Source organism: Talpa europaea, assembly GCF_964194135.1.
Source record: "Talpa europaea genome assembly, chromosome: 11".
Taxonomy (NCBI): Eukaryota; Metazoa; Chordata; class Mammalia; order Eulipotyphla; family Talpidae; genus Talpa; species Talpa europaea.
Window position 1 is genome coordinate 72,213,400 of NC_140078.1, and position 121,896 is coordinate 72,335,295.

The 121,896-nt window shown below is 47.1% G+C and overlaps 3 protein-coding genes across 9 annotated transcripts in view; 2 read left to right on the top strand and 1 right to left on the bottom strand.

Annotated features, from left to right (window-relative positions):
- ELP6 (elongator acetyltransferase complex subunit 6) overlaps positions 1-7,256 on the top strand; it is a gene marked incomplete at both ends in the record, with an annotated part of 12,721 nt that extends 5,465 nt beyond the window's left edge. For 3 of the 6 annotated variants that reach the window (XM_084246843.1, XM_084246846.1, XM_084246845.1), the window contains 4 exons: positions 1,582-1,700; positions 3,118-3,319; positions 5,902-6,048; positions 7,128-7,256. In XM_084246843.1, coding sequence (XP_084102969.1) covers positions 1,582-1,700; positions 3,118-3,319; positions 5,902-6,048; positions 7,128-7,256 — 597 coding nt within the window. The remainder of the gene's footprint in view (positions 1-1,581; positions 1,701-3,117; positions 3,320-5,901; positions 6,049-7,127) is intronic. The other 3 variants (XM_084246844.1, XM_084246848.1, XM_084246847.1) reach the window with 1 other exon arrangement.
- Positions 7,257-52,340: 45,084 nt separating this feature from the next.
- SCAP (SREBF chaperone) lies at positions 52,341-85,872 on the top strand (the record flags this gene model as incomplete). Of its 2 annotated transcripts, none has more annotated exons than XM_084248092.1 (22): positions 52,341-52,462; positions 61,229-61,358; positions 71,659-71,816; positions 72,904-73,124; positions 73,316-73,421; positions 74,032-74,204; positions 74,620-74,746; positions 76,117-76,229; positions 77,252-77,346; positions 78,242-78,340; positions 78,486-78,704; positions 79,484-79,860; positions 80,342-80,530; positions 80,601-80,802; positions 80,889-81,004; positions 81,096-81,621; positions 81,717-81,802; positions 84,092-84,174; positions 84,256-84,422; positions 85,092-85,172; positions 85,338-85,544; positions 85,627-85,872. In XM_084248092.1, the coding sequence occupies 22 exons, from the start codon at positions 52,341-52,343 to the stop codon at positions 85,870-85,872; spliced, it is 3,843 nt and encodes a 1,280-aa protein (XP_084104218.1). The 2 variants fall into 2 exon arrangements, with proteins under 2 accessions (XP_084104218.1, XP_084104219.1); XM_084248093.1 differs by having other exon boundaries at positions 81,099-81,621.
- A 446-nt stretch (positions 85,873-86,318) lies between these two features.
- Positions 86,319-121,598, bottom strand: PTPN23 (protein tyrosine phosphatase non-receptor type 23; the record flags this gene model as incomplete). The annotated part of the gene is made up of 25 exons (XM_084246995.1): positions 86,319-87,023; positions 87,103-87,216; positions 87,307-87,445; positions 87,520-87,624; positions 87,711-87,895; positions 87,986-89,741; positions 89,827-90,006; positions 90,095-90,246; positions 90,344-90,498; positions 90,584-90,895; positions 91,170-91,315; positions 91,630-91,695; positions 91,786-91,900; positions 92,029-92,108; positions 92,275-92,333; positions 92,449-92,505; positions 92,896-92,943; positions 93,030-93,161; positions 93,247-93,327; positions 93,532-93,663; positions 93,789-93,838; positions 94,443-94,519; positions 94,647-94,774; positions 108,411-108,485; positions 121,515-121,598. 25 exons carry the CDS (start codon positions 121,596-121,598, stop codon positions 86,544-86,546), a joined length of 4,908 nt encoding a protein of 1,635 aa, XP_084103121.1. The 3' UTR covers positions 86,319-86,543.
- Between the last annotated feature and the right edge of the window lie 298 nt (positions 121,599-121,896).

A 121,896-nucleotide genomic window follows, 5' to 3' on the forward strand; every position in this document is an offset into this window, starting at 1 on the left:
CCACCCATCAGCAATGATCTTTGACATGCTAATCTTATTGTTGGACCAAGTCACTTTTGCTTCTCTGCTGTTTCTCTGGGGAGAGACAAATGAGAGCATGAGAGGAAGCTAGATTCCCTTTTCCATCCTTTGCAGAGAAGGACGAAGTTCCTGTGTTAGATATCAGAGCATGAGCTAGGGAGAGCAGTCTTGTCAAGAATACATGTTAGAGTCTAGGTCTGTGAAACTTGTCTCTGTGGCCCTAGCATCTGTGTTTCTAGATAGAAAGCTATGGACTGTCAAGTTCAGATTGGCTACTTTTTCTATTACCTTTGAATCATAATCAGTGCAACAGAAATGGCATGTAGAGTACTGGGCATGGGAAGTACAAGGGTGTGAGCTTCTATACCCTTGTACTTATGTCGGTAGACTGGTAATGAACAAGAGCAAAGGTAGTGATCAGGAGTCTATCTGTTAAGGGTGGCTGTTGAGGCTAATGTTGCTGCATAGTGGAGGACACTGGGTGTGAACAAGCCATTGAGACCTAGGCTAAGGACGTGAGGAATAAAAAGAGTTTCATGTGATCTGTTTTTGCACAGATAGAACATTGGGTTCCATATTTAGATGGTGTCACAAACACATCCCTGGATGTTTGTTGAAATGCAGATTCTTGGGCTCTGCCCCCAAAGCTTCTGGTTTTAGAGGTTTTGAGTAGGCATGTACATTTTAATCAGGTATCTTGAGATTTTTTTTTTTTAAGATTTATTTATTTATGCATACAAGAACTGGGGCATAGGCCAGAGGTGTGGGAGGTGAGAGGATTCGCCAGAGACAGAGTGGGGAACAGAACAGGCGGATCTACTGAAATACAATGCTGAGGGGAGCAGCGGGCGAGACAGGAGAGGTCTGCTGTGCCATGTGGGTTAGCTCCCTAGCTGGGGATCAAACTAGTGCTGCAGTGGCTGGTGATAGCTTGATAGTGCTGAGAATTTAGCCCCTGTGGCACCACGGAGGCCCTTCTTGAGATTCTTAATTGGGTGGTTCATGAAAAAACATATTTAAGAAGTTCTGATCAGGGCCTCCCCAGTGGCGCAGCGTTGTGAAGCTGTCCGCAGTCTCTGCAGCACGGGTTTGATCCCAGCCGGCCAGGGAGACACCCACATGGCGCAGCAGACCTCTCCTGTCTCGCCTGCTGCTCCCCGCAGCAGTGTATTTCAGTAAGTCTGCCTGTTCTTTTCCCTGCTGTCTCTGGTGAATCTTCTCACACGGTCCTCCCCCCCACATCTCTGGCCTGTACCCTGGCTCTTGCATAAATAAAATTTAAAAAAAAAAAAAACTACTACTGGATAATCATATAAGTAAATAAGCAAAATAGGTAAATAAACACATTAAAAAAATGTGACTTTTATATATGTATCTGAAAACAGGATGGGGACCATGGGTTGGCAACACTCCAGAAAAAGAAGACGTGGGTCCCGCACTTAGGGTGCACAGGTGTGCATTTACAGGGTGTGGAGTTTGTTGTGAACTTTTGTGAGTTGGAGTCTATCTTCTCTGATGGATTTCCCTGCAATGTGCAGTAACTCACGCCGTCACTTTTAGGGTGTCAGCCTGACCACAGCGCGGGAACGCGGGCAGCTTGTGTTCCTGGAGGGTGTCAGGTCTTCTCTGGACGTCTTCTTCCAGACTCAGGAGGAGCCACACCCCCTGCAGTTTCTCAGGTCAGTCAGCCTGTAGCCCAGCCCAGAAGTGCACACTGGCAGATGGGCCCAGTCCAGGTTTGCTCTGTGATTCCTTCTCCATGGTGTGTGGCAGGCAGAGCTGATTTCAGGGTTCAGACACATCCCTGCATTTGCAGCATTTTTGGAAAGTCTTTGACTTGTATCATGGGCCAAAGGGTAGCTAAATCTCTCCAGTACTGTAGTTTTATTTACCGGGAGTATGGCAGAACAGCATGCTTTGCTGTTTCTTCAGCCCTGGCTAAGAGCCCTAACACTTTTGTTCCATTCTTGGCTTGATACAGGTGTCAGCAAACTAGGAACTGTCAGCTACCTGTTTTTGTGATAAAGCTGTATTGGAACACACCACATTCCTTTGTTTGCATTTTGTCCCTGGCTGTTTTTGCTCCATAACAGCAGAGTCATTGAGACAGAGACCATATGACCCACAAACCTAAGATATTTACTATTGACCCTTTGAGAAAGTTCGTTGACTGCTATTTTGGTATCCTGAGGTTGTCTTTTCTGCTGCTTATACTTTATGAGCATAAGCCACAAACAGCTCTGTGCAGACTCAGCACCTGACTGCCATTCTTCCTCCACCACCAGGGGGTCCCTAGGAATTCTTCCCACTGCTCCCTCTCTCTGACTTAGCCTCATGCGGTGACTGGGAGGCAGTGTGGAGTCATGACCCTGTCTGTGTAACCCTGCACACAGCCCCTACCATCTCTGAACCTGTCTTCATATGAATGATGGGCCTGGTGACGCCTGACCCTGGGTTGTGGGGAGTTTTGTCCTTGTTGCTCATAGGGTTTAACCCTGGAGTGTGGGGCAAGGGAGCACATCTCTGGGTCTATTCTCAGGTGCTTTTGGAGCCCCCAACTATAGTTGGAAAACAGCTGCTGAGTGTAGTCACTGGGGGGACAGAGATAGCTGGGCCAGCTTGTGTCAGAAACAGGTTGAATCTGTTATGTACACAAGCACCTTAGGTCACTACCTCCACCGTAGGATACCTGATTGCGATTTAGCTTTTTATGCTGAGTTTGGACCTCCTGGGAAGGCTTCTCTTGCTTGCCCAATCCAAGTAAACTTCCAGATGTCCTAAGCTCTTGGATCGAGAGGCTATATGGGATCTCTTAAGAAGCCAGGGCCAGTTTTTTTTTTTTTGTGTCCCCCAATTTCTAGCACAGTGCTTTATACCTAGTAGGCATTGGGGGAATATATGACTTGAAGTACAACTTCTTCAAGTGCACATGCATGCCTTTTTTTTCTCACCAGATCGTGAAACCTTTGTTACCAAGGACTGAGATCCCCCACAGCTGTGATCTTGCCTCCCCCCAGCCCTTTTATGTGGTGCTGCAAGGTCTCAGAAGAATACTTGCAGAGAGAGTTAACTGGCAACTTTTGCCTTGTGTCCCAGGGAGGCCAATGCTGGAAACCTGCAGCCGCTATATGAGTTTGTGCAGAAGGCCCTTCAGCCCACGGACAGTCGGGAGGCTGTGTGGAGGTGCCTGGTGCTGCTGGTGGACGACCTCAGTGTGCTGCTGAGTCTGGGTATGAGGGCAGTGGCTGTGCTGGACTTCATCCACTACTGCAGAGCCTCTGTGTGCTCCGAACTAAAGGTACTGATGGGCTGCCCTCTTTGCTCCTGCCTGTGACCGTTTAAGAGTTCCACATCTTGCTTACAGTGATTTTTTTTTTTTTTATTTGGCTGGGGGCTTGTCAGTCTAGCTCAGCCACATTTTGCCATGTGTCCTGGGTGTTTGTTTTATTTTTTTTTAAGATTTATTTATAAAAAAACCAGGTACAGGCCAGATGCGCAGGAGGGTGAGAGGATTCACCAGAGACAGTGGGGAAAAGAACAGACAGACTGAGGAAATACACTGCTGAGAGGAGCAGCGGGTGGGACATGAGAGGTCTGCTGCGCCATGTGGGTTTCTCCCTAGCCGGCTTGGATCGAACCCGTGCTGCAGAGGCTGTAGACAGCTTCACAGTGTGGTGCTTAACCACCTATGCTACCAGGGTAGCTCTGTCCTAGGTGTTTTTTGAAGATCAGCTGAGATAATGGGTGTAAACTGCTTTAAAAAGTTGGGAGGTGCAACACAAGTATAGGATATAATCAGTAAAGGTTATAATAAAGTCAAATTATGAAGCAAAAAAAAAGAGATTTTCCCGAAATAGAGATCTTAATAATAGTAGATCAACCTGTAAAATAAGAATAGCTTGACTGTGGTATCTACCCCGTGTGTGTAGGAACCCAACTGCCAGAGTTAAGTGAGGTGAAACTTGTAGCATGCCAGCATAGCATCTCACCCCAGTTGCCACTCTTCAATATGGATGGTACAGCTGGTAGGAACCTGGGGACATTTGCACAGTGTGGTCCAGCTGAGTGCAGAGCAGTGGGAGAGATGAGCACCCAGGGATGCGATCATCTGGCAGTGCTTACTGAGTGAGCACCTCCTATGTGCACAGTCCTGCTGGGAACCTCTGAAGCCATCTTGCCTGCAGCCATAGGGCCAGGAGCCGTGGTGCTATGGAGAGAGTGGAAGGAAGAGGATGTGTGAGGGGCTTGGAGGACATTGCTCAGCAGGGTCTGGGGTGAGAGAAGTAGTCACAGCCACTGTCTGCAGCTCAGCTGTTCTAGCCCACTATCACCTTCTCTTTGTAAAAATACTTCTCTTAGTTGAAAAAGTAAAACTTGGAATAGTTTTAAAAAAAAGAAGAAAGAAGAAGAAAAAACAGTTTAAAGGTATGAAATAAAAAGAAACGGTGTAGGGCCTCCCCAGTGGCACAGTGGTTGAGCGCTGGGTTGCGAAGCTGCCCGCAGCCTCTGCAGCGCCCGTTCGATCCCCGGCTGCTCCCCGGCCACCGGAGGAGGGTCCCACATGGCGCGCAGACCTCTCCTGCCGCCCGCTGCTCCCCTCAGCAGTGTACTTTGGCTCTTCTGCCTGTTCTGCTCCCCACTCTGGCTCTGGCGAATTCTCTCACCCTCCCACGCTTCTGACTGTACCCAGTGCTTGTATAAATAAATAAAAATAAATAAATCTTTAAAAAAAAAAAAAAAGGAAAATTTCTTTCTAAAAAAAAAAAAAAAAAAAAAAAGAAACGGTGTAAAATAACAAAAGTTGTCTTTTCCTTCCAGTGTCTATCCTTCCAGAGAGTCCCTGTGATTCTGAACACATTTGTGTGTGTAGTCCTCTCATTGCATTTCCTTCAAATTATTGTCACCTACGGTCCACGCTCTTTGATACTTCTTTCTTTTTTTATTTTTTATTATTTTTTAAAGTTTTTTATTTTTTTTATACAAGCATGGGAGGGTGAGAGAATTCACCAGAGCCAGAGAGGGGAGCAGAACAGGCAGACTGACAAAATACACTGCTGAGGGGAGCAGTGGGCACGGCAGGAGAGTTCTGCGTGCCATGTGGGACCCTCGCTGGTGGCTGGGGATCAAACAGGAGCTGCAGAGGCTGCAGGCAGCTTTGCAGCCCAGCGCTCAACCGCTGCGCCACTGGGGAGACCCAATACTTCTTTCTTAATAGCACAGTGTATCTTGGTGTCCATTGTCCAAAAACAGAATACACAAATCTGGTTTATTTTTTTTTTAAGCAATTTCTTTGTAAGGACTTATTCAAGGCATTCCATTTTAGTGGAGTTGACCTTCCTCTCTGTTGCTTGGCTGACTTCTGCTTGCCCTTCTGACCTCAGCTCAGCTATGCCCACACCTGACCCTCTCCTCCAGACTGGACAGGATGCCTCTGTGTTGTGCTTTCCCAGAAGCCTGCACTTTCCTCTCACCTGGTATCAGGTATTGTCAGTATCTGTCTCCAGGGCCTGTGTCTCACCTCTTTTGCCCGCTGTGGGGCTTGGCACACAGAAGAGCTCTTAGGAACTATTGACTGCATGGATTTGGTGCTTGGAGAAATAGTGTTACTTTTTAATAGCATTAAGGCAGACTGAGCATGGTATTAGATGAATTGAGCTTGAAGTGTAGCTTGGAAGTGCTGTTAAAACTGTCTAGCAAATGATGGGAATTCCTGTTCTAGAGCCGAGGCAAGGGTCCTTCCCACAAACGAGTTGGTTGCCTCAGTAGCAGCGAGGCTGATCTGTGAGAGGATGTGCAGGGGAGGCACCGCGAACTCACTGCTCCCTGACCTTGGTGTCCCTTGCAGTCATGAGCAGGTATTCATCTATATCTCTGTTGCAGGGAAACATAGTGGCCCTTGTGCACGACAGTGGAGACGCCGAGGATGAAGAGAACGACCTCCTGCTAAATGGCCTCAGTCACCAGAGCCACCTGATCCTTCGAGCTGAGGGTCTGGCCACTGGCTTCTGCAGGGATGTGCATGGGCAGGTACGCAGGGGCTAGGATTAGGGGCTTACTGTGTAGCAAGCTGGTGGCCTCTGTGCCCGAATCCAGACAGCACATGGGATAATGTTGGGCTAAAGGGTTGTCTGGTTGTGATGTTCATTTGGGTGGAAGGGAAATCTTGGAAATAGTGTGAATGCAAGTCAATGCTTGTTTCAGATATGCTTAGCTTTGTACTCCAGTGCAGGTTTTCCACCTGCATGTTTTGGGACCAAAGTGGAGCTCCTGAAGAAGAGACCAACCTCTGCAACAAAATATCATGACCTGCTCCCAAGCAAGACACTTACTCTGTATTGTCACAGCAGGCTTTGTAGATTTAGGCAGACACTGTTACTTTTACAATAGAGACTTGGGGAAGCCATCCTTGTGGACTAGGGCTGTTGTCTCTGACCAGAACATTTGAGGTACTGCCCTTACCAAGTGACTCCTGTCCTGAAACTTCTCTTTTGGAATCACCCTAAAGCCTCCTCCACATCTTCATGTTGACCACTCTTGACTCTTTAAGGGTAGGTTGGAGTTTTGGCCCAGAGTCATGTAGGCACAAGTACGGAAAATAAAGAAGCATACTCAGAAATGCTGTGTTGCAGGTGCCTGTGGGCACAGTGAGAGAAGGTTCTGCTGGGCAGCTTGTAGGCTGGCTCTGAAACCAATCCCTCTGAGCATTCTAGTCCATGGAGACATCGTGTCCAGCCTTCCTGAACCTCTGAATTGATGTACAAATTCTGTTGTATTGATTTTCAAAGTTAGTCTGGCTAGTAAGAACAAAACCATGCTTAGCAAAAAGACCAAAGGGGAAGACATACAAAATGTTCTTTTCCTCTGGATGACTTTTCTTCTTTCTCCTTCTCTTTCACATTTTCTGTGACTACTAATAACACTATTGTTAAGAAGGAGAAGGAGCTTTTTATTTTTAGTTAACTCATAATAAGCTTTCTTTTGGAAATTGGTCCCATCACTATATGGGGCATGAGGCTGTGATCTCATAGAGAGGCAGGTAAGGTTCATGATGGGGTCCTGGGGAGAGGGTCTGCACCCCTCTTTCATTCTTCTTCCTGTCACTATAGCTGAGGATCCTGTGGAGAAGACCACCACAGCACACAGCCCAATGGAATCGGAGCCTCACTTACCAGTACAAGATACAGGACAAAAGCGTGTCCTTTTTTGCCAAAGGAATGTCTCCTGCTGTCCTGTGACCTGACTTAGGGACAACTGAAGCCATCTTGGACTGTTCTCAGATGTGAAAGATAAAGCAGCTGAGCAGAAATGGATCTTTTCACCTTTGTGGTGGTAGCGCAGGCTGGCCTCACAGCCCCACTGTGACCTGGGGGTGGTGCCTTTGTTTCCCTGGGCCCTGTTCAGAGAACTCACTGAGAACTCTGCCATCCTATCTCTGCTGCCTTTGCATCCTGAACCCAGGGGAAGGAGTCCTTTGGAATGTTCCATGTCAATAAGCTTTAACTCTAACTGCCCTTTTTGTTTTGTTGTGTGTGTCAGTGCCAGAGTGGATCTGACTCTGCTAACCACCAGAGTGCGGTTACCAGGCATTCAGGATGACAACTAAGATAATCATGACTGGTATAAAATGTGTTCCCACATCCTGGCTTCCCATGAATTGTCTCATTTAATTTTCAGCTTCTTCCTGCACAGCTGTTTTCCCTTAAATCCAGAGATCTGTAAGCATGCGCAACGCTGCAGAGCCAGCTATGGGTAATGGAGACCTGACTCTAAAGTCCTGATTGGTCACTGACCCTTGTGGAAACCAGAAACTCCCTTCCGAGTTCACAACTTTGAGTCTTCCTGATTCCATGTGTTGATGAGACGTAGTCATCAGGGCCCAATACTCTGACCTTGGTCTTATGAGACTTTCATTTGGAGCCCTCATCTGCTTTTCTTGCTGCCAGGCAGTGTGGAATCTTAGTGAGGAGCTGACATCTCCCTCACCTGTGAAGAAAGGGAGCTCTTACCCTGCATCCTCTGGGTTCCATCTTGCAACACTGAGCCCCTCAGTCACAGTCACTTCCAAGTGGACACCAGGGCAGTTCTCTGAAATGAGGTGCGTTTTATAGTATGTAAATTATACCAGAGTGAATTTGACTTTAAAAATAAATAAAATGTAAAAAAGCACTGCTTTGCAGTGAGTTAGGTAAGTTTCATCTGTTAGTTAATTTAACATTTATTTTTACTCTTTTTTTAAAAAATTTTTTTGAAGATTTATTTATTCATGCATACAAGAACTGGGGTACAGGCCAGAGGTGTAGAGGGTGAGAGGATTCACCAGAGACAGAGTGGGGAGCAGAACAGATTGACTTAAATACACTGCTGAGAGTAGCAGCGGGCCAGTCAGAAGAGATCTGTTGCGCCAAGTGGAAATAGTTCCCTGGCTGGGGATTGAACTCATGCTGCAGTGTCTGCGGATAGCTTCATAGGTTGTGTCTTAACCCCTTGTACCACCAGGGAGGCCCAGAACAGGCAGATTGAGTGAAAACACTGCAGAGGGGGGCAGCTGGCTAGTCAGGAGAGGTGTGCTGCACCATGAGGGTATCTCCCTGGACGGCTGGGGATGGGGATTGAACTCATACTGCAGAGTCTGCGATAGCTTCATAGTGCTATGCTTAACCCTTTGTGCCACCAGGGAGGCCCTATTTTTAGTCTTTTTAAAAGAGAACAATTTATCACCCCTCTCCTCTAATCAGATCTTTGTGTTGATTACTCCAATGAACTAGTTTCTGCTTTTATTCTTAAAATATTGCAGACCTGATAGAATTTTTGAACATTTTGAGTGTAAGAGAAAGTAGTATTAAAAACCCAGTGATTCTTTTAGTAATTCTTCAGTATTTATATAACCTTCATTTGAGCTATATTTCTGAAGGGACAGTTGTCCCCAAAATTTTTTACATGGTATGAATGTTGCTATCTTTTTTCTTCACTTAATTTTAAATGTTTTCATGAACTCTTTAATGTTTAATAGCTATTTAGCATTGTATGTGTTGTTTTATTCAAATTTCTTAGCTGTTCTCTGGGCACATAGTTGGGTTTTAGTAATTATAAATAATTCTGATATGAATTTTATGTACTCACCTGTTTGAAAGTAAGGACAAGTACTTGTTTCCTTAGGCCATTTATACATTCATTCAACAAACGCCACTGCTGTAAGCACTGAGGGTATGACAGTGACAAAACAGGTCCCTACCTGCACCACAATTGAGAGGTAATATCTATAGCATTAGATTGTGGTAAGCGCTAGAAATAAAGCAGGGAAGAAGGACCCTGTGAAAAGTGAGGGACGATGAAATTTTGGTGTCTGTTCCCTGAAGTAGAAGTTCAGAAGCAGACCATGGACTGGCCATCACATTTTGTCAAGCAGATTGTTCTTTAGAATGTTGGAGCTAGTTAGCAGTGATCTATAGATGTTCTTCCATCAAAACTGGTTTTAACATATTTGTTAATAATTTTATAGTTGTGCACAGTTGTGTGAAAATGAACATTTTTTAATGATTAGGATGTCATTTAATGTCTGTTTTCTTATGTGTACAGAATCAGTTCCTTATCCTTAGTCTCTTATCAAAAAATAGTATCAATCTTATTATTTACTATTTTTGGAAAGTAAGATTTCTATCATTGTATTTGTTCATAGCTATTTCTCTACATCTTTTTTTTTTTTTTTAGTCTTTTTTTTTTTTTAAGGCATGTTTTATTTATTTATTTATTTGTTTGTTTGTTTTTTTTATACATGCACTGGGTACAGTCAGAAGTGCGGGAGGGTGAGAGAATTCACCAGAGCCAGAGCGGGGAGCAGAGCAGGCAGAAGGACCGAAGTACACTGCTGAGGGAAGCAGCGGGCGGCAGGAGAGGTCTGTGCGCCATGTGGGACCCTCCTCCGGTGGCCGGGAGCAGCCAGGGATCGAACCGGCGCCGCAGAGGCTGCGGGCAGCTTTGCAACCCAGCGCTCAACCGCTGCACCACCGGGGAGGCCCTATTTCTCTACATCTTGATCTTGAAAAATATTTTATCTTCAGAAACATTTGTTCTGTATTCAAGTATGCAGCAGTTCAAGAAATGTTTGTGGAACACCTGTTTTATCTAAGGGGTTGTAAAGATAAAGGCAAGCTAATGGCAGGTAGGAAGCAGGAACTTAATTGGTGCAGTGGAGACAATTCAAGTAACAGAAGCTGATATCTTCATAGGAAAGAGCAATTATTTTGCCCTCATTTAAAAATATTTTTTTTGAGTTGAGGAAGCAGAGAATTGGAGAGTGTATTTATGAATGCAGTGTTATTTGAACAACATCTTGGAATGTTCTTATTTTGTCTTTTTTTAAAAATTTTTTTAAATTAAAGATTTATTTATTTATACAAGCAATGGGTACAGTCAGAAGCACGGGAGGGGGAGAGAATTCACCAGAGCCAGAGCGGGGAGCAGAGCAGGCAGAAGGACCGAAGCACACTGCTGAGGGGAGCAGTGGGCGGCAGGAGAGGTCTGCGCGCCATGTGGGACCCTCGCCGGTGGCCGGGGATTGAACCGGTGCTGCAGAGGCTGCGGGCAGCTTTGCAACCCAGCACTCAACCGCTGTGCCACCGGGGAGGCCCTTATTTTGTCTTGATAGCATCTGAGTTCTTCAGAATTCAGAAATGTGTTTTCTTCCTCACTGCTCTAGAGTTGCTATTTTTTGCTCTTTTTCTTCCTCGTTTAAAATAATTTTTTTTTAAGATTTATTTATTTATGCACACAAGAGCTGGGATACAGGCCCGAGATGTGGGGGTTGAGAGGATTCACCAGAGACAGAATGGGGAGCAGAACAGGCAGATTGACTGAAATACACTGCTGAGGGGAGCAGCGGGCGAGGCAGGAGAGGTCTACTGCGCCATGTGGGTTGTTCTCTGGCTGGCGGGGGATCAAATTCATGCTGCAGAGGCTTCAGAGTGCTTCATGGTATGGTGCTTAACCCCTTGTGCCACCAGGGAGGCCCCTAAAATAATTTTTAAAATGTGTTTAACGTTTTGACACATAGAACTTGTCATAATGTGTTTTTTTTTAAGGTTTATTTCTTTTTTGCATACAAGAGTTAGGGTGTAGGCCAGAGGTGCAGGAGTAGGTGAGAGGATTCACCACAGAGTGGGGAGCGGAACAGGCAGATTTACTGAGATACACTGCTGGAGGGAGCAGCGGGCAAGACAGGAGAGGTCTGCTGTGACTTGTGGGTTAGCTCCCTGGCAGGAGATTGAACTTGTGCTACAGATAGCTGGATAGTGCTGAGCCTTAACCCCTTTCCTGCATTACCAGGAAGGCCTTTGTCATAGTGTTTTATTGTGACTTGTCTCTATATTGATACCTGAAAAACACTAGCTCCTGAAAAGTAATATTTCTTTCTCTTTATGTAGTTTGTTTTTTAATATGCAAATTTCTTGAAATTAAGCTCTTTGAAAATTGTCTCTAGTAGGTATTAAAAGGTGTGTGTCTGCTTTCAAAAGTCTTTATTAAAAGTTTTTTGTGCCCACTTATTCAGATGAATTTCACTATCACTTTCTTAAGCTCTAGAAAGATTTCTTCAGGGACTTTTTCTTTAAAAATAACACTTGTATTTAAAAATGAAAAAATTAATACTCCTATTAAATGCTTTTTATTATTAGAAAAGGAAGATGAATGTTTTTTAAAATATTTATTTATTTAGGGCCTCCCTGGTGGCACAGGCAATTGAGTGCCTCACTGTGAAGCTGTCCGCAGCCTCTGCAGTGCGGGTGCGATCCCGACCGGCCGGCGAGAATCCCACATGGTGCAGCAGACCTCTCCTGTCTCGCCTGCTGCTCCCCTCAGTAGTGTATTTCGTCAGTCTGCCTGTTCTGTACTCCGCTCTGTCTCTGGTGAATCCTCTCATCCTCCTGCGCATCTGGCCTGTACCCCAGTGATTGTATAAAAAGAAAAAAAATCTTTAAAAAAAATTTATTTATACAAGCACTGGGGTACAGGCCAGAGGTGTGGGAGGGTGAGAGAATTCACCAGAGACGGAGTAGGGAGCCGAACAGCCAGAAGGGGAGCCTCCCTTGTGGTGCAGGGGGTTAAGACGCAACCTATGAGGCTGTCTGTAGCCACTGCAGCGTGAGTTCCATCCCCAGCCAGGGAGGTGACCCACATGATGCAGCAGACCTCTCCTGCCTCGCCCCCTGCTCCCCTCAACAGTGTATTTCAGTCGATCTGCCTGTTTTGCTCCCCACTCTGTCTCTGGTGAATCCTCCCACACCACCACATCTTTGGCCTGTACCCCAGTTCTTATATGCATAAATAGATAAATCTAAAAAATAAAAAAAAAGAACAGGCAGAAGGACTGAAATACACTGCTGAGGGGAGCAGCGGGCGAGGCAGGAGAGGTCTGCGCGCCATCTGGGAATCTCCCTGGCCAGCCGGGAATCAAACCAGCGCTGCAGAGGCTATGGACAGCTTCACAGTCCTGCGCTCAACCTGCTGTGCCACCGGGGAGGCCCAGAAAAATGAATTATGTTTTTATTTAGTTTTCTATGATGTCTTTGACACAGAAATGCAGTTGACTTAAAAACCTAAAATTTATCCCATAGTTTTTCTAAACTATTCCAATATTTTTCTGATTGAGATATGGAATAAAATTTGCTAAATAAAAGTTTTATGCTGGTATTGTTGACTAATTTCTGTTTTTAATGAAACAGGAAGTATTTTTTATACTAATTCTTAATTGTAAAAATGTATTATCGAGTCAGTTAAAAAAATAAACTTGCAAAGGGAAAGAGGAAAGACATATTCTTCCTCAATCTGTGCCCCCTTTTTAAAGAGTTTAACTGGTAATCATTTTTTAGTTCTGTAGACTCTCTCGACTGCATTGAGCTAATGGCACTGTTTTTCCTGTAGATGTGAGGAGCATGGTAACACTTCTCTCTGTTGTATGTGCCTTGAGTTCCTCTTGCAGTTTTGTCTTACTGGTATTTGTTGTATTTACTATAACTGCCTATTCATGTTAGGCTTGCTAAAGAGGTTTAAAAAAAAACTTTATTTGTGGGCCTCCCTGGTGGCTCAAGGGGTTAAGATGTAACCTATGAAGCTACCCACAGCCACTGCAGCACGAGTTCAATCCCCTGCCAGGGAGCTACCCACATGGCGCAACAGACCTCTCCTGCCTCACCAACTGCTCCCCTCAGCAGTGTGTTTCCGTTGATCTGCCTGTTCTGTTCCCCACTCTGTCTCTGGTGAATCTTCTCACCCACCACACCTCTGGCCTGTACCCAGTTCTTGTATGCATAAATAAAAACATTTTTTAAAAAAAGCTTTATTGAGATTTATTATTGTGATGTTGTGCCATCTATATTTGTAAGTGAAGGTGACTTCCAATTTTTTGTTTATATTTTCTGGGTTAGGTTTGAGCATCAGAACATGACTGATATATGACTCATAAGACATGTTGAGGAATGTGTTGCCTTTTTTATATGCTTTGAAATTCTTAATACTTCTTACTCCGAGTTAGGACTTGCATCCATCAAGGTCAGGTAACTTTTGGGGAGTAATTAAAAAAAATTTTTTTAAAGATTTATTTATTTATGCATACAAGAGCTGAGGGTACAGGCCAGAGGTGCAGGGAGTGAGAGGATTCACCAAAGACAGAGTGGGGAGCTAAACAGGCAGATGTACTGAAATACACTGCTGAGAGAAGCAGCTCGTGAGACAAGAGTGGTCTGCTGTGCCATATGGGTCACCTCCATGGCCAGGGATCAAACTCAAGTGTCCAGAGTAGTCCCCACTCTGTCTCTGGTGAATCTTCTCCCCTCCCCTCCCCCACCTGCACTTCTGACACCCCAGTTCTTGTATGTATAGATAAATCTTAAAAAAAAAAAAACAGTTAAAAAAATGGACAAAAGATTTTTATAGACACCTTACCAAAGCAGACATTTTGCATATAAAAAGATCCTCAGCATCATTAACTATCAGGAAAATACAAATTAAACTTACCATGGGACACAACTATCTAGCCACTAAAATGGCTATTTCAAAAAAGATTGACAGTTACTATAAATGTTGACAAGGATGAGGAGAAATTGGAACCCTCATATTGGTGGTAGGAATATTAAATGATGCAGCCTCTTTGGAAAACAGTTTGGGGGTTTCCTAAAAAATGTTAATGTAGATTTACCACATGACCCAGCCACTCACTTTCTAAGTATTTACCCAAGAGAAATAAAAGCATATATCCATACAAACACATGTGAATGTTCATAGCAGTTGTTCATAACTCAAAAAGTGGCAATAGGGCCTCCCTGGTGGCGCAAGGGGTTGGGCACCACAATTTGAAGCTATCCACAGCCTTTGCAGCACAAGTTTGATCCCCGGCCAGCCAGGGAGAAACCCACATGGCCTGGCAGACCTCTCCTGTTGCGCCCGCTGCTCCCCTCAGCAGTGTATTTTGGTCAGTCTGCCTGTTCTGTTTCCCGCTCTGTGTCTGGTGGATCCTCTCACCCTCTGCATTGCTGGCCTGTATCCCAGCATAAATAAATAAATCTTTAAAAAAAAAAAAAAAAGGGCCTCCCTGGTGGTGCAGGCAGTTGAGCGCAGCGCTGTGAAGATGTCCACAGCCTCTACAGCACTGGTTCGATCCTGGCTAGCCGGCAAAAATCCCACATGGTGCGGCAGACCTCTCCTGTCTTGCACGCTGCTCCCCTCAGCAGTGTATTTCGTCAGTCTGCCTGTTCTGTTCCCCGCTCTGTCTCTAGTGAATCCTCTCACCCTCCCACGCATCTGGCCTGTACCCTGGTTCTTGTATAAATAAAAACCTTAAAAAAAAAAAAGTGGAAATACCTCAAAGGTCCATCAACTGATGAGTAGCTAAGCAATATGTGATGTAGCCATATAATGGAATGTTACTGGGATAAAAAGAAATAAATCATTGACGTGTACTGCAACATGGGTGACCCTGAAAGACACTATGTTTGACATAAAACACCATATATTGCACAATCACATGGGACTGTTGAGGTGAAAATGGGAAATTACTTGATTACTTTTGGGGTCGATGAAAATGTTCTAAAGTTACATTGTGATGCTGGTTGCACTACACATACACGAAAAATCACTACATTTGAAAGAGGTGAGTTGTATTCTATTTAATACCTGCCGAAGTTTGGATTTTGATCCACCATTTACAGCCCTGCTGCTGTAATGTATAGCTCTCAAATCCTAGTGACTCAAAACATCCTCACATTACATTGGGAGCTATGGGTTTGGTGCCACGTTCTCCATGCATCTCATTTTGGGGGTAGTTGAAAGGAGCATTTCCAAATTTGAATTTCTGTTCCCTTGGCTAAGGGAAAGAACAAGAGACTCATTTCCCACAGGCAATAGCTCTTAAAGCTTCTGCCAGATCTGTGTAGGTTAAATTCACTCACACTCCATTCGCCAAAGCAAGATATTTGGTCATTAAAGATTTGTTTGTTTATGCATACAGGAACTGGGATAGAGGCCAGAGTTGCAGGGGCTGGGGGAGAGGATTCACCAGAGACAGTGTGGAAAAGAACAGGCAGACTGACTGAAATACACTACTGAGGGGAGCAGCAGGCAAGACAGGAGAGGTCTGCTGCACCATATGGGTAGCTTCCTGGCAGGCGGGGGATCGAATTTGTGCTGCAGAGGCTGTGGATAGCTTCACAGTGCTGTGCTTAACCCTTTGCACCACCAGGGAGGCCTGACACTTGGTCATTAAGACCAACAATGAAGAAGGGCAGTGAATGTACCCTGTGGAGAGGCACCTCAGTTGCTTGAAAGTTGGCTAGGCCAGTATGATCTACTTACAGCGAAGGGAGCAATGAAATAATCTTCCTGGTTTCTTAACTTCTCAGGTTACTTAAGTTAATTTAGGCCTCAGTTCCATCATCTACAAAATGGGTAGATGATAGTGCCTGTTTCGTGGGGTTTATGGGGTGGTCAGAATCAAATAAATGATAACATGTAAATAAAGTAGGCCTGCTACATGGGTAGTCTGCTCTGATCTGGCGAACTCTCAGCCCTACAAGGCCCTGCTCATACAGCATCCTCTTCATGATTTCTGCTCTTTAGTTTCCTGCCAATCAACACCCTTCCATTCATAGCACCTAAAAGTTTAGAGGCACAAGTTTTAGGGCTTTGGGGTTTGACAGGTCAACATTTGATGCTCCCTTTGCCAGTTAGTAGCCGTGTGTGGCCTCTGCTAAGTTTGTTTAAACACCAGGTGCTTCAGTTTTTACTTGCTTAAAATGAGATTATCTTTTTTTTTTTAAATATTTGTTTGTTTGTGGTTTTTTTTGTTTATTTATACAAGCACTGGGTACATTCAGAAGCATAGGAAGGGGAGAGGATTCACCAGAGCCAGAGCGGGGAGCAGAGCAGGCAGAAGGACCAAAGTACACTGCTGAGGGGAGCAGCGGGCGGCAGGAGAGGTCTGCGCGCCATGTGAGACCCTCCGCCGGTGGCCGGGGAGCAGCCGGGGATCGAACCGGCACTGCAGAGGCCGCGGGCAGCTTCGCAACCCAGCGCTCAACCGCTGCGCCACCGGGGAGGCCCTGAGATTATCTTATAGGCCTGTAAAAGCCATCATCAGGATTATATGAGATAACATATGTGAAGCTGCCTCTGGCAACAACCCAACAATTTGTCACTATTGACTGCCATTATGATCTCTATAATAACTCTTATCATATTGCCTATAAGATTTTGTTTAAACATGTGCATTAAGATATTTAACTTTTCTAGTACAGGGATTTATGATATCTCTGCACTCTGATACATGGTAGGAAGGGACTTGATAGCTAATAAAGGCATTCAACTAATTTCAGTACAATAAAATTTATTTTAAATTAGTGATTGCATCACGTTTGTAAGAATGATTACCATTTATTAAAATCTAGACAGTTTACATGTGTTCATACTAATTCAGTGGTTTTTTTTTCTTCAAAATCCACAGAGGTTGGTGTTTTTGGTTGTAACCTAGAACCTGACTTCTAAGTCATTTTCCTGGCCACAGAGCTACTGCTGCTGCTGGTCAGTGCCTGTATCAAATCTGAGGAGTCTGACCCCAAGGAAGTTCTTTTCACTTTATCATGTTGCCAGCTGCTATCACTAGTGCTTAATTTCATAGTGAGCGTGATCATTAGTTCAAGTGATTGCAGATGGACAGAAATCATTATGAAACATACTTCTCTGTCCAGACAGGCAGGGGTAGCAGTCTTTGTTCCCAGGATGAGGCTACCTAGTCACTTATCAGAGTGACCTTGGGCAAATCCTCCATGTTGAGGAAGATTCTTCCTTTGTGAAATAGACCCAACTCTTATTTTTCAAGATTGTCATAAAGATTAGCCAGGGTGGAAGCTCAAGTATAGAGAGTTGTTATCACTTCATGATTTCTAACTTCTATTTAGTTAAAGGTTTTGAAAAAATTCCAGTTTGTGGAAGCAATTGAAATGAGGTTGAGTTATTCAGGCAGGGCTAACGAGAGTTGTCCCACCTGAAATCCATTTGAAGATGAAATTACAATTAAAAGCAACAGTCAGTTATCTAAATCTTATCTGGAAATGTGTAACAAGGTGGATTGTTGGAGAAAAGGAGATATTTTAGCTACAGGAGAAGCAAAGTGTTGAACAGTTACAGAGTTTAGAGTGTACAGTTATTTTTGTTACATTTTTTCCCTTTGTTTGCATCATAAAATATTGGGGAGAAGCAAGCCATACAGTCATGGCCACTTAATTCTACTCTCCAGGGCCATTCTGTAGCTGATTTAGTAGGGGCTCATTAGCTTCACCTTCACTACAGCCTCAGGCTTTTCTCCTTGTGCAGTGGAAGCCTTCGGACTGCCCAACAAGGAGACCCTTGTTTTTGGAGGAAAGAATCCAGATCTTGAAGAGGGTCAGTGCCCTGCAAATAGGTTTGGTGGTATTGTCAATTGAGGAGGGGTTGGGAAGTAAGGTAAGACAGTCTAAGTCCCTACCCAGGAAGGTGTGAAGAGCTGCTGCCCTCTCTAGAGTGATGACCTTCGTCCAGTGGGCCTAGAGTTGGGCTTAGGAGACTGATTTATGTTGAAATATTCCTCAGGATTCTGCTGGGACAGTTTGGAACCGTGTTCATTATAGGAACTTAGTGGGGAAAGGAGGGGAGTGGGACTTGGTAATGCAGGGTTAGGATAGGTTTAAACAGGAAACTAACAAACAAAAAAATGGATAGACTGTATTTGCCAAAAGGAAAAAGGCAGTGAAAGAGGGGAGCAACTGGTGAGAGACAAGTGCCATCCTTGCCGTCCATGTTTTCTGAGACCAGATGGTGGGATCAGAGGTGGAGGGATGTAGTGGTGGGAAGGGACAGAGCAGAATCTCTGTGATCGAGCATACGGGGTGAAGGAGGAGTCCTGGAGCCCTGGGTGGCTTTTGGTGGCTTTTGCAGGCTTTTACTGGGATTTACCAGGTACACAGCAGACCAGGGGGCCGGGAGGCTGGCAGGCCTCCCAGCCCCCAGCGAGTCCTCACTCTTGCTGGGCTCTCTGGTGTTCTCTCATGACCGCTGCTTCTCTGCTGGTTCTGCTTCTTCCGGTAGTTCCATTTCTTTTGCTCTGCTCTTCCTTTCTGCTGGCGTCCCAATGATGCCACCCTTATAAACCCCGTCTCTCAGCCCAGGTGTACCCACTTACATATGCCCACACCCTACTCCAGGTGTCCTCCATCAGGCATGCATTCAGGACCGCAGATCCATCAGCCATCTTAATGGCGGGAGGGCAGAAAAGTCTGATACTTATCCCACAATGGGGTAAGGTGAGAGTGGTTAAGGGGTGTAGGTAAGGTTTCCCCCCCCTTCTCCTTGCTTTTACTTAAAAATTAAGAACAAAAAAAACAGATTTATAGACTAAAAACTCATCTAAAGCTAAAGGCAACCCTGAATACAGGGCTTAATCTCAAAGGTCACTTTGGATCAAGGTTATTTATCCCCATTATCACTTAATGTCACCAGTCAGAGAGGGATGCCAAGACTGGCAGCCTTGGAGCAGTAGTACCAAAGCCAGTGGGTTCAGGGTTGAGGGAGGGATATGACAAGAAGGGCTAGGAGGGACCAGGTGGCTGGAAGCACTCCAGGGTCATCTCTGATTTCTGCCTGCTTCTTGGCTGTCTGCCCTTTATGCAACTCCAACGCCACCGCCCTGGAGGGCCGGTGGTATTCAAGTAGCCCTGGCTAAGTGGCCAGGCAGCCAGGCTAGTAGATGACCCAGATGTGGCAAAGGATGCTCATTTTAGGGCCCCCTCTTTCATTTGCACATGGACCCATGTGCAGTCTAACTGGCAGTGTACCAGAATGCGCCAGCGCTGGGCACGCGGGGACCTGCTCCCCAGTGGGCCAAAGCCTGCTTTTCTCCTTGTGTGAAACTGGGTAAGAAGACCCACCTCAGGGTTTTCAGAAAGGTCAGGTGAGAGAGGCCGTGTGCAATGTGCTCAGCTAAGCCCCCGACAGAGGAAACTGTGGGCCTGGCTATTACTCCCACTACAAATGCATGTTCCATGTAGAAAATGGTTCAATGTACACCAGTAAGTGGAAACAACCCAACACCCAGCCACTGATCACACATCAGGGTCACCCCTGCCCTGTTTCCTTGCATTGTTTAACAAAAACGAACCAAGATCATACTCTACAGCTCATTTTTAACCTTCTTCTAGAACATCTTTCGACATCAGTAATTATTCATAAAACATCCTTTTAAAGGGGTGGGGGGCCTTATTTTATGGGCATAATTGATTTGAAAAATCTGCAATTATTGTGTATCTCAGAAGCCTTTACTCTTTCTGTTATGAAAATGAACATCTTGTGCATGTTTTTAATAACTGTACGGAATGTGTAGTCAAAAGCCCTGGTGCGGTCTCAGAGCGGCTGGCCGGGCTTCACGCGGCGCGCCGCTGGGCCAGCTAGGAAGTGACCTTTTCCTCACTGGCTGGTGCGGCGGAGGTCCGCCAGGGGGCGAGCGGGAGCCGCGGGGTGGGGCTCAAATGCGCATGCGCGCGCCGCGGGGAGCACGTGCGGAGGGCCGCCGGGGCGGGAGGGGAAAGGTAGGAGGTGAGAGGTGAAGGGGCGGAGAGCTACGCGGGCGCCCGGCGGCCGAAAGCGAGAGGGCGGGCGCCACGCACCGGACCGCGGCGGACCGGGAGCGCGCACGCCGCCCCGCCCCGCCCTCGCTGCCGCCGCCGCTGCCCGCCGCCGCTGCCGCCGCCTCTCGGGAGCCGCGGCCGCCACAGGTACCGTCACGCGCGTCCCCATGGCGCCCGCCCCGGGCCGCGGCTCGGGCCTCCCGCCGCGCGGCCCGGGGAGTTCCCGCCTGGGGGCCGCCAGGGGCGGGGGCGGCGGGCGCTGTCCAGCAGCCGTGCGGGCCGGGGGACCGCGGTCCGGAAAGGGGGGGACGGGCCGACGCGCCCCCACCGCGCCCCGGGCCGCGCCCCCGTCCGGAGGAGCCGCGCGCCCTCACCCCACCCCCTGCCCCCGGGGGACCACTGTCGGGAGAGGCGCCGCGCCGCTGCCCGCCCGGCCCTCCGCCCCCGGGGAGCTGTGGGTTCTAGAATCTGCTGGTTCTGGCTGGGTTTTCCAGAGCCGGGGCGCGCACGCTGTCCGCTCTCGCCGCTTCTGGAAGATACGATGGAGAGGCAACACGTAGCTTTTTTGCTGGGTTTTGCTTGATTTCTAGTTTTTGTTTTTCTCAAACTTCAGCTTTGCTCACTAATGCTGCCTCTGTTTACTTCCAGGCGGGTCTATTTCTTCAGGCTCTCGTACAACATTAGAATGTGCGATAATTAGTTAGAGGGAGCCCTGCATCCAGAGTGAATGATAGAAAGTTGTTACAGGTGGGAAGGTTTCTGGCTGGAGGGGGGCAGTGAGTCTTGAGGGGGGCTCTGAATGGGGTTTCTCCTACTTCCGGCCATTTACTGCCCCTCCTCCTAGAGTGACAATTAGATTTGGGTGACTGATCTCTTTCTGGGAATTTTGTAGTAATTCTTGTAAAGAAAAGCTTTTTTTAATGATGTTTGCTCTATGTTTCTTTTATCTGATCAAACGCACGCGGAGTTGGCTATGCAGTGTCTTTATTGGTTGTGCTAAAACTGAAGCTTTTGTAAAGGAGCAAGGGCTACGGGCATGTAATTAGTGCTGTATATTTCAGGTGTTTCTGGAGTGATGCCTGTATCTTTTTAAGTATGTTAATCATTTAGATTTCAGATGTTAAGACACATTTGCAGCATTCCTAGTGGGCACACAATGTAAAAAACAAAATGCATCTATTTTCATGGTCATTCTTAGGTCATAAATTGAAATGCAGACTTCTCGCTTATTATTAACTAACCTGATGTGTTAGAGATCTTTTCTTTTGCCTTTAAAGGCCCAAACAGTACCTTTGCAGAGGTCTCCAATTACTTTATAATCAGTGGTGTAGCACCCTTCCCCCTAGTAACTAGTTTACCGTAGATGGGTAAAAAGTCTATTCCACGTTTATAACTAAAAAATGGAGGCACACAGATTGTGAATTGTGTGTGGTCATACATGAGCACATTGTCTCATTGGGAAACGACCATACTTGTGGGTTTTGGTACACATGCATTTACATTCAGCGGTAGGCTCTAGGGACACTTGCTCTCTCAGTATTTGGACAAACATGGATGTGTCCAGGGGAACCTGGAATGAAACGTAAGTCCATGTGCTTTTTGCTTGCCCTCACTGCTGCTGCTCACTAGTGTTTTACTGTCGCTGACAGGGACTTCATATGGTTTGTGTCATTCCCCTTAAACAGATAAGACTCCCTGTCAGAGAAACTGGGTTCCTGCAGTTATCCAGCTTGTCAGTTGTGGATCAAACCAGATCTACTGGACTTCGCAACCTGAGCTACTTCCTCTGCAACTTGCTTCCTTCCTGAGTTGGCCAATGAAACAAAGTCCAGGTGACTTCTTCTGCCACCTGAAGTAATAATTCTGGGTAAAATATTTATTGAGCATGTGCACTGTCTAGGTGTAGTTATCTCAATCCTAATAACTGGGTGAGATATTACTGTTATCACTCACCTTACTGATAAATTTTAAAGATGTTACCTGACCGGCCCTGGGTCACCTAGTACGTTCAAGGCAGAGCCCAGGCACAAACCCAGGTAGAATCTCTACTTTTATGCTATTCTTGCACCCACTGGCTTCACAGTCTTCTCTGTTGCGCTTTGGTACATGAGAAGGTAACAGAAGAAGGTGGTAGGGGAGAAGGCAGAAAGCCAGTGTCACAGACCTGAGTCATAGATGGTGGCACTCAGCAGAAAGGAGACAGCGGTTTGTCTATTGTATTTGACAGCTTCCTCCTCCGTGGTTAGGGGCATTGCCCAAGAATGCCTATAGGGTTTCTGGGCCATACATAAAATTTTCAGTGAGTCCAAGGAAAGGTGTGTGCACACATCAGGGGTGGATCTCAGGGAGAAAAAATTAAAACTGGCCTTCTTGTTATTTCAGCCTTATTTAATTTTTATTACATATTTTACAATACATACTATAACTGCAATAGAACATATAATTTATATGTAAATGTAGGTACATTGGAGATGTGTACTCAGTTTTTTGTTGTTGGGGGTTCACAATCAAAAACAGCTAGAAACCTCTGGTTTATTTTATATTTAGCATTTTCTGAATGCATGAAATATGTAGTGTGCTAACCATTTGTTCCTGAGTTGGAAGTCTAGTGAAGTTCAGTGTAATTCTGCGTAATCAGGGAGAATGGTACTTCATATCAATAGCCAATTTATTTTTTTATTTTATTTTTAAAAGATTTACTTATTTATGCATATAAGAGCTGTGGTACAGGCCAGAGATGCAGGGGGTGAGAGGATTCACCAGAGACAGAGCGGGGAACAGAACAGGCAGACTGACGAAATACACTGCTGAGCCAAGCAGCGGGCGAGACAGGAGAGGTTTGCCTTGCCATGTGGGTTTCTCCCTGCCTGGCCAGGGATCAAACTTGTGCTGCAGAGGCTGCGGATCACCTCACAGTGCAGTGCTTAACCCCTTGCGCCACCAGGGAGGCCCTCAAAAACCAATTTAAAAAATTATTCAAGACTATGAAAAAAAATCTGGTATTTCAGTAGTCTTTATGTCACACTTAGCACCAGTCTTAAAAGCTTGAAGCAATAGTGACTTTTTTTCCCCCAAGATTTATTTATTTTTATACAAGAACTGGGGTACAGGCCAGATGTGCAGGAGGGTGAGAGGATTCACCAGAGCCAGAGCGGGGAACAGAACAGGCAGACTGATGAAATACACTGCTGAGGGGAGCAGTGGGCGAGACAGGGGAGGTCTGCTTCGCCATGTAGGATTCTCGCCGGCTGGCAGGGATCGAACCGGCGCTGCAGAGGCTGTGGACAGCTTCACAGTGCGGCGCTCAACCGCTTGCGCCATCAGGGAGTCCCTGCAATAGTGACTTTTTGATGCCCTTTTGAAGTTAAAATTTTGTTGAATTTCTATTTTAAGCACGTTCATTTCATGGGAACCAGAGACAAAGTAATCAGTTCATGCAAATGTGGCAGTTGTAATAGTCATACTTGTGCTATTCCCCAGCTTTAGAGTATGTCCAAATCATATAAATGTTGAAATTCCAAATGCATCGGTTCTTACCGCTTTTTACAAACTAGATTTTATTTTCTTCAGCTCATTCCTTTGCAGTGGTTGGTACAGTATCTCAAAATGAGCAGTTCCTGAATTTTTCCCAATTGAAAAAAAAAAAGAACTTCTGGCTTATCATTTCACAATTGGCTAGAGATTAGTACTTTTTTAGGAGTTTGGGTTCAAACAATAGGATGGACTTTGAGCAAGAAATACATTTTTTTTTAAAGGAATTTTTGTTTTTCTAGAGATTTATTTATTTATTTATACAAGCACTGGGTACAGTCAGAAGCGCGGGAGGGTGAGAGAATTCACCAGAGCCAGAGCAGGGAACAGAACAGGCAACTGATGATACACTGCTGAGGGGAGCAGCAGGCGGCAGGAGAGGTCTGTGCGCCATGTGGGACCCTCCTCCGGTGGCCGGGGAACAGCCGGGGATCGAACCGGCGCTGCAGAGGCTGCGGGCAGCTTCGCAACCCAGCGCTCAACCGCTGCGCCACCGGGGAGGCCCAAGAAATACATTTCTTAGACAAGCTACATTTATCTAGTTGAGACATTACTTCATACCAGTGATCCTCAAACTTTAGCATGAATCAGAATTACCTGGAGGGCTTGTTTTATTTATTTTTTAAAAGACTTATTTATTTATGCATACAAGAGCTAGGGTGTAGGCCAGAGGTGTGGGGTGGGTGAGAGGATTCCCAGAGACAGAGCAGGCAGCAGAATAGGCAGATCTACTGAAATACACTGCTGAGGGGAAGCAGCAGGTGAGAAAGGAGAGGTCTACTGTTCCATGTAGGTCAGCTCCCTGGCCTGGGATCGAAGTCATGCTGCAGTGGCTGCTCATAGATTCTTAGTGCTGAGACTTAACCCCTTGTGCCACCAGGGAGACCCTGGAGGGCTTGTTTTAACTCTGCCTCTAGAGTCATTGAATCTGCAGGTCAGATGGGTGCTAGAATTTGAATTTCGTTTTTTTTATTTGTAAACAATTTTTATTGCCTAAAATTGAAATAATATTTATGAGAAGATATATAATCATCAATTTTTAATTCATAATATTTTTTAATTTAACACTTATCATTTTTTACATTTTTTTAGACAATATTTGCTTCCCCCACCCCTCAGATTGAGTCCCCATAGAATTTCTTTCCCCAAGGCACCCCTGCACCATCACCACAGTCCCCTGTGCTCCTCCCTCTCTCCCAACCCTCTCCCTCCTCCTCCCCTGCAGTATGTCTCTGATTCGTAATTGTCTGTTTTTGCTTTGTTGTGTTTTGTACTGTTAGTTTTTTTTTTTACACTGATGTCTTATTTGGTTCCTCTATATTCCTGTCATAAGTGAAACCACCCGATATTTTTCTTTTTCCTTCTGGCTTATTTCGCTGAGCATAAGAATTTATATTTCAAACAAATTACCAGTTGCTGCTTTTGCTGGCCCAGGGAAACATACTTTGAGAGCCATGGCTCCATACAAATGCACCTAAAACCAGAGCACTATGCCAGTACTTGCAACTTGTTAAACATGTACAACACCTTGAATCCCATCAGTATCTGTCAGTCGTGTGGTATAGTTCTTACCAGGTACATAACTGACTTTTGTTAGCTAATTTTCTTCTTAGTTTTTTTTTTTTTAAGATTTATTTATTTATTTATACAAGCACTGGATACAGTCAGAAGTGCGGGAGGGTGACGGGCATGGCAGGAGAGGTTTGAGCACCATGTTGGACCATTGGCAGCAGCCGGGGATTGAACCGGCGCTGCAGAGGCTGAGGGCAGCTTTGCAGCCCAGCGCTCAACCGCTGCGCCACCAAGGAGGCCCTTTCTTCTTAGTTTTCAATGGTGTCATAATTAAGGTTGCATTCTCAATTATAGTGCTATTTCTGTTTTTTGCCCTACAGTTTTCTCTCTAAATTTCTTGAGGGATTAGAAAGGTTTTTTTAAAAGATTTTATTTGCTTATGCATACAAGAAATGGGGTATAGGCCAGAGGTGTGGGGGGTGAGAGGATTCACCAGAGACAGAGTGGGGAACAGAACAGGCAGATTGACTGAAATACACTGCTGAGGGGAAGCAGCAGGTGAGACAAGAGTACTGTGTGGGTCAGCTTCCAGTTAGACCAGGGATTTAACTCGTGCTGCTGCTTAGTACTGAGACTTAACCCCTTGTGCCACCAGGGAGGCACCCCCTGCTTTAAATTCTTTTGCATACGTACCCATAAGTGAAATTGCTGGATCATATAGTAATTCTGCTTTTAATCTTTTTGAGGAACTGCCTCTGTTTTTCCACAGTAGCTGTACCATTTTATATTCTTAGCATCAATGCGCAAAGGTTCCAGTTTCTCCACATCCTCACCAACATTTGTTGTTTGTATTTTTTTTTTAAAAGATTTATTTATTTATTTATACAAGCACTGGGTACAGTCAGAAGCGCAGGAGGGTGAGAGAATTTACCAGAGCCAGAGCGGGGAATAGAACAGGCAGAGTGACTAAATACACTGCTGAGGGGAGCAGTGGGCGCGGCAGGAGAGGTCTGTCGTGCCATGTGATGCCCTCGCCCGGCGGCCGGGGATCAAACTGGTGCTGCAGAGGCTGCAGGCAGCTTTGTAGCCCAGCGTTCAACCGCTGCGCCACCAGGGGAGGCCCTGTTGTTTGTATTTTTTTTATAGTAGCCATCCTAATGGATGTGAAATGGTATCTCATTGTAATTTTTTTTTTTTTAAAGAAATTTTTTTTTTTAATAGAGGCATGTTTTACTTATTTATTTATTTGTTTGTTTGTTTTGTTTATACATGCACTGGGTACAGTCAGAAGCGCGGGAGGGTGAGAGAATTCACCAGAGGCAGAGCGGGGAGCAGAGCAGGCAGAAGGACCCAAGTACACTGCTGAGGGGAGCAGCGGGCGGCAGGAGAGGTCTGCGCGCCATGTGGGACCCTCCTCCGGTGGCCGGGGAGCAGCCGGGGATCGAACCGGCACTGCAGAGGCCGCGGGCAGCTTCGCAACCCAGCGCTCAACCGCTGCGCCACCGGGGAGGCCCATCTCATTGTAATTTTGAGTTGCAAATTTCCTTAATTATTTGATTCCCTCAAAGATTTGTGATATTGAGCATTTTTCATGTACCTATTTGCCATTGATATTGCTTCTTTGGAGAGATGTCTATTCAAGTCCTTGGCCCATTTTTTAACCAGATACATTCTTTAGATTGGGGAGTCAAGCTTATGTCCTGGGGGAATAGGGTGATATACAGAGATGAATAAATAACTTTTCAGTGGAAGGTGCTATGGATAACAAAGGTGGTTAAAGCACTTAGAACAGGGCTTGGCACAACATAAGCTCTGCTGGAGTGTTTGCTATTTTTATAAATGGAATAAAGATGGATTGGGTAGGGCCTCCCCGGTGGCGCAGCGGTTGAGCGCTGGGTTGCGAAGCTGCCCGCGGCCTCTGCAGTGCCGGTTCGATCCCCGGCTGCTCCCCGGCCACCGGAGGAGGGTCCCACATGGCGCGCAGAGCTCTCCTGCCGCCCGCTGCTCCCCTCAGCAGTGTCCTTCGGTCCTTCTGCCTGCTCTGCTCCCCGCTCTGGCTCTGGTGAATTCTCTCACCCTCCTGCGCTTCTGACTGTACCCAGTGCATGTATTAACAAAACAAACAAACAAATAAATAAAAATCATAAATAAATAAAAATACATGCCTCTTAAAAAAAATAAAAAAAATGTTTAAAAAAAATAAAGATGGATTGGGTAGTAGTATAGGGGAGCCTTTTAACTTGCGTTGAAACAGGTATTTCTGAAACCTGAGAGAGAAGATGGCAGCAGTCATGTAAAGATTTGGGGGTGATTTTTCCCAGCAAAATGGAAAGTACAGACATCCAGAAGGGGGACATGTTCAAGAGTGAGAGGTAGAAGCCCTTCCCATGTCGTTGGAGCTTGGGGATGAGTGGAAGTGGTGAAGGTCTGAGAAATAGGTGGGGCCAGATTTTGTAGAGGTTGTAGCTTGGTAATCAACTTAGATTTTGTGTAATAGATACAATAGGAGTGGTTTATACAGAGGAGTGACATTAGTGATTTGTATCTTAGGAACATGGGTGGAAGATGGAGTTAAGCAAGAGTGTGGAGGCTGGGAGGCCATTATAGTTGTCCACACAGTTTGATAATGAAAAAGTAACTGGGGGGATGATAATGGGTGATCAAATTCTGGATCTGACTTGGAGGTAAATCTGTTATGACTAGTCGATGGATTAGATGTGGTCTGTTTCTAGGATGTCTTCTAAAACTTTTGGCCTGAGCAATAACAAGACAGTTAGTGGTACAATTAACTGAGAGTTGGCTAGAGGAAGAACCGATTTGGGGGGAAAATAAAGAGTTCTAATGTGGCCTGGTTAGATTTGTGGTGCTCACTAGATATCTGAGTGGAGATGCCAAGTAGAAACAGGTGGAGTTTGCTGCCAGTCTGCTGGGAAGAGTTTTAGAGTTCCCCAAGGAGAGGGACCCTCCTTGGTGAGTCTCATCTATTGTTTTTTTTTTTTCCCTTTTCCACTTTTTTTTTTTTTTAAAGATTATTTATTTGTGCATAGACCAGTAATGGGGATGGGCTGGGGGTGAGAGGACTCACCAGAGACAGAGTGGGGATCAAAACAGTGATCTACTGAAATACACTGCTGAGGGGAGCAGTGGGTGAGATAGGAGAGGTCTGCTGCGCCATGTGGGTCAGCTCCCTGGCCGGGGAATGAATTATGGCTATGCTGGAGATAGCGCTGATGCTAACACCTTTGCCACCAGGGAGGCCCTCTTTGCTGCTCTTCCCCTCACAGAAAACTCTTTTGCACATTTTTTTTTTAAAGATTTATTTATTTATGCATACAAGAACTGGGGTACAGGCCAGAGGTGCAGGGGTGAGAGGATTCACCAGAGACAGAGCGGGGAACAGAACAGGCAGACTGACTGAAATACACTGTTAAGGGGAGCAGCGGGTGAGTCAGGAGAGGTCTGCTGAGCCATGTGGGTTGCTTCCTGGCCAGGGATCGAACTCACGCTGCAGTGGCTGTGGACAGATTCATAGGTTATGTCTCAACCCCTTGCGCCACCAGGGAGGCCCTCGCACATTTTTTTGTTTGTTTATTTGGGATGGAACCATCTTCCATGTGGTATTCATGTTAACTCTTGAGATAGTGATAAAATACCCATCAAACTTCCCACTTTTGGTAAATATCGAGAACCCTGGTGCTCCATATTTCTGTCAGGAAACCAGACAAGGTTGTGTGCCGTGGATGTGCCCATGTGTGCCTGGGACCAGGAATCTGGTCCTGACCATGAGCCTTCCAGCACTTGGCGACACTAAGGCTGTGGGCATCCTCCTACCGGATCAAAGGTCTTATCTTGTGAAATTAGGCTCTTGGGTTGTTTCAAACTTTAAGAGGTACTTTGCTCAAATTTTTAGCAGTGATCCCTTTGTTAGTTTTTCCTGACCAGGTCAAAAGGGAAAATGAATATAGGTAACAGGCATTGTGGAAAAAAATCTTTTTTGATGTTTAATTGCGAAGAAGGTTTGCATTTTGTCCATGGTTATTTGTGAAAACAAACACAGCCAATCACTCATAGCAGGAATCTAGAAAACTTAAATAAGGGACCAGGAAAATGAATAACTATAAGAAAGTGAAAATCAAAATCAACAAAAAACTATGAACCAGAGACACTTTTCGGGGGGTGGGGGCGGGAGGGGAGGGATTGGGGTCAGAATGGGGGGGGCTGCAATTGTATGGGGAATATAAAAATAAAATTTATTATTTAAAAAAATATATAATTTGGTTTTCCTTCAGCCTGGGTGTTGCTGTTATTCTGACAATTATTCTAAATGCGGCAGGCTTCAAATTCTCTGAAATCAGCTATTATTAGTTAATGGAAATTCTTTTCTTTTTTCATTGCTTTTAACTGATCATTGGTCCAGTCTACACAGCAACTTTTAGAAAATGTTTTTTTCTCCTAAGATGAATTGTTTGCACCAATGTACTAGTTTAAGCCTGCAGTGACTTTCTGCTCGGCACCAGATGAGGTGCTGGGTACTCTGGGGAATACAAAGGTGATTCAGCTGTGACCTTCTCTCAAGAGGGACCAATCAATCAGGGGAGGTGGAGTGAGTCAGAACGAACAGGGCTGGGTGGAATTCAGTTATGGAAACCTACAGAAGAGGGCTGCTACTTACACAGGGATGCTTTGTTCATTATTTAATTTTAGCTTTCCAGTGCAGTAATAGATTCACATGGCAAAGCATTCAAGAGGTATATATGGGAAAGTTTTCTTCCATCTTGCTCCTCGCCACCAGATCCTATCCCCAGAGGCAGTCATTGTTACCATTCTCAAGTGTCTGTCCTGGGGTGTTCTGTGCACAATTCAGAGAAATACACAGAGAGCTCTTTTACATGAAAGTAGCACACTATATCCCTTGCTTTTTTTCTGCTTTTTGATAGTTCATTTTCAATATATGAGCTTCCTTCCTTTTACAACTGGGTGGTATTCCATTGTCAGAGTTCTATTGACAGACATGTAAGATGTTTTAAATTTTTCTAGTGCAAATAAAACTGGCTTGAGTAATCTGCATGGCCAAGTGCATCTATTCAGTCACTTAATCAGAGGCAGGAGTGACAGGTTGGTGAGTAAGTGCTTTTTAAATTTTTTTAAAGATTTATTTATTTATGCATACAAGAACTAGGGTACAGGCCAGATGTGTGTGGGGGGGTTAGGATTCACCAGAGTGGGGAACAGAACAGGCAGATTGACTGAAATACACTGCTGAGGGGAGCAGCAGGTGAGTCAGGAAAGGTCTGCTGCGCCGTGTGGGTAGCTCCCTGGCCAGAGATCGAACTCCTGCTGCAGTGACTGTGGGTAGCTTCATAGGTTGCGTCTTAACTCCTTGTGCCACCAGGGAGGCCCACTTTTTACATTTTGGTTATTCTTACTAGATGAACCTCCATAGATGTTTTATTCACATATGTCCCTCAGCTGCGTGTGGCACTGCAAGTTTATCCATGCCTTCACTAACACTTTTTTTTTTTTTTAAAGATTTATCTATTTATGCATACAAGAGCTGGGGTACAGGCCAGAGATGCGGGGGGTGAGAGGATTCACCAGAAACAAAGTGGGGAGAAGAACAGGCAGACTGACTGAAATACACTGCTGAGGGAGCAGCGGGCAAGACAGGAGAGGTCTGCTGCACCATGTGGGTTTCTCTTTGACCGGCTGGGGATTGAACTCACGCTACAGAGGCTGCAGATTGCTTCATAGTGCGGTGCTTAACCCTTTGCGTCACCAGGGAGGCCCACTAACACTTTTTATGATCTTTGCCCATTTGACACGTAAGAAAATTGTTTTCAAAAAACTTCTTTCTTCAACCTACAGAAACAATAAAAGAGTAACAGAATGAACACTCATTATGTATCTCTCCTGTTGCTGCAAGGTTAATGGACCATTTCCGTGTGTGTGTGTGTGTGTGTGTGTGTGTGTGTGTGTGTCCTTTGCCCATTTTTCTATTGGGCTTTTGCAGAATTTATTTTGTAAAAATTGTTTATATGAAGGAACTTACCATTTTGTAATATATATTACAGTCCTATTTTTCCAAATTATTATCTCACTTAGGATGATTTTGACATGAAAACTTTTGGGTCTTAGTTGGGTCATATTTATTGGCCTTTTAAAAGCTTCTGGGTTTTGTGTCACACCTAGAAGCATCTTCTTTAGAGGAATAGTATGAAATAATCTGTGGTTTCTTTTTTCTTTTTTTTCTTTTTTTAAGATTTATTTATACAAGAGCTGGGGTACAGGCCAGATGCGTGGGATTCACCAGAGACAGAGCGGGGAACAGAACAGGAACAGGAAGACTGATGAAATACGCTGCTGAGGGGAGCAGCGGGTGAAATAGGAGCGGTCTGCTGTGCCATGTGGAATTCTCGCCGGCCAGCCAGGATCAAACCCTTTGTTGTGAAAAGCTTCACAGTGTGGCACTCAACTGCTTGTGCCACCAGGGAGGCCCTAATCTGTGGTTTCTTAAAGTGCTTTTTGCATTTCATTTTTTATCTTTAAAATTTTGGGGAGGGGCCTCCCTGGTGGCGCAGGGGTTAAGACACAACCTATGAAGCTATTCGCAGCCACTGTAGCACTAGTTTGATCCCCCAGTGAGCCAGAGAGCCACCCACATGGCACAGCAGACCTCTCCTGGCTTGCCTGCTGCTCCTCTCAGCAGTGTATTTCAGTCAGTCTGCCTGTTCTACTCCTCACTCTGTCTCTGGTGAATCCTCTCACCCGCCCCCGGCCTGTACCCCAGTTCTTGCATGCATAAATAAATCTTTAAAAAAATAGAATACAGGGTCCTCTCCGGTGGCACAGCGGTTGAGCACTGGGTTGCGAAGCTGCCTGAAGCCTTCGCGGAGCCGGTTCGATCCCCGGCTGCTCCCCGGCCACCGGAGGAGGGTCCCACATGGCACGCAGACCTCTCCTGCCACCCGCTGCTCCCCTCAGCAGTGTGCTTCGGTCCTTCTGCCTGCTCTGCTCCCCGCTCTGGCTCTGGTGAATTCTCTCACCCTCCCGCGCTTCTGACTGTACCCAGTGCTTGTATAAATAAATAAATAAATAAATCTTTAAAAAAAAAAAATAGAATACAATTTTGGGGGATTTTTCCCCAAAGGGTGTCCCATTCATTGCAACATTGTTTATTGAACATTGATCTTTTTCCCACTTGTTTAGATACCACCCTTATCATTTTCTATAGATTATAAACTTTGTCAGTATTATACTGATATGCATGTTAGACCCATATACAGGGTCTTTTCTGACCTTTTATTCTATGCATCCATGCATGTATTTATGTGTTAGTACCATATTGTTTTTTTTTTTTTAAATTTATTTATTTATTTATACAAGCACTGGGTACAGTCAGAAGCGTGGGAGGGTGAGAGAATTCACCAGAGCCAGAGCGGGGAGCAGAGCAGGCAGAAGGACCTAAGTACACTGCTGAGGGGAGCAGCAGGCGGCAGGAGAGGTCTGCGCGCCATGTGGGACCCTCCTCCGGTGGCCGGGAAGCAGCCGGGGATGGAACCGGCGCTGCAGAGGCTGCGGGAAGCTTTGCAACCCAGCGCTCAACCGCTGCGCGGCCCAGTACTATATTGTTTTTATCATACTAGCTTTATATGTGTTTTGATATTGGTAAAGTTAATTCTTTTTTTTTTTTTTTTAAAGATTTATTTATTCATACAAGAACTGGGGCACAGGCCAGAAGTGTAGGGGGTGAGAGGATTCACCAGAGACAGAGTGGGGAACAAAACAGGCGGATTGACTGAAATACACTGCTGAGGGGAACAGTGGGTGAGCCAGGAAAGGTCTGCTCCACCATGTGGGTAGCTCGCTGGCCAGCCGGGGATTGAACTCATGCTTCAGTGGCTGTGGACAGCTTGCGCCACCAGGGAGGCCTGGTAAAGTTAATTCTTGTTCATCACTTTTACTTTTCAGAACTTTCTGCTTTTTTTTTTTTAAAGATTTATTTATTTATACAAGAACCGGGGTATAGGCCAGATGCACGGGAGGGTGAAACCATTCACCAGAGACAGAGGGGAACAGAACAGGCAGACTGGTCAAATATACTGCTGAGGGGAGCAGCGGGCGCAACAGGAGCGGTCTGCTGCGCTATGTGGGACCCTCTCTGGCCGGCCAGGATTGAACCGGTGCTGCAGAGGCTGTGGACAGCTTCATAGCACGGCGCTCAACCGCCTGTGCCACCAGGGGAGGCCCTATTTTTGTTTTTCTATATGAACTTTAAAATAAGTTTGTATAGTTTACAAAAATCCTGTTTATCTTTATTGGGATTGTTATTTATTTGGTGAAAAACTATTTGCAGTCCAGCTCCACGAAGGTACCCTTCATCTTGGCAATGGTATATAAGCTGGTCTTGGCATACTGGATGTGCATGGACTTCTTGTAGAAAAGGAAACCTTGTATCAAATGCAGGGCCATGGTGGCTCCTCATCTTCAGGCTCTGTAATACCAGGACATCTATATCTGGCCAAACTGGGAGAAGATGGCATACAGGGACTTCTTCAGCTGATCCTTCTTTTTTTTTTTTTTTTAAGATTTTATTTATTTATTTATACAAGCACTGGGTACAGTCAGAAGCACGGGAGGGTGAGAGAATCCACCAGAACCAGAGGGGAGAGTAGAGCGGGCAGACTGACGAAGTACACTGCTGAGGGGAGCAGCGGGTGCCATGTGGGACCCTCGCCCAGTGGCCGGGGATCGAACCGGTGCTGCAGAGGGTGCGGGCAGCTTCGCAACCCAGCGCTCAACCGCTGCGCCACCAGGGAGGCCCTGATCCTTCTTGATTGTCTTGTTGAGGTTGTTGATAAAAATTGTGTGGTTTGGGGCAGGTTTTGAGGAACTGCCGTGGAGTGAGATGTTGAGGTAAGTTGAAAGGACTACCTCACACAAGTGGCATTTATGTTACAGTTTTAGGCAACGTTTTGATGATGAATCTTTCCTACTAAGTACATGATGTGTCTTTAGGTTTTCTTTTGTGTCCTCAGAATTTGAGAGATTTTTTTTTTTTAAAGATTTATTTATTTATTTACACAAGCATTGGGTACAATCAGAAGCGCGGGAGGGTGAGAGAATTCACCAGAGCTAGAGCGGGGAACAGAACAGGCAGACTGACAAAATACACTGCCGAGGGGCGCAAGGGGTTTAGCAGGAGAGGTCCGTGCGCCATGTGGGACCCTTGCCGGCGGCTGGGGATCGAACCAGCGCCGCAGAGGCTGCGGACAGCTTTGCAGCCCAGGCTCAACCGCTGCGCCACCAGGGGAGGCCCTTGAGAGATTTCTTGGTGTTTATTAAGTTTATTCTCAGGTCTTTCTGTTATTAGTGTTGTTGAAGTATTACATCTTATACCTGCTTACTGATAACGTGTGCGAATGCATTGATTTCTAATTATTAATTTATACCACCTTATCTAATTCTTTTTTCAACTGTAAGAGGTTTTCAGGTGATTTTCTTAGATTTCTAGGTATATACTAGTGATCATTTTACCTGTCCTAGTTGTATACCTATATTTCCTTTCTGTTGCATATTGTGATAGCTAGTACTTCCACAACTGTAATGATTAATGGTAGTGAAATGTATAGCTTTGTTTTGCCTCTGACTTTAGTGGGAATTCTGTGTTCTTATTCAGTTTGATTTTAGATTTGGGGTTGAGAAGGATGTAAATATGTGGTTGAAGTCTGTTACACTCACACACACACACACACACACACACACAGTTTTCAAACTTTTTAAGTAGCTTGTTGAGGTCTGCAAAAGTTTCTACTAAATTATTTACTGTGACTTTTTGGTAAGGGGATTCTTCTTCTGCACTTTCTGTTCTCCTGCCTTCTTAGCTATGTATTCCTGTCCCAGTTCCAACAATTAGTCAATTCTTCAGGAACCATCTTTAGGTGCTCCTGAAGGTCATCCTTGAGTTTGAAGTTGCTTGCCGTGTTGATTTTTGTAACCTCATCCTTGGCAGATCCTTTGAAGTCATGGACAAATCTCTTGAGTCTCTTTTTACAGATGCCACTCATATACTTGTTGATAACATCATCCCAAGCCCAAGCAAGATTCTTGATGCAGTCATAAGTACAATTCTTTCAGAATTGCATCAGTGTCTCTGCTCAGTGTCTTCCTTAGTTGCAGCAATGGCGTGGACAAAGTTTCTCTTCAGGTAATAGGCCTTAAAAGCTGCAATAACGTTTTCATCCTTTGGTTGGTTCAGAAGGTGATGTTTCGAGCCTCCCTGGTGGTGCAGGCGGTTGAGCACAGCACTATGAAGCTGTCCGCAGCCTCTGCAGTGCTGGTTCGATCTCCGCTGGCCTCAGAGCAACCCACATGTCGAGCAGACCTCTCCTGTCTCACCCACTGCTCCCCTCAGCAGTATATTTCGTCAGTCTGCCTGTTATGTTTCCTGCTCTGTCTCTGGTGAATCCCCTCACCCTCCTGCACATCTGGCCTGTACCCCAGTTCTTGTATAAATAAAAAAAATAAATCTTTAAAAAAAAGTGGTGTTTCAAGGGACACCTCTTTGATATTGAAAGGAAGATCAGTGAAAGTAGGTTATTTGGGAGCCTTATTGACAACAAAGAAAATCTTGAAAGATGTTTTTCTCCAAACAGTACTTCTCCATTATGCTGGCATAGCCATTCAGGGGGACATCTTGGAAGAGGGGCTGGATCATGTATGATTTCTTATTGTTGCTGTAGTACTTTTGCATTGTGTGCTTATTGTTATGCTTGAAGGCCTTGGGGTTTTCATGATGCCAGATCACAAAGGGCCTCCCCTAACCCCTGGCTTCTCCACCAGATCACAAGGATTTTAACTTCTAACCTGCAACATTCCAAGCAAGACTGTGTTCTTGTCCTTAAAAACTCTGAAATTTGGGGCCTCCATGGTGGCACAAGAGGTTAAGTCTCAGCGGCTCACTGCATCACAAGTTCAGGCCCATCAGCAGTGTATTTCAGTAGATCCACCTGTTCTGCTTCCTATTCTGTCTCTGGTGAATCTTCTCACCCCTTGCCCCCACACCTCTGGCCTACACCCCAGTTCTTGTATGCATAAATAACTAAAATAAATCTTTAAAAACTAAACAAAACTGAAGTTTAGCATTGACCTCATCTCCTTGAGGATGAAAGACCTTTCAGGTGTCCCTTTCCAGAATAGTGAGGTTTTAGGATATTGAAGATTTGTTCTGGCAAGTAAATTTCCTCCATAGTCTAGCCACAATTTCCAAAATTTTTGTAGTTGCTTTTATATCAATACTCACAGACTCACTTCTCACTTTCACATTATATAATGAATATTGATTCTTGAATTTTTTTTTAAGATTTATTTAAAGAGGTGAGAGGGAGGTGAGAGGGTTCACCAGAGACAGAGTGGGGAGCAGAACAGACAGATCTATTGAAATACACTGCTGAGGGGAGCAGCGGGTGAGACAGGAGAGGTCTGCTGTGCTATGTGGGTCAGCTCCCTGGCTGGGGATTAAACTTGTGCTGCAGTGGCTGCCAATAGCTTCATAGCGCTGAGACTTAACTCCTTGAGCCAACAGGGAGGCCCCCTGATTCCTCAATTTTTTTTTTTTTAAGATTTATTTATTTATACAAGCACTGGGTACAGTCAGAAGCGCGGGAAGGTGAGAGAATTCACCAGAGCCAGAGTAGGGAATAGAACAGGCAGACTGATGAAGTACACTGCTGAGGGGAGCAGCGGGCCAGACAGGAGAGGTCTGTCAAGCCATGTGGGACCCTCGCCCAGTTGCTGGGGATCGAACCGGCACTGCAGAGGCTGTGGGCAGCTTCGCAGCCCAGTGCTCTACTGCTTCGCCACCAGGGAGAGGCCCTCTTCAATGGTTTTAACCGTCCAGCGCTAGCAGTAAATTCACACTGTTGGGTCCAGCCTTTTCTTTCAACAATGCAAACAAACTTTTTGCTTTAATTGTGCTTATCATGGTGCTGAGGACTCTTTAGTGTCACAGAAAAATCTTACATGTAAGTCTTTAATCTATTTCAAGTTAATTTTTGTGAGTGGTATAAGAGGGATATGTTCCTGTGTGTAATCTTCAGTGCAAGTCATTACAAGTTTCTCCATATCTGATATTCTCAAATTTTTTGTTAGTCTCATTGCTTTAAATAAAGCATATCCTTCAACAGTTCCCACCACTCTGTTCTTTTATTTTTTAAAAATATTATTTATGCATACAAGAACTGGGGTGTAGGCCAGAGGTGCGTTGTGGCATGGGGGGTAAGAGGATTCACCAGAGACAGAGTGGGGAACAGAACAGGCAGATTGACTAAAATACACTGCTGAGGGGAGCAGCAGGTGAGTCAGGAGAGGTCTGCTGCGCCATGTGGGTAACTCCCTGGCTAACTAGAGATTGAATTCGAACTCATGCTGCAGAGGTTGCGAGTAGCTTCACAGGCCTGTGCTTTACCCCTTGCACCACCAGGGAGGCCCTCTGTTCTTATTTTTTAAGATTGTTGCTATGCTACATAGGAATGCTTGACTCGAGCAGTAGCCATCACTGATTTTCCATGTTGGTAGTCTTTAATCACTTAATTTCATTTCCATGTCAATCATCCCTCCTGGTGTCTTACTGGCATCATTAGATTTTCTGTGCTTAGGGCCCATGATGAACAAGAAAACAGGAGATGAAATAAAATCCAGGAAGTTTGAAGCATCTGGGTGCTGCTGCTTGTGCTTCTCCTGGAAAGTTTGCATATGATGACATTTTGCCTCTCAACTTCTTAGGATCTCCTTTGCCCAGGTGGAGTAGCAGTAAACACAAGATGTATGAGCTGTTCGGTATAAAACTAATATTATGACTGCTACATTGTCACTAGGCAATAGGGAGCTTGGCACCACTGTTGTAGATGCAGTCTGTTATATGGTGGTTGACTGTATCTGTCTGATTAATTTCACTTGCCGTTATGTTCTCTATGTACATTCATGTTGTTGCATGTGGTAAGATTTCCTTCTTTCTCATGACTGAATAATAATTCCATTAAAAAATCTGTATGTATATACACACCCCCCTTCCACACACATCATTATCCATTTATCTGTTGATGGACATTTAGGTTCTTTCCACATCTTCACTATTGTGAATAATGCTGTAGTGAACATGGGTGTGCAGATCTTTTTGAGGTAATGATTTTGTTTCCTTGAGCATATACCCAAAAGTGGGGTGACTGGAGCATATGGTAGTTCAGTTTTTAAATTTTTAGGCACCTTTATACTGTTTGCCTTATTGGCTGCACCAATCTACATTCCCATCAACAGTGTGCAAGGGTTTCCTTTTCTCCACATCCTTGCCAACACTTGTTTTAAAAATAAAAGTCATCCTTACAGTTATGAGGTAATATCTCATATGTGACTTTGATTTGTAATTACCTGATGACTAGTGACTGATTTTCAGTACGTTATCATGTGTCTGGTCTGCTGTGCCATGTGGATAGCTCCCTGGCTGTTTGGGGAGCAAACTCATGCTGCAGAGGTTGCTGATAGCTTCACAGTGCTGTGCTTAAACTCCTTGCGCCACCAGGGAGGCCCTCTTTGATCTATTTCAAGTTAATTTTTGTGAGTGGTACAAGATAGAGATCCAGTTTTATTCTTTTGCATGAAGATATCCAGTTTTTCCCATTACCATTTATTGAAGAGAATATCCTTTTCCCGCTGTGTTTTCTTGATGTCCTTGTCAAAGATTAGTTGATCCTACATGTATGGATGTAGATCTACTCTCTTTTATGTTTCTGTTTTTTTGTTTTTTAAAGATTTATTTATTTTATACAAGCACTGGGTACAGTCAGAAGTGCGGGAGGGTGAGAGAATCCACCACAGCCAGAGCGGGGAACAGAACAGGCAGCCACTGCTGAGGGGAGCAGTGGGCGGCAGGAGAGGTCTGCACGCCATGTGGGACCCTCCCCAGCGGCAGGGGATCAAACCGGTGCTGCAGAGGCTTTGGGCAGCTTCGCAGCCCAGCGCTCAACTGCTGCGCCACCGGGGAGGCCCTGGTTTTTTTTTTTTTGTTTTTTTTTTTAAGAGATTTATTTTTTTCAAGAGCCAGGGTACAGTCCAGATGCGTGGGAGAGTGAGAGGATTCACCAGAGACATTGCGGGGAACAGAACAGGCAGACTGATGAAATACACTGCTGAGGGGAGCAGTGGGTGAATCAGGAGAGGTTTGCTCGCTATGTGTGTTGCTACAAAGCCAGTGGAGATCAAACTGGTGCTGCAGAAGCTGCGGACAGCTTCATAGCACTGCGCTCAACTGCCTGCGCGCTCTTTTCTGTTTCAAAGGTTTGTGTGTGTTTTATGCCATACTGTTATGATTACTATAGCTTTTTAAGCTAGTTTGAAATCAGGAAGTATGGTGCCTGCAGCTTTGTTCTTTCTCAAGATTGCTTTGGGGGCCTCCCTGGTGGGGCAAGGGGTTAAGATGCAACTCAGTGAAACTATCCGCAGCCACTGCAGCACGAGTTCTATCCCCAGCCAGGGAATTGACCCACATGGCTCAGCAGACCTCTCCTGACTTGCCCACTGCTCCCCTCAGCAGTCTTTCAGCCAATCTGCCTGTTCTGTTCCCCACTCTGTCTCTGGTGAATCCTTTCACCCCCCATACCTCTGGCCTGTACCCCAGTTCTTGTATGCATAAATAAATAAATCTTTAAAAAACAAGATTCCTTTGACTGTTCAAGGTCTTTTGTGATTCCATACAGTTTTTTGTAGCATTATTTTTCTATTTCTCTGAAAAATGCCAATGAAATTTTGATAGAGATTAGATTTACTTTGTACTTTGCTTTGGGTACTATGGACATTGTAACAATATAAATTCTTCAAATCCATGAACATGGGATATTTTCCATTTGTTTGTGTATTCCCTCAGTTTCTTTCTTCATTGTCTTAATTTTCAGTCTACAAATTTTTCATTTCCTTGGTTAAACTTATTTCTAAATATTTCATTCTTCTTGATCCTATTATAAATAGAATTGTTTTCTTCTTGCTAGTTTTTTTTTTTTTTTAAAGAGATTTATTTATTTATGCATGCAGGCCGAGGTGCAGGAGGGTGAGAGGATTCACCAAAGACAGAGGGGGAGCAGAACAGGCAGATGGACCAAAAACTGAGGGGAGCTGAGGGCAAGACAGGAGAGATCTGCTGCGCCATGTGGGTATCTTCCTGGCCGGCCGGGGATCAAACCTGTGCTGCAGAGGCTGCAGACAGCTTCACAGCGCTGCGCTCAACCCCCTGCGCCACCAGGGAGACCCTTGCTAGTGTGTTGTTAGTGTTTAGAGACTCTATAAAATGCTGATTTTTTAATATTGACTTTGTATCCTGTGGATTTATTAAATGCATTTATTCTAACAGGTTTTTGATGGCATTAAGGGCATAAAATCATGTCATTTGCAAGTAGGCAATTTCTTTACAATTTGAATATCTTTTATTTTTTCTTGCTTAATTTCTCTGGCAAGGGTTTCCAGGGATATGTTGAATAGAAGTGGGTGCCCTTGTATTAATCCTGCTCTTAAAAGAAAAACTTTCAATGTTTCACCATTGAGTATGAATTTAGCTGTGGTCTTCTCATATATGGGCTTTATTATTTTGTGGCACATTCCTTCTGTACCAAATTTGTAGAGTTTTTATCATGGAAGGATGGTGGATTTTGTGGGAAAAAGAATTTTGCATCTATTAAAATGATCTTAGGATTTTTATCCTTCATTCTGTTAATGTGGTATATCACATTGGTTTGGATATGTTAAATTACCATTATATCCCAGGAATAAATCTAACTTGAACATGGCAAATAATCCTTTTCATGAATGCTGAATTGAATTTGATAGTATTTTGTTGGGGAAATTTTTGCATTTTCATGTTATTAATTAGTGTCTTTTTTATTTTTATTTTTTAAAGATTTTATTTTATTTATTTATACAAGCATTGAGTACAGTCAGAAGCACGGGAGGGTGAGAGAATTCACCAGAGTGAGAGCGGGGAGCATAACAGGCAGACAGACTAAGTACACTGCTGAGGGGAGCAGTGAGCGGCAGGAGAGGTCTGCGCGCCATGTGGGACCCTCGCCCGGTGGCCGGGGAGCAGCCGGGGATCGAACTGGAGCTGCAGAGGCTGCGGGCAGCTTCGCAACCCATGGCTCAACCGCTGAGCCACCGAGGAGGCCCTAATTAGTGTCTTTTAACTTCAGCTTGAAGAACTATTTTCAGCATTTCTTGTAAGGCAGGTGTAGTGGTGATGAAATCTAAAAGCTTTTGTTTGCTTGAGAAAGTCTTTGTCTCTCTTTCATTTCTAAAGGACATCATTGCTGCATAAATTATTCTTGGATGGCAGGTTTTTCTTTTAGCACTTTGACTATATATCACACTATTGGTCTGCCTGCATGGTTTCTTCTGAGAAATCTGATAACCCTGTGGAGATTCCCTTATTTGTGAGGATTTTTTTTTTCTCTTGCTGCTCTTAAAATCCTCTGTCTTTGATTTTATTTATTTATTTTAAGATTTATTTTTATTTGTGCATACGAGAATTGGGGTGTAGGCCAGAGGTGCGGGGCGTGAGAGGATTCACCTGAGACAGAGTGGGAGGCAGAACAAGCAGATCTACTGAAATACACTGCTGAGGGGAGCAGCAGATGAGACAGGACAGGTCTGCTGTGCCATGTGGGTTAGCTCTCTGGCCGGGGATGGAACTCATGCTGCAGTGGCTGGCAATAGCTTGATAGTGCTGAGACTTTAACTCTGCCACCAGGGAGGCCCTATTATAAAATATTAGTCAAAATGGCTAGAAGTAGATTTACGGAAACACATGTCAATAACAAAATAGGAAGGAAATATCTTGAAATATTTCAGAGTACACACACTAAGCTAAAAATTCTCAGTGAAACTATGGTTGAACAGTAGGTTATACTCATTCTTGAATTTTTATTTATTTATTTATTTTTAATTTTATAGAGGCATGTTTATTTGTTTGTTTGTTTGTTTTGTTTATACATGCACTGGGTACAGTCAGAAGCGCGGGAGGGTGAGAGAATTCACCAGAGCCATTGCGGGGAGCAGAGCAGGCAGAAGGACCGAAGTACACTGCTGAGGGGAGCAGCGGGCGGCAGGAGAGGTCTGCGCGCCATGTGGGACCCTCCTCCGGTGGCCGGGGAGCAGCCGGGGATCGAACCGGCACTGCAGAGGCTGCGGGCAGCTTCGCAACCCAGCGCTCAACCGCTGCGCCACCAGGGAGGCCCACATTCTTGAATTTTTAAAAAAAGTTCATCCTTACATTTGTGTTTCTTTTATCCAACTTGTAGAGATTGGCTTTACTGTCAAGAATTTTTTTCTGATCTTTGTTCAGTTTTAGCCTGGTGATAACCACTTTGCTTGGGTGAGTGCCCACATGGAGAGTTGTGCCATTAGCCTTCTCATGCTGCAGCTGCTAGATGTGGATGACATATTCTGTCTGTACACCTGGACTGCCTTGCCAATTTGCTGACTTTTGTAGTGTCCTGGAACCACCTGAATTTGTCATTCTTACAGATGTGCATGGGGCAGATCTATTTCTGCCACTGGTGCTTAGAGAGTAGGACAACATGATCTTCCTGTGCATATGTGAGGGGGGCATTGAAGTAGTGTTTAAGGTTTTTGCTGCCATTGGAGGTTACAAGGGCTTGACCTTAATGATGACCATCCGATGGCAGGCTGAGACTGTGAGTGTGCAGGGCTGGAAGTGAAGTTTCCTTGCTGTGTGAGTGCAGAAAGAAAAAGCTAGTATTAGATATTTTTATTACAGTATGTCTTGGAGAAGATCTTTTTTGGGGACGTACAACTTTATGTACTTGGATGTGAAAAATCTCTCCTTTGATATGATATTTCAGCATTTTTTTTTTAATAGAGGCATGTTTTATTTATTTATTTGTTTGCTTGTTTATACATGCACTGGATACAGTCAGAAGCGCGGGAGGGTGAGAGAATTCACCAGAGCCAGAGCGAGGAGCAGAGCAGGCAGAAGCGAAGTACACTGCTGAGGGGAGCAGCGGGCAGCAGGAGAGGTCTGCGCCATGTGGGACCCTCCTCTGGTGGCCGGGGAGCAGCCGGGGATTGAACCGGCGCTGCAGAGGCCGCGGGCAGCTTCGCAACCCAGCGCTCAACCGCTGCGCCACCAGGGAGGCCCAGCAATTATTTTTTAAATAAGGTCACTTTACCTTTCTCTTTGCTGCTTTTGGAGTGCCAATGATAGAGATTATTTATCTCAGTGGTATCCCATGATTGACTGATTGATTGATTGATTGATTGATTGATTGATTTTAAGGGAAATTTTTTTTGATTTATCTATACAAGAGCTGGGGTACAGGCCAGAGTCATGGGAGGATGAGAGGATTCACCAGAGACAGAGGAGGGAGCAAGCAGAACAAGCAGACAGACCAAAAGCACTGCTGTGGGGAGCAGCAGGAGTGACAGAAGTCTGCCACGCCATGTGGGAATCTCCCTGGCCAGCTGGGAATCGAACCAGGGAGGCCGGTATCCCATGATTTATATAGGCTTTCTTTTTCCTTTTTCATTATTTCATCTTTGTTCTCCTCTGACTGGATAATTTTAAGTGGTCTATCTTTGACTTTACAGATTCTTCCTTCTGCCTTATCAAGTCTAGTGTTGATTCCTATTATTGAATTTTTAATTTCATTCATTGTATTCTTCAGCTCCAGAATGTTTAGTAGTTATGAGTTCTGCATCTCTTAAACTTCTCATTTTGTTTTTGTTTTTCCTGTTTTCATTAAATTGTTTTTCTGTGTTTCCTTGAAGCTCAGTGAGCTTCTTTAAAACTAAAACTATTTAAAATTTTTTGTTGGGCAGATCTCAGATCTGTTTCTTTGGGGTCGGTAACTGGAAAATTATTATGTTCATTTGATGATGTCATGTTTCTTTGATTTTTCATGTTCTTTGAATTTTTATGTTCCTATTTTTTTCTTTTATTATTTTTGATTGCTTGGTATATACATAATATATAAACTTCGGAAAATTTACACAAGCCATAAGAAATATAAAGTTAAAAAACACATAAAATTGGTATATTAGGCTTCTCTGGAGAAACAGAATCAATAGGATGTGATATATATCACCAAATATGTATACAAATCCAAATTTTTAAAAATATTTATTTATACATACGAGAACTGGATGTATAGGCCAGAGGTGTGGTGGGGTGAGAAGATTCACCGGAGACAGAGTGGGGGACAGAACAGGCAGACTGACTGAAATACACTACTCAGGGGAGCACTGGGCGAGACAGGAGAGGTCTGCTGTGCCATGTGGGTTGCTCTCTGTCCGGCTGGGATTGAACTCATGCTCCAGAGGCTGCGGATTGCTTCATAGTGCTGTGCTTCACCCCTTGCGTCACCAAGGAGGCCCTACAAGTCCAAATTTGATAGGTGATCTATCAGAGTCCAGTATTGCTGTCTTTGCATTTGAAGAAGCAGTCACCTCTGTTCCTTACGAATGGCTTCAGGAGAAAAATACCTTTTCTCAGCCCTGCTAGGGATTCTGAGGCTTTCTTAGTGAATGACAGTTGTATCATCAGATATTCCAAATACCTTTTAAATGGTTATCAAGTTTTAGAATCAATTTATAGGAAATGTGTGGGAGATTTTTATAATAGTTGAAAAAGTAAATGTTATCAACTTTGAAAATATATGAAGAGATAAGCATTGCAATAACAAAAACCAGAAATACATTCCAGTACTACACTGCCATGTAAAGACACAGAAGATAGTTATCTGTGAACCAGGAAATGGGTCCTCACCAGAAACTGAATCTGCTAGTGCATAATCTTGAACTTTCCAGCCTCCAGAACTGTAGGAAATCATTTATTGTTTAAGGCACTTAGTATATGGTATTTTTGTTACAGAAGCTCGAATAGACTAGGACAGGTGTCAGAACAACTCAGTGGAGGAAGGGTAGTTTTTTCAATAACTGGAACAATTGGATATCCATTAAAAAAAGAACCTAAACCTAAATGTACATCTTACACAAAAAGTAATGTGAATGGATTGATTTAAATGTAAAGCTATGAGAACTTTTAGAAAACATCAGAGAAAATTATCAGACATAGGGCTTGGTGGAGGAACTCTTTTTTTTTTTTTTTAAAGATTTATTTATGCATATAAGAACTGGGGTACAGGCCAGAGGTGTGGGGGTGAGAGGATCCACCAGAGACAGAGTGGGGAACAGAACAGGCAGAATGACAAATACACTGCTGAATGGAGCAGCAGGTGAGACAGGAGAGGTCTGCTGCACCATGTGGGTAGCTCCCTGGCTGGGGATCAAACTTGTGCTTCCGTGGCTGTTGACAGCTTCATAGGTTGTGTCTTAACCCCTTGGGCCACCAGGGAGGCCCTGGTGGAAGAATTCTTACAGGTGATACCTAAAGCATATCCATAAAGAAAAAAAAACCAACTAGATACATTAGAAACTTTGTAAAAATTAGAAACTTTTGCTCTGTCAAAGAATCTTTGAGAGAATAAAAAAATAGAGACAAACTACAGATTGGGAGAAAATATTTGCAAACAACATATCTGACAAAGGACTAATAACTAGAATGTGTAAGGAAATCCCAGCAACTTCTAAATACCCAGTGAATCAAAGATGAAAGCCCAAGAAAAACTAGAAAATACTTTGAGGTGAATGAAAACAACTCAAACATATGGAAACCTAGGATGTAACTTAAAGTAGCATTTATAGAGAAATTTATAACTGTAAACATCTTTGTTAAAGTAGAAGATCTCAAATCAATAAACTTAGAAACTAGAAAAAGCAAAATAAACGCAAGGCAAGCACAAGGCAGGAAATAATAAACTAATTTTGGAAGGCAATAAAATAAAATCAAAATTGGTTCTTTTAAAAGATTAATTGGCAAATCTTTAGGTAGAAAAAACAACAAAAAAGAAAAGTTACTAAAATCATTAATGAAACTGGAGACATGACTCTAGAAACTTTCAGAAGTAAAAATGATTATAAGGAGGCAGTATGAACAGTAGATATCTGTGACAATAAATTAGATAGTCTAGGTAAATGGACAAATTCCTAGAAACATACACACTAACAAGACTTGACTGAAGAAGTAGAAAATCTGCATAGACTTTTAATAAGTGAACAGATTGAGTTACTATTTTAAACATTTCCATAAAGAGAAGCCCAAGATCAAAAGAAGATTATCATGAGCTTTTCCTGAAAAGTAGGCAGGCGTACATCCCAAGTCATTCTAAGGGGCCAACATTACCTTGATACCAAAGCCCAGAAAAAGGTAAGAAAGAGCTAGGGAAAGAAAACTGCCCACAAATATGTTAAGAATATAGACAGGGCCTACCCTGGTGGCGCAGCTGTTGAGCACTGGGCTGCCAAGCTGCCCGCAGCCTCTTCAGCGCTGGTTCGATCCCTGGCCACTGGCGAGGGTCCCACATGACACGCAGACCTCTCCTGCCGCGTCCACTGCTCCCCTCAGCAGTGTATTTCATCAGTCTGCCTGTTCTGTTCCCTGCTTTGGCTCTGGTGAATTCTCTCACCCTCCCGCACTTCTGACTGTACCAGTGCTTGTATAAATAAATAAATCTTAAAAAAAAAAAAAAAGAGGAGATTCTGCAACCTGCTAAAGGTGGAGCTTCCATATGACCCAGCAATTCCACTCCTAGGTATTTACCCAAAGGACAACAGAATCATTAATTCAAAAAGGCACCTGTGGGCCTCCCCTGGTGACGCAGCGGTTGAACGCTGGGCTGAGAAGCTGCAGCTGAATATAACCACTGCTCCCCTCAGCAGTGTATTTCATCAGTCTGCCTGTTCTGTTCCCCGCTCTGGCTCTGGTGAATTCTCGCACCCTCCCATGCTTCTGACTGTACCCAGTGCTTGTATAAATAAATAAATCTTCAGGGGAAAAAAAAAAGTCACCTGCAACCCTGTTTATAGCAGCACTATTTACAATAGCTAAGCTATAGAAACAACCCAAATACCCAAAAATAGATGACTGGATCAAGATGTGGTACATATACACAATAGAATATTACTCAGCTATCAAAAAAGATAAACTCATGCAATTTGCAGCAACATGGATGTTGCTGGAAGGGAGCATGCTCAGCAAAATAAGCCAGAAAGAAAAAGAAAAATACCAGATGGTCTCACTCATAGCAGGAATTGAGAAAGCCTAAATAAGGGACCAGGAAAAAGACTAATTATAATACAGTAAAAATAAAAATCAACAAGCAGCTATAAACCAGAGACATACTACAGGGGTGGGGGGGCGTGGAGGAGGGAGTAGAGTCAAAAGAGTGGGGTGGGAATTGTATGGGGAATATAACCTACATGAAAATGCATATATTGTGCAAAAATGAAAAATGATGTAAAAAATATATAAAATAAAATATTAAAAAAATACACAGAAGTGCTCAACATGATATTAATGAACCAAATCTAGCAACATTTAAAGGATTGTACCTAGGAATGCAAAGTTGGTACAACATGAAGAAAAAATCAATCTATATAATAATCTTAGTAGGACAAATAAAAATCACATGATCATCTCAAAGGGCACACAAAAATAATACTCTTATGATAAAAGAAAAATACCAAGGGCCTCTCTAATGGTGCAAGGGGTTGAGACGCAACCTGTGAAGCTATCCGCAGCCACTACAGCCCAAGCTTGATCCCCGGCCAGGGAGCGACCCACATGGTGCAGCAGACCTCTCCTGCCTCGCCTGCTGTTCCCCTCAGCAGTGTATTTCAGTCAATCTGCCTGTTCTGTTCCCCACTCTGTCTCTGGTGAATCCTCTCACCCCCCCACACTTCTGGCCTGTACCCCAGTTCTTGTATCCATAAATAAATAAATCTTAAAAAAAAAGAAAAAGAAAAATACCCATATCACTCAACAAACTAGGAGTGGAAAGGGACTTTCTGTACGTTATGGGGCTTCTGTGAAAACTCCCAGGAATGTCATGCCATACTTAACAGTGAAAGACTGAATGTTCTCTCACATAAGATCAGCAATAAAATGAAAATTGTCTTCTCACTGCTGTAATTCAACATTGTACTAGAAGTTCTAGCCAGGATAATTATACAAGAAAGATAATTATACAAAGCATCCAAATTGAAAAAAGGAAATGAAACTGTATTTGCAAATGACATGGTATATATTCATATGGGGAACATTCTAAGGAATACACACCCAGACACATACACACATATACTTGTTCTCTGTTACTAGCCATTTGGGGAATGTCGGTTAAGATCCAAATATATAGCAGTACCTTATTTGCAAAACTTGAAGGAAATAAAAGGCCATAACAAATGCTGGCAAGGAAGCAAAGAAATCTTTCACTTGCTGCTGTTGAGAATGTAAAATGGTATAAACACTCTTGAAAATAGTTTTGTTCAATGTCTTAGAAAACTTAAACATATTACCCAACAGTTTCACTTCTAGGCATTTGTTTCAGAGAAATGGGAGTCATTAAACATTTATGGTAGAAACAACAAAAGTCAAATGAACCAGAAATAATTGTAAGAACAAGCATGATAGATTCAGTGTGGCTGAAACTTGGAGAAAATGGAAATAATTTTCAGTAGATGATTCTGGAAAGCTTTGGGACAGAGCCTGCAGTGTCTCTCATTCATAAATATATGTGTATGTATGTATGTATGTATGTATATATGTGTGTATATATATAAAAGTATAAAATCTCTTTCCATCTCCATTGGTTCATTGATTTTTCTTGGTTGATTTTTATATGTATGAAAAAATTTGAAATGCTAGCAGTTTGGTGAATACAGACACAAAATAAATAGGCCATTTTTAAAAACAGGTCTTATGTTAACATGGTGTGTGTGTGTTTAAAAAAAAAAAAAAAAACCTGGGCCTCCCTGATGGCCTAGGGGTTAAATTTCAGTGCTATCACTGCTAAGGCCCAAGTTCGATTCCTGGCCAGGGAGCTAACACACATATGGCGCAGCAGACCTCTCCTGTCTCTCCTGCTGCTCCCCTCAGCAGTGTATTTTAGTCAGTCTGCCTATTCTGTTCCCCACTCTGTCTCTGGTGAATCCTCTCACCTCCCACACCTCTGGCCTATACCCCAGTTCTTCTATGCAAACATAAAATTAAAAAAATAAATAAATAAAACCAAAAACCTTGCATATTATTATCTCATTGGGTAAGTTGAGGATCATGGCACCTTAAAATAGCTTAAAAAGTGGAATGAGCCTGTCTCCACAATCTGCTCTCATGGACTCACTTCATTCCTTAGTGCCCTTTATCTTCAGAGCCAGTGAGTCTGACTTGATTTTTTTTAAAAAAAGATTTATTTATTTATGCATACAAGAACTGGGTTATAGGCCAGAAGTGTGGAGGGTGAGAGGATTCACCAGAAACAGAGTGGGGAGCAGAACAGGCAGATTGACTGAAATACACTGCTGAGGGGAGCAGCGGGTGAGTCAGGAGAGGTCTGTTGCGCCATGTGGGTTGCTCCATGGGGGGCCAGGGATTGAACTCATGCTGCAGAGGCTGTGGACAGCTTCATAGGTTGCGTCTTAACCCCTTGCGCCACCAGGGAGGCCCGGTCTGACTTGATTTGTACTTGTCCTTTCTGTATATTTCCTCAGAACTTTTCTAGTTATTTTTTCTTTGTGTGTACATCTATATAATTTGAGGATGCAATGATAAGCTCTATTGTTTCTGCTTCTAATCCATCTCCTGTAAAAGAAGGCAGCAGGATTAGTTATGTTTAATGTGGTCACTCAGGCCTCAAAGCTTCCATCCTTAGCACATGCTGTGTTTCTTTAAATGCAAGAAGCGGAGCTGTAGGTTTTGATCTGAAGCAATCTGTAAGTGTGGGGCAATGTAAGAAAAACAGGTTTTTGGTTCAGGGTGGGTAAAATTTGCTTTGGAATATCTTTGTATTGAAATGTATATGGTCAAGTAGACATGAATTGTGTCTTGCTGTTCAGGTGTATGGGTTACATATGAGCTAGATTTTGGATTTTTTTTAGCTTTATTTTCTAGGTGCTGTGAAAAATAGCAGTTAATATAACTGATAAGTATCGATGGAGGCCACAAAACTACTGAGATCATGTGAAAAAGATTTGTATTTGTTGCAAAATGGAAGTGAATGAAATAGGTTTTTTTCCTCTTGTATTTATAGTTTTATCTGTAAGAACTGAACTACAAAGGTAGTTCCCTACTGCCCTGCTCTGTTACTGATGTGTGGTGCAGGAGGAACCAAAGGAGATTGGGATTAGCGGGATAAGAATTTCCCGAGGGGTTATCTTTGAAACACTTAAGGGAAGAGATGGCTTATCAGAAGAACAAGGTTGGGAAAGTGATAGCTGATCTGTGGCCATCAGTCTTCAGTGATCCTCTTGATGGTGTCTCTCCACAGGTGCATAGCTCATTAGTGTTTGTTTCCCCCTGGGAGCGAGATACAGGGTGGGTGAACACTGTCACTGATCCCTTACTGCAGATCATGTCTTTAACCATCATGCTCCAGGTGAGCCTTGTAAATGGTTGAGCTACTGTGAATACCTCTGCTCTTTGGATAGTGTGGCCACCTGATGTCCCCTCCTATTGCATGGATCTACAGCTAGGTCTTTGTATTTCTTTAGAATGTTTCTGGACTGGAGAATTGCACATGGGCTCATGTCTTGGCTTTTAGCAAGGTGGAAGGCATAGTACATATTCGTTCTTGTGAATTGGATGTGATGTGACTCCTTTTGGCTCTCATTTCTGGTCTTGACACTTCTGAGGAGTCATCTCTTTGGTTGGGGCTTTCATCACTGCAGCTAATTTAGCAAGACATGTCTTAGCAGGTTCTCTGTAGCACAGACCAAAGGAAATAGCAACATGGAACAGAAGTGGATTTAAACTTGGATTCCATTAGAGAGTTCAGTAAGGAAGGGAATTCTAGATATTTCAAGCTCCCTCTATTCTGGTTATATTGGCTTAAAGTTCTCTGCTTGCAGACAACAGAAATTATCTAAAAAACAAAAAGAGGATTTATTGGGGGATATGGTGTGACTTACAGACTGGACAGAAAAACTGATGAGTTTCATCTTCGGAATGATTGAAGCCAAAGCAACACACAATCTTGGGAGTAGGAACATCCTGGGGGTGAAGAAACACCATCATAGCCAGTTCTCCTTTCTACTGAGAAGTCAGAGTCCAGGAAGAGAGGCCCAGTGGGGCTGACACAAGTCAGGGAGGGGCATCTTGACTGACAGTCTGTCCGGGCCAGATCCACTGGAAAGAGGTGATTCCTCTGACCTTATCTGGCTGCTGTTGCTCAGAGAAAGAGACAGATGCTGGAACCTGGGTGGGAGATAGGGAAAGGGCTTTGCCCTCATGTGCCCAGGAACAACTGCAGGACCAGGAAACTTCCTCCTAGTATTGCTGCCAGAGTGAATTTTGTTTGTGACTTCTAAACAGGACCCTAAACTTTTTGGTATTTTTATGTTGAGCATTGACTCCACTAAACATTCCCTATCAATGAATCATTGTGCAGGAATGTGTTTTTTGAAAGGTTAGCCTTGTGTAAAGGTTTTTCCCAAGGATTGCTTTTAATCTGGTTTCTGTACAAAGAAAGGTGGGGAGGGTGTCCAGAACATCTATTTGGCAGAATGCAGTTGAAGGTGAAGTCTGTTACACAGACATGCTTTTCTGTGCCACTTGTGAGAAAAATGCTGTCTCTGGGTTGTTGCCTTTTAGATGTACCTGCCGTGGAAGAGAATTGAGAGTTACAAGATCTAGAGGGGCAGTTTGGCTTTTTTGGTGTGACCAATTTAAAACTGCCACAGTCACTGAGACCTAACCAAGATATTTTGTGTGTGTGTGTGTGTGTGTGTGTGTGTGTGTGTTGGGATGGATGTCTGTAGACTTTCGTGTTTAGGCATCTGAAATATTCCCTTGCCCTACATCACTGGGGGATGTGGCTACCTCCCCCAGGATCTCTAGTGTAGAGAGCCAAGTATTCTTTTGTTAATTGGCTTTTCTTCCTTCTTGCTAGGTATTTGCAGATGGTGTCCAATGTGTGCCAAGCTGATCCATGGTCACTTTACGGGATGGCAGCAAGGTGACTTCAGCTGAGGATGACCCTGACTGAAAGGCTGCGTGAGAAGATATCTCAAGCCTTCTATAATCATGGACTGCTGTGTGCATCCTACCCCATCCCCATCATCCTCTTCACGGGGTTCTGCATCTTAGCCTGTTGGTATGTTTCCAAGTTGCCTTGGATATGGTGGGGCAGTGCCTTGGGACAATACATTTCCTAACCCTGTCTGTTGTGTAGCCATTAGATATGTATGATTTTTATACAGTGGAACTTGATGCCGATGGCAGCTACTGGGTGGAGAGCTCTGGACCTGGGGTGTTTATCCACTGACCTAAAATAGTCATGGTTGGCCGTGACTTAGTGATTCGCCACTTTTGTTCATGTCATTGTTAACCTATCTCAAAGTAACATAATAAACCACGAGACAGTTAAAAGGTATAATCTTTAATTTTCCTACTTTAATTTTCCTACTCAACAGTGTCAGTCTCCTTTTTGTTACTAAGAGGAGGAGTGTTACAAGGCAAAGTCAGTTTGAACTATTCCTTGGACACCCTTTTGCAGGCTAAGCCCAGATACTTGATTCTTTGCTTTCTAATCATTTTCTTGTGTTCACATGGAACCTCCTTCTGACCTCTCACTGATTCTCAGGACCTGTTGTGCTCTCCATGGACTGTTGTGAGAGCTGTAGCTGCTTTCATTCCTTGTCTGGACTGGGCACAGAGCCCCATAGTGTTCTTTCTTGAGAATTTTTCTGAAGTTCTTACACATCTCAGCCAAAAATATTCCTCTTTTATTCTGATCTCTGGAGCAGCAGTTTGCGTAGCATTCATGGTTATTACCACTTGTATTGCCTTCAGTTGAGGGGATGGGACAGTTCCCCTTCCAATAAATTCTCAGTTCCATGATGACCTTTTTTTTAAAGATCTATTTTTATTTATTTATGCATACAAGAACTGGGGTATAGGCCAGAGGTGGGGAATGAGAGCATTCGCCAGAGACAGAGTGGGGAGCAGAACAGGCGGATCTACTGAAATAAACTGCTGAGGGGGGGCCTCACCTGGTGGCACAGGTGGTTGAGCGCCGCGCTGTGAAGCTGTCTACAGCCTCTGCAGCACGGGTTCAATCCCGGTCGGCCAGCGACGGTCCCACGTGGCGTAGCAGACCTCTCCTGTCTCGCCCGCTGCTCCCCTCGGTGGTGTATTTCATCAGTCTGCCTGTTCGTTCTCCACTCTGTCTCTGGTGAATCCTCTCACCCTCCCGCACATCTGGCCTGTACCCAGGTTCTTGTATAAATAAATAAATAAATCTTTAAAAAAAAAAAAAAAAAACTGCTGAGGGGAGCAGCAGGTGAAACCGGAGAGGTTAGCTTCGCCATGTGGGTTAGCTCCCTGGCCAGGGATTGAACTCATGCTGCAGTGGCTGGCGATAGCTTGATAGTGCTGAGACTTTAACCGCTGCACCACCAAGGAGGCCCCTGATGATCTTTTTGTATATGCCTTTGCACATGAGAATATGATCATATGTAATAAATGAATACATTTGAATTAAACTTGTATTTTCTGTGGGCAGTTTAAGTGAAGATGTAATTGTGATTTCCTTCCATAAAGACAGCTCTAGCTACAGGAAATAAGAAGAATGTTTTCCTTTTGCCATTTGTCTTCTGGGGATCAGGTGTAGCTCCTGGGATCAGGCAGCTTCCTGGACAGGGAATGTACCCAGCAGCTGCTTGGGTAGAGCTGTGTCTTATCTTGAATGAATAATTTGACAATAGCACAAGTGTTTCAAAACAGACTATCCTTGGATTTATGACATGGGGGCTTCTGGTGTGAAAACTTTATGAGATGACTAAGGTCTCAAATGTGGAGGACATTTCATCTCATGGTGAATTAGAATGGAATGGAAGATTAAGGAGAGGCAAGGGTGATAGCAATATTTAACAGCCAAGGTAGCACAGATGCAGCCACTCCAGGCAGATGCCTGCCTCATACCCCACAGGTACTCATGCCTGAACATCAGTCCTGAGAAAGGGGTGGGTGAGTGAGACTCAGGGTAGGCTTTGACTCATGGGAAGGAAAGGAAGACTAATCCTTGATGAAAACCAGCTTTGTAGGTTCTTAGGTGCTTTCACTCATGTTTTTCATGTGATTAGCTAACATCCCCGTTGTTACTGTCTCTTTTAAAGATGAAACTAGCTTGGGGAACTAGTGTTAAGTGCTGCAACTGGCATTTGTGTGTGGCAGATAAAAATCTGTGTTTTCGCCACTTCACCATGGAGATATGAACTTCCTTAAGGAACATTGGTGCTGATGCCTTTCATTGCAGAGAATTTGTTCCTTGAACAAGGAGCCTGAGAACGAGGGTCCCCAGTGCACTGGCCAGGAGCAGGGCCCGGCAGGTTCTGCCTAGAGAGAGAACACAGAGGCCTTTTGAGACTCAGTGACTCTGTCACTGGGAGAGTAGAAGTTTGGTTTTAAGTCATCTCATTCAAGGAGGCTATAGTATGTGTCAAGTGCTGTGCTAAGCCAGTGATACAGATCACAGTCCCTCCCCTCAAAAACCCCATTGCCTTGGCCCGAGAAAAGCAGTCACAGTGTCATTGGACAAGATGCATGGTAGGTGCAAAGGGGAGATGTCAGGATGTCTTCAGGAAGAACGAGTGAAGGATTCCTCACCTCTTTTTCTGTTGATGGTCATGGTCATTCACCTCATTATCCCCCCTCCCAACAGGGAAGACAGGCAATGCCCTGGCATGCCCCTCCGAGCACCCTGCTGCCACCTCTCTGATGGCACCCTCATAGTGCTATCCTCTGATGACACTATGGTTTCCTTTTTACTTTGCAGTCACCTGTTTTCTTTGAAGAGAAAAAAGTCTGTGCTCTCACATGTAAATGCTGTGTATTTCCCCAATCCAACATCTTTGTCATTGATGTTGAAGGAGTTTTTTAAAAAAAACTTTTCTTCAAATCTGAATTGGGAAAAAACTTTCAAGACTAAAGTTTCTAAGCCTCCAAAGATGATAAAGATTGTATCAGAGAAACCACAGATTCTGAAGCTTTCTGACTAGGATACCAGAGATCGTGGACTCAGGGAAAAAGCCTTCTGTCCTCTTCTATCCTGAGTAACTCCCCTTTCTGCTAGAGCCCCAGGTTACCTACAAAAAATGTGTGGGTTATAGACAGCTTTTAGTAGTTTTATACTTTAGTTCAATTTAACTACTTAGCTTTATTGTTTCTGGAACAATAGAGGCTTGCTTAGCTTGAGCCCAAAGGACTGTTGCACTTTGTATCTTTATTCAGATCTTAAACTTTATTGAAGTTTAAGCAGCACTTGAACTATAGACCCCATTCATCATTATTGCATCATCCTGGAAGCAGTGATTGCTTTTTCCTCCAGAAAAATCTGATGAAATTTATAGTAGGTAGGCATTATGGCAGGGTGTGTTTACATTTGTTTACATTTCCTATGGGTTAGCCCACTAGCATCTGTGCTGTTGGCCCAGCAGTGTCCCAGGCTGAGAGGGTACTGTTGCTCTGGAGCTGCCCTTGAAAGTGTAGGTGCACTGTGGGGTAAAGGAAGAACGCCTGGGTGCCAGGTTAGCAGGACTGACCTGTGTGCACAAGGGCTAATGTGAGGGTCACTGACTCCATAATCTGTTAGTCATAGTTAGAGAAGGTATATTTTAACTTGGAGAGCAAGTTGGAACCCTAGTGAGATCATTCTAAACCACCTGAAGCATCATAATTCTACAGCCTGTGTGGGTATTTGAGAGCACACTTCATCCATTTCCTCCTTTCTCTGGAGGAAAATGTTCTCTGTCTAAGATGTTCACAATCTTAGGTTTTTCCATGATCACCATTGCCCCTTTTGGGGGTTGTCACATGGAGGGCGGTGTATGAGGTTCCCTCTTTCTGTGCCCATGTGTCCATTCTCTGAACAGATTTATATTCTCTTTTTATGAACAAGAAGGACGTCTGAGTAACTGAAGCCCTGTCTTCACTTGTGCTGTTGGAGAACTATGTTGGATAGTTGAGAATAAAGTCTGAAAGCACCATTGACTCCTGCCCTAAAGACTAGAGAGCCCAAATGACCAGCTCCCTGTAGGTGTTCCGGGGCATTGACTGCTGGAATGTTTAGACTTCTAGAATTCAGAGATGTTTATAATATTTCAAATCTTGAGAACTAGTTTAGTCATTGTGTTTTGACCAGTTTCTATCCTGGAAGTAAATGTATATACATAAAATGTACTGCCCACCTTCATCTTGTAGTGGAGCTATGGATCCAGCAGGCTTAGCCCTGGGTCCCATGACTCCTCTCTGCACCCAGAGCCTGGGGGTCAACCCCTGCATTTTGTAGTGTTTTCTCCAGTAGAAGCTTAACTAATTCCAAAACAGCCCTTGCTACCTATGTCTAAACAGCTGAACCTGAGCTTTTGGAAATAATAAGAGCAACTCTTTTTGACGGTTTCTCAAAAAATTAATCGTGGTTGTGTCCCCAGAAAGCATGGAGGCCAGAAGGCAGATATTTATAAAGTCCTGAAAGAAAAGCAAAACCAAGAATTTTATATTCCATAAAACTATCCTTCAATAATGAAGCAGAAAAGACATTTCTAGATAAACGAGGTATTGAGGAAATTTGTTACCAGTAGACCTGCCCTATGAGAAGCCCTAAAGGAAGTCTTTCAGGCTGAAATGAAAGGACACTAGACAGTAACTAGAAACAATAAATAAAGAACACTAGTAAAGGTAACCAGCATCTTATTTTTGGTTTGGTTTGTAACTTTTATTTTGTGATATAACAGGTCAATGCATTAAAAATTATTTAAAATCTGTGGCAATAGGCATACAGTATATATAGTCTGTGACAATAACAACTTAAGAGAGACAAAGATGTATACAACAGGGTTTGTATAGTATTGAAATTAAACTCGGACTGGGTTGTCTCGTTTTCGAGTTTGTTGATCCTTTCTGCCAGCTTAGAGCTGCAGTTGAACCCCCTCTGTAGCATCATATTCTGGTCTAGGATTTTTACAAGTTGACAATAATAAGTGTAATCACAAAAGAACTAACTTTTAAAATACACAGAGAAGGAAATCACAGTGCACACTACCAAAAAATTCAAAACAAAAAAAGCAACAGTAGAGGAATTGAGGAATAAAAGTCATGGAAGACAGAGAAAACATAACTAAATGGCATAGATAAACCCTTCCTTATCAGTACTCATATTAAATGTAAGTGGATTAAACCCTTCAAATGAAAGAGATTTTCAGTTTAGGTTAAAAAGATAGACTCTATTTGTTTGCTTCTACAAGACCCTTTAGATATAAGGACACAGATTGAAAGTAAAAGGATGAGAAAAGATACTCCATGCCCAGCAGCAATCGAAAGAGTTAGAGTAGCTGTATTATTATCAGATAATGTTTAAAAGGTTATAAGTCACAAAGAAGCATTTATATATCAGTAAGTGCCTCACTACAGCAAAAAGATACAGCAGTTATGAACATAGAGTCCCAAAATATATAAAGCAAAAATGGACAGAATTGAAATGAGAAGTGGACAATTCTATAATAATACCTAACTACTCCACCTTCAATAAGGATAAAACTAGATGAGATCAGTAAGGAAGTAGAGGACTTGAGCAGCACCTAAACCAGTTACAGATATAACACTCCACCTAACAATAGCAGAATACACACTTTTCTTAAGTTAACACGGAACTTTTTCCAGGGCAGACGTGTGTTAGTCCACATACTTTTTTCAAAGATTTTAAAAATTTTTTGTGCATATAAGAACTGGGGTATAGGTCAGAAGTGGGGAGGTGAGAGGATTCACCAGAGACAGTGGGAAACAGAACAGGTGGGGTCACTGAAATACACTGCTGAGGGGGAGCAGTGGGTGAGACAGGAGAGGTCTGCTGCACCATGTGGATTAGCTCCCTGTTCGGGGATCGAACTCATTCCTCAATGGCTGGCATAGCTTGATAGTGCTGAGATTTTAAAACGTTGTGCCACCAGGGAGGCCCCCATGTGCATGTCTTAATGACTAAATAGTATGAAGTGTTTTTTTTTCAATCACAGTGGAAAGAAACAAAATAATGAAAAGAAAACCAGAAAATTCACAGATATGTGGAAATTAAACAATTCATCTTAAAACAACCACTGGGTCAGAGAAGAAACCAGAAGGAAAATTAGAAAATACCTTGAGATGATGAAAACAAAACCACAAAATACCAGAACTTAGGGGATGCAGTGAAAGGAGTACTAGGAGAAAAAATTACAGCTTTGAAAAGGACTTGGTGGGCCTCCCTGGTGCCACAAGGGGTTAAGTCGCAGCAATATGAAGCTATCCACGGCCATTGCAGCATGAGTTTGATCCCCGGCCTGCCAGGGAGCTACCCACATGGCACAGTGGACATCTCCTGTCTCGCCCGCTTCACCCCTCAGCAGTGTATTTCAGTCACTCTGCCTATTCTGCTCCCCACTCTGTCTCTGGTGAATCCTCTCATCCCTCCACGCCTCTGACCTACACCCCAATTTCTTGTTTGCATAAATAAATAAATCTTTTTAAAAAAAAGCAAAGGCTGCCTTTTGAAGTTCTAGAATGTTTTATAGCTTGATTTTGATAGTTACACAGGTTTATGCATATGTAAAAATTCATGGTACTGTATACTTAAAGATTTGTGAATTGTACTATAAAAGTTCTATGTAAGTTATTTTTTTTAAAGATTTATTTATTTATTTATTTATTTATTTATTTATTTATTTATTTAAGCACTGGGTACAGTAAGAAGCGCGGGAGGGTGAGAGAATTCACCAGAGCCAGAGCGGGGAGCAGAGCAGGCAGAAGGACCGAAGTACACTGCTGAGGGGAGCAGCGGGCAGCAGGAGAGGTCTGCGCGCCATGTGGGACCCTCCTCCAGTGGCCGGGAGCAGCCGGGGATCAAACCGGCGCTGCAGAGGCTGCGGGCAGCTTAGCATCCCAGTGCTCAACCACTGCGCCACTGGGGAGGCCCAGTTATTTTTTTTTTTAAAGTAGCTTTGGGGCCTCCTTGGTAGCACAAGGAATTAAGCACCGCACTATGAAGCAATCTGAAGCCTCTGCAGCACGAGTTCGATTCTGGGCTGGCCAGAGAGCAACCCACATGGCACAGCAGACCTCTCCTGACTCACCCACTGCTCCCCTCAGCAGTGTATTTCAGTCAGTCTGCCTGTTCTGTTCCCCACCCTGTCTCTGGTGAATCCTCTCACCCCCTGCATCTCTGGCCTGTACCCCAGCTCTTGTATGCATAAATAAATAAATCTTTAAAAAATAAAAGTAGCTTTAAAAACAGAAACAAAATGTACATCCAGATTTTTTGCTATAAAGCCAAGGTTTTCCCTTCATATATAGTGGGTCTGTTGACTTCTGTTCAGTGTGGTCTAGTGTTATCCATACCCTCAATGGATTATATACAGTTTTCATTGTCTGTCCTTTTACTTATTTATTTTTTTAAGAGTTTTTTTAAAGATTTATTTATGCATGCAAGAACTGGGGTACAGGCCAGAGGTGCAGGGGGTGAGAGGATTCACTAGAGACAGAGTGGGGAGCAGAATAAGCAGACTAACTGAAATACATTGCTGAAGGGAGCAGTGGGAGAGCCAGGAGAGGTCTGCTGCGCCATGTGGGTAGCTCCCTGCCTGGCCAGGGATCGAACTCATGCTGCAGAGATTGCGGATAGCTTCGCAGTACTGTGATTAAGCCCTTGCGCCACCAGGGAGGCCCCGATTTTATTTATTTTTGTATAGAAGAACTGGGGTGTAGGCCAGAGGTTTGGGTGGTAAGAGGCTTCATCAGAGACATAGTGTGGAACAGAGCAGGTGGATTTACTGAAATACATTGCTGAGGGGAGCAGTGAGCCAGACAGGAGAGGTCTGTCTAATCCATGGCTGTGATTAGCTCCATGACTGAGGATTGAACTCAGGCCAAAGTGAATATAGTGCCGAGACTTAGCCGTAGACCGCCAGGGAGGCCCCCATCTGTCCTTTTAAATTGGAGCAGTTGCTCAACAATCTGATGAGGTCCTTCTGAATTTTTATAATCTTTAACTTAAATTTTTTATTATTTCCTTTTTTAAAAGATTTATGCATACAAGTACTAGGGTACAGGCCAGAGGTGTGGGGCCTGAGAGGATTCACCAGAGACAGAGTGGGGAACAGAACAGGCATATGTACTGAAATACACTGCTGAGGGGGGCAGCGGGTGAGTCAGGAGAGGTCTGCTGTGCCATGTGGGTAGCTTCCTGGTCAGGGATCGAACTCGTGCTGCAGATAGCATCATAGGCTGCAGATAACATCATAGGTTGCCCTTTTATTATTTCCTTTTATCTAATTTGACAAGTTGTTTTTGTTTTGTTTTAAGATTTATTTATTTATACAAGCACTGAGTACAGTCAGAAGCGCAGGAGGGTGAGAGAATTCACCAGAGTGAGCGGAGAGCAGAGCAGGCAGACCGACAAAGTACACTGCTGACGGGAGCAGCGGGCGGCAGGAGAGATCTGTGTGCCGTGTGGGACCCTCACCTGGCGGCTGGGGAATGAACCGGTGCTGCAGAGGCTGTAGGCAGCTTCGCAACCCAGTGCTCAACTGCTGTGCCACCGGGGAGGTCCAAGTTTTTTTTTTTTTTTTTTAAGCATCTTTAAGTCTAAAACTTTTTAGCCTATTTTATGAATAGGACTTTCTTATGACTAAAAATAAATTTGAAAAATTCTAACTTAGGTAACTTCTGAATTTCCTTCTAGTTCTGAAATTTTATTTCAGGATTCTAGTATTTTGTATATTTGTGGAGTCTTCATAGCAGGAATTTTATACATCTGCAGTGGTTCCTGAGGCACTGTATCTCAGCACAGACTTGATGCATCCACTGACTCTTTTCTCCTTTGTGTTCATTTCAGCTACCCACTGCTGAAACTCCCCTTGCCAGGAACAGGACCAGTGGAATTCACCACTCCTGTGAAGGATTACTCGCCCCCACCTGTGGCTGCTAACCGTAAGCCAGGAGAGCCTTCTGAGCAGCCAGAGTGGGTAAGTGCTCAACCAGTGTGTTGCTGAGGAGAGCCCTGGGAATTGAGTGGAGATTGGCCAAGGCAGGGATCTTGTGAGACTGAAGATGGTTAGCTTTCTATTGTTGAATAAATGTACTATGGCAGCTTTATAAAGGCATCAAAAATAGTTACACATTAATGAATAACCTTTTTTGAAAGGAAACACCGGATGGTGCAGAAGCATGTTTATTCTTAAAAACTGGGATCTGTGGCGGTCATAGCTGTTGCCAGCTGATTCTGGGTTCATACTTTGGGTTGTGCAGGTGTCAGGCAGTGCCAAGGCATCAGGCCATCTCTTTAGCCCTGGGTGGTTATGACTATCACAGTATCCCTAAAGAATGTCCTATTGTCAGAGTCCCATCACCCTCTAATCCTTGTCATGTGCACCTGATTTTGTTCAGATATATTAGGTCTATTTTTATCTTCGCAATGCTGTCAGATAAAATGTACAGGTTATTTTTTAAAAAATCTCTTTTACAATCAAACCTGGGGCCCAGGGTGATAAATTGCCTCGATTACTTAGATTAAGTGAGATCAATGACAGACTAAAACTACAGGTCTACTAACTTGCTTCTTCTAGACCATACTCAGTTGACTGTCTCTGAGCTTTTTACAGATGTAAAAGAGGAAGAAACAATCTCTGTAGTAGAGTCTAAGGTGCAGGACCTACCTCTCCATAACTTTGGATTCATTATTTGGAAATCTTGAGCATGGCTAACTTATCTCTCAACCTTTTACTTGCCAGTTAATGAATGAGGTGTCCTTCCTTCACATGTTACGCCTTGGTTCCATGGATGGGTACTGGACATGCCACGTCTGTTGGTGAGGAGGGAAAAAGGAAGCTTAATGAACAAATCTTCCTTTCTTACTTCTGGCAATTATTGCACATTCCTTCCTAATTCCTTTCTGGGTATATTGTAGCAGCCAGGTAAACTGGCTGTGCTTTTACTGAACTAGAGACATACTGGTAAGATCACTGTGTGTTACAACTACATATGACAATGGGAAGTACACAACCCTGGTTTCATGGGGTTCTGCCCATCAAAGTCAGAGAGAGCATGGTCTGATGCTGGCAGAAACCAGTTGAGTAACTTCATGTACCAACTTGATCATTGGCTCACTATGGAACCTTCTTGGTTCGAATCTTTTGCCTTCATTAACTTCTTGATGCAGTTAAATCGCATACTGGAAGCCATGGTTCCCAGACACAACAAGGTAGTCTGTGTTGTGTGGATGTTTTGTGACTGGTAGAGTTCAGGGGGACTGATGATGAAAATTAGACGCTTGGTGAGATAGCGGCCAGGGAGTTTACTTGTTTGGGATTTCTTTATATTTCTTTAGTGCCCTTCATTGGTTGGGATGATGATGGTAAGTAGCTGTACAGACTTGAGGGCTCAGGAATCAGAGTACTGTCCTTTTTTTCTCATTCTGATTGGAATCTCCATTCCCTGATGGATTGAGAAGGAAACCTAGCCCGTAATGCACTCACCCGGGATCATGAAGCTTAATGGTCAGTTATCTCACCTCCATTGACTATCCTTGATAAGAATACAGGCCAATAAACAGAAGTGGTAAGGACTGTTTTAGTTATAAGGAACAGACTCAATCCAAAGAAAATGAGGGAGAATTTTTTTAGCTCATCAGAGTCACACTCAGGGGCCTCAAGATTGACTCAGACCCAACTTGGTTTGGACCTCAGGAATCCATCACTCAACTCTGCCCTCTCTGCTCAACTCTGCTCTACTAGATCTGCGGAACAGTGGCGTCAGTCTATTTATCATCATGTTCTTGCAACATCCAAACTAGGGTGGATGAGCAGGGGCCCAATTGACTTTGAATGGCAGCACTTCCCTGTTCCCATCTCAAGTCCTGTGATTGAGAGAAATGCTTTATTGATTGACTCATCACTGCTGAGAATGAGAAAGGATGGAAAATAGGGAAACTCCAGCTTTGGGCAGGACAGCACAAGCATCTCCTCCCTACATCAAGGAACCTAAATGTTCTTTACTCTGTTCATATTCAGCACATATTTATTAAACATATACAGTGTGCCTGGCAGATAGACCTCACTGCCTCTGAGTCTGGTTGGGAAGAGAAGCCAGTTTAAAATAAATACAGTGTAGGGTCTTCCTGGTGGTGCAAGGGATTAAGCACCACACTGTGAAGCAATCAGAAGCCTCTGCAGCACAAGTTCGATCCCCTGCCGGCCAGGGAGCTACCAACATGGCGCAGCAGACCTTTCTTGTCTTGCCCGCTGCTCCCCTCAGCAGTATATTTCAGTCGGTCTGCCTGTTCTTTTCCCCACTCTGTCTCTGGTGAATCCTCTTACCCCCTGCACCTCTGGCCTGTACCCCAGCTCTTGTATGCATAAATAAATAAATCTTTAAAAATAAAATACAGTGTATATTGAAGGGACACAGGACCGATTGGAAGAGCTCCCGATGACCAGTGCTGGAAAATAAAATATATTTTGTCACAAGATAAAGTAGTATTTGGTTTATAACCCAAAGTGTAAAATTCATGAGTCTATGTGATTGAATAGATGGAGTCAATCTAAGGCAAAATTGCTAATGGTTTATGTAGATACTCTGCCCTCAAGGAGGTGGAATATAACTCCCCTTCCTTAAGTGTAGACTGTGCATAGTGACTTTTTTCCCCAGAGAGTCGTCGTATATGGGAAGGAAGCAAAAAGAATCACACCATAGTGGAGAAACCTGACAGGCACCTCTCAACAAGGTGACCAGGGTTAACATCAACAGTGATAAATCAGGTTGATAGTGTATACTATCAATGGGGAGAAGAGTACTTTACCTCTGTGATCTTCCTCCCCAAAAGCTGTAACTTCAGTCCTTTATTCCACCAAACAGCAGTGAGCCAGTGAGGGTTCTGGCTCATCCACATTCTTGCTAACATTTGTTATTTTTTGTTGTTATTGTTTCAATTTTTAAAAAATTATTTTTGGGCCTCCCCAGTAGCTCAGTGGGTTAAGCGCCATGCTGTGAAGCTGTCCACAGCCTCTGCAGTGTGGGTTCAATCCCGGCCGGCTGGGGAGAATCCCTCATGTTGCGGCAGACCTCTCCTGTCCTCTCCTGTTGCGCCCGCTGCTCCCCTCAGTGTATTTTGGTCATCTGCCTGTTCTGCTCCTCGCTCTGTCACCCTCCCATGCCTCTGGCCTGTACCCCATCTCTTGTTTAAAAATAAATCTTTTAAAAAATAAATAAATTATTTTACAGACAGGAGAGGTATGCTGCGCCATGTAGGATAATCTCCCTGGCCAGGAATCAAACTCGTGCTGTGCTGCAGTGGCTGCTGAGAGCTTCATAGTGCTGAGACTTAACCCCTTGCACCATCAGGGAGGCCCAGTTGTTTCAATGTTTTTTTAAAAGATTATGCATATAAGAACTGGGGTATAGGCCAGAGGTGTGGGGGGTGAGAGGATCCACCAGAGACAGAGTGGGGAACAGAACAAGCAGATTGATTGAAATACATTGCTGAGGGGAGCAGCAGGCGAGTCAGTAGAGGTCTGCTGCGCCATATGGGTAGCTCCCCTGGCCAGGGATTGAACTCATGCTGCAGCGGCTGCCGATAGCTTCATAGGTTGTGTGTTAACCCCTTGCGCCACCAGGGAGGCTCTGTTTCAGGTTTTTTTTAATTATTATTAATTAAAGATTTATTTATTTATTTATACAAGCACTGGGTACAGTCAGAAGCATAGGAGGATGAAAGAATTCATCAGAGTGTGGAGCAGAACAGGCAGACTGACGAAATATACTGCTGAGGGGAGCAGCGGGTGCGGCAAGAGAGGTCTATCGCACCATGTGGGACCCTCGGAGGTGGCCGGGGATTGAACTGGCGCTGCAGAGGCTGCGGGCAGCTTCGCAGCCCAGTGCTCAACTGCTGTGCCACCAGGGGAGGCCCTGTTTCAGTTTTTTAATGGTCTTTTTAGTGTGTTTGAAGTGATACATTTTTTATTAGATATTTCCCTAATTAATGGTTTGTGGCATCTTTTCACTTGCTTGTTAAAGATCTTTGGACAAATATCTATTCAAGTCCTTTGCCCATCTTGTATTTGGGTTGTTTTTAAGTTGGTAGACTTCATTATATATTCAGAATACTAATCCTTTATTACATTTATATGTAATTGCAAATATTTTCTCCTATTCAGTAAGTTTTTTTCACATTGCTGATAATGTCCTTTTGTGGAAGTGTTCCCCATCAGTTGCACCTTTATGTGTCCTCCAGAGAGGACTTCAGTCAACTCTGCCAGGTCCTTGTGTTCTGAGTTAGTCCTGCCTTATGCTAGAGTCAGTATGACCTACCTGTGCCTTGTAGGGTTGGCGAATGGCAGTTCCCCTGGGAAGGAAGCCAAAACAAGAGAGACTTTTCATTTCCCAGGTGTGTGACCTTGGACAAATTATGTAGACTGTGTCTTAGTTACACATTAGTGCATTCGTAAAGTGGGAATAATACTTAGGCCTACATTATTCACTATGATAGGATTAAGTGGCATATTGCAAGGGTTAAGAACAATGACCAATCCATGTTTGTGGCTATCACTATTTTTATCATATCTTTGATTGGAGAGGCCAAAGCAGAGAAGAAGAAAACTTATGCTTGGCTTGCTTTCTGGTTTGCAGCAAGCATGTACTTCCTGTTCTTGATCCTTCAGTTCAGATGTTGTGCTCTCCAGGAAGCCTTCCTCATCTCTCTGCAGTTGTATGCCTTTCTTCTCCATGCTTTGAATTGAGACTTATTTAAAATCATGATTCTTTCAAATTTGGATAGTCCAATGTTTTGCACATAGTAGATGCTCAAGAAAGATGTCTTATCAAGTAAAGAAACAGGATGAGGGCCTTCCCTAGTGTCACAGAGTTAAGTCTCAGTGCTATCAAGCTATCTGCAGCCACTGTAGCATGAGTTCGATTCCCAGCCAGGGAGCTGACCCACATGGTGCAGCAGACCTCTCCTGACTCAACCGCTGCTCCCCTCAGCAGTGATTTCAGTAGATCCGCCTGTTCTGCTTCCCACTCTCGTGAATCCTCTCACCCCCTGCACCTCTGGCTTACACCCCAGCTCTCGTATGCATAAATAAAGAAATCAATCTTAAAAAAAAAAAAACACAACAGCATGGCTTATTTAGGAGACAGGGAGTCTGAAGTAAGGCATCTTGGCATGTGATTGGTGCTAAGGTAGTGGAGATCAAGTTGAATCCTGGGCTATAAAGTTTAAATTTTAATTATGTATGTAGTGAGAAGCCGTTCCATTAGAAGCAAGGACATGCTAAAGATCATGGTAAGAAGGCCAATCTTACTGAACTTGGAGAAACTCAGACTGAAATGACTGTGCCTAGGACAGAAGGTATGGGAAGAGTAAGGGTATGAAAAAGGAGGAGAGATTGGTTTTAAGGAGTTGCCAAGTTCAGTTTTAATAGTTTTATTAAATAATATGTAAACTATTAAATTATATATAATATATATTATATATTTTAATGTATTTATATTATAAATAATATGTAAGCTATTAAATTATATATAAACTAGATATAACATGTTTTCAGCCAGACACTTTGCTGAGTGGTTGTGTATATCTTTTTGTTTGGACCATTGATCTGGGAAGGTCTAGGTCTGAGATTTTACTCCCATATCCCTCAGTAAGGAAGGGACTGTGGCTTGGAGAATGTAGAGAACCTTGTCCAAGATACACAGCCAAGACTAGAGCTGGAAGTTGAACCCAGTTGGGTCCCCTGAACCTGTCCCCCCTACTACACCACATACTTCACACTGTACCACACCGCAGCACACCAATCCTGCTCAGGACTGGAAGACAAAGATCAGAAACCCTGTTTTTCAGAAGACTCGAGTAACAGCAATCCTCTGTATCATGTACTGAAGGGAGCCCACAGGTGTGTCAGTGTAAAGGTAAAATACCTGGAAGTCTAGGGGGTTCTGCATAAATATGAAGGAAGGATTATTTTCTAAAAAAAGAAGCAGCAATAGGCACAGGTGTTAATGTCTGGAAAAACTATATAAACTGGTGGCGCAGGGGTTAAAGTCTCAGCATTATCAAGCTGTCCCCAGCCACTACAGCAATAGTTTGATCCCCAGCCTGGGAGCTGGCCCACATGGCACAGCAGACCTCTTTGGTCTCACCCCTGCTCCCCTCAGCAGTGTATTTCAGTAAAAACCCTGTTTTGCTCCCCACTCTGTCTCTGATTAATCCTCTCACTCCCACAACTCTGGCATACAGTTCTTGTATGCATAAATAAATAAAAAAATAAATCTTTTTTAAAAAGAAAGAAACAAGAAGCAGCAAGAGCAGCTTGTGCTCCCCTCAACCAGGTCATCTCAGAAACCCGAACCTCAAGCCAAGCCCTACCTGCAGGTCTGCAGAGGTGGCTAGACTTCCAGGACCAACATTGCAGCATTTTGTGGTGGCTGCCTGAGCCCGGATGCAGTTTCTAAGGCGCTCAGGTTAGGGGCCTCATGCTGTGAACCATGGTGGACACAGACTTTGGGCTCCCAAGACTACAGCTCCTCTCCTATATTGCTTGTTTTGGGCCCTTTCATTGTGTCTTGTTCTCCATGGAAACTCCCATGGTTCAGTACTACCCAGGCAGGTTGACTGTAGTAAAGAAAAAAACAAACAAACAACAGATTTGGGAATAGGGCAGCCCTGGGCTGCTAGACAGCTGTGTGTCCTTGACACATCCTTTTATCTCTCTGAGTCTTTAGTTTTCTTATCTGGATCCTCTTGCTCAGGGTCTCTTACAGGCTGCATTCGTGCTATCAGTCAAGGCTGCAGTCATCTCAAAGCTCTGCTAGAGTAGGGGGAGGGAATCTTCTTCCAAGCTTGAAGACTGGTTGTCAGCAAGTTCCTGAGGCTGTTGGACTATGGTACCCCATTCCTTACTAGGTTTTGTTTTTGTTTTTAAAGATTTATTTATTTATTTATACAAGCACTGGGTACAGTCAGAAGCGCGGGAGGGTGAGAGAATTCTCCAGAGCCAGAGCGGGGAGCAGAGCAGGCAGAAAGACTGAGGTACACTGCTGAGGGGAGCAGCGGGTGGCAGGAGAGGTCTACACCCCATGTGGGACCCTCCTCCAGTGGCCAGGGAGCAGCCGGGGATCGAACCGGCGCTGCAGAGGCTGCGGGCAGCTTCGCAACCCAGTGTTCAACCACTGCACCACCAGGGAGGCCCTCCAGTTATTTTTATTGAGGTAAAGTACACATTAAAATTTACTATTGTTGTTACAGGGCAGCCCTGATACAAAACGGGGTGCCTGACCGTGGGTCCTCACCCACACGCTTTTAAGGACTTATCAATGCTCTACTGCAGGCACACGCGAAAGGTTAATAAAAGGTTTATTTACAAGGGAAGGGGAAATGAGGAAATGTACAACTTAGGGAGAAAAGTGGGAGACAAAGTTTTAAGTGAGTCCTACCGATCTGCCGATCTGGAATCCCAAATGGCGCTCTGAGAGCTGGCCGCGAGCCAGGAGCCGTGAAGCCAGGAGGCGAGTGAGAGAGCGAGCCCCACCAAGGCCCACGTGTTTGGTTTTTTTATACCAACCCTGGCTGCTTAACTCCACCCTCAGGTCCCTGCCACCTTCCCTTTGGTGGTGACAGGATTCGTCTTTCCCACTGTCCTGATGGCTTTGGTCTGGAGTTGGGGTGGAGTCCACAAAGCCTGTATGGGATTAGCTCAGGACATCCTTTCCCCCTAACATTGTAACCATTTTTAAACATACAGCTGGTTATTAAATACATACTTAACATTGTTTATCCATCACTACCATCCAGTCTCCATAACTACATCTTATAAAACATAAATTCTCTGTTAAACACTAACTCCCATTTTCTCGTCCCTTCAGCCCCTGAACACCACCATTCTGCTGTCACTATGAATTTAACTACTTCGGTACCTCATATAAGTTGAATTATATATATTTTTTGTTTTGTTTTCATATAGTATTTGTGTGTGTGTGTGTGTGTGGTTTATTTCATGTAGCATAAGGTTCCTTAAGGGTTATAGTTTTTTATAACCTAATCTCAGAAATGACGTCTTACTACTTTTGCTTTTCTGTTTGTCAGAAACAAGTTGCTGGGTTCAGCTCACTGTCAAAGGTGAATTCACATGGGCAGGAGCACCAAGAGGTGGGGATCATTGAGGTCACATTAGAAAGCTGCCTGCCACAGCCTCCATCTAGGGAGGACTCCTTTCTGTGCCCAGGGTCATCTAGACTCCACCCACTGTGGGCAGTGGACAGAGGAGGGGTATGTGCAGAATCACAGCCTTGTGCCCAATGGTAACAAACCAGAACTAGATGCTCCTTGAAGCTGTGCAATACCCAGGTGACATGCTGTGTTCTTCACAGGATTTGAAAGAAGAATAATGCCCCTGAGAATGGCTCTGCATGAGGAACTCTTTGTCTCTGGATAGTTCCTCCCATTCACTGGCCGGTGTGGTGCCTTGAGCCCCTGACCTGAGATTCAGGTCAGAGCCTCTGTACCTCCTGCAGCTTCTATTGGGCTGAGTCTGATGCGGGAGACAGTGTGGGTGAGGCTTTCTGTCCCCAGAGCCTTCACTAAGACAATGTCATAAACATAAACTTCACAAAATCTCAGGAGGTTGCTTCAGATTGTTTCTTGGTGCTTGGGCCCAGGAGGTGTTACCATGGGATGCCTGTTCAGCATCTTTTTTTTTTCCTGAAAGGTTTTTTCAGTTAATGCATACAAGAACTGGGGTGTAAGCTAGAGGTGCGGGGGAGGGTGAGAGGATTCAACAGAGACAAAGTGGGGAGCAAAACAGGCACATCTATTGAAATACACTGCTGAGGGGAGCAGTGGGTGAGACAGGAGAGGTCTGCTGCGCCATGTGGGTTAGCTCCCTGACTGGGGATCAAACTCAGGCTGTAGCAGTGATAGCACTGAGATTTAACCTCTAGGCCACCAAGGAGGCCCCATATTCAGCATCTTACCTATGCTTGTGCAGTAATCTCAGGTACAGCATCATTGAGTGGCTGTAACACCTTGCTTTCATCTACACACCTGCCTTAGTGTGGAACAGGCATAGAGATAACCCCCTATCCCTCCAGCCTGCACCATGAGTGTGGGCAGTCTTCCGTCTTTACAGTTAGATGAGACCATAACTCCAGGGTTGTCTTCCAGAGCACTGCCTCTGTCAGGTCACCCTTCCATCTCAAGGACTTTGTCAACTGGTTAAAATCCAGACAGCACATTCGGACTTCATCCTGGCCACCTCTCGTTTTAGCTGTGCTTTCCATTACTACCTTGCAGGACTCCTTTGTGATAAGACTGTGCTCTTAATTTCCCTTGCTCCTCAGAGACACCTCCTGCCCCTCTCCCATCAGTTCTTCCCTGCCTCGTGGCTCCACACAGCTCTTCGCTGCCATGACTCATCCAGTACCTCGTTTTGGGGGTGCTTCATGACATGTCCATCTTGGAGAACACTTTGATTACTTAAGTGACTGACAGCTCTTTGAGGACAGATTGCAGATTCTAGTGAGAAAAGTATTGATGTTGACAAGAGACCTGTGTGTGAGTCCTCATCCTACCATTCTGCCACACTGTTTATCACAAATATTTGCATGAGTACTTCTCTGCATACACTGTTTTTATACATGTGATTACATGTGTCAGTGTGTGCATGTGTGTGTGTACAGTGAATGTCATCATCCCCTTTTCACGTTGAAGAATGTAGAGTGAATGTGAAGAACTGGGATGTAGAATTGGGTCTTTTGATCTTCAAAAGCTGCTGCCCTGAAAGTGGCAAAACCAGGATCAATGACAGGCTACACCCTTTGTGGCACTTATGGTCTATTTTGATGACACTAGGCATTTTCCATAAAGGGTTAGATAGGGTTTAAGATTTGTGGGTTATGTGACTTCTTGTGACCACTCACCTCTTTGTTGTTGTCTGAAAGCAGCTGTAGCCACTTCAGAGCAGCGGGTGGGGCTGCATTCCAGTAAAACTGATTTAGAAAAACAGGTGCTGGAAAGTTTATGGAAGCCTGGTCTATTGAGTGGTCTTTTGGGAAATGTGTAGAAAAGTGGTTCATCAGTGGTAAAAAAGGCACCTTACAGACTACTTCATTTTTTGAAGACCTATCCTGTTGGTCCCACAGTGCTTTGCCCATAGTAGATGCTTAGTAAAATCCTTAGTGGGGGGGGGAGAGGGAAAATTCTTATTAAATATGGGCCCATATTTTTCCTTCCTATGCTAAGCTAACCTTCCTACCTCTCCTCCATATCTTCTGCAGTATGTGGGTGCCCCGGTGGCTTATATCCAGCAGATATTTGTGAAGTCCTCAGTATCTCCCTGGCACAAGAACCTCCTGGCAGTAGATGTGTTCCGCTCACCTCTGTCTCGGGCTTTCCAGCTGGTGGAGGAGATCCGGAACCATGTGCTGAGAGACAGGTATTCCTCTCTGGAACCCCAGCCTCCCTGGGTCCTGTTACGTACTAAAGGGAAAGTGTAGTCCTCTGTGGCAGTCAAGTGAGTCAGCCAGCTCTGTAGAAATTGAGTAAGCAGGAAGGATGGTGGATGAGCCAACTTTGCGTTTGTTAACTTCCTATGAGTCCACTGGGGCTGAGTTCCCTTGACCTGAGCAAATGACTGGAATGCCTCCTCCCTGATCCTGAAAACTTTGTCTCAGGTCTCAGACACAATGTCCACCGGGCTGGCCCTCTAATGAGCTGACTGAGGACCCACTGACTTTCTGCCCGAGGTTTAGGAGATATGAATGGAATGGTGGGGGCTGTGCTTGAAGAGAAGCTGTGCCTGGGGATATACTTCTGAAGCACCAGCCCAGGTGTTACTCTCCAGTCCAGCAGTGGGTCTCTGGATTTTGCTGACTTTGCAGGCTATTTCACCACTGGGCTTTAGGTGACTGCGGGCTTTGACAGGCATTTTGGTGAATGAAAGCAAGCCCCTAATTTTTTTTTTTAAAGATTTATTTATGCATATAAGAGCTGGGGTATAGGCCAGAGATGCGGGGTGGGTGAAAGGATTCACCAGAGACAGAGTGGGGAACAGAACAGGCAGACTGACTGTGACACACTGCTGAGGGGAGCTAGTGGGCGAGACAGGAGAGGTCTGCCTCACCATGTGGGTTTCTCTCTGGCTAGCTGGGGATTGAACTCGTGCTGCAGAGGCTGCGGATTGCTTCATAGTGCAGTGCTTAACCCCTTGCACCACCAGGGAGGCCAGCAAGCCCCTAATTTTGATCTATTCCTTTTGCCCACTGAATTGGCCAAAGTGCTTTAGTGGGCAGAGCTGTGCATGCTCCCAGAATTTGCCTCTCCTCAGCGGTGACAGGCCTTTGGGCTCCAGATGCACTTTGAAGGTTAGACAGCTGCATGGTTTGTTGACCACCTGTAAGAGCTTTCCCCTGCTGCCCTAATCCTCAGTCTTCAAGATACTAGGCATCTAGGAATCCTATAAGTGCATTGGGCCTGCCTGTGCTGGCAGACACAGCAAGTGCCTTGTCCTGTCTCCTACACAGCTCTGGGACCAGGAGCCTGGAGGAAGTGTGTCTGCAAGTGACTGACCTCCTGCCAGGTCTCAGGAAGCTCCGGAACCTCCTCCCTGAACATGGATGCCTGCTGCTGTCCCCTGGGAACTTCTGGCAGAATGACCGGGAACGCTTCCACACTGATCCTGACATCATCAGGACCATTCACCAGCATGAGCCTAAAACCCTGCAGACTTCAGCCACGCTCAAAGGTTGCCCCCAGGGCAAATGCCCTGAGAAGGAACCAGAGGGGCATACCTGTCGGTCACCATGTTCTCTTTGATGGGTGCTCTGACAGATTAGGGGTTACCCCTTGTATCTAAGGTGGGGGTGGGGAGGGACCCTTGATGACTCCATAGTGGCTGCCATTCCTTCATTAGCACCTGCTGATTTCTGTCTGCAGACTTGCTGTTTGGTGTTCCTGGAAAGTACAGCGGGATGAGCCTCTATACCAGGAAGAGAATGGTCTCATACACCATTACCCTGGTCTTCCAGCACTACCATGCCAAGTAAGATTTGTCAACACCCTGGGCTCCCGACAGGTATAGAACATGGGACTTTGGCTAGTCCCCATTCATGTTAGTGTCCAGAATGTCTCCCTGGGAACTTGCAGTTTTTAAGTTATGTGTTGAAGTTGTATCCTTTAGACTGAAGGCTGCTGTCTGCTCACATTTGAGTTGGGATGACCTGAGAGCCAGCTAAGAATAAGGAACTAAGGCAGGACTGATGAATTCAGTGTCCTGGTGCCTCCACTGGTCTCTCTTACCCTAGGGGACAAGTCCCAAGATAGTCACCACTGAATTCCATGTGGCCTCAGAGTCCTCAACAGACGGCTGCAGGCAGCTCCCCAACAAGAGCAAAGACACTTGAGGGGCCTTCAGTAGGCTATCCTGGGCCTTTACAGTCTAAGTGGTATGATAGGTTGGGAGAGTGTTGCAGAGGAAGGAATGGGGGGCTCCTATGACAACTTGACTTTGTCTTTCTTGCAATGCTCTTAGAGACTGTTAGGAAAGCTTAGACATTGGGGTGAGCTCCCCGATGTACCCTTCTCCCAGGGATTGTCTTTGTCCCCTGGAACAAGAGGGACAATCTATCTACCCCATCCTGCTCCATGACTAGGTTCCTGGGCAGCTTGCGGGCGCGCCTGATGCTCCTGCACCCCAGTCCCAACTGCAGCCTTCGAGCGGAGAGCCTGGTCCATGTGCACTTCAAGGAGGAGATTGGCATTGCTGAGCTCATCCCCCTTGTGACCACCTACATCATCTTGTTTGCCTACATCTACTTCTCCACACGTAGGTTCACAGCAGGGGTCTGGGGGCTTTCTCCAACTAACAGGCATTTCCAGATCACTTGTCCCCTTCCTCTGGAGGTGGCTTGGGCAGATATGTAGAACACATCTGGTGGTCACAAGGGCCAGGGGTTTAGAGTTCCCTTCCCCAACCCCCGCCCTTGGCAGGGACTTGGGTGTGCTTAGGGTCCCTTTAGCTTCTTAGGAAAAGAAACTTTCCGGGCTGGTGCTCCCAAAGGCACACCGTATCCTAAGACTGAGAAGTGTATATTGTTGTCCTTTGCTTTTGGTTAAACCAAGGGTCTTCCCTTCCTCAATTGTCAGGGCATACTCTTCACCTAGGAGCTTAGTTAGGAAGGGCTGGTTTGGGCTGGGGTCTAGGGGAGGTGCTGCCCTGATGTGCCCTCTTTGCCCTTTAGGCAAGATCGACATGGTCAAGTCCAAGTGGGGGCTGGCTCTGGCTGCCGTGGTCACAGTGCTCAGCTCGCTGCTCATGTCTGTGGGGCTCTGCACTCTCTTCGGCCTGACACCCACTCTCAATGGCGGGTAGGTCCCCAGCAGGTCCACTGGGCCACAGGGTGAGCCCTCAGGCCAGATCGCCTCCTACCTCTGGGCATGTGGGCTGCCCTGGACTGGATGCTTGCACTTACACCCTATCTTCCCATTACCTTTTTTTTGTTCTTTTTAGTTACCTGTTCTCATATATATGTATGTGTGTATATAAAATATATCTGTATATGCAAATAATAATTACGTGTGTACACACTCAGGCATGTGTGTATTTGTGTGATTGGGGTATGTATATATGTGTGTGTATATTGCCTGTGCTACATGTGTGCTTGTACGCACATGTGTGTGTGGGTGTGCGTGTATGTTATATATACACATGAATACTGTTCCTATATGATGAAAGTCAGATGATTCTAAGATCAAGAAGGGTATATTCCTTTTCACTGTTAATACATTTAAGTGCCTAATAGGTCATTTTAGAGAGAGCTGTTTAAGAGATACAGTTTGTCATCTAATTTGTCATCTTTCTACTCTTGCTTTCCCTTGCCATTTCTCTCTGAATCTTGTCTGGAAGCCCTTCCCTGAGTTTGTCCTTAACTTAGGTTTGGCCCCACGTGCCTGTCTGTCCAGGGTTACTATCAGTTTGTCGTTCCGCACCCTGGCTTTTCAGATTGGTCACAGGAACAAAGATTTTGTGTTTTGTGTCTGTTACTTTCCTAGCTCATAGAATACCCACTTCCTTTCCTGAATTTGACGGAGCTAAACACCCCTAACCCCTGTAGCTGCTGCTGTGCATTCCTCAGAGCCCTTGCATGCACCGCTCCACCATAGGGATCCTGGTGAAGTGCACCCCCATGGGTGTTCTTGTGCATGGACTTCCCTCTTAATCTCTTGGAAGCAGTGTGAGGCTGTGGTCTCTTGCAACCAATAGAATTTTCTTTAGGAAGAGTTGTTCTTCTCTAAACACAGCTTCTCCACAGAAGTAAGTAGAGCTTTAGGCTGGTCTCATCCCCTTTACAGTTAGGTCTGTATGGGGTGCTGCTATGGGGTCTTGGCCATCATCCTCTTGGCCAGCATCCTCTGGCCAGCAGAGTCTGGTGTTAGCTGTGCTGTGGTAGCAGGGGGGGCCTCTACCTGCCCTTCTTGCACTGTGCTGACTGGCTGGCTGGAGATGGGATGGTGGCTAGCCCATTAGTAAAGCTTTGAAACCTCCCTGGAAGCTGGGAGCCATGCAGACAGAGGCCCTGTTGGGTGAGAATGGGGATTCTGTCCTGTGCTGTGTAGTTGCTTAGCAGCTTCCTCTATAGGCAGAAAATCCCAGAGCCTCCCTGGGCCCCAAATTTTGAGAATCAGACGTGTTAAAGGCCCCCCTCAGTGTGGTCTTCACCCTTTTTCTCTCTTCCCAGTGAGATTTTCCCCTACCTCGTGGTGGTTATTGGGTTAGAGAACGTGTTGGTGCTCACCAAGTCAGTGGTCTCCACCCCAGTGGACCTCGAGGTGAAACTGCGCATTGCCCAAGGTAATTCGGGGAGTGTGTCGGTGTGCGCTAGGGTAGGAGAGGGACTTTTCTGGCCATGGAAACAGGAGCCCAGAAACCTCTCTTGCTCTGACCTCCAGTATAATATGGGGTGGTCCACTAGGTCCTGGCAGCTTGTTAGCATGTGCCCTGAGGACCCAGTGGGTCACTGGACTATACTTTGTCCAGGTTCATATTCAGTAAGAAAGCAAACCAGGCACTGCTATAGGGCTTGTGTGTATGTGGCCCTTTGCCCAGGCTACACTTGTTTTCTCCTCTTGCCTCACCCGCTAGGGGCTGGTGGGTGGGGCCCCTAAGGCTGGTCACTTCAGAGATGCTGTTTCCACAATTGCCAGAAAAGCTCCCTCTGAGGGTCTAGGAGACAGAGCAAAGAGAATCTAGAACTGGAGGTCTGAACTCTTGCACCTCCTGCTCCTAACCTCTCAGTTGTGAGAAACAAGGTATTCATATACTCAAAAAACCGCTGTGAATACAGGGCCAGGCCCTCCACTAGCTGTTCTGAGCTGAGAGGAAATGGCCCCTCCACACTAGGCACTCGGGGGCCTTACATGTGCAACCATGTGTTTGTGTGGGGCCCAGGCTCTTGTGGGGAGAGGCTTGAGGAGGAACACAGCTAGGTCTTCTGCCCTCAGACCATTCTTCCACATGACAGGCAGGCTCAGGCCGTGCCTCAGCAGGTCAGACAAGAACAGTCTTTGGAGGCTGGATATGCCAGAGTGGGTAGCACTTGGCTTTCCTCTTGGGTTTATTCATATGGCAGCCTACTTCTCCTTCTGATGGTTATAGCTTTCCCCTGTACCCCTTTCCTGCAGCAACTGTGGGACAGCTCTTTGGAGCCCTAGCATTGGCAGGGTCTTGAGGGTTGGGCCACTTTGGTGGATTGGTTGCCTCAGAATGCTCGATGCCTCACTCATGCCTCTACCTTCTGAGGACCACAAAGTTGGTGCACACATGTCATAGGTAGGTGTTATATGCTGGTCCCATGGCCCTGTTGTCTTCTGCAGGCCTAAGCAGTGAGAGCTGGTCCATCATGAAGAACATGGCCACAGAACTAGGCATCATCCTCATTGGCTATTTCACCCTAGTGCCCGCCATCCAGGTAAGGCCCCATAGCAGGGCTACTAACCATTGCCTTGCTCTTGGCAAGGTGACCTTCCTTACTCAGCTGTGAGGCCGTGAGCAGAGGTAGAAGCGGACCTTCACTGATGTAGAAGCCCAGACTCTTGCTGACCATTCTGAGAGTTGTTGCATAAAGGGAGGGACAAATCATCTCATCCCTGTCTTTCCCGGGGGTTGGCAGGAGGCCTGGTGAGGTGTGGGGATGAGCAGAGTGCACAAGGGCACCAGACTCCCCGCCCGGGTCGCCTATAGGGCATCTGCTGGATGCATTGTAGTCTTGGAACATTGGAGCTGACACCACCGTGTGCAAATCTACATCATCTTACCCCAGATTTGAGATGAAGCTGTAGTGATTTGCCAGGGGGGCTGGTAGGAAAACTTGAATCTGAGACAATTCTGTCAACAGAGCTTGGGTAGCAGAGACCACTGTCTTTGTTTTAGGGCAGAATTCATTCCCTCCAGCCCTCTTTCCCTCCCTTCATTGGCCCAGTGTGATCGCTGGCCAGAAAACTTTGAGAGTCCTGGGCTCTGGGTTCATGGCACCCAGGCAGGGCCAGGGGCTCTGTGGGACTTAAGGTTTCCAATGTGGATCAATCCCTACTCTCTAGGGAGATTACAAGCTTGGAGGGAGCATCCATCTGTCGGTTCTTTGTAGTAGTACGAGCAGTTTCTGCTGCCCCCTGGTGGTGAGGGAGGGAGTTGTTGACCCTGTCCCTCCTTGGCCACTCCCAGATCCAGCATCCTTTTTTTCTTTGTCTTTGTTGTGTCCTGTCTGCCACTGCCCTGCAGATTCTGAGGTGTCAGCAGGCAGGCATGTGCTTCTCTGGGGTGTGGGCCATAAGGTCATGATATCCTCGTATATGCTTTGATTATAGGAGTTTTGTCTCTTTGCCGTCGTGGGCCTTGTATCTGACTTCTTCCTTCAGATGCTGTTTTTCACCACTGTCCTGTCCATTGACATTCGCCGGATGGAGGTAGGAGTGGGCCAAGCCCTGCCCCGCCCACCTCCTCCTCAGCGGCTGTGCTCAGGGGATCACTGGGTGAAAGAGCTACAAACCTTGGGTAGGGTCGGCAGCCTGTGGACAACAGCCTTGGCCCTGACTGCTGTGTCCCCAACAGCTAGCGGATCTGAACAAGCGGCTGCCCCCTGAGGCCTGCCTACCCTCAGCTAAGCCAGTGGGGCAGCCAGTGCGCTTCGAGCGGCAGCTGGCTGTGAGGCCATCCACACCCCACACCATCACACTGCAACCCTCTTCCTTCCGAAACCTGCGGCTCCCCAAGAGGCTGCGTGTCATCTACTTCCTGGCCCGCACCCGCCTGGCACAACGGCTAATCATGGTACCTGCCCAGCATCCTCCAAAGGCCCACACTCAATTTGCTCTTGAGTGTTGTCCTTTGCCTTGGAGGTGGGGTATATTCTGAAGTCCCTTGTAGCCTGGCTCTGGGGAGCTACCCATCACCCCTACCTGCCTGAACCCTGTTGGTTTCTGAGGTGATGTATCCCCAGGGTCATCAGGCAGAGGAGTCAGTGTCTCCCCACAGTGTCCCAGGACAGGACTCTGCTAGATGTAATGCTTGGGGACAGAACCACCCTGGTTGCCCAAGTCAGCTCATCAGCTGCTATGCAGTGGGCGAAACAGGAGCAGGGTTGGCTGCCGGCCAACAGAACCTCTCCCAAGGAGTTGAAGTGAGGGGAGCGAGGCTGAGGCCCTCTGAGTACTAGGATCCCTGGATGGCTCCAGAGCACATCAGGCAGCAGTTCCTTTGGCCATGCTGACCATGGAAATGATAGTTGCTTCCTGGCCCAGCAGAGATAGGGATTGGTGATAGGGAAGTTTTCTATCAAAACTAAGAGTGTTCCTCTGAATTTTCAGGCTAGGAAAACCAAACCCTGATCATGGGAAGGGAACCAGGTCCCTCCAATGATGCTTGGTCCCTGGTGTTAGCAGGAAGACTTGGGGAAGCAATAAAGGACAGACGAGGCCCTGTGTCCTCTTCCCATTCCTAGGCCTAGGTCCCTGTGCTGCCTCCTTCCAGTCTAAGGGCCACTGCTGGTAGGGCTTGGGGCTGTTCATCCCTCTCAGAGGTGCCACTGAGCACCCGATGCCTCTCTGCAGGCCGGCACCGTTGTCTGGATTGGCATCCTAGTGTACACAGACCCAGCAGGGCTGCGCACCTACCTCGCTGCCCAAGTGACAGAACAGAGTCCACTGGGTGAGGGTGCCCTCGCTCCCATGCCAGTGCCTAGTGGAGTACTGCCTGCCAGCCACCCGGACCCTGCCTTCTCCATCTTCCCACCTGATGCTCCTAAGTTACCTGAGAATCAGACATTGCCAGGGGAGCTGCCTGAGCCTGGGGGGCCAGCAGAAGGTGTTCATGACAGCCCAGCCCCAGAGGTAACCTGGGGGCCTGAGGATGAGGAACTTTGGAGGAAATTGTCCTTCCGCCACTGGCCTACGCTCTTCAGCTACTACAACATCACGCTGGCCAAGAGGTGAGTTAGGTTGTGCCAGTTGCCACCTCCTCACTTGGTGGTGTCTGCTCACTGTCCCCAGGGCCTCCCTTCCCATCAGGTGGGGAGCCACTAGCTTGAATTCTGTGTTTCCTTTCTAGTAATTAAAACTTAGATGGCGGTGCGGTAGGAAGTAGGGCTCCAAACAGGCACAACGCGACAGTGGCCCTGGGGCCTTGCTCTGGGGAGTCTGCTGTCGGCCCTTTGGCTGCTTGAGTTGGGAGGGGGGAGACAGCCCACACTGCAGTGATGGCTGCCTGGGTGCTGGTGTCTGACAGCAAGACTGGGGTGTCAGAGCTAGGCTGGACACCCCTCACGCTGGGAACACTGGCCTGAGAGGGTGCTTTTGGAGTTTGGTGGGTTGAGCTGAGTCCTGCTTGGAGATGGGGACGGGGCCAGGGCAGCAGCAGGAGGGATCCTTCTGAGAGCATCTCCTCTGAGGTCGCCCGCTGTCCGGCTCTAGGTACATCAGCCTGCTGCCTGTCATCCCAGTCACGCTCCGCCTGAACCCGAGGGAGGCGCTGGAGGGGCGACACCCTCAGGACAGCCACAGTACCTGGCCTCCACCAGGGCCCCAACCGGGAGGGCTCTGGGAGGCTGGTCCCAAGGGACCAGGCGTGGTGCAGCCCCACAGAGACATCACCCTGTACAAGTAAGGCCCCAGAGAGCAGGTTGGGGGTGGGAGGGACCGGGCCCCCCTCACCACTTCCAACTCTACGCAGGGTAGCAGCGCTTGGCCTCGCCACAGGCATCGTGCTTGTGCTGCTGCTGCTCTGCCTTTACCGTGTGCTCTGCCCGCGCAACTACGGGCAGCCTGGTGGTGGGCCCGGCCGGCGGCGACGTGGGGAGCTGCCCTGTGATGACTACGGCTACACGCCGCCAGAGACGGAGATTGTGCCCCTGGTGCTGCGTGGGCACCTCATGGTGAGCAAGGGGTAGGGGCCTGGGGCTCAGGACACGCTGACATCCGTGCCCATGCCTGTGCCCATACCCATGGTGCCCTTCCACAGGACATCGAGTGTCTGGCCAGCGATGGCATGCTGCTGGTGAGCTGTTGCCTGGCAGGCCACGTCTGTGTGTGGGACGCTCAGACTGGGGACTGCCTCACACGCATCCCCCGCCCAGGGTAGGTGCAGCCCACATGCATGCCCCACCCCCTGCCCCCAGACCTGCCCCCCACCACACCCCTCCTCACCGCATCCTCCCGGGACCCCCAGCAGGCAGCGCCGGGACAGTGGCGTTGGCAGCGTATTCGAGGCTCAGGAGAGCTGGGAACGGTTGTCAGACGGCGGGAAGGGTGGTCCAGAGGAGCCCGGGGACAGCCCTCCACTGCGGCACCGCCCCCGGGGCCCTCCACCACCTTCCCTCTTCGGGGACCAGCCGGACCTCACCTGCTTGATCGACACCAACTTCTCTGCACAGTTGCGGCCCTCAGAGCCTACTCTGCCCGAGCCCCGGCACCGGGCCACCTGCGGCCGTGCTCGGGACTCCCCGGGCTATGACTTCAGCCGCCTGGTGCAGCGGGTGTACCAGGAGGAGGACCTGGCTCCCGTCCATACACCAACCCTGCGCCCTGCCTCACCTGGGCCTGTGCTGTCACAGGCCCCTGAAGATGAGGGGGGTTCTCCTCCCGAGAAGGGCTCCCCTTCCCTCGCCTGGACCCCCAGTGCAGATGGCTCCATCTGGAGCCTGGAGCTGCAGGGCAACCTCATCGTGGTGGGGCGGAGCAGTGGTCGGCTGGAGGTGGGCAGAGGGACTGGACTGGGCAGAGGGGCCATTCACATAGGGCACCCGGGGCCGTCCCAGCTGGCAGGTGCTCACTTCCCCTGGGCTTACAGGTGTGGGACGCCATCGAGGGCATGCTCCACTGCAGCAGCGACGAGGTCTCCTCAGGCATCACAGCCCTGGTCTTCCTGGACAAGAGGTGAGAGCCAGGGTGACTTCCCATTGTGGTCAGGCCACGCACTGAGGTTTGGTCCTGACTCCCCTTCACTCGTGGGATTTGGAATTCCTTTCTTGCTAACCAGAGGGTAGTCCACCTCGAAGGGAGGGGTGAAAACTCAAAGTTAATATGTGAAGCACCTAGAATAGGGCCCAGCAAACCATGAGCTCCCAGGGCCTTAGCCCGCGACAACGGTTCATGCTGTCTCCTTTCGCACCTTTCTCAAGTCCAGGTTTCTCTTAGATTGCCAATACTGCCCCTTCTGGGTTTCTTGGTTGCATTTTATGAAAAACCTGTTGTGTTAAGACTTCTTTCCCACTCACGCCCTGTTCTGGGCTGTAGGTGTTCCCCGGGCTCCGTGTGCGCATGCTCCTAGGGCTTCTCAGCCCCCAGCTCTTGCCCATGCCCAGGTGCCTCCCACACTCGCTCTTCCAGGTCTCTGACCACTTGTGGCACCATCTAAGCTAGAGCTGGAACCATTTTTCTTTCTTGGGGTGGGTGAAGGGCACCCCTTGCCCGTTACTGTTTCTGCTTGTTGGCAGCTGTCATTCCTGCTACCGCTAGGCTTTTTACGCAGGGCTTGGCTGATATGCCACCCTCCGGCCTGGCCCAGCTCATTGGGTTCCTGCCGCGGACCAGCACAGCAGTAGACGATGAGGCCGTCTCAGGGTTGAGAGAAGCGTGCAGGGTGGTCAGGGCGTCAGCGAAAGAAATGACAGACAGACACACTTCAAGAGTGAAAATCTGAGTGTAATTTTCTTTGAGTTGGTGGCCAGTATATGTTTTCTAAAGGCATAGGAATGGCGCACATCAGTGAAGAAATCAGCTTGCTCATAGGTTTAGCTTATCATTGACAGGGCAGTGATTTACATCTGGACCCAGGCGCATTCCTAAGTAGTTAGGCTATTAATTTTTCTTTTTGTTTCATGTGATTACTTTTTTGTTTTAACTACTCACTACCACTAAATTACTATACATTAACACGGGTGAGTTTTACTTTTCACAATGTAATATTTTTATCATTAAGATTAATACTAACAAGGCTAAGCATACAACAGAGAAATTATTAAGCTAACAGTTCTATTAATACACAGAGTTTAGTGACGTTTCATTTGAATCAGCCTGGTTATTAGATTTCGTATGTTCTTTTTTAATCAGCAACCAATGACCTTTTTAGACAGAGAAAGAGAAAAGATTTTAGAGAGACAGTTGTATTAGAATAAAGTTTGTGGGCCTTGAGAAGGCGAGATAAGGTTCTGTGCGGTCATCATTCCTGTAGTGGCGCCTTGGGGTCGTTATCTTTCAACAGGCTTCCGTCTTATCTATGTCTTGGGGGGTTTGCTGTTCTCCCCCTGCTTCAGGGGGTTTTGCTGTTCTCCCCCTGCACGCTGGTTCCGGACCTAGGGACTGTGGCGAAAGCCATTAGCCCTAAAGGTCACTGCAGGGGGAGGTGCAGCAGGTTCCCCCATACTTGGGAAGTCTCCCCTACTGTTTGCCTGTTTTAGGAAAAGCCCTGGTATCAGCCTAAGCATCAAGGTCAAGGTTCCTGGTGACCATGAAGGTCAGGCTCAGACATCAGGGCTTTCTCGGCTCGCCTGTCCTAGGAGGCGCGGGCCCTTCGTGTTCACAGGTGGAGGCTGTGGACATGCATTGCCTTCTGGGTCCCCTGGATAGATATCCCCGTCTCGGTCTGTCTGTGCCCTAGGAGTTCTTGAGCAATGAAGAAAATCTTTCTTTGTGGAAAAGGAGAATGTAGTGGGTGGTGCTTGAAGGTGTTTCTGTGTCATGGAGGTGGCACCTCCCGTGGCTCAAAAACACAGCCCCACCCTAGGTCCTGTTTCCCTTCTCAGAGATCTTTCCTTCAACTCCAAGTTTTAGCTGGGAGTCCTCCCTCTGCTTATTTTGGGTGTTTGGGTTTTTTGTTTTTCTTTTTTTAGTCTTACATGTTGTTTCTTTTAGTCTTACCACTTTATGCATATTAGCTCTGTGAGGCAGATCCTGTTTTCTCCCTTTTACAGATGAAGAAACTGAGGCACAGAGAGGTTAATAAGCGTTGCAACCTTGGGGCCTTCCAGCCCCAGCATCTGTTCCCTCAGCACCTGTGCTGCTACTTGACCCTGATCCTTTCTGGAACTGGCTTGGTCCCTTCTCTTCTGTCTCTGTTGTTTCCACATGCCCAGTGGAGCTGAGTCTGTCAGGTGCCCACGGCACTCAGCCCGGAGACTGGGGGCTCTGAGGGAGAGTCACCCTGGCAGTGCTCTTCTCTTCCAGGATCGTGGCTGCCCGGCTCAATGGCTCCCTTGATTTCTTCTCCTTGGAGACCCACACATCCCTCAGCCCCCTGCAGTTCCGAGGTTAGAGGGGGTGGATGACATGCAGGGGCTGCCTGCAAGGTGCCTTCTCAAAGACCCCCTCACTTTGCCTATTGTCACCAGGGACTCCAGGACGGGGCAGTTCCCCCGCATCCCCTGTGTACAGCAGCAGTGACAGGGTGGCCTGTCGCCTGACCCATACAGTGCCCTGTGCGCACCAGAAACCCATTACAGCCCTGAAGGCTGCTGCGGGGCGCCTCGTGACTGGTAGCCAAGACCACACGCTGAGAGTGAGTGTTGGCTGTGGGGATGGGGAATGTTTCACCGCTAGTCTGGGAAGAGGCTATAGGTGTCCTGGGTGAACGACAGGATTTTTTTTTAATTCCATTTTTATTGTGGAAACCGTGGTTTACAACACTGTAGGATTTGGGGGTGTAGGTTCACACCTCTTGAGATTAACAACACTGTGCCCGCTACCCAAAGCACCCTTAATCCTCCATCTTCATGTTTCCAGGGTTTGTGTTTGTGTTTTCTGTTCCTCCATTTGGCTTCTCTATTCCACAAGTGAAATCATCCAGGAATCTTGTTTCTCCTGACTTACTTTGCTTAACATAACACTGTGGGGGTCCTCCCTGGTGGCCTAGGGGTTAAGTATCAGTGCTGTCCCCTCCACAGCCTGAGTTCCATCCTGATCCCCAGCCAGGGAGCTGACCCACATGGCGCAGCAGTCCTCTCCTGTCACCCCTGCTGCTCCCCTCAGCAGCGCTTTCTGTAGATCTGCCTGTTCTGCTCCCCACTCTCGATGGTAAATCCTGACACCTTGCACCTCTGGCCTGCACCTGAGTTCTTCTACACAAAAATAAAATCTTTAAAATAAAACCCTGCAGGAGGGATTTCTTGGCCAATAGGTAACTTGGAAAACCCTAGAGACCAGAACCTGACACTTGTTCCTGTCCTAGGTGTTCCGTCTGGAGGACTCATGTTGCCTCTTCACGCTACAGGGCCACTCAGGGGCCATCACGACTGTGTACATTGACCAGGTAAGGGGGGGCCCCATGGTGGCTGTGAGCAGATATAGGGGTACCAAGACAGGCCCTTGGTCTTTGATCTTGGGAAGCAGAATGAGGATCCCCCACCCACCAGGGCAAGGTTGTCAACAAAGGAATTCCACCAGTAACCCAGCTGTCCTGGGCCTGTTCCCTTAGACCATGGTGCTGGCCAGTGGAGGACAAGATGGGGCCATCTGCCTGTGGGATGTGCTGACTGGCAGTCGGGTCAGCCACATGTTTGCTCACCGCGGGGATGTCACTTCTCTCACCTGCACCACCTCCTGCGTCATTAGCAGTGGCCTGGATGACCTCATCAGCATCTGGGATCGCAGCACAGGCATCAAGCTCTATTCTATTCAGCAGGTAGGCAGGCTGGGGACCACAGGGTGCTTGGTGACTTACGCAGGGGTTCGAGACACTGAGCCTGTCGTGTCCTTGCCTTCAGGACCTGGGCTGCGGTGCAAGCTTGGGTGTCATCTCAGACAACCTGCTGGTGACCGGTGGCCAGGGCTGTGTCTCCTTTTGGGACCTAAACTACGGGGACCTGTTACAGACAGTCTACCTGGGAAAGAATAGTGAGGCCCAGCCCGCCCGCCAGATCCTGGTGCTGGAAAATGCCGCCATCGTCTGCAACTTCGGCAGTGAGCTCAGTCTGGTGTATGTGCCCTCTGTGCTGGAGAAGCTGGACTGAGGGTGGCAGCGGCTGTGACTCCCTGGGCAGGGCTGCTGCGTGGGGCCAATGCACTGGACCTAGACTTGCGGGGGGGGGGGGGGGGGGAGCTGAGCCTTCTGGAAGCTGCCTCATAACTGTAATATTAAACTTTTTTTTAAATCACCCTTGCCAGGGGCCTTGTGAGCCATGTGCCTTTTCCCTTAGAGGAACTCCTGCATCACTTTCTCCCTGTACCGAAACCTCGGCACTTGGAGCCACGGAAGATGTGCACAGGGACAGTTACAGGTTGGAGGCGGCTCAGCAGGCCAACGCTAGAGAGCTCCTTAGCCATTTCAGCTCCAAAGTCATCCTGCCTCCACCCCCACCCCAGCTCATTCGAGCCAGAGTTGCTAGCGGTGCGGTCAGGGCTCCGGCTTCTTCCCCCATGCAGCAATGGGCAGACACTGGCCACAGAACAGGTCATTTTTATTTCTTCAATAGCAAAGGCTGAAAAATGTCAGGTCCCACAAAGGAGCAGAACCCGACCCAAGGCCCGCAATGCATCTCCACCCCACAGGGGTGCGGGCTGGGCCAGGCAGGGCTGAAGGCAGCAGGAATGGGAGTGAGAGACCAAGCCCACCTCAGAGGTCCTGCTGGGTGAGCAGACAGGGGAGATGATGTAGTGTAAGAACCAGGTAGGCAAAGCCTGTTCAGGTCTTGTTGAGTGTCCAGAGTGGATCCAGAAGGCTGAGGGGGTCATCAGTGGGCCGGGCAGCCCGCAGACCTTGTCCGTTATGGGCCTGCAGAAAGTTCTGTTTGCTCATCCTCTGCTTTCCCCTCAAGGAGCTGTCCAGAGAGAAGGCCTCTGGGGTGAGGGAGGCCAGCAGCTCCAGAGAAGAGGAGGGGGGCCCTGAGGTGGGGGCCTCAGGTACCGGCTGCTCTTCTTCAGGCTGGGGGGCCTCGAGCAGCGGTGAAGTGAGAGGGGGTGGAGAGGAGGACGGGAGCTGGGGGGACTCTGGCAGGCTGTCTGGTGGCAGGCCTGGGGACTCTGCAGGGCCCGGCAGGCTGGCAGCTGGGGAATCTAAGCTCCCCGGAGGCCGGATGCTGAGCTTGGCGATGGTGGCCTGGATGGAGCTGATGGGCACGTCCCCGCCAAGGACCAGATCCTGGGAATCCTGAGGAAGGTGATTCTGAGAAGACAGGAAGTGGATGGAGAGAGGGGTCCAGAAGGCTGTGGTGATCCCAGCAGCCTCGGGGCTCCTTCCTCACCTTCTGGTTGACGCCTGCGCCGGTTGAGGGCTTACACGGAGGGGGTACGCCATGGCGCTGCAGGACCTGCTCCACGTGTCTCACCACTGCCTCATGGCAGAACTTGAGGTGCAGCTGCAGAGGTACATTTGGCCTGGTCAGCTGGGAGGTCCTGTCATTCTGGGCAGAGGACCCCTCCCAGCACCCACCTGCCCTGACCCTCACTTTCTCCTGCAGCATGTGTTTCCTCTGCTGTCGCATGCGCCGCACCAGCTGAGGCAGCTCAGGAATCCCATTTCCAGCCTCCACCTCCTGCACAGCCGCATAGAGCAGCGCAAAGGCTCCCGTGCGGCCCACTCCGGAGCTGTGGCAGGAAAGGGGCGTAAGGCTAGAGCCCCCAGAGGAGGATCCTCAGGCAGCCTCCCACCGCCACCTTACCTGCAGTGCACAATGATGGGTGTGTGCAGGGGCCGCTGGTGCAGGTAATGTGTGTGCACCTCCTGGATGAAGCGTAGGAGGTTGCTGGGGCTGTCCGGCAGGCCTCTGCAGGGACAGAGCAGGGTCCCTGAACAGACCTGACTGGAGGCCCCCACCACCCCTCCTACCACCACCCAGGGTGGCAGACATACAACTCAGGCCAAGTAGGAAAGTGGAGGTGCACAAGTGAGCGTTTGAGGCTCTGGTCACGGAACTGCAGACTCAGTACCCGCTCCACATGGGTCTCAGTGGTGCGGACACTGCTCAGTGCCAGGCTGAGGGCACCGTGCACCATGGGCTGGCCCCTCTCGGTGGGGAAGTAACGTGCCACTTTTTGCTGAGAGGCAAACAAGATGTAGTTAGGAGTGTTTTCTAGGGTCCTACCGGGGCAACCTCCCCTCCCCCCGCCACCACGGCTCCCTCTCACCTTATCCATCTCCGCTTCAGACACCAGCATGACAATGACCGACACCTTCTGTTCATGTACCATGAGCCAGAAGTCGGCGGCTGTGCCAGGCAGTGGGGCCTGGGTGGCCACCAGGGGCGGGCAGTATGGCGAGAGTCCCTCCACGCGGCTGGCATTGATGTAGTCGTCTTTGCCAGAGCGCAGCACCACGCGGTTACTGTCGTAGGGCATGATGTCCTGGTGCCGGTTCTTCAGTGAGTAGCAGCGGGCAATGGCGATGGAACGGCCACGGGCATCCTGTTCCTGTGCTTCTTGCAGCTCCCGCCAGACAGTGTCCAGAGTCCCGGCATCACCCAACTGGCCCCGAAATGCCTCCAGCTCCTGCTGCAACCGCAGCAGCCTCTCCGGGTGCTCGTAGGGGTCCCGCTCAATCAGACGCAGGGCCTGTGGCCGCCGGCCCTCAGCAGCATCCACCTTAGTAGGCTGCAGCAGGGGCTGGCCACCCCCAGGAGGCTGAGTGCCACCATGCTGGCTTTCGGGGCTGGAGGAGAGCAGATCTGCGGCTGCCGTGCCTCGGCGTGGGGGTGGCTCTGTTGCAGGGGGCCGAGGAGAGACCAAGCCAGGCCCTGGTGATGGGGCTGGTGAAGGCACCAGGTGGGGACTGGGGGTGGGCTGGCCAGTAGGCGGGGGGCCTTGAATGGAAAGAGGGGCTGCCTGAGGGCCCAGGGGCCTCGGGGCAGGGGCTGGACCATAGGCCAGGTTGGGATGGGGCGGCTGAGGTGGTGTAGGGCTAGGAAAAGGCAGAGCCCCCGAGTGGGGGGGCAGGGGGTCCTGAGAGGGGCCTGGGTAGAGCTGGGCATGCACAGGGGGTGGTGGTTGTGCCAGGACACCAGGCTGAGGGGCAAACGGGTAAGGGGTCTGTGCGGGTACAAGTCCTGGAGGCTGGGGTGGGAAGAGGTGTGGATGCTGGAGTGGAAGGGGCTGCTGAGGGGGCTGGGGTCCAAATGCTGCTCGGGTGGGGAGAGGCTGGGGCCCAATCCTTGAGGCTGGGAAACCTGTGGGAATCCCAGGAGGAAAGTGGTGCTGGGCTGGGGGGGTCGGGAGGGCCTGCTTGGCCCCTAGTGGGTAGGAGGTATAGGATGCAGGCAGCGGCTGTGGTGGGGGCACTGGAAAGCAGGCCTGGGGAGGAGCAGGAGTTGGATTGGGCCGAGGTGCTGTGTGGCTGGAGATGGGGGCCTGAATACTATCTACTGTGGTGGTGGCAGGCCGAACCCCCATGGCCAATTCAGGGCCCAAAAACTGGGGAGGTGGAGCTGAGGGCAGACCTGCAACTGGCGGGGGTGGCCCTACCCCCCCATAGGGACTGTTCACCACACAGTGCTGGGGGGAAGACCGAGGCACAAGGCCTAGCTCTGGTGTGTAAGCAGGGGTTGAGTAAATGGCAGGGCCCGGTGCCATGGCCATTGTAGGGTGACCTGGGGCTTGGGGGACCCTGGGCTGCAACATCTGGGTGGGTCCCGAATAGGCACCAGGGGCTAAGGGGCCTGAGAGATAGTGGGGTCCTGGCCCTGTGGAGCTGGGGAAGGGGCCAGGAGGGAAGTGGCGAGGGGCAATAGTGCCCAGGAAGGCGTCGGGTGGCCGTGGGCCTGCCACCATGTCAGGGGGCAGGCTGCGCAGCTCCTCAGGCAGGTCTGTCTCCACTCCCTCACCCTCCTCCCTACGGGGCAGCAGTGGCTTTGGGGCTGTGGGCCGTGGTGGCGGTTTCTTCTTCAGCTCCCTATGGTCAAGGGAAGGAAGAAGTGGAGCCCGACCCCCATCAGCCCAGCCCACGTCTAGACAGTTAGCGCGGCAGCCACACCTACCTGTCCAGGAGTTGCTGGCGGGCAGCCTCACGGGCCTGGCAGGTAGACTGTGCCCGTTCCAGGAGAGTGGCCACCTTGCTTTCCAGGTCTGCGTAGAAGTCCTTGCCCTCCTGGGACTTCTTCATCAGGTCCTCGTAGGCTTCATAGGACGCCACCAGGGTCTGCAGCGTAGAATTCCACCTGGCGGGCACAAGGCCAGCAGGAGGTAAGCAGCGGGAGCTGAGCTCCAGGTAGGACTCTGGGCAAGAGCACAAGGTGAAGCACTAACTTTTGGTCCAGCTCACTGAGCACTCTCCGCACCGCTGCATACTGCACATTGGCCTCTGTCAGGGCTCGCAGGACGTTGTCCTGGGCAGCCAGGTTCTGCTCCAGGTACACCTTCAGCTGGTCATACTTCTTGAGCTGCTCCTCGAATAGCTTCTAAGGGAGTGTATTGGAGGTAGAGAGTGACCACTCAACCCTCCCCACCTGAAGGAGGAGCCAGAGTCAGACCCCTCCACCCTGCCTGCCCACCCACCTTCATCTCTGAGTGGTCTGTAGTAACCAGTGAGGCGGTGATGTCATCCTTCTGGATCAGTTCTCGTAGCTGCTGCTCCAGGGATACACGCTGGTCCCGCATTTCCTGCACCTTGGCCAGAATGCGCTTCAGGTTCTGCAGCACAGCCTTGTCCTCTGAGGACAGAAGTGATTAGCGAGGCCAGAGAAACCCCCCCAGCTCTTTGCCTCTCCCCCTGGGGACAAAATGGGCCAAGCTTACCTGGGGTGAGGGTTGGTGTGGGCAGGGCAGCCCGGACCTGGTCGAGTGGCCCGCTGAGCAGGCGCAGGTTGCCGACGTGCAGATTCATGGCGCGGTGCAGTTCACTGTTGGTGAAGGAAGCCTTCTCGTGAACTTCCATGTACTTGGCCCATTCTCGCCTCACCTCTGTCAGCTCGGTCTTGGAGACTGCTGCGCTGGCCGCTGCCTGGCCTGCTGCCTCCTGCAACTTCTGGTCTAGCAACTCATCCTCCTCCAGCAAGTCCCTGATGTCCTTCAAAGAGGCCTCCACATCCGTGAACACACCTGACAGCACTTGGGGTGTGTACAGGGGAGAGAAAGGGCGGTTCCTCAGGGGGACAGACCAGCCACCCACTCTGGCTCGCCCCCCAGGAGACTGAAGTGCCTGCATGGTCATGGCCCGATGTGTACTGAGCAATACAGAGGCACAGGGTGCAGCAATCCCGAGGGATGGGTGCTTGCACCTGATGCTTTGAGAGGTACAATTCCCAGGCTTGATGAACGAGAGGTGCCAGCAAATGAGTTTCGTGTTCCCACCCTCCAGCTGCTTGCTCTCACCCTGGCTCACCTTGCATGGACTGGACAAGGTTCCTGACGGTGTCGGGCCGAACACTGAGCGCCGCACACTTCTCCATGAGCTGGGGCGGAATGTGGTTGTAGGCATCAAGGTTGTCCACTGTCTCCGGATCCAGCTGCATTGAATCCATGAACTGGCTGCGGGGACCACAGGACCAATGGGAGCTGGCTGCTGACTCCGCACATGGGAAAAGGAGCCCACCAGGGTGAGCCCCCTACGGTGGAAGCCAGGTCTAAGAACCTGACCAGCACTGGGTCTGGTCTGGCCCCACAGAGCCTGCCCCGGGACGTCCTTTTCTCAAGACAGCTGTATCTTACACAGCTGGCACATGAGGCCCCAGGCAAGGAGAGCAAATCCAGGAAACCCGGTGGAAGCACATGTTTCACTGCCACTCCCCCTGTTGCAGGCAGCACCGGGCCCCACCGATGTCCCACTCCCAGCTCGCACTTACTCCAGCACCTCGTTCTTGTCCTCAATTTTGGCCATCATCTCCCGAAGCAGCTTGGCCTTCTCCTCACTGCAGAAGTGACAGAGCAGTTGCTGGAACCTGTGTCTCTTGACACATCCCAACCCCACTTGTGCTAAGTACAGAGCCAGCCTTTCTTACCTGTACAGTGATGAGGCTTCATGGGCAGCCATGGGAACCAGTTTGGCGAAGATATCAGGGCCTGTAACAGCTGGGTCTGTGGGATTCACTGGCAAGGGTTTCACCAAAGGGGCACCTAGGAAGGGATGAGGAAGAAATGTGACCAGGTCTGTGAGATCTCAGGTCTGCCTCTGTTCAGCCCGCCTCACACCCCTCCAATTTTTAACCTCTACCCCATTCCTCAGCCTTCTCTCGGCTTCAGACCTTTTACAGGCTGAAGGGTGTCCAGTGCTGGGACAGCCTCGTGGTAGATGAAGTCATTGTCCTTCTTGGCAGAATTGTACCTGGGGGTCAGAAGGGAGTGAAGAGTCTTGGGCAATCTACGGGGACTGGGCCCTAGCCTCGCTGCTGCGCTCTGGCGCTGGTGGTTTCCTCCCAAGCATGTAGGCAAAGGGCCGAGAGCCTCTCTAACAAGAAGGGACCATGGCCGCCCCCAGCCCCCAGACTCACTTTCCCCCAATGACATCCATAGCGAAGCGAAGTGCATCTTGCACAGTGTCAGGCTGACCCTGTGGGGTAGGAGGGGAGCCTCAGCACCATCCAAGGCCAGCCTTCGACCCTCCCCCCAAGCTCGGTCCCTGCACCCCAGGACCCCGAGGGGCAGCCGGGCTTCCGCAGCTTTACCTTGGCCAGCTTGATGGCTTCGTTGAGTTTATCTAGGGCGCTCTGGAAATAGGCGACCTGTAGGAGGGGCACAGGCAGAGCCTGGCTTATCCTTTCCTGTTTGACCCCTACTCCTCCTACCATCCCACCGAGCTCTGCCAAGTCATCAGGTGGCAAGAAGCCGAGAAGGCAGCCAGGTACCTGCCCAGCCAACAGCGTCACATCCTATCCCACCCTCCTGCTTACACCTCCAACCAGCCAGCTCCTCTGGGGGAGCCGGTTATGCTTCTTCAGCCCCACAGAAATGAGGGCTACACAGACAGGACCACGCAGACAGGCCAAGCCTGCACAAGAGCATGGCTGAGGGAAGATCACCTCCCCCATTCTGGAAGGGCAGGGACTGTACCAGGATTTCACTAACAAGGCTGGAACAAGTGCTGAGTCCCCTCTTCACCTCAGCTCACTCACCCGCTCCCCAAACTTCTGTTGCTCCTCAGCCTGCTTGCCCATGTGCAGCTAGGAAAGAAGAAAAGATGCCACTACTTAGTTCCCAGTCTGTGGCACTCAGCCCTGCCCAGACCCAGTGGCCACAGTCTCCTCACATGAGCTACAGCTGCAAAGTAGTAAATCTTCATCTGTACAAGTTTCTTCCAGTCCTTCTGGATCCGGCCCAGCAGTGAGGCAGTGTCAGGGTTCTCCAAGGCCCGGCACGCCTCCTTGTAGTAATCCACCACCTGGGAGCCAGGATGGGGCTATCAGTGTGAGGGTGGGGGAGCTCAGGAGTAAAGCAAAGAAAGGCCTGCCTACCTGGACACCCACCTGTGCACTGATGCGGGCCACCAGAAAGCTCTTTCTATTGTCCAACATTGACTTCTCCAGAAGGCACTCCTGAGCTTGGCCCTGGTGCAACAAATGCAGGTGTGCTTTCACGTTCACCTGAAATCCTTCCCAGCAGGCTGACCACAGTGCTCCCCTCACCCTCTCTCCTCCAGCCTCCCCACTCCAAGAAACACAGTCTGCTGCTGCACCGGGCCTGGTCTAGGATCCAGTGCTAAGTGTCCCCTCCCCTGGATTCCACATGGCACCCACAGGGGCACCCCTCACCAGCATGAGGTTGACATTCAGAGTGAGGATCTGTCGACTCATATCAACGCTGTAGGCATGAGGGAAGTGCTCACGCAGATAGGCAAAGGCGCCTGCTGCGCACTGGAAGTGCGTACAGGAGACCTTCATGCCCTGGGAAGGAAGAGCGAGTGGATGGCCAGAGGCAGAGTTAGACATGCCTGTGTTCACTCCATAGTATAGCTTTACTCCAGTTCCGCAGGCTGATAAAACTCCACACGTACCCCACCCCTCCTTACCTCCTCAGACACACGTTTGTCCATGGCCCCAAGCATGGAGTGCAGCGCTCCTAGGAAGGCAAAGGGTAAGTTGTCAGGGCTAACTGGGGGGAGACATGGCACTTCCCGGCTGCCTACACTAGTCAAGGGCAGGGGCGTGGGGAGAGTGGTGTTATCCATGAAATTCAGGAAATGGGTCTGAACTGGGAGGCTGGTTTAAGGACACCAAAGCTAGGGCAAGCAGGGACGCTACCAATTCCCTGTCTCCTGCTCTGCACCAGGTGTGTGGTTGGGGGTAAAGGAAGGAGAACCTCCCATCCAAAGTTCTTAATCTTGAAGCCTCAGGAAGCTACACAGGATTCTGGGGCTCCCCAGACTTCTTCCTTGAGTGAGGCTGAATCATTAAGGTTGATGGCGGGAGCAGCTGAGACCCGTCTTGTCCTGCCTGAAGCAGTTCAAAGTCACAGGTGGGTGGGAACACTCCAAAGAAGACATCTCTCCCAGCTGAAGAACTATGTGGCAGTCATGACCTAGACTCCCCATGACCTAGGAAAGAGTAGCTGGTAGAGCTGTGGGGAACACAGCAGAGTGGTTAGAGGGAAGACGACTATCAGCTCACTGCCTTCGTAGCCTGGTGTGGAGATTTTGGGCTGGCAGCGCTGGGAGATAGCTCACCAAGGTTGTAGAGAATGCAGGCCTGCTCGTACTTGATGTCCTCATGGGCTACAGACTTGCCTGAGAAGATTTCAGTCCTGTAGACAGGCCACCCCAGTATGGGTCAGAGGGCGGGCGAGAGAAGGGAAGGGGCATCACCACCACCCAGAGAGCCCTGAGCTTTCCGAGGCACCCTCTAGGCTCCCCCTGTCTGCCAGCTCTTACCAGGTGACAGGAATGGCAGCCTCCTGGCCCGAGCCCATAGGGACCCGACTCTGCAGGTAATGCAGCTGACCAAGGTACTTGCGGAGGACACTGCAGCCTTCAAAGTCCCGTGGAACACGCACAGCATTCTAAGGGGTGGATAAGAGAAGCAAGCCTGCCATTATTTTGGGGAGAGAACAGGCAGGCTTGTCCACTCACAAATGCCTGGGAGAGATGTATCAGAGCCAGGAGACTGCAGAGTCTAAGGGCAGCTGCACCTGTCATTCAACAAACCATCGTGTCAGCCAGGACTGGTGGACTATCAATTAGCCCCACTGTTCTGGAAGACAGTTTACAATATGAATTAAAAATTTTAATTTACTTTTGGCCTTCAGTTCTGTATCTAAAAATAAACAGTAAGGGATAAAAGGAATGCATATTTATTACAGCATTATTAACAGAATCAAATGCTGGACAGCATCAAAATTTCCACTGAAAAGGATCGATTGAGAGACACCCTACTGATAAGGGACTCATCACAAAAATCTACAAAAAGCTCACACGACTCAACAAAGGAAATAATCCAGTCAAACAATGGGCAGGAGAGCTAAAAAGACACTTCTCCAAAGAGGAAATGCAAATGGCCAACAGCTATAGGAAAAAAGGTTGAACATCACTTGCAATGAGGGAAATGCAAATCAAAACCACAATGAGCTGGGCCTCCCCTGGTGGCGCAGCGGTTGAGTGCTGGGTTGCGAGGCTGCCCGCAACCTCTGCAGCGCCAGTTCGATCCCCGGCCACGGGTGAGGGTCCCACAAAAAAAAAAAACCACAATGAGGGCCTCCCCAGTGGCGCAGCGGTTGAGCGCTGGGTTGCGAAGCTGCCCGCGGCCTCTGCGGCGCCGGTTCGATCCCCGGCTGCTCCCCGGTCACCGGAGGAGGGTCCCACATGGCGCGCAGACCTCTCCTGCCGCCCGCTGCTCCCCTCAGCAGTGTACTTCGGTCCTCCTGCCTGCTCTGCTCCCCGCTCTGGCTCTGGTGAATTCTCTCACCCTCCCGCGCTTCTGACTGTACCCAGTGCATGTATAAACAAAACAAACAAACAAATAAAATAAATAAAAAACATGCCTCTATTTAAAAAAAAAAAAAAAACCACAATGAGATACCATCTTACACCAGTGAGAATGGCACACTTCTAAAGCAGGCAAAAACATGGGCCTCCCTGGTGGCACAAGGGGTTAAACACCGCACTATGAAGCAATCCGCAGCCTTTGTAGCACGAGTTCCATCTCCCAGCCAGCCAAAGAGAAACCCACATGGCGCAGCAGAACTCTCCTGTCTTGCCTGCTGCTCCCCTCAGCAGTGTATTTCAGTCAATCTGCCTGTTCTGCTCCCCGCTCTGTCTCTGGTGAATCCTCTCACCCTCCCGCACCTCTGGCCTGTACCCTGGTTCTTGTATAAATAAATAAATCTTTTTAAAAAAAAAAAAGGCAGGCAAAAACAAATGTTGGTAAGGATATAGAGAAAAAGGAACTCTCCTGCACTGCTGGTGGGAGTGCAAACTGGTCCAACCACTATGGAAAGCTGTGTGGAGGTTCCTCAAACTGTTAACTATTAAAAATGGAGCTTCCATATGATCCAGCAATTCCACTCCTAGGGATCTACCCAAAGGACACAAAAACAATTAACTCAAAAAGATACCTGCACCCCCTATGTTTACTGCAGCACTATTTATAGTTAAGTAACATATGGAAACAATCCAAATGGCGAAAACAGATGACTGGATCAAGAAGATGTGGTATATACACAATGGAATACTATTCAGCAATCAAAAAAGATAAACTCATGCCATTCACAGCAACATGGATGGAACTGGAAGGGATTATGCTCAGTGAAATAAGCCAAAAGGAAAAAGAAAAAACCAGATGGTCTCACTTATAGGAGAAATATAGGGAAACCACATAAGGGATCAGGAAAAAACTAATAAAAAAACAAAACTAGCAAGCAACAATGAAATCAGAGACATTCTGCAAGGGAGGGGGAGGACAAGGGATCAAAACAGGAGAGAAGAGCACAAGGGACTATGGTGATGGTTCACAAGTGAACTGGTGGTGGGGATTTTATGGGGACTACACAATGATGTAAAAGATATAAATTAAAAAATAATTTTAAAAGGATCATTTAAATAAATTCAAAGCTACCAACATAATACTCTGCAGAAACAAAAACTCAAAAGACAAAGGACCTCTATTCATGTGTTAAGATGTCCATGACGTGCTTACCATTGACCAAAAAAAAAAAAAAAAAAAGTGTCATGAGTGGTATAATTTCATGTATGTAAAGTGATGTCAAACTAGGTACAGAGACAACTAAAAATCTAGATTCTATGCCAGAATATTAAGTGCTTATCCCTGGGTCATATGGTAATTTTCTTAATGGAGACATTTAATTCTTCATATTGTTTATGTATTCTTTATATTGAACATGCTCACCTTTTATAATAAACGCTAAAGCTATTCCCACTTTGGGAAAAAACCAAAGCAAACAAACCCTCTACTCAAACAGAAGAGCAGACAGAGGGGATGGGATAGAAACGCTGTGGATACTCTCACCGCACCAGTGCCCACATCAGGACACTGGCAGCCAAGGAACCTAGTAGACCGCTCAACCAGCCTCAGCTAAAAGTAATCCTCCAGGACACTCAGTAAAGTGTCCATGGTGCCGGGCTCTGAGCTTCTGCCGGAGATGCCATGTGGGACCTCAGAGCAGGAAGTCTGGCACTAGTCCCACAAAACACCACTTCCTGGTAGTATCTTAGGAGATCATCTCCCTTCTGGGCCTCAATCTCCTCTCTGAACAGGAATTTACCTTCCTTGGGTTAAGGCCCCTACAATACCCAGTGCAAGGATAAGGTGTGTCACAGTCACCTGCTGAGGGGCTACCTCAGGGAGCCTGGTCCCAAAGGCTAGGACTTCTCAAATCTAGTCATTCTTATCACCCCTTTCTCCATCATAACCCTTGCCATAATCATACACCACTGGCACTTAACATCTTCCTTTCAGCCAAATCATTTTTTAAATTGGAGCTACATCCTTATTTGAAATACTAGGTGTGATGTGCTCGCTACTTTTTTTTTTTTAAATACTGAAGCATATACAAGAAGACTAAAATTTTCGAAATTTTACTTTGTATATCCTAAAGTCATCCTTGAGAAACAATGGAAGCAAACCTCTCTTCCGGTTATACAGATCCATCCAACCCTTTAATCCAACCTCTTACCCCAACCCAGCCTGTGACACTGATAAGCTACATGTAAGCGGAGTAGAACAGAACATGGGTCTGTTGCCACACTACACCCACGCCCCCCTAGCCCTGTACCTGTCAATTTTATCTCCAATAATCACAAAGCCAAGAATTTAAAATTACAACCAGAAAATCCTCTTAAGAGACAACTATTCAGGGCCTCCCTAGTGGCGCAAGGGTGTTAAGACGCAGCCTAAAAGGCTGTCCACAGCCACTGCAGCACGAGTTCGATCCCTGGCCAGGGAGACCTCTCCTGTCTCACCCGCTGCTCCCCTCAGCAGTGTATTTCAGTCAATCTGCCTGTTCTGTTCCCCACTCTGTCTCTGGTGAATCCTCTCACCCCCCACATCTCCGGCCTGTTCCCCAGTACTTGTATGCATAAATAAAATCTTAAAAAAAAGAAGAGACAACTATTCCAACTCCAATTTTACAAATGAGGAAACTTGAGGCCTAGATTAGGGAAAGAGGATGGTTTACAGCTTCTCAAATTATATCCACCTTTCTGTTCCCCACTGTAAATTACTGAGTTATAGCAATAGGGAAACTGTGCCCTGTAAGTCTGTTAGAATGTATTTTCTGATTCACTTAAAAGTAAACCAGTATTATTTTCAAAATTCCTGTAAAGGTCTAGTTACTCTCTTTTCACTTTACATATTGCTGAGTCTGGGATTCTTGTCTGGTAATTTTAGTTTGATCTGTGTTTTCACTGAACAAACATAATCTAGTCCAACTCTCACACTGCTGGAAGAATAAACAAGGAGTGGGAGTGGCTATGTGAAATGCTTCTAGGAGCTATGTCTGGAGGCTCCTGAGCCCTCTTGCAGGTGGATCTCTTCAACCCACTGTTCTGCGCAGGCTGCCTGCCTTAAAGGATCGGCCTCTGGAGATTTTAGAGATTAGTGATTCTCTTCCTCTCAGAGTGTGCTGCGTGCATTTGTGCCTGTGTGCACAAAATGGAGGTCATCCTAGAGACTGAGATTCTCACTAGTTTTTAAGCTTTCAAATAATTTTTTAAAAAATTCTGTTTCTGGGCCTCCCCAGTGGCGCAGCGGTTGAGCACTGGCCTGCGAAGCTGCCCGCAGCCTTGCAGCGCCGGTTCAATCCCCGGCCGCCGGGCAGCAGACCTCTGCTGCCACCCGCTGCTCCCCTCAGCAGTGTATTTTGTCAGTCTGCCTGTTCTGCTCCCCGCTCTGGTGAATTCTCTTACCCTCCCGCGCTTCTGACTGTACCCCGTGCTTGAATGAATGAATGAATAAATAAATCTTTAAAAAAAAAAAAAGAAAGAAAATTCTATTTCTGAGTAGTGTTCTGGGAAGATGGCAGAGTAGGAAGCACCAGAAATCTTGTCTCCCCATCTAGACAACAACTGCACTGGCAGAATCTCTCCGATGTAACTATTTTGGAACCCAACAGTCTATTGAAGGCCCGCACTTGCAGATGATAAATTTAGATAGTGAACTTCCAGAATTTCAGTTCTTGGTTCAGTAGCAACTACCTAGTTCCCAGCCCCATGCAGGCAACCTCATATGTGCTCCTGAACACCTTGCACACAGTTTGTGGGAGACAGTGTAGGAAATAAGGACCCTGTCCTCTAAATATTGGTGATCCGTGCCGTGCTCTGGTAACTTTATGGCTTCTGATCTCAGGCTTGCAAAGAGAAGGGCAGACACTGTTGTTGCACCTCCCCCACTGCTGCAGTCCCCCTCTAGCTGAAGTGACTTCAAGGAGATTTAAAGGGCCAGTACTTATAGCATATACACATGATTCTCAATGATGAACACCTGAGACTTATACAATATTATATAACATTATAATGCAAGTTACTTCAATATCAACTAATTAAGTGCCTGTGCTACCCTTTACCCCCTCACCACCTCCATTGTTTTTCTCTACTTGCCTTTTGGGACCCAGACACAATTAAAAGCAACCCCCGTATATGCAGAAAATTAGAAAATCATCATGCATACACAGGGAAAGACAGAGGCTCAAAAAAGACCTGAGAAGACCTTAAATCCATACTTTAGGCTGATCCTTGGCACAGAGGTAGGCTGCAAGAATAAAATAGCAAATCCTGGGGAGGAGGGGTGAGATCCTTTTTGACTTCCAGAGTTATCATAGTGAATGAAATGGAAATACCAACAAATAGAAGAAATTCTCAAATTGAAAAAGCACAGTAACTGAATTGAGAAGGTCACTAGAGGGCCTCCCTGGTGGCACAAGGGGTTAAGTCGAAGCACTATGAAGCTATCAGCAGCCACTGCAGCATGCATTCTATCTCGTCAGGGAGCTACTCACATGGTGCAGCAGACCTCTCCTGTCTCTCCTGCTGCTCCCCTCAGCAGTGTATTTCAGTCGATCTGCCTATTCTGTTCCTTCCTCTGTCTCTGGTGAATCCTCTCACCCCCTGTACCTCTGGCCTGTACCCCAGTTCTTGTATGAACTGCAGTTGAGCGCTGGGTTGAGCGCTGGGTTGCGAAGCTACCTGCAGCCTCTGCAGCGCTGGTTCAATCCCCGGCTGCTCCCCGGCCACCGGAGGAGGGTGCCACATGGCGCGCAGACCTCTCCTGCCGCGCGCTGCTCCCCTCAGCAGTGTACTTCTGTCCTTCTGCCTGCTCTGCTCCCCGCTCTGGCTCTGGTGAATTCTCTCACCCTCCTGCGCTTCTGACTGTACCCAGTGCTTGTATAAATAAATAAAAATAAATCTTTAAAAAAAAAAAAAAACAGGCGGAGTGACTGAAATATACTGCTGAGGGGAGCAACGCGAGTCACAAAAGTCTGCTGTGCCATGTGGGTCACCTCCCTGGCTGGGGATCAAACTCATGCTGCAGTAGCTACAGATTGCTTCATAGTGCTGCATCTTAACCCCTTGAGCCATCAGGGAGGCCCCCTAAAAGAAAACATATTGAAGAAAAGTACCCAAGGCATCCTGGGAGTCTATCCTCACCCTACTGCAGGTTCCAAGGGCCTATCATGCTGGCCCAATCCCCTTATTCCCAGCCTCTGCTCCTGGCAGAGGAAAGCCACTGGGTAGTGATGCAGGGGAGCCAGCAGCACCTCCATCTGGCCTAATGCCCACTCCCCCCAGCCACCTCTGAGCTCCTTCCCAGCCTACCCTTTTAGCCCCTCCACTCCTCTCCCCATCAGTTGTTCAGGCCCTGGACAGAGAAAGCTCTCCGTGGTTCTTCAGTCCACCTCTTCTGTGGAAATTCTCTCTTCATTAACAGACTGAGCCCTCTGGAATGTGTTTCTGGCCTTCCGGGTACCAAGGGATAGTGTGGGGCAGGTTTTCTCTCACCAGCTCTCTCTCAAACCCCTCCAGTCGTGACCTATCTGTCTGCTGAGCTCTTTAGGGCCTGCCTTTCCACACGGCCCACATCCCAGGGCAGTGCTGTGGTGGCAGGTTCTCCCCTCCTAGGCAGGGCTCTCCTTTAGGTGCTCTCCAATGACTTCCAACTAGTAGGTGCTCAGCAAATGGTCATTTCCCCACAATTTTTTATTAGGAAAAATTCTAAACATACAGAAAAATTTAAAGGTACACTCATTACTCATTGAAATACCAGCCACTGAAGAGTCAACAATGACAAAAAGTATCCAAGGGACCCATCAAAGGACCAACATATGCACTGTGGGAGTCCCAAAAGGAGAACAAAGGGGTAGAGAAATCATCTGAATAATGGATCAAAAATTCAAAATTTTATGCAAGACATGAATCTGAACATCCATGGAATTCAATGAACTCCAAGCAGAATGAACTCAAAAAGACCCATACCATGACACATTATAATCAAAACTGTCACAATAAAGAAGAGACAGAGAGACTCTTGAAAGCAGCAAAAAAAAGGAAGCAACTCATCACATAGAGGGGATCCTCAATAAGATTATCAGCACATTTCTCATCAGAAATTTTGGAGACCAGAAGGCAGTGTGTTGATATATTCAAAATGCCAAAAAAAAAAAAAAACCTGTCAGCTGGGCCTCCCTGGTGGCGCAGGGGTTAAAGACAGTGCTATCAAACTATCACCAGCCACTGCAGCATGAGTTTGATTCCCCTGCAGCCAGGGAGCAACTCACATGATGCAGCAGACCCCTCCTGCCTTGCCTGCTGCTCCCCTCAGCAGTGTATCTCTGTAAATCTGCCTGTTCTGCTCCCCACTCTCTCTGGTGAATCCTCTCACCCCTCCCACCACACCTCTGGCTTATATCCCAGTTCTTGTATGCATAAATAAATAAATTAAAAACAACAACAACAACTGTCAACCAAAAATCTTGTATCTGGAAAACATGGGTAGAAATTAAGACATTTTGATATAAACAAAAACCGAGGGCCTCCCTGGTGGCGCAAGGGGTTAAACACTGTACTATGAGGAAATCCGAGGCCTCTGCTGCATGAGTTTGATACCCGGCTGGCCAGGGAGCAACACACATTGCGAAGACCTCTCCTGTCTCACCCACTGCTCCCCTCAGCAGTGTATTTCAGTCGGTCTGCCTGTTCTGTTCCCCACTCTGTGGTGAATCCTCTCACCCACCCCGCATCTCTGGTCTGTGCCCCAGTTCTTGCATGCATAAATAAATAAATCTTAAAAAAAAAAAAAAAAAACAAGGGAATTTGTTACCATTACATATCCCCTACAAGAAATACTAAAGGGAGTTCTGTAGATTGAAAAAAGGACACTTGGTGTAGTGTGAAGCCATATGAAGAAATAAAGATCTCAGTAAAAGTAATACATGGGCAATAATAAAAACTAGTATTACTGTAATGATGGTGTGGGACTCCATTTTGTTTTCTACATTAGAGACTAATACATTAAAAAAAATAAAACTTCAAGTTATACAGTTGTTTATAAAGAATATCTCTAGGGGGCCTCCCCGGTGGCGCAGCGGTTGAGCGCTGGGTTGTGAAGCTGTCCGCAGCCTCTGCAGTGCGGGTTCGATCCCCGGCTGCTCCCCGGCCACCAGAGGAGGGTCCCACATGGCGCGCAGACCTCTCCTGCCGCCTGCTGCTCCCCTCAGCAGTGTACTTCGGTCCTTCTGCCTGTTCTGCATGCTCTGACTCTGGTGAATTCTCTCACCCTCCCGCGCTTCTGACTGTACCCAGTGCTTGTATGAATAAATAAATAAATTAATTAAAAAAAAAAAGAAATAAACTTAAGCAAAAGTCAAAGGCTTATATATGAAAAACTACCAAATGCTCTGAAAGAAATGAAAGACACAAGTAAATAGAGATCTCATATTCATATATTAGAAGGCTTTTTAAGATGGCAAACCTCCCCACAGTGATCTGTTTTCTTTGGATGTTACTGTTTTTATTTTTTTGTTTTTTTTTTAAAGATTTATTTATTTATTTATACAAGCACTGGGTACAGTCAGAAGCACGCGGGAGGGTGAAAGAATTCACCAGAGCCAGAGCAGGGAGCAGAGCAGGCAGAAGGACCGAAGTACACTGCTGAGGAGAGCAGCGGGCAGCAGGAGAGGTCTGCGCGCCATGTGGGACCCTCCTCAGGTGGCTGGGGAGCAGCCGGGGATCGAACCAGCACTGCAGAGGCTGCGAGCAGCTTCGCAACCCAGCGCTCAACCGCTGCGCCAGCAGGGAGGCCCTGGATGTTACTTTTTAGGGAATAAGAGGACTCCATATCAAAATGCCAACAGCATTTTTTGCAGAAATAGAAAAATTCACCCTTAAAGTCATATGGATTCTCGGGCCTCCCCGGTGGCGCAGCGGTTGAGCGCTGGGTTGCGAACCTGCCCGTGGCCTCTGCGGCGCCAGTTCGATCCCCGGCTGCTCCCTGGCCACCAGAGGAGGGTCCCACATGGCGCGCAGACCTCTCCTGCCGCCCGCTGCTCCCCTCAGCAGTGTACTTCAGTCCTTCTGCCTGCTCTGCTCCCCGCTCTGGCTCTGAATTCTCTCACCCTCCCGAGCTTCTGACTGTACCCAGTGCTTGTATAAATAAAACAAACAAATAAATAATGCATGCCTCTAAAAAAAAAAAAAAAAAGTCATATGGATTCTCAAGAGACCTCAATAATCAAAAAAATCTTGAGAAAGAACAAAGTTGGAGACCTCACAATTCCTGCAACTTATGGCAAAGCTAAAATAACCAAAACGGTACAATACTAACACAAATATACACATATTTATGTATATGGGACAGAAAAGAAAGTTCAGAAATAAGCCCTCAAATACTTGGTATTACGGACTGAATTGTGGCCCTCCCATTAACATGTTGAATTTCTAACTCCCAATATCTCAGAATGTAACTGCATTTGAAAATAGAGCCTTAAAGAGACAATTAAATCAAATCAAGGTCATGCGGGTGGACCTTGATACAATATAATCGATGTCCTTATAAGAGGAGATTAGAACATATATGCATGACGAATGACCATGTGAAAACACAGGGAGAAAATGGTTACCCACAAAGCAAAGAGAAAGACCTCAGGAGAAATCAACCCTGCCAGTACCTTGACCTTGGAATTCTAACTTCTAGAACTGTGACAAATTTCTGTTCTTTAAACTACCTAGTCTGTGTAAGTTGTTATGGCAACTGTGGCAAAAACATAGTCAGGGCCTCCCTTGTGCAAGGGGTTAAGACATAGCACTATGAAGATAGCCATAGCCAGTGCAGCACAAGTTAGATCCCCACCAGGGAGGTGACCCACATGGCGCGCAGACCTCTCCTGACTCGCTGCTGCTCCCCTCAGCAGTGTATTTCAGTGGATCTGCCTGTTTTGCTCCCCACTCTGTCTCTGGTGAATCCTCTCACTGCCCCCCCTCCACTCTGCATCTCTGGCCTGCACCCCAGCTCTTGTATACATAAATAAATCTTTAAAAAACAAAACAAAACAGGGCCTCCCTGGTGGCGCAGCGGGTTGAGCACAGCACTGTGAAGCTGTTCGCACCCTCTGCAGTGCAGGTTCAATTCCCAACCGGCCAGGGAGAAACCCACATGGCGAGGCAAACCTCTCCTGTCTCGCCCGCTGCTTCCCTCAGCAGTGTCCTTGGTCCGTCTGCCTGTTCTGTTCCCTGCTCTGTCTCCAATGAATTCTCTCACCCTCCTGCACCTCTGACCTGTACCCCAGTTCTTGTATAAATAAATAAATCTTTAAAAAAAAACCATATAGACAATGATTTTCAGTACGGGTGCCAAAACCACTCAATAGGAGACATATTTTTCAGTAAATGCTTCTGGGAAAATTAAATATTCACATGCAAAAGAATAAGGTTGGACTCTTTTTTTTATTTTATAGAGGCATGTTTATTTATTTATTTGTTTGTTTGTTTGTTTTGTTTACACATGCACTGGGTACAGCCAGAAGCACAGGAGGGTGAGAGCGGGGAGCAGAGCAGGCAGAAGGACCGAAGTACACTGCTGAGGGGAGCAGCGGGCGGCAGGAGAGGCCTGCGCGCCATGTGGGACCCTCCTCCGGTGGCCGGGGAGCAGCCGGGGATCGAACCGGCGCCGCAGAGGCCGCGGGCAGGTTCGCAACCCAGCGCTCAACCGCTGCACCACCGGGGAGGCCCAGGTTGGACTCTTTAAAAAAAAAGAAAAGAAAACAAAGTGGGAAATATTCATGACACTGAACTTGGCCATGATTTCCTGTGGTGACTCCAAAAACACAAGCAACATAAAAATATAGATAAATTGGATTACATCAAAATCTAAACTTTTGAGCATCAAAGGACACAACAGAGTGAAAAGGCAACCCACAGAATAGGAGAAAATATTTGCAAATCTGTGATATAATACATTCTTAATGTACCAATCAATAGGTTCCTGGGCACTGACTTTAAGCTAAATGATGTATAATGAAACCAATTCACAATCAGGTAAAATAAACAAGAGTTAAGTTCCTATGGCATATTTCTGGTCACAAAACATCACCAAACTTCAAAATAAAGACTAAATATTTCTAATTAAACAACAATTTATATTCATTCCTTCATTTCCCAATCTACTTATTCTAGTTCAGATTCATGGGTGGCCAGAGCATATCCTGGCAGCTCAGGACACAAGGTGGGAATCAACCCTGGACAAGACACCCTTCCACTGCAGGGTGTACTGAAACCCATACCCACTCAAACTGGGACAATTTAGACACATCAATGAACCTAACATGTACATCTTTCAGATGCAGAAGGAGACCCACACTGATATGGGGAGCACAAGCAACTGCCACACAGATAGAGGCTCCCACCAGAATACAATTTTTTTCCTCATCAATATTACAACAAAATGAAGTCGAGTTAAACATTATTCACAGACCTGCTGTATCTTTTTTTTTTTTTTATTTTTTATAGAGGCATGCTTTATTTATTTGTTTGCTGGTTTGTTTGTTTTGTTTATACATGCACTGGGTACAGTCAGAAGCGCGGGAGGGTGAGAGAATCCACCAGAGCCAGAGCGGGGAGCAGAGCAGGCAGAAGGACCGAAGTACACTGCTGAGGGGAGCAGCGGGCGGCAGGAGAGGTCTGCGCGCCATGTGGGACCCTCCTCTGGTGGCCGGGGAGCAGCCGAGGATCGAACCGGCGCCGCAGAGGCCGCGGGCAGCTTCGCAACCCAGCGCTCAACCGCTGCGCCACCGGGGAGGCCCGACCTGCTGTATCTGATACAAGGTTAATACTCAGTTAATATGTAGACAATTCTTAAACAATTGAAAAATGGGCAAATGATTTGACGAGACATCTATGCAAAGAAGATACACAATGACCAATATGTATGGGAAGATACTCAACAACACTGATCATTAGGGAAATGCAAATCAAAACTATAATGAAACCACCTCACACCCATTAGGATGGCTACTATAAATAAAATAAATGTTGACAGGATGTGAGAAATTGGAGTCCTTGTGCATTATTGGTGGAAAAGTAAAATAGTACAGTTGTACTTGGAAACAATATGGTAGCTCCTCAAAAAAACCTAAAAATAGAATTACCATATTCAAGACCTCCGTGGTGACACAAGGGGTTAAGCACCACACTATGAAGCAATCTACAGCCTCTGCAGCACGAGTTCAATCCCTGGCCAGCCAGAGAGCAACCTACTTGGCAAAGCATACCTCTTCTGTCTTGCCCGCTGCTCCCCTCAGCAGTGTGTTTTGGACAGTCTGCCTGTTCTGTTCCCCACTCTGTCTCTGGTGAGTCCTCTCACCCCCTCCCCGCCGCATCTCTGGCCTGTACCCCAGCTCTTGTAAGCATAAATAAATAAATCTTTAAAAAAAAAAAAGAATTACCATATTGAACAGCAATTCCATTTCTGGGTACATACTCAAAAGAATTAAAAGAAAGATCTCAAACCCAGAGATATTTGAACACCCATAGGTATTACATGTACCCATAGTGGCACTACACACAATAGCCAAAAGGTAGAGGCAACCCAAGTGTTCACCAATGGATAAACAAAATATGTTAGATACATAAAATGAACTAGTGACCATTTAGTTCTGAATAACTGACATAGAAAATGTAGCCTGGGGGGAAACAAAAGGAAATCTGACTCATACTAAAATATGGATGAACCTTGATAACATATGCCAAGTGAAATAAGTCAATCATAAAAAGTCTTTATGGGGGCCTCCCTGGTGGCACAAGGGGTTAAGACACAACCTATGAAGCTCACTGCAGCACAAGTTTGATCCCTGGCCAGGGAGCTACCCACATGGCACAGCAGACCTCTCCTGACTCGCCCCACTGCTCCCTTCAGCAGTGTATTTCAGTCGATCTTCCTGTTCTGTTCCCCACTCTGTCTGCGGTGAATCCTCTCACCCCCCCACACCTCTGGCCTGTACCCCAATTCTTGTATATATAAATAAATACATCTTTTAAAAGAAATACCGCTACATGTTCACTGAAACAAAAATATATCACAATATGGGCCTCCCCGGTGGCGCAGCAGTTGAGCGCTGGGTTGCGAAGATGCCCGGAGCCTCTCCAGCACCGGTTCGATCCCCAGCTGCTCCCCGGCCACCGCAGGAGGGTCCCACATGGCGCGCAGACCCCTCCTGCCGCCCACTACTCCCCTCAGCAGTGTACTTTGGTCCTTCTGCCTGCTCTGTCCCCGTTCTGGCTCTGGTGAGTTCTCTCACCCTCCTGCACTTCTGACTGTACCCAGTGCTTGCATAAACAAACAAACAAATAAATAAATCTTAAAATATATATATATATATATATATCACAATATGCTAAGTGGAAAAAGGAGAATATAAAGCAGTATAGATGGTGTATAATGCTACTGTAGTTTTATGCAGTGTATTATGCACTGTGAAAAGGATTTTTCTTTTTTTTTTTAAATTACAGCGAAAAGAATTTTTAAGACTAGATTTTTCCATTTGATGGGGAGGGCTATTTAGTATTTTCAAAATTTTCTGCCACTAATTTTGCTACTTTCACAGAGGGAAAATACTAAATTAAAATAAGAACACAGTTGCAGGTGATATCTACCAAACCTATCAGGTTCAAACCTACATAAAAATACTATCCTCCTACCTGCCTGAGCAGCTCCAGTTTCTTCAGTTCTTCATTGTAGGCTTCTGGGTTCTCTCCATAATTCTTCAGGACAAACTAGAGAGAAAGAAAAGAACATAAACCAGGGAGAAAGAAGACTCCTGGGCTCCCAGGCTTGCCCTCTGAGTCCTCGGCAATTACCAGTCAAAATCAGGATGGAGTCCAGACCCACAACAAGCAGCTCATTCCCTGGACAACCAGGAAACTTTGCCTCAAAAAATAGTACAGCACCAAGATACTGACCACATGGGCCTCCTCCTTTGAGCAAAACTGAAAATAAGAATGGACAATGCTACATGAACCCCAGCCATCTTCATCATGCTACAAAGTCCAAGATTCAGTTAGCTAAGGAAGCCAGGAATTTAGCTGGTTGAAATGGGATCCTACTGGGGCCACCCTGGTGGTGCAAGGGGTTAAGATGCAGCACTATGAAGCTATCTGCAGCCACTGCAGCAAGAGTTCAATCCCTGGCCAGGGAGGTGACCCACATGGTGCAAGCAGACCTTTCTTGACTCGCCCGCTGCTCCCCTCAGCAGTGTATTTCAATAAATACTGTTCTTCTCCCCATTCTGTCTCTGGCAAATCCTTTCAACCCCCACACCTCTGGCCTGTACCCCAGTTCTTGCATGCATAAATAAATCCAAAAAAAAAAAAAAAAGAAAAGAAATGGGATCCTACTGAGGATTCTACAAGGGTCACAAACTTAAGCATCCCTCAAGAATTAAACCCGGGGCCTCCATGGTGGTGCAGGGAGTGAAGTCCCAGCACTATCAAGCTATTGCCAGCCACTGAGGTATGAGTTTGATCCCTGGCCAGGAAGCTAACCCACATGGTGCAGCAAACCTCTCCTGTTTTGCCTGCTGCTCCCCTCAGCAGTCTCTCTCAGTAAGTCCACCTGTTCTGCTGCCCACACCAGTGAATCCTCTCACCCCCTGCATCTCTGGCCTAGACCCCAGTTCTTATACACATAATATGTAAATCTTTAAAAAAAAAAAAGAATTAAACCCTCCTGTATTTGGAGGTCACAACCACAGCCCTGACCCATAAGCAAATGTAGAAAAGATGCACTAAAAGAGTGAGAGTACAAAGCCTTCCTCAGTAGTCCACCCTCCTGATTGGGAAAGGGTACCACAGAAGTAGGTGGCCTGGAATGAGTTACCTGTGATAAAAGGAATGTGGATTTGTGACAGGAATGACCCAGAGATGCAGAGGGGAAGTCATGAGGAGACTGCCATGCCTACCCACAACATTATTCACTAACTCAAGAGCTGACTGTCTAGGGCAGTGAGCACACTCACCAGCCTAAAGACACAAACAACCCTTGTTCACTTAAGATCAAAAACTAAGGCAGCTGGACCTACCCCTCCTGCAGTGTCTACTGCCTGGTGTCTGGGTTAGCAATCTGACAAGTCAGAGTCACTCACTACACAAACACTAAGGGTACTGATGCCCAACTCACAAGGCTCCTTATGAATCTGACCAAGGTTATAAAGCAGAAAAGGAAGGAGGCTGTAAAAGGTGAGATGACGTGACCTGCTCTGTCCAGAAACATTCTCACATCAAGTCTGTGGCCTACCAACCTTTCCTGGGGCCCTTCCCAGACTCTATGACATGTGGCTAAGGAACTGGCCGCATGGTGACCTGAAGGCCGTGTGACAGCATCTACATGCCCTGGTAGGGAAAGGGAGAGGAGGAACAAGCACAGGCAGGATACTTATGAGCTTTTCACAGCACTATCAGGCCCCTTTCCCGAACCTGGACCTGGACCCTGTTGGTTTTAGCTCCTAAGAGTCCCGTGTGTCCATGAGCGCTCCTCTACCCCTCTTCCCCCAACATCTCTGGTCAGAACAACCCACCCTTTCAAATCCAACCGTTACCTAGTAGTCAGAATTGTCTTTCTAACATAACTATGATGCTACTTCTTTTTCTAAAAAAAAAAAAGATTTATTTTTATGCATACAAGAGCTGGGGTACAGGCCAGAGGTGCGGGGGCAGGGGGACGGTGAGAGGATTCAACAGAGACAGAGTGGGGAACAGAACAGGCAGATTGACTGAAATACACTGCTGAGGGGAGCAGCGGGTGAGTCAGGAGAGGTCTGTTGCGACACGTGGGTTGTTCCCTGGCTGAGAATCAAACTTGTGCTGCAGTGGCTGTGGTTAGCTTTATAGGTTGCGTCTTAACCTCTTGCAGCACCAGGAAGACCCTATGATGCTACTTCTAACCTTAAATCCTGAAACACACACACACACACACACACACACACAGAGGAAAGTGAGCCAAAGCAAGTTTTTAGGATAGTGAATTATGAGAAATTAATTATAATTTACAAAGAAAAATAACCTAAAATCTATAAAATTGCGGCCCACAGTGATTCCCCCAAGGTCTCCGGGCCCAAATCTAACCTCCAGAGTTTATGGTTCGACACAACCTGCTCTCAAAAGCCTTCAAGGATTTCCCCGGGCACCTCCCAGGGACACCAGTAAACAGCGCTTGGGAATTACTGACTCTCATGTCTCAATGTTTGCTCACATGTTGTCCCCACCTTCTCTACCAAGAGTCAGTTGAAATGTCACTTCCCTCAGTTGAAATGCCACTGCTTTCCCACATTCTGAACATTGCTCCAGCAAACTATGTGGCTCACAGAAGGTCATGCTAGTAACACTACTCTCCAGACAAGGAATGCATCAGGAGTGGCAAGGACCTTATTAAATGTGTTGAATAATCAGCAAATGGATGCCTTTACAAGAAATACAGAGAACAGATGAACGAATTATATAATACTTAAAGGAGACACTCAGAAAAACAGAAGACAGGACATTTTACTCAACAATTCATTCAGTCTCTCTGAAAAATTAGAGGGTAGAGGCAGGAGACGATTACAAATTCAAAGAGAATAAAGGGAAAAAAATAAAATTGAGTAGGGCCTCCCTGGTGGCCTCCCTCAGCACTATGAAGCTATCAGCAGCACAAGTTCGATCCCCTGCCAGGAAGATAACAATATGACAGAAAGTTGAAACCAAGAATTATTCAACTATGAACAAACATAAAAATTTGCCAATAATTTTAGGAGGTTCAGAGATACTCTGAAGGACATTTATGAGCTCCTGGTTAACAATCCTCTCTTTGATCTAGTCAAACCCTCTCCTATACATTCCCCACACATTTTATATTTATGTAAATAAGCTCTGTATGTATATAAATATAAAACGTGTCCTGAGCTATAAAGTGAAACTTGATTATAGGTCTCCCTGGTGGCACAGGGGTTAACGTCTCAGTGCTATCAAGCTATCGCCAGCCCCTACAGCACTAGTTCCATCCCTGGCCAGGGAGCTAACCCACACAGTGCAGGAGACCTCTCCTGTCTCCCCCACTGCTCCCCTCAGCAGTGTATTTCAGAAGATCCACCTGTTTTGCTCCCCACTCTGTCTCTGGCGTATCCTTTCAGCTCCTGCACCTCTGGCCTACACCCCAGTTCTTGTATGCATAAATAAATAAAAACAAATCTTTATAAAAAAAAGTGAAACTTGATTATGATTAATGCTCTTTTATTTTTTTTAAAGATTTATTTATGTATACAAGAACTGGGGCATAAAAGGTGCGGGAGCTGAGATGATTCACCAGAGAGAGCGGGGAACAGAACAGGCGGATCTACTGAAATACACTCCTGAGGGGAGCAGCAGGCAAGCAGAGAGGTCTGCTGCACATTGTGGGTTGCTCCCTAGCAGGCAGGCCGGGGATGGGGCCGGGGATCTAACTCGGTGCTGCAGTGGCTGGTGACAGCTTGATATGCTGTCTTTAATCCCTGTGCCACCAGGGAGGCCCCTGATTAATGCCCTTTTTTTTTTTTTTTTTTTTTTTAAATAGAGGCATGTTTTTATTTATTTATTTGTTTGTTCGTTCGTTTTTGTTTATACATGCACTGGGTACAGTCAGAAGCACGGGAGGGTGAGAGAATTCACCAGAGCCAGAGCGGGGAGCAGAGCAGGCAGAAGGACTGAAGTACACTGCTGAGGGGAGCAGCGGGCGGCAGGAGAGGTCTGCGCGCCATGTGGGACCCTCCTCTGGTGGCCGGGGAGCAGCCGGGGATCGAACCGGCGCCGCAGAGGTCGCCGGCAGCTTTGCAACCCAGCGCTCAACCGCTGCGCCACCGGGGAGGCCCCTGATTAATGCCCTTTTAATAAGCAGTTTTAGCTTGCTCCTGCCACCCTTATGCTAGAGAAAAAGAATAAAAGTGGAGCTTAGCGGGTCCATGGAATAGAAACAAAGAATTAGAGGGATATCTGAGAGTCTAGAAACAAGGCTTCACCTGATGTGGATAAAAACATCTCTTCCTAGGGCCTTCCTGGTGGCCCAGTGGTTGAGCGCTGGGCTGCTAAGCTGCCCGCAGCCTCTGCAGCGCCGGTTCAATCCCCGGCTGCCGGGCGAGGGTCCTACATGGCGCGCAGACCTCTCCTGCCGCCCGCTGCTCCCCTCAGCAGTGTCCTCCATCTGTCTGCCTGTTCTGCTCCCCGCTCTGGCTCTGGTGAATTCTCTCACCATCCCGCGCTTCTGACTACCCAGTGCTTGTATGAATAAATATTTAAAACAAGTAAACAAAAAAAACCTCTTCCTGCTATTCACACACTGGTGAAGGGGTGAGAGATGCTGCTTCCACCCCTAGCAGTGACCTTCTACTCATGTCTCATTTCTCCAACATCAGCACCAGCAAACACTGACTTCCTGTAACAAGCCAGGCACTATGTTGAGTGTCTAATAAGTCATTCAATTCTTATAAGAACACAAAGAGGCATATACTACATCATTACATTTTAAAGATGAGGAAACTGGGGCAAAGAGGCTGGGGCATTTGTCCAAGTCACAGCACTAGTAACTGACAGGGCAGTAACTGAAACCCAGGCATTCAGGCTCCAGAACCCATGTTCTCAACCACACATTAGACCAATCTGTTTCTAAATTTTAAAATATGGTTCTCACATATAACTAAAAAAAAAAAAAGGGGGGGGGGAAGAAAACAAATTCCCAGCCACAGAGTGAAATCAGCAGAGCAGCCAGGATATTTTTTTTTTAATTCTAACAAAATCCTCTATAACTGCTGATCACTCCTCCACTGAACAGTTGAAAGAAGTTCTAGAGTAAGGGAAAGAGACTATCTCACATCTCTTATATGGGCTAGAACTCTGCAGAGCTCAGAACAGAGTCTGGCCAGGATTTGAAGTTCATGACACTACCTGAGAAGGCAGGCCCAGCAGTGGGTAGAGCTGCATGCTGGCATCACAAGATGACACTGGAAGGCACTGATAGGACCACAGGTGGGTGGAGGGTAGGAGTACCAAGATCTTCCAGAGTCCAGTCAGGCTTTGAAGGAGTTGGGGATTCCTTTCCAAGGGAACAATGAGACCTATCCAGGCCTGACTCCAGTCCCAGTCAGGCCCGTGGAAGAGCTGGACGCCCCAATGTGGCCGGGGTACTGGGCAAGGGGCCCCAGCACACCTTGTGCAGTCTAAGCCACCAGCCAAGGAGGGGAGGACCCTCTCCAGTTAGGTCAGTGCAAGGCACCCATAATTCAGGCACCCCTGCCGCAGACCCTCAGAAGATGAGAGGGACAAATCAAAGTCCCAGACAGTCCTCGCAAGCCTGTGGAGGACCTAAGCAGAGCAAGGTCGGAACCGTGAGAGGAAAGAACATGAGACAAGCTGGTGTGACAACCTATCACATGAGCTCTACCGAGAGTATCTCCAGAGGCTGGGCAACCAAACCTCTGGTCCGGACAGGAGTGTGATGTGAGTGAAGCGTCCTCCTTTTCCAACTTGGGGAGGAAAACACCAGAGCTGTGACTGGGGACCCAGGGCAGGACTGGAAACCACGAAAGGAAATGAGAGGAGCTCAACCGATCACCTGCTAGAGTCTGTGCCCACCAGGGAACTTCACCACTGACACTGGCTGGAAGTTGGGTTCCCAACATCAGAATTATGACTCAGAAACAGCATCATGTGACAGTCATTGGAATGGTTGTGATGACTCAATCAGTGTGAATGAGGAGGCGTGGAACCCAGAGACCACACTGGTCTGGACAACATGGGACAGTCTCCTATATCATAGGAAGTTCCAAAATCAGGGACTCCTGAGAACCACTCCACACACCTGCCCTACAGGAGGTTCCTAAAGAGCTCTGCCTCGCTACCTGCCTCACACTTGCGCATGGGAATCTGAGCAGCCTGGTCTGCTGTGAGCTAGGAGTGCAGGTGCTCAGCCAGGAAAAGAACAAAGTTCAAGAAAAAAGATGAGGCCTATGGGCCAACCATTGATCTACCAGAGCTTGCAGTGAGGGAGGAGTTGAAGGGGTGGGAACGGGGGAGGGAGACATAGGGGAGTGGTGGGGTGGGAGGGCCACGCCTAAGGGAAACAGTAACTATACAAGACGACCCACGATGTAAGAAAATAAAAATCTTTTAAAAAACAAAACAGTAAGATCTATGGACAGGTCTGTATTTTTTGACAGTATGTACAGGGATCAGAGCCACTGGAAGAAAAAAAAGGAAGTAGCTAACAAATGAAAAAACAGTAAAAGAGAATGGAAAGGCAATTCCCAGAGAGAAATGCCGAGACAGTAGGGTTGCTGGGAGATCTGGGCTTGGTTTTTTCATCTGTAAAGTGGTGTTAATATCTGCTATCTCTAACTCCCAGAGGTGTTAGAAGGATTTGAGCTATTTCCTGAACAGGGAAAGAGGGTGATGGGCTTGAAACACGGTCTACAATAAACAAGGGCTGTACTAAGGGACCACACACATTCACTCTTAATTCTTAGACGCTTATGAGGTATGTTGTTAGGTCCATATTAAAGGTGAGATACGTGCAGACTAGATTAGAGGTGATTGTTTACAGCAGCTTAAGGTCACGCTGCTATTAAGTGGAAGAAGTGGAACCTACACCAAGTTCTGTCTGATTCGTGTTTTCTATGCTATATGCTCTTTTACGGAACAAGGAACGCCACAGAACTGTGCAGGTAGGATCCTACCACCATTCTACAGATCAGAAAAATGCAAACCAGAGACAAACAAGGGCAATGCTAAACTCCAAGTCAGATTTACTTTTGTGTCACTTTCTCTTCTACTAGAATCTTCTCATTCTTTTGCGTATGTCCACCCTCCCCCCTCTTGGAGGGGTGTCAAGCTTTTGCTCTTAATTTGATATAGCATCTTGGAATTTCATGGCAGTAATTAAAGCTGTACAACAAGGAGAAAAGCAATACAAGGCATCACATCTGCATTACTTTGTTCACTGTATACCCTAACATATTCTATTTGTTTTCTCCATTTGCAGCTGCAGTGTTGACTCAAATACAGGTAATTGCTTGGGCTATGCCACACAAACACACATAAAATTGAGTCCCACATGTAGTATTAATATTACATATACTCTGCTATAGATTTCAAGTGAGATTAATTTTATTCAGAGAAAGGATTGTTACTGCCAACGAAAAGTCATCAGCCCCTCCGTGTCAACAAGCCTAAAACAAAATTATAGGGCAAGATCAGACCTTCATCCTCATCTAGTCTAACCCTATCTAACACTCAAACACTCTAACCCTATCTATCTCTCCCACATCTCTTCCAAATAGCCCCTCAACCTGTCTGAACAACACCAGTTGTGCTAGTGCATTCAACCAACACTTGTTTAGCCCTTTCTCCATATAAACATATTATTACTTTCTAAGTAAAGGAAAGAATCTGGTGTGAAATTGATACAGGTTTTCGGTACAAGAGATTAAAATGAGAAAAAAATTGAACTAAACAATCCAGGTCATCTGTACCTGGAGCCATTCTACTGTAAAAAACAAATGGGCAGGCAGAAAAGCTTGATGACTCCAAATCTGTAAGAGATTACCACCACAGGTAAACAACAATGTCCTGTGCTCCTCACTTCTGAGGACACAAGGCACTTTTAAGCCTCCGGACAAGTTTTTCAAAAGAATCCGCTGTCTCTCTCACAGAAATTTGGAAGGGGGACATAGGGTAAGTAAAGTATCAGGCTTTTCTGCCCTCCCGCCATTAGGATTGATGATGGAACCCTGTGGTCCTGAATGCAAGCCTAATGGTGGGCACCTGGAGTAGGGTCTGGGCCTACGTAGATGGATATATCTGGGCTAAAGCGGGGCTTATAAGGGCAGCATCATGGGGACGCCAGCAGAGCAAAAGAACGAAAGACCAGACCAGAGGAATGAAAGAGAACAAGGCCACGAGAGAACGCCGGAGAGCCCAAAAAGAGTGAAGATTTGCTGGGGGCTGGGAGCTGGGAGCCTGCCAGCCTCCCGGCCCCCCAGCATTCCTGCCTGCTGTGTACCTGTACCTGGTAAATCCCAATAAAAGCCTGCAAGAGCCACTGAAGGCTCCAGGACTCTCCTCCTTACCCCATCTGCCCGGGTCATAGAGATCCTGCACTGTGACTTTCCTGCCGCTACAGGAGGAAAATTCCACAAACCTGAAAAACCAGGGACTACTTAGACATGAATAAAATGAACAGTAGGAAGAGGCCACATGAGTGTGCACTGTGGTACAGGTCACCCGAATAAGAGGAGCATAGGGCCTGCCTGAATTTGGAGGAAGGTGGTACAAGTGCCGTGCAACTGAGGGCCCTGAGATGTGGTTCAACCTGGATGATGAACAGAAGGAAAGGAATTCTAGTATGGGCGGAACAAGTACAATGACCAGACCAGACGTGGAAGGAAAAGCAGGTGAAAGTTCCTGTAGAAGACTGTGTATGTGTGTGCACGCGCACAAAGTTAGAGAGGTGAGCTAAAGTGATGGCAGGCCTTATATAGCAAGCAGTTTCTCTGGAGGAATCAGATGGGGAAATGGAGATTTACAGAGTACAATCCAGCCAGAATGGGAGGAGAGGCCAAGAAGTCACTTGGGTGACAGGGTGGCTTCCATACAGTACATATGCCCCTGAGAATGGGTTACGATGTGATTCACTAGAAGATAAACTCCACGAAGGCAGGGATTTTCGTCATCACATAAAGCCCTGATTTCCCAGAAAAGGGTCTCAGTAATTATTTGTTCAATGAATTAATCAGGGTTGGATGCAATAACTCAGTTAAAGTGAGCTTAACTTGAGCTCAAGTGCAGCTGCTTAAAGGGCAGGTGTTGGAGATGGGAAGAGAAAAGAACTTTAAAAACAAACACTTGTGACCAAATCACATTCTGACGGAGAGCACAAGAATCATTCTGGGCTCAAAAGCACAGATAAGATGATACAAGGCAAGCAGCCATTGCTCCACTATGAATTACGTGATTTGAGGTATCCTAAAGTTTGACACAGCAGTTCAAAAGAAACTTGCTGTTCTCCTGGCTTTTATTTGACAGTATTCCAATTGAAGGCATGTTCATCAGGGGTGTAGAGGCAGAATGGGCACAGTGCAGGTTTTCTATGACCCGAGCAGACGGGTGAAGGAGTCCTGGAGCCCTCGGTGGCTTTTTCAGGGTTTTATTGGGTTACCAGGTACATGGCAGGTAGGAGTGCTGGGGGCTGGGAAGCTGGCAGGCCTCCCAGCCCCCAGCAAGTCTTCTCTCTTTCTGGGCTCTCTGGCATTCTCCTGTGGCCTCTGCTTCTCTGCTGGTGATCTCGTCTGTTGCTCTCTCTCTGCTACTTTGCTCTGCTCTGCTGGCGTCCCTGTGACGCCGCCCTTATAAGCCCAGCCTTAGCCCAGGTGTATCCCACCAACGTATGCGCACACCCTACTCCAGGTGCCTGCCATCAGGCATGCATTCAGGACCACAGGGATCCATCATCAATGCTAATGGCGAGAGGGCAGAAAAGCCTGACAATTATTTACCCTACAAGGGGTGAAACCAATACCAACCATTATGAATATTTTTCAAAAGCCTGTCACTCACAAAGAAACCCTTTACCTAGAAATCTAGAGAGCTCCTATTCATTTCTCAGCATCTTGGTAAGCCTTCCCTGATGGTCCTTCTTAGGCTGGTACATCTGTACCCTGTACATACTTCTACTTTTATACTGTCATTGTCTAATTTTTAAATTTCCTCTTGTAGATTATGAATTGGGGGAGGAGAGGGGATGGTTTTCTCTCTTATTCATTTGTATTAACAAACTCAGCATAGGTGCTCAACAGACTGACCTCAACTGAATTTTTACCTCATTATCCTAAATTAAATCCTATCCCTCAGCTCCTACAGATTGCTAAAGCTCAGAGTAAAAGTAGACAGAAAAGGACAAGGATACCAGAGACAGAAGACAAATCAGGGGTTCTAGAGCTGGGGAGAGAAGTCCAGGTCAGGAAGAATTCCCAGGCTGAGTGGCTTCTGCAGAAACTCCTCTTTCCCTGCAGGAAAAGTTATAAGGCACTCTAAGGTAGTTGGCCATTTCTAAGCCCAGCCTACCCATACTGCTATTTCTTTTCAGTGGGTTCAAGCAAATACATGCCACATTTTATTTATTTATTTTTTTTAAGTTTTTTTTTTTTTTTAAGATTTATTTATTTATGTATTTATACAAGCACTGGGTACAGTCAGAAGCGCGGGAGGGTGAGAGAATTCACCAGAGCCAGAGCGGGGAGCAGAGCAGGCAGAAGGACCGAAGTACACTGCTGAGGGGAGCAGCGGGCGGCAGGAGAGGTCTGCGCGCCATGTGGGACCCTCCTCCGGTGACCGGGGAGCAGCCGGGGATCGAACCGGCACTGCAGAGGCTGCGGGCAGCTTCGCAACCCAGCGCTCAACCGCTGCGCCACTGAGGAGGCCCCGCCACATTTTTTTTAAAGATTTATTTTATTTATTTATGCATATAAGAGCTGGAGTGTAGGCCAGAGGGGTGAGGGGGAGGGTTGAGAAGATTCACCAGAGACAGAGTGGGGAGCAGAACAGATATGCCACAATCTTGACCTATCAAATGGTAATATCTTTTCCAATCCCAAAGAGGAAGAAAAAAAAAAAAAAAAACCCATGATATCCAGGAAATGAATTGTTTCATTATCTAATACTACCTAAGGACAAATGGATAATGGGCAACTCCTCTCATGGAGATCCAGAAGCTTCCAGGGACGTTATTGCTCACATAATATCTTGCTGGTTACTCATTAAGTGATTAGAATACCAAAAGGTAAATTCAGGGCCTCCCTGGTGGCACAAGGGGTTAAGATGCAACCTATAAAGCTGTCCACAACCACTGCAGCACGAGTTCGATCCCTCAGCCAGGGAGCTACCCACATGGTGCAACAGACCTCTCAGCTGCTCCTCTTGTTATAGGACAGGAAGAGGGGTAGCCCAAGCCCCGCAAACCTGCCTATTCTACATGGGTTCTGCCATCCGCCGCATCAACACAAAACATAGGAGACTTTAATGGGAAGGAACTTTAATAAAACTAGATAACAATACAGGTAAGGCGAAGAGTCTAGTTTCTAAATGAAGCATCCAGAGTTACCCGTCCCCTCGTGGGTAAAAGTCCATCCAAATGGGATTGGCCCAGAACAAGGCCCCAAAGCCTGCCACAAGTCTAAAGCATCTTCCAGTGGGGACCCACAGAAAAGGGTCACAAACAACTGGACAAGCCCGGAAAGAAAAGAGCAACATCAACATCAAGATAAAAGCTGCCATGGTCACCTCCCCACGGGTCTCACCCACATCTGTGTCACCCAGTCCACGACCAAAAGACAAGTGCAGTTTCTTCACATGTCTCTAGGCTCCATGCGCCTCCTCCAGGTCTCCTGGCTCCATCCTGCTTCCTTCCTCAGTCTTTTCTTCAGCTTCTCCTCTTCCTGCTCAGCTCCACCCTCCCTTGGGTGGGGCAGGGAACCTCCCCCTTTCCTGGGGACCACCCTGTTACAATCTCAGCAGTGTATTTCAGTCAATCTGCCTGTTCTGTTTGCCACTCTGTCGCTGGTGAATCCTCTGACCCCCACACCTCTGGCCTGTACCCCAGTTCATGTATGCAGAAATAAATCTTAAAAAAATAAAAAAAAATAAAAATGAGGGAAAAATAAGGCCTGAAAGGATTAAATGATGGACTGAAAGGAATACAAATTAAGACAGCTACACTGTGAAAAGGGAAAAGGAGAGCAAGTCTTGGGAACTTCCAAATCCATTTTTTTCCTCCTACTTCTTTTCTCTAGAACCCTGCTGAGTGATGCACCACTTCTTTGGCAACTACTGTGCAAAAACCACAGGGATGCCAAGCTGGAACAGCCTCCTGATTGTTCCTTTCCACTTCTCTCTGACCCTCAATGTTAAGAGGTGGGCCTTCCCAACGCAGCAGGTGTCCCACAGGGCGCCTAAGGCCAATCAACACACCTGGTCCCTTTTTGTATCAACCAGACCTGATTTCCCTCCAGAGATCCCTCGCCTCAGTCAACTCCAAATCTGCCTCTGTCCACAGACCAGAACTTGAAGATTCGCAATGATTGGCAAGGTCTCTCTCTCCGGAAGCCACAGCACTCTTCATCCTTATGAAAAGTAGGAGCCCATCCAGAAGTGACACGGAACTTTATCTTTTGGTCTAAAGGCGCTCCCGAATAGGATTCTTCTGAGGAGACCGCACAGACTTGCACCAAGTGTGGGAGAGACCCCTTGTCGCAGAGGCCAGACAATTCCTGAGTCACCGGGGCTCCCGTCTTAAAACACATCCCGAACCGTCTGTCCCAGTCGGGTCGTGGGCTGACAGCGCGCCGAGGGCCCGGCACCGCGCCTCAAGCGAGGGTCAGGGCCGCCCCACGCTCCCGACGGGGCGGTCCCGGCGCCGAGGGGGGCCGGGGTAGAGCTGGGTCCCGCGCGTCCCACTGAGGAAGTGTGGTGCGGCGGTGGGAACTGGGCATGGCCCGCGGCAGAGGTCGGGAAGTGGGTTCGGCCCAGACTGGGGGTGCTAGCCGCGGTGCGTGAGGAGAGAGAGGATGGTCTGCGGGCGCGTGGGGGGCGGGGGGGCGAGAAGCAGGCGAAGGGAAGCCGACGGAGGCCCCTCCCGGCCTCACCAGACCCTGCGACAGGGCCTGAGGGGGTGATGGACGCGCAGGGGGCGTCACGCGCCGGCAGACGACGGAGAGACGCGGAAGGACATGCGCGGCTAGAAGGCGCACTCACCTTCTTCACCGCCGGCTGGAAGTGGAAGTCGCCGGCCTCCTTCAGGTCCAGCCAGATCATGGGCATGCGGGGCACGGCCTCCATGGCGGCTGGCGACCGCCGGCCACCAGGCCGCTCCCCTAGCTCCAGCTGCTGGCTCAGCCGCGCGCCGCGCCCCGCCCCTCTGCGCCGGAAGTCGCTTGTCACGCGGAGACGAAAAATGCCCCCTTTGGCCTGCTGGGAGATGCAGTCCTTACCCCGCCCACGCGGGCTCCGCGCATGCTCAGTCTCCTTTGCGTGGAGGCCCAATAGCCAGCCCTCGGTGAAAAGGCTTCTGGGAGAAAGTCTTTCTCACTCGTCTGAGAGCCCTCGCGTGAGCTCTTGCCGTCCACTGAGGCCGGAA